We start from the raw sequence: 144,179 nt of genomic DNA on the forward strand, positions 1-144,179 counted from the left end.
CAATCCATGACCAGGACATAAGGATACATTGAGGCTTGACACTAAAAAGGCTGGAGGAAAAAACATTGGCAGTTTTGATAAATGCCTTGTGGAATCCATGTTACAAATAATTTGAAAGATTGAACTTTTTGGCCCACAAAAACACTGCACATTACCAAAAGAATGAACATGAAAACATGTTGGTGGCAGTACTATGCTATGTACCCGGACCACCCCACCTGGGAATTAAACCTAGGACCTTCTTGCTGTGAGGCGACAGTGCTACCCACTTAGCCACCGTGCCAACCTATAAATCCCATGTGAGTACAATTAATGTGGTAGGGTACCATGCAGTGCTAGAGGGACTATGTTGTCTGGCAATAGACACTGTTTACAAAAAGGCAAGCTTTCACCATCAAACAAATCATGACGTGCTTCTTAATTCAGCCCACTGTGAGCCTGTACAGATTCAATGCAGATTTGTGTAATGGGTATTGTAACCAAAACACTGGGGCGGCACGGTGGCTAAGTGGATAGCACTGTTGCCTCACAGCAAGAAGGTCCTGGGTTCGATCCCCAGGTGGGGCAGTCCGGGTCCTTTCTGTGTGGAGTTTGCATGTTGTCTGCGTGGGTTTACTCCGGGTGCTCCGGTTTCCTTTCACAGTCCAAAGACATGCAAGTGAGGTGAATTGGAGACACTAAATTGTCCAAGTAACCTTGTGTGAAGTGATGAACCTTGTGTAATGAGTAACTACCATTCCTGTCATGAATGTAACCAAAGTGTAAAACATGATGTTAAAATCCTAATAATTGTTTGTTAGGATTTTAACGTCATGTTTTACACTCTTTGGTTACATTCATGACAGGAACGATAGTTACTCATTACACAAGGTTCATCAGTTTACACACAGTTATATCAAACACAGTCATGGACAATTTAGTATCTCCAATTAACCTGACTTGCATGTCTTTGGACTGTGGGAGGAAACCCACGCGGACACAGGGAGAACATGCAAACTCCACACAGAAAGGACCCAGACCGCCCCACCTGGGGATCAAACCCAGGACCTTCTTGCTGTGAGGCGACAGTGCTACCCACCGAGCCACTGTGCCTCCCTAAAATCCTAATAAACAAACAAACCAAATCACTAAAATGGTGCGTTAATGTGGACTGGATTCTGTAAAGTTGCTTTGAGACAATGTCCATGTAAAAAGTGCTATACAAAAAAAATTGACTTGACTGGATTTAGTAAACCGTGGCAGCTGAAAGACAAGGATATAAATGTGATGAACTGACTTATAAAGGTTATAGCATATACTGGTCTATTAAATCACCCACTCTACTGTAAATAATGTTTGTTCATGAAAAGTGCATGTCTTCAGTTATTAATGGATGTGACTGAATAATTAGAACCCACTAGTTTAAAGGGTGTGTTAAAACTTTTCTAATAAACTCGTCCTTGCATCTGGCGACTCCGCCATATTGTTGTGTCCGCAACCACACCCCGTTCACTATATAGTGCACTGCAGTGGCGCCGCCATTTTGTGTCGCATCACATTTTCCGTGCCCTACATTAACTAGTGTGCTACTGAGTGTGTTAGTGCGCATGCGCATGTGCGCTTATCGGCCGCGAAACCGTCCATTGCAACCGACAGCTGGTGAAAGAAACGCTTTGAATAGAAAAGCCGAGAAATATTCTGAAGAACATGATGGGTATGAGTTATTGGCTATTTTTCAAACAGATTGTGCATTTATTGTGTTTGCTCTGTTGCTTTGAAGATAATAAGTACAACACTACGTTGTCGTTTTGAAATTGGTAACATTAGCTGCTATGCTAATGGCGGTCAGTATCGCGCCATAATGTTTTGTAACTTATTTTTGTTTGGTTTTGAAACTATTTCCGCTGTTTACGCTCATATACAGCTATACATTAACTAAATACTTTGGGGAAGGCTGCAAATGCTGAAGCGCGCACGAGCAAAGAATGTGTTTCAAATCGCACTCTACCGTACTTCACAGTATGTAGAAACAGTAGTGAAAACAGTACTTCTCTACTGAGTAGACATACTATTTAGTAGGGTAGTATGTGGTTTGGGACGCAGCCAGATCCTTGACCGATAGATGGGCAGAGCTAAATTCGAGGCCGTTCCCAAATCTATCCGTAGAAAATACCTTTTACTTTTCAAGGGCTCTTTTTAAAGTGAATGTTATGGCTAGTGTAACTTATAATGAAATGAAGTGTGAAGGGAGAGCTTTAAGACATGGCCTCCATGTAGGGCTGAATGATAATGGCAGATTCATGAAGAATAATGAGATATTAAATGTACTTTGTCTGCTATTTACTTTTATTTTACATTGTAAATATACACATACAGTCAATAAAATGCGTAAAACTTCAAATAGCAATTTTTAAATGGCCAAACGTTAACACAATTATTATCAACAAGTAATGATGCAGTAATTTGGTTTAAATAATGGTTAAATATCACTTCATAATCTGGTATTTGTATTTACTATATTGTAACTAGTGTGGCTGCAGAAACATAGGTGATACTGTCCACAGTCAAGCAAGCTTTACGCTGGCTGCTGGGATACTTCAGATGATTAAGAAAAACTGACAATGCAAATCACCCAGATTAATGTTTACCTGAATTAACAAAGAACTGAATGACTATTGAATTCATATTTTTTTTGAAAACTCAGATCTGTAAATGTTCTTTTCTGGCATAAAAGAATAGTTGTTTTAATCAGTCCCCCAAAACAGTTAAAGTATTCAAAGCTATTCAACCCTCCAGGGTTTGAATCCCCAGCAGTGTTATGAGCTGGTTGGGCATGTACATACAGACTAGATGTTACTGGCTACGTCTGTGAAGGAAGGGTTGTGGCCGAGGCCCTGCTATGGATTAACCACCTGCCCAAGGTGTGTTACTGCTTTGCACCCAGGAATTCCATAGAGACCGTGACACTGGTCAGAATAAAGCAGTGGTAAAACATGAAAATTGATTAAAAAAAATTTTGGAACATTTACAATGTTGTCTAGTTTGAACTTTACGTTTACAAACATAAATCTAATACATTTTGTTATGTTTCCCACTTTTATAGGTTCTGTCCCGATATCCTCGCTGAGGTTACTAGTTCCACCTCTCCGACTAATGTCTGCTTTCATGTGGAAAATTGCCCAGCAACAACATGTGGAATATTATAGCAAACTGGAGGAATTTGTCTCCTTGGTGACGAGGCTAGTTCCAGAAGTTTTGACCAGCAGACAGAAGGGGACATTGGTAATGGGGCTCAGAGCAAAGGTAAGCTGATAAAGGGACAGAGTAAGATTTGATGGGAAAATGAATCATGTAATGTCAGAGTAAAACGGTGTATAAGTGCTTTACATGCTAATCTTTCCTCAGATGATTTTTGAAATGTGCAGAGGTGAATTGCCTGCAGATCTTGAGACTGTGAAGTCACATATACAAAGGATTCAGTCTTTTCATTCCTCAAAGGTAAGCTGTTAATGCTAAATAGTTAGAGCATGTGTTAAATAAACACTTGTCTGGTTGTTTTAACCCTGGTTACACTGTATGTTTTTAAAATTACAGTAAATCAAATTAATGTCTTGACCGTGTATATGCAGCGGTAGCTCAGTGGTTAAGTAATCAGAAGGTTGTTGGTTTAAGCACTGTTGGGCCCTTGAGCAAGGCCATTAACCCTCAATTCATACGCAATTGTTAGTCCCTTTGGATAAGAGTGTCTCTTTAATTCTGTAAATAATAAATGGAAATGAAAATATATATAGGTCACATTTAATACATGCAGGGTGTTGCTGAGCTGTTGTTTAATGCCAGTGAGTCAAGAGTACAACAGATTATGCTGTTCTATGCCTATAACTGAGTTATTCGTGTTCCCAGGGAAATGATTCTGAGGTGGAAGTCTTGCAGGCAAACCTTCTAAAACTTGTGCTGGGCCTTCTGGAGGACCCTGCCAAAAAAGAATACTTCTTTCAGGTTAGTTTTTGCCACACACCTGTATATAAAAAACATTTATATTTGTGTCCACGTGGGTTTTCCTCCGGGTGCTCCGGTTTCCTCCCACAGTCCAAAGACATGCAAGTGAGGTGAATTGGAGACACTAAATTGTCCATGACCGTGTTTGATGTAAACTTGTGAACTGATGAATCTTGTGTAATGAGTAACTACCGTTCCTGTCATGAATGAAACCAAATTGTAATACATGACGTTAAAATCCTAATAAACAAACAAACTAACGCTTTTATCATGGTTTACTGTTGCCTCACTTGAAATAATAATATTTTGTGTTACAGGAGGTGTTTCCACTTGAGTATGGTCCCGAGTTTGACCAAGCCCTACAAGTCCTGGTGGGCCATTTTCTCTCCAGGCTGGAACAGCTCCTGCCAGTACCAGACTTCAGACAGGTAAAACAAAGGCCGTTGCTCACACGTTTCTTCTGGTGAATCTTGAATGCTAAAATAAACAACAATTTATGACACTGAAAGTAAAGTACTTTTGATAACTTCATATCCAGATCCTTCATATCCTTTATTTTACCCATAAGATAAAATCTTATAATTATACCAATACATTTTGATGTAATCTTTTATGTTTTATTTGCAAGTCGGTTTACTATATTCACAGTAGCTAAAGACAGCTGATTAGCAACCAACATTTTTTTTATTGCTCAGGAAACATTACAGGAATGGTATTGAATGTCACAATTTGTATCTGTTTGCTATTGGGCAACATTATATGATGTAAAAAGGAAGCTTTCTGTCAAGTGCTTTTTATTATTTGCAGGCCCTGCTGTGTCTGATTTACAAACACACACTGATAAAATGTATAAAATACTGTTAAAAAAAGAATTTTGCATTGCTTTATGTAATGTTATTTGCATTTAGCATGTCTCTGTCAAATATCTCTAGCAATAGAAAACTTCCTCATTGGTAGTTTAAGAACCAACAGGGCCGTGTTATAAGATAATGTGTTTTTCAGCCAGTCGGGTACTACCTTTGTATGTGGTAATTTTGTTCAAAATTTGCAAATTTGCCATAGTATTTGATTTTTTGTTTTCGGAAAGTATGTTTTTTTTTTTTACCACTGATTTATCTTATTTAGGGTTGCAGTGAGTCCAGTTGAAATGTTTTTCTACACTAGTTTAGCAGTGAAATGTATTATTCCTTTCTTTTTCAGACTTCTTCATGGCTGAATATTTGCCCCTGGGAGTGGAGTGAATGTGTGGAATCAATTTGTAGAACAGAGAGTTTGCTACCCTTGATGAAAACTGGAATCTGTGGGACTCTGGAAGAAAACGGTAACACTTTAGAAAACGTATTAGATTTTTAGATGCATTTTATTTTAGTGACATTAAAAGAGTAATAAAATTTTGTCTGGTTTGTTTACCATGTCAGCTCTCCCATCAATTGTGGAGGACAGAATCATCTCCTCACTGTCCCTCCCACCAATCAGTGATGTCCAGTCACAGCAAACTCAGGATCTGGATCAGGAGAATGAACACATCGATACTGTTAGCCATGAGGTCTATACAACTCTGGATGGAACTGAAGTAGAAGAGTATCCAAGAGAAACTGAGGAAGATGTAGAAGGACAGAACTTTGAAAGGGAGATTAAAGAAGCAATACACAGTTTGGAAACAGGTGTCATCTCAGAGGTGGTGGCTGAATCTTTACCAGACACAGAGATGACGGTAGATGACTCGGAATTGAATAATGCTGAAGCTGGACATGTGGTTTGCGAGTTGGCCCCTGCAGAAGAGGTCATTGTAACTGATCAACCCCAGACAGTAATCCCTAGAGTTGCTCACACAAAGATCACTCAACCACTGGAGGTTACCTACTCTGCTTCAAACAGAGCAGGTCAAGAAGGAGAAATCAACCTCGATTCAGAGCAGTAAGTTACTGTTTAAACCTTTAAAAGAAATTGTCGGCGCCCAGGTGGGTGGGGTCTTCAAACGCTGTGTAAGGACACTGATTGGCAGATAGAGAGGAGAGCCTGTGCAGAGTGCATAGGTGAAAAAGGGTTCCTCAAAGTGCTGCGCGTGGGTCGGAGGAGGCGTGAGCAGCAATATATCCACCTCGACTACAATCGGGGATCCCCCAGCAGCGAAAGACAAATCGACTACACTAAATTGGGAGAAAATGCATAAAAGAAATAGTCTTTTTTTTGTATTTAAAATCTCATGTGTTGTCTTTCTAGAACTGTTTTGGAGGAATCAGTGCATGAAGGTAGGTGCTGTTTTTGTTTATTTGTGTGAGTGTTTGAGGTTTGTTAGCTTGTTGTCTTAAAATATGCAAAGTATACTTAACAAAATTGTAATGAGTAACAAACAAATTTGACAAATGAAATGTTCACTTTTAAATGCAGAGTTAACCGCTGAAGAACACGGATCTCCCAGTACCCCAGCGGCACCTGACTCTTCTAAGATTCCACTGAGAAGGTCCCTGTTTGTCAAGCTTTTACACAAGTGTCTGAAGTGCGGCAAGCGTTTTGCGTATCGCTCAGATCTCCATAAACACCAGGAGAGTCACAAACTCACCAGCGCATTCAAGTGCTCAGAATGTGGGCAAGTCTTCAGGGATGCAAAACTCCTGACTCTTCACCGGCAGCGAGGTTGTAGAATAAGAAAGTACAAATGTGTCAAATGTGGTGCGGGGTTCAAATCTCTGTCTAACTGGTACAAACACCAGCAGGCTCACAAAGTGATCTGCACACACAAATGCCCTGATTGTGGAAAAATATTCCGAAGTCTCACAGGTTTGGTGGCTCATAGACGAGAGCACATGGGTCCTATGATAAACGGGGTTTACTCCTGTGACAAATGCGATTTGACGTTCGGCTCATACCGTGGCAGGGTGCTGCACCAGAGAGTCCATGCCGATAAATCCCAGAAGCCTGCTCCTAAAGAGCGTGCCCCGGGTGAGTGTCGCTTCTGCGGCGAGACGTTTGTCCTCCTCACCGACTTGCGAGTGCACCTGAAGACGCATCCTGAGTACAGACCGCATCAGTGTGACCAGTGTGGGAAATGCTTTGCCTTGCACCACAGCCTCCTTGCCCATCTCTCGAATCACACGGGGGACAAGCCTCACCTGTGCCAGCAGTGTGGCAAGCGCTTTTTCAGCAAGGTCCAACTAAAATCGCACATGAGGTGCCACTCGGGTGAGCGCCCGCACATGTGCCCTCACTGCGGGAAATGTTTCTCCCTACTGGGCAACCTGAACATCCATGTGAGGATCCACACTGGTGAGAAGCCCTACACGTGCACTCACTGTGGAAAGGGCTTCATCTCCGCCGGAGAGCTGCAGGTGCACGAGCGTAGTCACACAGGCGAAAAGCCATATTCCTGTTCAATCTGTGATAAAAGGTTTGTGGTGTCTAGCCACCTAACAGCACACAAGCGTGTTCATACCGGAGAGCGCCCGTACTCCTGCGCACAGTGTGGGAAGACCTTCATACGCAGATATGACTGGAATAAACACATGTACACCCACTCGGGGGTTAAGCCGTTCCCCTGCAGCATCTGCCAGAAGAGCTACACACGTCGCACGCACTTGGTTAGGCACATGCAGAGTCACGGAGCTGGCCTTTAGGAACAGGAATTTAAATTAATAGAGTAGAAATTAGATTCATAAACCGAAGATTGAATGAAGACATTCCAGTGCAAGGTTTTAAAAGCACAGTGCTAATGTTTTGTTGACCAAATGCAAATATAATTAATAAATGTTGACTTTATAGTTTGTCAAATATTGTGTTTGTGTGTTTGATATCATCATACCTTGTTTGAGAATAATGCAGTATCTTTCTTGTTAAGGTTCTGGTACAAACAGAGTAGGAATACAGCTAGAGCAGGGGTGCTCAATACGTCGATCGCGCCTCATTCAAACAGGTCAAAGTGATTTACATTGCCTAATTACAGAACCATTCTCAGCTAAAAAATTTAAAGATATGGGAAATGAACAGCAAGGAATATTCCTAATGTCCTGGGGTTTATAAATAACCTTGTAATAATAAAATATTTGTACTGTAGTTATAATAATATAATTGAGCGTGGTGTAATGGTAAGAGCCACATTGCTGGTAACAGCAATGCCTGTGTTCCAGGGTTCAAATCTGGACTCACAAATAAAAAAGTGCATGGCTGTATGTGAACTTATCCACTGGGGGACACATATCAGTGCACCCATAGTACCAGTCACAAGCCCGGAAATAAAGGACGGTTGCATCAGGAAAAGCATCCGGCGTAAAATCAGAATAATATGCTGATGGGACCCCTGACAGGTCTGACCAAAAGAAAGTGTCACGTAGCATCACCATGTTGAAAGGTTGTGTAACTCAGTTACCCTTTGTTCCATTCAGAAATCTCATCCACACACTGCCTTATCACACAGGTTCACTTTCAACATTTCAGAGTCAGCGGTCCTCAGAAATCCACCGAAAGTGAGTTTTCTAAAGTCACGCCAAAATAAGGCGAAGGCAAGAGACTAAACCGTGCTGCAGCTCAGCCAGCCATACCCCGGGGACTGAGAGGAAACTCAATTTGCTTTTGTTGAAAAGAGTGTCTCTCAATCTTCAGAAAAAGTTGGGATGGCATGGAAAAAGCAAATAATAAAAAAATACAGATATTTCATGTTTTATCTGCTCAACTTCATTTCATTTATTAATAAACATCCATTCCTGCATTTCAGGTCTGCAACACATTTCAAAAAAAGTTGGGACGGTAAAGCATTTACCACTTTGTAACGTTGCCATTCCTTTTCACCACACTTAAAAGACTCATTCTTCCTGCAAACACGTCCACATTTTTTATTTCAAAATTCTCTATTGGGGTCAGGACTGCAGGCAGGCCAGTCCAGTACCCGTACCCTCTTCTTTCGCAGCCATGCCTTTGTAATGTGTGCAGCATGTAGTTTTGCATTGTCTTGTTGAAAAATGCATGGACGTCCCTGGAAAAGATGACGTCTTGAATGCAGCATGTGCTGCTCTAAGATATTAATGTCCTTTTCTGCATTAATGCTGCCATCACAGAAGTGTCAATGACATTTGCCAAGGGCACTGACATGACTCCATACTTTGACAGACCCTGGCTTTTGGACTTGTTGCTGATAAACAGTCTGGATGGTCGTTTTCGTCTTTGGTCCGGAGCACAAAGCGTCCATTTAAAAAAAAAAAAAAAAAAAAAAGACCTGGAATGCTGATTCATCTGACCACAATACACGTTTCCACGGTGTGATGGTCCATCCTAGATGCCTCTGAACCCCGAGAAGTCAACGCCGCTTCTGGAAATGTGTATTATTATGTGTATCACCACAACAAATCCCTCGTATGTGTAACATACCTGGTGAAATAAAGTGACTATTCTGAAATGATTAACATAAGGCTTCTTTTTTGCACAGTGAAGGTTTAAGTGGCATTTGTGCATGTAACGCTGTATTGTAGTGCTTGACAAAGGTTTGATAAAGTAATCCCTCACCCATGTGGTTATATCAGCTATTGTTGAGTGGCGGTTCTTGATGCAGTGCCGTCTGAGGGATCGAAGATCACAGGCGTTCAGCTTCAGCTTGTGTCTTTGGCCTTTACACACTGAAATTTCTCCTGATTGCTTGAATGGTTTAATGATATTATCCACTGTAGAGGGAGAACTATGCAAATCCCTTCCAATCTTTCTTTGAGGTACATTGTTTTTAAACATTTCAATCATTTTCTCACACATTTGTTGACAAACTGGAGATCCTCTGATCATCTTCGCTCATCAAAGAATCAGCTTTTTCTGGATGCTGCTTTTGTACCAAACCATGATTACAATCACCTGTTTAAAATCGCATAATTATTTTGTTTTTTCACCTCATTACTAGCTCTAAATTGCCCCCATCCCAACTTTTTTTGGAATGTGTTGCAGGCCTGAAATGCAGGAATGGATGTTTATTAATAAATGAAATGAAGTTGAGCAGATAAAACATGAAATATCTCAGGTTCATCCTGTCTGCAATCAAATAAAAGTCAATGTTAGAAACACTGCATTTTTTTATTTGCATTTTCCATACTCTCCCAACTTTTTATGATTTGGGGTTGTATGTTTAGCATTCACTTAAGAGGTGGCCTTTTCCTGGATGGCCTTTAGTACTGTCAAAATAATTAAGGAAAATGTAATTTTGGAAAATGTAAAAAGTGTTGCCAAACCTTTACTAAATATATAATTGTGTATATATAGGCACCTCTATCTAGATCCAGTTCAGAAAATTTTTGTCACCCTTTTTGATAACAGGTGTAAGAAATCAGTTTAAAAAAACTAAATCTGACACTATTTGAACCTTGGTGGTTAGGGCAATAACCAAACTTTTTGGTGTGTGTGTTTGGGGGGTTGCATGACGATTTTATAATGTACACCACATGTTTTGGTTCTCATATGTACGAAAAGGCCAGATTCTGAGCTTTTCAAATTGCACAGTCCGTATTTCACACAGAAGTGTGTAAAAGCACAACAGATCATATATCTTGAGTGTTTGAGTAGAAGGAAACTGGACTTCTGTTTTTAGGTTTAAACCTTTCACCAGAAAGCCTTCTTCAGTTCTAAAAGCTAATGGGGAGTTCAAGGTATTTAACCTCTAGATCAGGGGTTTTGGACATGCGCCCCCCTTCGTGTGCCAACCGTGAACTTGCGCCCCCCCCAACCACCGCACAGAAATCATTGAGAAACCTTCTGACAAGCTAAAAGAACGTAATTAATGCTGTGCACATTATATCATTAAGCTGATTGAAAATATTATTTTAAAAAGATAATACAGTCCGACCCCATCTGAGCCGATTCTTTCAGCACATTATATAAATTCGTGGTTCACTTTGGTAAATCATAAGAGGTTCTTGCTTTTTGATGTAGATGAGAGCAGAAAACGTTACTTCACAGAGCATAGACGAAAGTTCATCAATTACTAAGTTGGTTAGTTCGGGATCATCTGCTCTGACTGAAAACGTTTAGCTCCACAGGCAGAACGACTCTGACTCTGGTAATACTCAGTATAATTAAGCCTGAGCTTTTTAAGGTAAGCGAGTCACACAAAATGTTCTGTAGTAGTTGGTGTTTATTTACAACCGCAACATTCATTATAACAGTAAACACGGAGAGATGACAGAAAATAAACTTACGCTGCGCTTAAAATGAATTGACTCCCGAGTCACTTATAATCGATACTGTGAACAGAGCGTCTCCTCTCTTAAAGACACAAACACGTCCTATAACAGCGGTCGTTGCTTTTGACACCGGTTATCTTCGCTGTGAGCTATATTTTGAAGGTTTTTTTCAGACGGAACTGAATAACATTAAACGTGCGTGTGTGCGTGGTCAGTTAGAGTAATGAAATATGTCTCCCGTGGGTGAAAAATGAATTGCTGTAGTTTTAGAAGTAAAAAAATCCAAGTATGTATCTCTGCAGACCGGAGTACCGTGAGTAGGAGGGGCTTATACCGCAAGTGGGCGGGTACCCGCAAGTAGGAGGGGCTTGTGCCGCTAGTGGGCGGATATCAGCGAAAGAACGTCTTTGCAAGACAGGGTCCTAAAGGAGTAGGGTTCAATGAATTTCCGGTCTTAACCCACTATTTAATATGCAACTTTCACATCGGAAACATAATAAAAATACAATTAAAATAGTATGTGTTACCTGTTATTGTTCAAATATCATTGTCAGGTACAGGTTACAGGTACAAGTTAAATAAAATGCATTTACATCTGATTTTGGATAAGAGGTATTACTAAACAATATTACTAATAGCATACACCAATCAGGCATAACATTATAACCCCCTTCTTGTAAATCTAAAACCCAAATAATTAACCTTTAATAGGTCTTTAATATTCTAATGCATTTGTCCCTAAGGACAAAAAATTGCCTCTTCGCAAAACTGCTGTAAAAATATTATGCATGAATATAAAACTTTTAAAACTACTTCTGCCTGAAATATACATATCAAATATTACTTTTTTAACCTTTTAAATGCTGGTATGTTACATAGCACCATTGTTTTTTATTGAAAAAAACAAACTAAAATAATTTCCATAAAATACATTTCAAGGAGCATTTGATTCTTACTGTTATTAGGCCCTGAGATGGGTCAATGATTGGCAGCAACATTGATTTTGGTGCTTTTTGCAGTGTCAGATTAAAAGAAAAACTCACACTCAAGGCCAAAAAATTACTACTTCCCAAAAACTGCTGTAAACATATATGTAGGGCGAGAGAGAGAGAGAGAGAGACCTCTCTTTTTGATGTGTGGGGCATTTCTCCCACCTTTTGCGGTGTTTCGTGCTTAGGAGCAGCACATCCTTGCCCAGTCAAGGAATAACTGACCAGTGTGTGGGTCTTCATAAAAGCAAAGGTGGAGGAGAAGAGCGCTCTTGCTCTTGCCTGGAGCAACTGAGGGGAAGCTCAGGCTTGTGTCCGTGAATTGTGCCAATCAGGGCCAGTTTCCATCTGAGCAACTCCTCTTAATAATGAATAACCTCTGGCAAATATTAGCTGTATTTATTCAACACAGCCAAAATGGTTTGAATAAAAAAAATGGCTCTTAAGGGTTAAGTTGGACTAGGGTTTTGATGATTATGCTTTCATATAGTTCATTTCAGATATAAGTTAATTGTAGTGTGTTAAATTATTATATAACTTTTGTATAAATAATAGATTATTATATCTCTACTTGATATTAGTGAGTCCATTGTGCTTTTATTAGAGAAAACAAGTGTACACTGTTACACTTCCATATATTTACAGGTAATTCCCATGGGTTCCTCCCCACCCATATTAACTGAAAAAATACATAAATGATTTGCCTGAAATATGCGAAGGCACAGAGTGTCGAATGTATGCTGACGATACAATAATTTATGTATCGGCAAAGACTCCACAGAAAGCAGCAGAAATATTAGATAGGCAAATGACTAGTGTTTCTCAGTGGCTTAATAACAATTGTTTGTCTTTAAATCATACTAAAACTGTATCGATGTGTTTCACCTTAAGACAAAAACAACAAAAAGATTTTTTGATATATGATAATGAAAAGGAAATTGAGAAAGTTAGTGAGTTAGTGAGTTCAAATATTTAGGAGTGACTTTGGATTCTCAATTAAAATTTGATACGCACATAAAGAAATTATCCAAAACTATTAAAACTTAAACTGCTTTCGAATGATAAGACCTTGCATTTCACTGAAGGCTGCAAAGATGTATGTGCATGCTATGATTCTATCTCATATGTCATATTGTGCAACTGTATGGGGTCAAGCTTCTCAAACAACAATTAAACCTATAATGTCATTACATAAACAGGCATTAAAAGTGATGGATCAGAAATCAATGAGATGGCATCATTGTGAAATTCTAAAAAGATACAACTTGCTGAGATTTGATAATTTTATAAAGTTCTCTATCCTAAAGCTTGTCTTTAAGTGCGTAAATAATCTTGCACCAAAAATATTGTGCCAGTTTATTACAAAGCAGGAAAACAAAAGGAGTGACAACCAGGGGAGAAGTAAGTGGCAACTGTAGAATGCCAGTCTATAGAACATCTTTTGGTCAGTCATCTTTTACAGTTAAAGGTGTACGATTATGGAATTTATTACCTTCAGAAATTAAAACCCAAAATGAATTAAAAGTTTTAAATATAAATTTAAAGCAATGGTTTAAACAGAATCCAACCTGTGAACACTCTGTAAGTATTAGTTGATAAACAGATATAAAGATGGACTCATCATAAATGTAATTGCTCAAATCAGTATGTTGTTTTATGTATTTTATGTATTTACATTTTGTACTTTTTTGTTATAAAAGCCTAAGCAGGGACTGGGGTTGCAAATGAGCTTATGCTAGAAGCCTCTTATACAATACATCTGGTGCATTTTATGTAACAATGTTAAATAAACTATTAAAAATAAAAATAATTTTTTATAAAAAGGGAGTAGTAGCCTATATGTATGCAGACATTTTCCCCCTTGTAGGACACATTGTATGTGGTCTCAAATAAAAATGTTTACCTTGTTTATTTTATGATCACACACAGACAGTTTTGAATCATACTGTATAACATATCATTGGAATATTTATATGAATATAAAACGCTTAACGGAAACTTGTGGAATGGTTTTGTAACACCCGTTTTGAGTTGTACCACCCACTTTTTGTATAAGCCCCTCCCACTTGCGGTATAAGCCCCGCCTACTTACGGCTGGCTCCGGTCTGCAGAGGTACCCTTCTCAAAAAATCTCGTAATGCCACGCCCCCCGGTCAGGCACTCGCGCCCCCCTGCTCTAGATTACAATGACCTGGATGACTGAGACCCTACACAGAATATATGCTTTAATATTGCTCACTGAGGAGATGGGTGGAGAAATTGCTTCTGCTTTTGGTTAATATAGTTACTCTTAACCTGTTTAGCTCAAAACTTAAAACTTTTAGGTTCAGTTTTGGCCTTTTTTAATCAACAAAACGTACAAAGTGTGAAATGAGGAACTGTTAGCATGTTACTCCAGCACAGAAGATGGCGGTAATACAAGTCGAACAACAGCGCGCATGCGCAGTACAAATCGGCTGGGGGCGCGCATAGGCTTGTGACAAATCTGTTATGAGTGAATAGTTTTTCTAAGGAATAAAGTTTACCGACATAAACTACACACTGAAAACACCCGAACATGGGTACGTTAAGTATGAAATGCTTTATTTATTTTGTTATTATTGCTATATGATGTTTTGCGTGTATATTCAATAAATTACGAGATAGTTCATGGTAAGCTAGCTAGCATTAAACCAAGGTAGTTTTGTTTGTGAGCATTTAGCGCTAGCTTTTAACAGTTTTCTAGCTAGTTTATGTGCTATTTATCATACAGCTGTAACTAGCTAAACTGTTTCATTATTGTTTTCTTTTAGTTTGGTCAGCATTATTGCAGTTATTAATGTTAGCACATGCGCAGTAAAGTGAATGACGGCTCACTGTTATGGTGTGAGTTTGGCAGTTGGCAGATTTGGTAACAGTGTTCCGTACTGTTCAGTTTACTGTTTAGTTTTAAATTAATTCATCACAGATCAGCACAACTAATAATTTTTACTACAAATTGTGCATCCTCCTAAAATCCTCACGGATTGTATACACATTATACATACGTAAACAAAACTTGATAGTAAAGGTGAACTGTGTGCAAAAAGTGACTTTGCAGTAAGCATACAAGTTATTGAGTTTCATCTAGTTTACATTAAGCCAAACATTATCTTAACAATAGTTCTATAATAGTTTTCTCTCAATATCATTTATGAGTAAAAGATACTGAAAACTTCAGCTTGTTGTCACTGGGTCCCAAAGTCCCATAGAAGCATTGTGGTGGCTTTAGCTGGGAGGTATATGATTCATTACTGATCCAACAGTTTGGGAATATACTTTGAGTAAAACACTTTGACAATATTACAGTTTTCTTTATTGCCTTGCAAATTGTTCAGATGGGGTTATAAAAGCTCTAGAATTACACGGCACTACAAATCAGTTGTTAATTATAGACAAATTATTAGAGATAATACATACCTTTGTAATATGTAATATGTTGGAATAATTTCACAAGGTCATAATTTTGACCCTACTTGCAACTTATGAATCTGATGGAGGTCCATAATGTACATGGCTACCAAGAATATTTTCCCCCAGTGAAAAGTTTTTTTTTGTCTTTATTACTGAGGTGCAGTGTATATGTTTAGCATCCACTCAAGAGATGACCTTGTCCTGTACGGCCACTGGTACTGTCAATATGATCTTGAAACATTCGTATGACTCTTTAAATAGAAAACAGTGTTGCCAAATCTTTACTAAATGTATAGTTATGTACACCCTCTATTTGGCTAAAACTCTCTGGACACCTCTATCTGGACCCTGGACAAAATAGTGTAAATCAAGTTCAGAAACTTCTGTGACCTCCTATTGCTAAAAGGTGTGTAGAATTAAAATGCTATCAACCTGACACTAATAGATCCTAGGTAGTTAGGGAATAACCAGATTTTTTGGTGTGGGTGGGTTTTGTTTAATTTGTTTGACGATTCATCAACATACACAGTATGTTCTCGGAGTTCTCTGATTTCTTTCCAAAGTGCACACAGTGTATATTAAAAGCACAACAGATTATTTTACTTGAGTCAGCATTACTATTTTTACCTTGTAATTACATTGTTTTGGTGTGAAATAGGTGTTAGCTGAGAGAGTGTCAATGTAGCTACCTACACAAAGCCAATAGTTGACAATTTGTGTCTTGCAGCTTTCTCTGTTCCTTTGTCTTCTACGCGTCTGCTGGTGCCTCCACTACGTCTCATATCTGCCTTCATGTGGAGAGTGGTGCAGCAGCAGAAACTGGAGCATTACGATAAAGTGGAAGAGAACATCTTATTTATTACCAAGATATTTCCTGAGATTTTGAGCGAGAGGCAGAGGAGTGCTTTAATTATGGGTTTAAGAGCGAAGGTGAGATGTATGATGAAATTGTTTACCTCCTGAAGTGTAAGTTTATGGTACCAAAGCATCATTTTGACATTTCTCTTTACCTCTATCTCTTTAATAATGGTGGTACACCTTTTAAAAAAAATCACAGTTAAAAACTTTCATTAAATATTTTACTTTTCCTGACTAAATACTTATTTTTGGTCATCCTTTTACTTTAATTAGTTAATGTGGTTTTGACATTATTTACTGTTTAACTGGGTTATAAAATATTGTATGTTTTTTAACAGATGATCCTGGAAATGTGCAGAGATGATTTGCCAGCTGATTTAGAGACTGTCAAGGCATGTCTTAATTCTGCTGAGTCTGCTAATATGTCTAAGGTGAGACTGACTTAATGTTAATATCATTTTAGTCTTGTGAAACACAGCTTTTGGGTCTGACTTGAGTCATTAAAAAAGTCATTTAAGTAATTAAACAGTTTAAATGTATACATTTAGCAGACATTTTATAAAGACACTTAGCTGTATGAGTATGGGTTTATGTAGACAGCTCTACTTATTTAACTTTTTTGTCTTCTCAGACCACTGGTTCAGATGTGCAGGCTTTACAGGGCAGACTGTTACAGCTTGTTGTAAGCCTGCTTGAGGACCCAGTTAAAAAGCAGCATTTCTTTCAGGTAAGATCTTTTTAGACACTGTTAAAACTTGTTTTTGTAGAACCAGTGAAAACATACACAAATCTAATGGCTGTATTTAATCTCGGTTATCATTAAGTAACAAACCTGTTTGGACCACTCTTGGTGGCTGCTCACCATGGCTGCCTGCTAGCACCCCTTGCTGTTTCAGAGATACTTCAATGTCTGGCCATAACAATTTGACCCTTATCAAAGTCACTCAGGTCTTAATATTGCCCATCTACAGGGGTTGGACAATGAAACTGAAACACCTGGTTTTAGACCACAATAATTTATTAGTATGGTGTAGGGCCTCCTTTTGCGGCCAATACAGCGTCAATTCATCTTGGAAATGACATATACAAGTCCTGCACAGTGGTCAGAGGGATTTTAAGCCATTCTTCTTGCAGGATAGTGGCCAGGTCACTACGTGATGCTGGTGGAGGAAAACGTTTCCTGACTCGCTTCTCCAAAACACCCCAAAGTGGCTCAATAATATTTAGATCTGGTGACTGTGCAGGCCATGGGAGATGTTCAACTTCACTTTCATGTTCATCAAACCAATCTTTCACCAGTCTTGCTGTGTGTATTGGTGCATTGTCATCCTGATACACGGCACCGCCTTCAGGATACAATGTTTGAACCATTGGATGCACATGGTCCTCCAGAATGGTTCGGTAGTCCTTGGCAGTGACGCGCCCATCTAGCACAAGTATTGGGCCAAGGGAATGCCATGATATGGCAGCCCAAACCATCACTGATCCACCCTCATGCTTCACTCTGGGCATGCAACAGTCTGGGTGGTACGCTTCTTTGGGGCTTCTCCACACCGTAACTCTCCCGGATGTGGGGAAAACAGTAAAGGTGGACTCATCAGAGAACAATACATGTTTCACATTGTCCACAGCCCAAGATTTGCGCTCCTTGCACCATTGAAACCGACGTTTGGCATTGGCACGAGTGACCAAAGGTTTGGCTATAGCAGCCCGGCCGTGTATATTGACCCTGTGGAGCTCCCGACGGACAGTTCTGGTGGAAACAGGAGAGTTGAGGTGCACATTTAATTCTGCCGTGATTTGGGCAGCCGTGGTTTTATGTTTTTTGGATACAATCCGGGTTAGCACCCGAACATCCCTTTCAGACAGCTTCCTCTTGCGTCCACAGTTAATCCTGTTGGATGTGGTTTGTCCTTCTTGGTGGTATGCTGACATTACCCTGGATACCGTGGCTCTTGATACATCACAAAGACTTGCTGTCTTGGTCACAGATGCGCCAGCGAGACGTGCACCAACAATTTGTCCTCTTTTGAACTCTGGTATGTCACCCATAATGTTGTGTGCATTGCAATATTTTGAGCAAAACTGTGCTCTTACCCTGCTAATTGAACCTTCACACTCTGCTCTTACTGGTGCAATGTGCAATTAATGAAGATTGGCCACCAGACTGGTCCAATTTAGCCATGAAACCTCCCACACTAAAATGACAGGTGTTTCAGTTTCATTGTCCAACCCCTGTATCTATTGCACTCAATTTGTACTACCATCAGCACAAAATTGTATTTCCCCCTGACTGTGCCATGCACAACTTTTACATTGTTCTGTGCACATTTTTGGTATGGTGTAATGTTTTATTTGCAGACAAGGAGACTAAATGTAAATAAGTATAAGTGAGTATTGTAAATATAAAAGAAATTCTGCAATTTACTACAATTCTGTTTTGACTCTAGGGCATGAATATTGAATTTGTTGACATCACGAGTAACATGTTGTGCACATGTTTCTTCAGGAGGTGTTCCCAGTTGAGTACGGTCCCGAATTTGACAAATCGATTGAAGTTCTGGTGAGGTATTTTCTATCCAGGTTGGAACAGCTTCTGCCAGTACCGAACTTTGAACAGGTATTGTGGTTATACTCTTTAGGTATTCCCACACACATACTTCAAAATCTTGTGAGAAGCATTCTTAAACGAATGGCTGTTGTTCTAGCTAAAAAGATCATATATAGAGGCCACTCTATTTTAATACTGTTTGTTTTAGAAGTGGGATGTCTGACAGGCTCATTGTCAGGTGGGTGTGTACTGTATGTGACCAGTATAAGGGGAAATATTCTATACCACTAGACTGCTAGAGCTAACGGGGTACACCCAGTCGACTTAAACCTGTCTCTGGTTATTACCAACCTCCAATTTGGAATTTTTGTTACAGACAGATACAGTAAACAAGTGTTTATAAATGAGAAACAAAACTATTTAAATGCTTCAAACATGCAGAATGGCTTTCAAAGAAAACTGTATTCATAATATTTTTATTATTATGTTTTTTAGGCTGCTCAGTGGCTGGATACTGAATCCTCATGTTGGGAGGATTTGGTTCAGGTTAATTGGTATCCTGACAACCTGCTTCCCTTGTGGAAAAGTGACTATTGTGGAATCTTGGAGGCAAATGGTAAGTCATTATGTATATTAAGTATATTAAATCCAAAAATTACTTCTCTATTATGACATCTATCTCCAATCAGTGTTGGTACTAGCTTTATTATAAATTGTTTTTAGCTGCATAGTATCTTCTATGAATTGCCTTAAAACTTATCAGTTGACTAGCTGGGGTTTTTATGCTGGCTAACATATTAATCAAAACGGTGTACCAATCAGGTGGAAAACTTTTATTTTAGAAGCCTGATTCCACACATCAGTAATAGCAAGTGCATTCTAACCTACATTAATCAAGGACTTCTGAATGATATGGATTGTGCACAAGGCCTTTTTAACAAGGTTATCTGTTCTGTTTGCTGCACAGTTCTGTGTTTGCATAGAATAAATACCCCTGTAGCATAGGGCTGGGCGATATATCGATATTTTAAAAATATCGATATATTTTCATACGCGATATAAGATAAGACAATATCGCATATATCGATATAAATGTTGCGTTCCAGTTAGATCCGACAGTTCGTCTTTCTCTTCTCCCAGTTTGTCTCTGCACATGTTCACCTGCCCCGCCCCTCTCCCTCACTGAACACAACTCCCCCCTCCCCACCGCTTCACCAGTAATTCCTGCAGGCAGCGATAGCATGGAGACGGATAAAGACATGACAGAAGCTATCGAAGAGGAGCTGTTTACTAAAAAGAAAAATAATGACTCTTTTTGTAATTATTTGGAGATGGTTCGAATTCAAAGTGTCAGATGAGCAGCAGAATAATGTATTCTGTAGAGAATGCCGAAAACAAGTCCAGACAAAAGGTTCCAGCTCCGTGTACCTTCATTCGTTTTTCACTTCAAATCCCAAAGTTAAAAAACAAGAAAACGAGTCGTTATTCGTTTCAAAAACCAACACAAGCGCATGCACGCGCTGACATGCACGTATTTACTTCACATTAAGTGTTGAGAAAGTAATAATAACGTAGCGGTGCGTCTCCTGTTGTTCTGACTCGTGTGTTTGTATATGTGATGTGCAGATATTTGCTCTATCTGTAAATACAAACATTATGGGGATTTCTGTACTGGATGTTGTACGTGGTCGTGTTAGTTTATACTGGACGATCGCCCGACGTCCGACACGTCATTTATTTATTTATCTTCTATTATAGTATTTCTTGTTGTCGGCCAATAAACAACCAAACATTATTAAATTGCATGAACTAACTCTGCAGTAAACAAGGAGCAAACAGCAATTAAACAGCAAATAAAGCTGTTAAATAATAATAAAGTGCATGAAGAAGAACGCTGATTAAAATGCATTAAATGTTGTAATAGTTACACAGTAACATGAACGATTAGTTCTGCCTGTATTACAGAACTGAGTTCTATACAGTAAAAGAAAATATTAATGTAAATGTTAATGTTGTGGCGACATATACATAAAATAATGTATAAAGTCCAAACATGGGGGGGTGGGGGGTTAACGAGGGGTTTACTTTAACGGGGTTTTACTTTTAATGTAACACAAGCTCAGCCGGAAACCGTGTCATTCCGACATCTTCCCTACACACTCGCTCCCTGCGCCCTATAGTACACTTAACATTCTTAAAGGGCCAGACAATATATTTGTAATTCACGTTAGACAACAGGAGATGCCTTAGAAAACAACTTTTTTTTTTCTTAGAATAGCTCTTTTTTTTTTTTTTAAGCAAAAATAATTCTTGTGTGAAGCTTCCCCAGCATGAATATTAATAAAAGTGCCTGTAAAAAAATTGGAACATGTAGCTTTGTCTCAGAAGTGTCTTTTTGTTATTACCTTATGGAATAAAAAAATATCGAGATATATATCGTATATCGCCATTCAGAAAAAAATATCGAGATATAATTTTTGATCCATATCGCCCAGCCCTACTGTAGCATATCAGTTTCTGACTCATCTGTCATCACAGTCACAGTCATTCAGACCATTTTCCTCTTGATAATCTGATGTAAACATGAACTGACGTATTTGGCCTATGTTTGTATGATTGTATGCATTGCATTTCTTGCATATGACTGACTGATAGGATATTTACATGTACATAATTGTTTAGGTATTCCTAATAAAATAGTTGGTGAGTGTGTACAAGTATAATGGTGGTGCAATTATTCACTTAATGTAATAATATAAAAAAAAAGATCAATTGTTTGTGAATGTAAGCAATTAATATTTTAAACTTTATTACTAAAATCCACAAGTTAATACTATTTTTAAATATTGTATAAAATGACAATATATTTGTAAATCCAGTAAGAATTGTTACCAGTCTGCTTCATAGGGACATGTACAGTGTATCACGAAAGTGAGTACACCCCTCACATTTCTGCAAATATTTCATTATATCTTTTCATGGGACAACACTATAGACATGAAACTTGGATATAACTTAGAGTAGTCAGTGTACAGCTTGTATAGCAGTGTAGATTTACTGTCTTCTGAAAATAACTCAACACACAGCCATTAATGTCTAAATAGCTGGCAACATAAGTGAGTACACCCCACAGTGAACATGTCCAAATTGTGCCCAAATGTGTCGTTGTCCCTCCCTGGTGCCATGTGTCAAGGTCCCAGGTGTAAATGGGGAGCAGGGCTGTTAAATTTGGTGTTTTGGGTACAATTCTCTCATACGGGCCACTGGATATTCAACATGGCACCTCATGGCAAAGAACTCTCTGAGGATGTGAGAAATAGAATTGTTGCTCTCCACAAAGATGGCCTGGGCTATAAGAAGATTGCTAACACCCTGAAACTGAGCTACAGCATGGTGGCCAAGGTCATACAGCGGTTTTCCAGGACAGGTTCCACTCGGAACAGGCTTCGCCAGGGTCGACCAAAGAAGTTGAGTCCACGTGTTCGGCGTCATATCCAGAGGTTGGCTTTAAAAAATAGACACATGAGTGCTGCCAGCATTGCTGCAGAGGTTGAAGACGTGGGAGGTCAGCCTGTCAGTGCTCAGACCATACGCCGCACACTGCATCAACTCGGTCTGCATGGTCGTCATCCCAGAAGGAAGCTGACGCACAAGAAAGCCAGCAAACAGTTTGCTGAAGACAAGCAGTCCAAGAACATGGATTACTGGAATGCCCTGTGGTCTGACGAGACCAAGATAAACTTGTTTGGCTCAGATGGTGTCCAGCATGTGTGGCGGCGCCCTGGTGAGAAGTACCAAGACAACTGTATCTTGCCTACAGTCAAGCATGGTGGTGGTAGCATCATGGTCTTGGGCTGCATGAGTGTTGCTGGCACTGGGGAGCTGCAGTTCATTGAGGGAAACATGAATTCCAACATGTACTGTGACATTCTGAAACAGAGCATGATCCCCTCCCTTCGAAAACTGGGCCTCATGGCAGTTTTCCAACAGGATAACGACCCCAAACACAACCTCCAAGATGACAACTGCCTTGCTGAGGAAGCTGAAGGTAAAGGTGATGGACTAAACCCAATTGAGCACCTGTGGCGCATCCTCAAGTGGAAGGTGGAGGAGTTTAAGGTGTCTAACATCCACCAGCTCCGTGATGTCATCACGGAGGAGTGGAAGAGGATTCCAGTAGCAACCTGTGCAGCTCTGGTGAATTCCATGCCCAGGAGGGTTAAGGCAGTGATAATAATGGTGGTTACACAAAATATTGACACTTTGGGCACAATTTGGACATGTTCACTGTGGGGTGTACTCACTTATGTTGCCAGCCATTTAGACATTAATGGCTGTGTGTTGAGTTATTTTCAGAAGACAGTAAATCTACACTGCTATACAAGTTGTACACTGACTACTCTAAGTTATATCCAAGTTTCATGTCTATAGTGTTGTCCCATGAAAAGATATAATGAAATATTTGCAGAAATGTGAGGGGTGTACTCACTTTCGTGATACACTGTATGTGATTGCAGTATTAGGATTTCAATTATTTATGCAGGGACAGTGGTAGCCTAGTGGGTAGAGCTTAGGGCTATTAATTAAAAGGTTGAGAGTTTGAATCCCAGCTCTGCCATGCAGCCACTGTTGGACCCTTGAGCAAGGCCCTTAACCCTCTCAGCTCCAGGGGCAACATACGATGAATGACCCTGCGCTCTGACCCCAGCTTCCAAAACAAGTTGGGATATGCGAAGAAAGAATTTCATTGTACTGTATGTCTGTATGTGTATATATGACAAATAAAGGCGTTCTATTATATTCTTCTATTCTAGGTATGATGGGTGTCAAACATTACCAAAATCCTCAGGACTTGGGCATGATCCTCCCTCATGGTCACTCTGTGTTAGAACTTTGTTATTACTCTTTGTGCATTAGAGTGGCTTTCCTCCAGATACTCTGGTTTTCTTCCATGTCCCCCAAAAATATTTAGAAGGTGGATTGGCTCCTCTAAATTGCTTATAGGTTTAAATAAATGACTGGTTGAGTAAGTGAAGCCCTACAGTGAACTGGTGTTCTGCAATGTAGTTTTCCTGCTCCCCGCTCAATGTGTGGCATTAAACCCATCACAACCCTAATCAGAATAAAGCTGTTATTCAAGAATTAATTTGGGCATATCATGATGCCCCTTAATGCTCAGCTTTAGTTGAAGCATAGCGTAACCGGTATGTATTAAACACTTTCTCTGAATCTGTTCTGTTCTCAGTGCTCTCATCTGTAGTGGAGGACAGGATCATCTCCTCTCTATCACTCGCTCTCTTGGCTAATGTGGACTCACCCATTGTGGATCAGACTGATAACCTCCTGCTCAGCTTGGAAACAATCTCCCAGGATTTGAACCTGGAGAGTGGGACAGGGATTTCAGTCTTTGATGTCTTTACTAGTAACCAGGATGTGAACAAGGAGAACGAGACTGTTGTACATCATCATGACATCTTCACCACAGATCAAACAGATGATCAGAATGAGACTGAGCTGGCTGAGGAGTTTGTATCAGCTCAGTCCAACATCTTAGAAAAAAAGGATTTGAGCGAGAGAATGAATGAAAGTTCTTTTTGTGATACTGCAGTTCAGACGCTGAAAACCTCTCAGCATGAACGTGAAACAGAAGTGGAGGATGTTAGGCCTGAAGCAAGCACACTGGGCTCTGAAATAAATGCAGATCCAGGTCACAGTGGGGACGGAGCTGATAAACAAGCTGATGAAAGCACAGCACCTGAGGCCAAGAGTGGACAAAGACTCAAAGTGATTGTTCCTAAACATCTGGTACCTGTAGTTAAACAAATCAGTCTGCCCTCAGTGTTGCTAACACGCTGCACCAGCAGTGAAACAGTGCCACTCAAGTGAGTGTTATTTCTTTTTCCAAATATGATTACACCATTATCATGGATTTTTCGTGCTAAAGACAACATTTGTAATCTGGTGTTTAAATATTTTGTTTTCTGACAGAGCTGTTCCTGCCAAAAACACAGTCCGTTTGCGTAACACAAGTCTTTCAGGTATGAAATGTTTACATGTTGGATTAATGTGTGTTATGACCAGTTTCTCCACACTTTACAATAATTAAATTCCCATATGACTTTAGTGTAGGGTACGAAAAATAAAACTGTTTGGTATGGTGGGTCCTAAGCTTTTCTTTTGAGTGTTCCAGTACAACTCGCAAAATGGGTTTTAAACTATTAAATAGACCTGCTAGCAACAGCAAGAACAAACATTTTAATAATAACAATATGGTGAGCATTAACGGTGAGTCACATAAGTTCACACTACACGACTTTTAAGGTGTTCAGATGGCTGTACAGTTCACACTACACAACTGGATCTCTTGTAATCGGGAGTCTTTTAAGTCATTGTGGTTTTCACACTACACAAGTGATCGGCGATAGGGGGACACAAACTACACAATCTATAACCAGGAGGAATCACAGATGAGTCTGTCTGGTCTCCCAAATTATGTAAATGCACGTCATCAAGAAGTGAGCGATCAAAGTTGTTTGTGCGCTGATATGCAGCCTAAAAGCAGGTAGGAAAAATAAATGCATCTCAGGGCTCTAGACTAACTTTTTGCACTGGTTGCACTGGTGCGCCTAACTTTTTTTCTTAGGTGCACCAGCACAAAAGTTAGTTGCACCCTAATTTTCAACTGCATTGCATTTAACACCTTAGTTTTACAGGTTCACTTGTTTTTTCGCTGTCCATATAGGCAATATTGACTTGTAAATGATTAAATAACAGTCTGGTCAACATGGCCTCGTCTGTTGATGTTTGTTGCTGTCTGCCGCTGAAAGGCAGTGGGGAGAGGGGACCCATGGGCAGTGCATTTACTGCGGCATGTAATGTGTTTTATAGATGCATTGTGCTTTTCATCCTTTCAATTCAAAATGTATTAGAACCAGTCACAAATACAATTTTGACGGCCATGGTTTTCCCATGCTCTTTACAGTTAATTATAGTATTATAGTCTCATTATAGTACACTATTATAAAAATTATAACAATAATAATAGAGTATATCTATTCATGTATGTATGTATGTATATATATATATATATATATATATATATATATATATATATATATATATATACAGTGTATCACAAAAGTGAGTACACCCCTCACATTTCTGCAGATATTTAAGTATATCTTTTCATGGGACAACACTGACAAAATGACACTTTGACACAATGAAAAGTAGTCTGTGTGCAGCTTATATAACAGTGTAAATTTATTCTTCCCTCAAAATAACTCAATATACAGCCATTAATGTCTAAACCACTGGCAACAAAAGTGAGTACACCCCTAAGAGACTACACCCCTAAATGTCCAAATTGAGCACTGCTTGTCATTTTCCCTCCAAAATGTCATGTGATTTGTTAGTGTTACTAGGTCTCAGGTGTGCATAGGGAGCAGCTGTGTTCAATTTAGTAGTACAGCTCTCACACTCTCTCATACTGGTCACTGAAAGTTCCAACATGGCACCTCATGGCAAAGAACTCTCTGAGGATCTTAAAAGACGAATTGTTGCGCTACATGAAGATGGCCAAGGCTACAAGAAGATTGCCAACACCCTGAAAGTGAGCTGCAGCACAGTGGCCAAGATCATCCAGCGTTTTAAAAGAGCAGGGTCCACTCAGAAAAGACCTTGCGTCGGTCGTCCAAAGAAGCTGAGTGCACGTGCTCAGCGTCACATCCAACTGCTGTCTTTGAAAGATAGGCGCAGGAGTGCTGTCAGCATTGCTGCAGAGATTGAAAAGGTGGGGGGTCAGCCTGTCAGTGCTCAGACCATACGCCGCACACTACATCAAATTGGTCTGCATGGCTGTCACCCCAGAAGGAAGCCTCTTCTGAAGTCTCTACACAAGAAATCCCGCAAACAGTTTGCTGAAGACATGTCAACAAAGGACAGGGATTACTGGAACCATGTCCTATGGTCTGATGAGACCAAGATTAATTTGTTTGGTTCAGATGGTCTCAAGCATGTGTGGCGGCAATCAGGTGAGGAGTACAAAGATAAGTGTGTCATGCCTACAGTCAAGCATGGTGGTGGGAATGCCATGGTCTGGGGCTGCATGAGTGCAGCAGGTGTTGGGGAGTTACATTTCATTGAGGGACACATGAACTCCAATATGTACTGTGAAATACTGAAGCAGAGCATGATCCCCTCCCTCCGGAAACTGGGTCGCAGGGCAGTGTTCCAGCATGATAATGACCCCAAACACACCTCTAAGACGACCACTGCTTTATTGAAGAGGCTGAGGGTAAAGGTGATGGACTGGCCAAGCATGTCTCCAGACCTAAACCCAATAGAACATCTTTGGGGCATCCTCAAGCGACCAGCAGAGGAGCGCAAAGTCTCGAATATCCGCCAGCTCCGTGATGTCGTCATGGAGGAGTGGAAAAGCATTCCAGTGGCAACCTGTGAAGCTCTGGTAAACTCCATGCCCAGGAGAGTTAAGGCAGTTCTGGGAAATAATGGTGGCCACACAAAATATTGACACTTCAGGAACTTTCACTAAGGGGTGTACTCACTTTTGTTGCCGGTGGTTTAGACATTAATGGCTGTATATTGAGTTTTTTTGAGGGAAGAATAAATTTACACTGTTATATAAGCTGCACACAGACTACTTTTCATTGTGTCAAAGTGTCATTTTGTCAGTGTTGTCCCATGAAAAGATATACTTAAATATCTGCAGAAATGTGAGGGGTGTACTCACTTTTGTGATACACTGTATATATATATATATATATTTTTTTTTTGTGTGTGTGTGTGTGTGTGTGTGTGTGTGTGTATGGGGCTCTAGTGTTAGAGTGTAATCTTAAATAAAGTGCATTATATTATCGGCTTTACTGGATCTTTTACACAGATTCCCAAAATCGATTGCGGTGCACTCACTGTGTATTTTGATTACATGTATTCTAACACTTCACTGTCTTTTAGTTATTTGTATATTTTACTTAACGAAAATATTATTGTGTTTTTACTTTCGCTATCGTCGCACTTAACCGCTAGCATTAGCCTATTGCTACTAGAGGGTCGGCTCACCACTGTTACGGGTCTCTTGCTGTGTGGTGATGAATGTGTGGGAATAAAAGCACACGACAAGGTAGACTTCACTGTAACGGTTTAGTCAGGACTTCAGTAAACGTTACAACACTTTAAACTGCCTAGCTCCAGAAACCGAACTTTTATACTTTGGCCGTCCGGCGAGTCTCATATACAAAACTAAACTAACTGAACGTCCGGTGCTGCATTCTGATTGGTTGAGCTGAATGTCGCTCACATATCACCGATACAATATTGTCCCGCCCTTCACTGTCTCTGATTGGTTTAGACCATGATATGGGCCTAATGTGTGTCTGTTGTTGAACCACGGGAAGACTTTCAGAGTAGCGGAGACTTTTTTCCCCTTGAACTGCTGGTCGCACCGGTGCGACCTGAGATTTTTTTTAGTCGCACCATTGAGAAATTAGGTCGCATGTGCGACCTCTAGAGCCCTGCATCTGGCTGAAGGAGTGGGCCAGCAGGGATCATCTGTTCTGCAGAGAGAGTTGGAAATTGCAGTGCAGTGTTGATATCATGGTTTGGCGTGGCTGACAAGTCACAAATACTGTAAAGCTTGTGTGTGCCAATGTATTCTGATAGAAACTACATTATGCCCCTGTGTCACACATTTACACTCCTCCCCTGGGTTTTCCTTCTGTAAACCCAAATATTCCGATATATCATTTGGGTCTTAGTCTCAGCTACTTTTCTGAAACTAAAGAAACCCCCCCCCCCCCCCCACACACACACCAAATATATTTAGTGGAAAAATGTTTTTAGCTTTTGTATGTTTAATTATTATTTGTCTAGCTAAGTTTTTTGATAGTTTTTGTCTTTTTGTACTCTTTGTCTAGGCAATACAAGAATACAGACAAGAAGGCAGACAAGATTGCACAAAGAAAGACCTGCTAGTACAGGAAACTACAAATGCGTGACCTGTAACCTAAGTTTTAAAACACACTTCCAGGCTTCTATACACAAACGTAGATGGCATACAAATTTTATGTACTCCTGCCCTAAATGTGATAAGAGTTTCAAATCAATGAAGGCTTGGACAAGACACCGCTCAGAGCACAAAGAGGAAAAGCCTCAGCAGTGTACTGACTGTGGAGAACAATGTCCAAGCCTGCAAGCTTTAGTAGCTCACTCTAAGATCCATAACCACGTGGTAAGCCAAGATGTGCAGAGCCCAGAAAAAGCCACTCCTCCTCAGAAGCGCTGCCCAGGAGAGTGCCGGTTTTGCGGCAAAACGTTCACTCCAATCGAGCTGAGGAACCATCTGAAAACACACCCGGAGTTCCGACCTCACCAGTGCGATCACTGTGGAAAGTGTTTCGCTAACTTGGGCAACTTGTTGGCTCATATCTCAAACCACACAGGAGAAAAACCTCACAGCTGCTTACACTGTGGCAAGAAATTCTTCAGCAAGGCACTACTAAAGGCACACATGAAGACTCATTCATCCCATCCATCATACTGCTGCTCTTACTGCGGTAAATGCTTCCAAAATGCCGGGAATCTCAACATCCACTTGAGGATCCACACTGGTGAGAAACCGTACCAGTGTATGGAGTGCGGAAAGGCTTTCAGCTCGGCCGGCCAACTACAGGTTCACAAGCGCTGCCACACTGGAGAAAAGCCGTACCAGTGTGAAGTCTGCGGGAGAGGCTTTGTCGTGTCGAGTCATCGCACAATACACATGAGGTCACATACTGGGTTTAAACCGTATGCGTGTGAAATCTGCGGAAAGACTTTTGCGAGGAAAAACTGCTGGAATGATCATCTGTACAGTCACACGGATGCTAAACCGTTTTCATGCTCCCTCTGCACAAAGAGCTTTACACGCCGTACTCATTTAAAAAGACACATGGAGAGCCACAGTAGTAAAAATGGTCACGGTGGTGATAATGCTGAAAGTGCTGATCCTGCTGAGGTTGGTGATAATGGTGATAATGGCCATATTTTTGACCAAGGCGATGTTGTTTAGAATTTGCATATGTTTCAAATGTTACAATATTTAGTACTTTAATAAGTATGTATGGATCCTGTAGGGTCTAGTTTTGCAGTGGCATTTTGACTCTAGAATTGTGTTTTCCTTTTGGCTGCTTCTGTATTTAGAGGTCCCCACACCGGATCATTCTGGTCTGCATACGGCCCTTCCTGACACAACCCTGCTTATTTTTTTTCCATGCTAGGGAGCGACACTGAGAGTGCACTAGCACTCCCTCAGACATAGTGAATTATATCTGTGTAGATGCCAGACTGGCTGATAGCACCTAATTCTTCCTCCTTAAGTATAAACTGGTCATTCTGTGTGCATTTTGCATGTTGTGTCTGTGTGGGTTTCCTCTTTGAGCTCCACTTTCCTCCCTCAGTCTAAATACATGTAAGTTAGGTCAGTTGGAGATACATAATTGCCTGTGTTTGATATTGAACTTGAACTGAGGAACCATTTGTAATCTATAACTACCTGTCCTGTCATGAATGTCACCAAAGTGTAAAACAAATCAATTTGTGTAAACAAATAATGTTAAAGTGTTTTGAAACATTCCACAATAAGCAGGTCAATTGGTAACAGGTGAGGAAATCAAGATTTATAAAAGGAGAATCCCCCAGAAGCTCAGTCTGTACAAACAAGCATGGGTCATAGCTCACCACTGTGTTCTGAGCTTCATCAGAGAATTGTCAATCGGCTCAAAAACATTTCTGCTTATCGAATCTCAGCTCTGCCATCCGGCTGGCCTGGGCGACCACATGAACAACGATGGCTGTTGTTCACTGGGTGGGAAGAGCCCGACCAGGGTTCCTCATAACTGGTGCAATTACGACTTCTGCTGGCTGATTGATGGCGCTCGTGCAGAGTTGGGGAATAATGCTGATCAGGGTGTGGCTCTCCATGCGCAAGGCTGATCCGCATATGAACTCGCCTCATGCAGGTGAAAAGATGCAGTCGGTACTGCACACATGCTGGAGGGGGTTTGTGTCAGTTGTGAGGCACCTCAGTCAGCAGTGGAGGGTAGTATCGGTAGAGGTGAAGCGTAACGCAATCAGGGTAATTGGATACGACTAAAAAACGTAGAAAAAGAGAGAAATTTTTTTTTTGCTCACAGTTAAGCACCTGAAGTCTCGTATTAAGCAAGAATGGATAAAATTTCCCTTTGTAAAACTACAGCAATTAGTGTTCTTAGTTCCCAAACTGTTACAAGGTCTCATAAATAGAAAAGGTGATGAAACACAGTGCTAAACATGCTTTTGTCTCAACTATTTTAGAGTGTGTTGCAGGCATCAGATTCTAAATGTATTTATATTTACATTTATATTCACTACAATGATCAGTATAAACACACATCAATGCCAAATGGGTAAATAGGCAAATGTCACGAGTTGTGGTGTATGTTGAGATCCCCTGATTGGTTCTTAATGTGTCTTTTAATAATTTGTTTGCTTTTGTATTACAATAGTATTTTGTAAGTGAAATCAAAATAAAAAACGCTGTTTAATTAAAAGCATTTGTTGTCTGTTTTCTTTTGGACTATATCAAATTATTTCAAATTATACTATTGGTTATTAGAAGAACATTTAGCTCCCTATAGTCAGTCATTGAATTAGCTGCGGAATTGTTATAATCGTCAAGTGACTGAAGCTCTGATCTGTAGTGAATGGGCAGCTGCGGACCGGGAACACCCCACAGGAGCTGCAGTTTTGGAGATGCTCTGTTGTCTAGCCATCACAATTTGGCCCTTGTCAAACTTGCTCAAATCCTTACGCTCGCCCATTTTTCCTGCTTCTAACACATCAACTTTGAGGATAAAATATTGACTTGGTGCCTAATATATCCCAGCCACGAACAGGTGCCGTGATGAAGAGATAATCAGTGTTATTCAACTCACCTGTCAGTGGTCATAATGTTATGCCTGGTCGGTGTATGTATGGACAAAATTATTGGGACATTCCTTCCCATTTTTGAATTCATGTATTTCAGACAAAACAATTGTTAACAGGTGTAATAAATCAATTATTTGAATGATTATAATGGTATATTAATTATATAATTATATCTGGGGTTTTTCTATAACTGGATTACAGTGTAAGCTCACAGTGTATGTGTACAGTTACAGATGATAGCTTGTCACTAAATGTGTGTTTATCTGCCTCTTGTCTTTTATCAGTTTTATCAGTTTCTCATTGCAAAATGCTGCTGACTTTCAATTTGTGGTTAAAGCACTATAGTCCTGTCAGCATTGAGATTTGGTTTAAACATCCTGACAACAATGCTGCACTTGATACACTCATACCAGTACAATACACACTACTATTGTATTATTATTTTTAGTGTTTATGCAGTTTTGAGCAATGTCTACCACCAAATCTGGTCAAAGGGGGTTTAATGGCACTGACGGATTAGGTAAAGGTGGGTGACAACGTGTACAGAGCAACTGATGGCTTACAGTTAGGAACTGTTTACCCATATGGTTGGTGGAGCTTAAATGGCCAATTCATGTATGTACAATATACTGTAAGTCAAGCTAATAAGTAAGTAGAGTAGGGAGTCCATCTGTTTCTCTGCATGCTTTGTTAGCCCCCTTTCATGCTGTTCTTCAATGGTCAGGACCACCACAGAGCAGGTATTATTTAGGTGGTGGATGATTCTCGGCACTGCAGTGACACTGACATGGTGGTGGTGTGTTAGTGTATGTTTTGCTGGTATGAGTGGATCAGACACAGCAGCACTGCTGGAGTTTTTAAATACCGTGTCCACTCACTGTCCACTCTATTAGACACTCCTACCTAGTTGGTCCACCTTGTAGATCTAAAGTCAGAGACGATCGCTAATCTATTGCTGCTGTTTGAGTTGGTCATCTTTTAGACCTTCATTAGTGGTCACAGGACGCTGCCCACGGGGCACTGTTGGCTGGATATATTTTTGGTTGGTGGACTATTCTCAGTCCAGCAGGGACAGTGAGGTGTTTAAAAACTCCATCAGCGCTGCTGTGTCTGATTCACTCATACCAGCACAACACACACTAACACACCACCACCATGTCAGTGTCACTGCAGTGCTGAGAATGATCCACCACCTAAATAATACCTGCTCTGTGGTGGTCCAATGGGGGTCCTGACCACTGAAGAACAGCATGAAAAGGGACTAACAAAGCATGGAGCTGATAAAATGGACAGTGAGCGTAGAAACAAGGAGGTGGTTTTAATGTTATGGCTGATCAGTGTATATCACAATATATATGGATAAAAACAATATATTTGTATAAATTATTGTATGTATTAGATGTGTGTGAACAAAAAGTGGGTATTGTAGTATTGGTTGTGACGTAATTTTACATAATTATGTAAACATATTTGATTTTAACATGGTAAATAAAAATTAAAAGAATTATAAAATAAAAAATATATTACATTTACTGTAATAATAAATAAAGTAATGAAGTGTTGGATGGTCTGATGAGTGGCGTCACTTCCTGACACTGTGTGATCCTTAACAGCTGGACTGAACAACAGTGCTGGAGTAACTGAGGTAACTACGCGTTTATTACTATATATATTACATTTTAAAAAGACGAGATCAGTAACTGAATATGTTAATGCGCATAATATTAGTGCAGCTGATATATGTTTATAAATGTTTTGTTGCTGGCTATGCTAACTGAGATTTTTTATTAGCTTGTTTTGTAGTAGCCTTTCCAGCTGTATTATTTGTTTTCCTACCAGGGTTACGCAAGTCCCGCCTCTTACGTTGGGATTGGCTGGAGTACCTGTGCTTTCCTACTAGAATTGGCTAATATCGTATACACGAGCCTGTTAGCCAATCATTGTGAAGTGGTAGGAACAAGTCAAACTATGGGTGTGAAAAAAAGTCTAGTTGGCTGGTAATGCATGATTTAGACTTATGACTTATGGTGCGGGAAAGATGCATCTTATTTCACATGCTGTTATTTTATGTTCAGATTATATATTTTTCTTGGGTTTGAATATGATATTTATACAATAGAGGTCATACGTTTACATAATTGTAATGGACATATACACCTATCAGCCGCAACGTTAAAACCACCTCCTTGTTTCTACACACTTTGTTGTTCTACAATTACTGACTGTAGTCCATCTGTTTCTCTACATACCTTTCACCCTGTTCTTCAGTGGTCAGGACCCCCACAGGACCACCACAGAGCAGGTATTATTTAGGTGGTGGATCATTCTCAGCACTGCAGTGACAATGACATGGTGGTGGTGTGTTAGTGTGTGTTGTGCTGGTATGAGTGGATCAGACAAGTTTTTAAATACTGTGTCCACTCACTGTCCACTCTTTTAGACACACCAACACCTAGTTGGTTCACCTTGTAGATCGCTCATCTATTGCTGCTGTTTGAGTCGGTCTTCTAGACTTTCATCAGTGGTCACAGGACGCTGCCCACGGGATGCTGTTGGCTGGATATTTTTGGTTGGTTGACTATTCTCAGTCCAGCAGTGACAGTGAGGTGTTTAAAAACTCCAGCAGCGCTGCTGTGTCTGTTCCACTCATACCAGCACAACACACAGTAACACACCACCACCATGTCAGTGTCACTGCAGTGCTGGGAATGATCCACCACTCAAATAATACCTGCTCTGTGGTGGTCCTGTGGGGGTCCTGACCATTGAAGAACAGCATGAAAGGGGGCTAACAAAGCATGCAGAGAAACAGATGGACTACAGTCAGTAATTGTAGAACTACAAAGTGCTTTTATATGGTAAGTGGAGCTGATAAAATTGACATTGAGTGTGGTTTTAATGTTATGGTTGTTTGGTGTACACTACATGGCCAAAAGTATGTGGACACTCTAAGGCATTTTTACCACCAACGGTTTTGAAAAGGGCGGTTCATCGAGGTCACGGGACAAAGCAGTACATTATCTTTTTATGCTTAACTTGGCACCATAAACTTATTTAAATACTTAAATTCATGAATTAAAAAATCATTTGGCCACAACAGAAGAACAACATAAACCCCAGGGCCGCTGTGCAGCCATATGCAGCCATGCAGGTCCCTGTAGTTTAAGTAAATATTTGAAGAAGAAGAACGCCTTTATTTGTCATATATACATATACAGGTGTACAGTACAATGAAATTCTTTCTTCACATATCCCAGCTTGTTTGAAAGCTGGGGTCAGAGAGTAGGGTCAGCCATTGTACGGCGCCCCTGGAGCAGAGAGGGTTAAGAGCCTTGCTCAAGGGCCCAATAGTGGCTGCATGGCAGGGCTTGGATTTAAACTCTCAACCTTTCAATTGATAGCCCAAAGCCCTACCCACTAGGCTACCACTGTCTCTAAATAAAAGCCATGTTCTGTCCACCATAAATTAGGATGAATTCACGTATATTGGGGTGTATTTTGCTACATTTTCGTTTAATAAATTTAGTTCATATAGACACGTATAATTTTACCAGTGCAAATTAGGGTTGGTATATGTAATTACTAAGTTAACAGTTTAATAGTTACACCATTCATTTGGGTTGTTGACTGTAGCCCATCTGTAATGATCTGCAAGTGTTCCTGTTCTAAGACTCTTGGTATTAGTATTTAATTAAATTTAAACTGTACACTGGGGGTCGGCACGGTGGCTCAGTGGGTAGCACTGTCGCCTCACAGCAAGAAGGTCCTGGGTTCGATCCCCAGGTGGAGCGGTCCAGTCTTTTCTGTGCGGAGTTTGCATGTTCTCCCCGTGTCTGTGTGGGTTTCCTCTGTGAGCTCTGGTTTCCTCCTACAATCCAAAGACATGTAAGTGAGGTGAATTGAAGATATACAATTGTTCATGTGTTTGACATTAAAGACTTGAACTGATGAATCTTGTGTAAAGAGTAACTACCTGTCCTGTCATGAATGTAACTAAAGTGTGTAAAATATGATGTTAAAATCCTAATAAATAAAATGAATAAATAACTTTACATGGTCCCCCACTGTCTACGCTACCCCCCTCAGACATAACCAATTATGTGTCATAATATATCTGTTTTAAATAGCACATTTGAAATGGTTTTGTCTGATGTTTCCCAAAGCAGTTGACCTGCAGTGTTCCCAAGTTCCCAGTGAAGCACCCTGTGATTGATTGTGTGTCTGTAGCCCCAGATGATCCATTACTGGAGAATTAAAGTGGGCTGTGCCCTCTCCCTATCCTAAAAGACGTCCATTCCCCTGTTCCTTCAACTTGTCCTTCTATCTTGCCACTACATTCTTGCTGACATCAGTGATGCCACCCTGCTGCACCTTCCTCTCCCGCTACTCCCACCACCACCTGGTTGCTTTTCTCTTGACCTTCTTCAGGTAGGCTAAATGTTGCCTATTTAACCTAACACGGCACCTTTTTAGATTGTAATTGGATCATGTGGCTCACTCAAGATTTAAGGTTAAGATTTTAAAGGTTACAGTTTACATCATGATCAACATGGATAAAAAAGTGTAATCTTTAACCATGGCATGGTTGTTTATTAAGCAGCATAGAAATCTTGTACCAAGCTGTGCCCCACCTTCTGAAGAGAGCACTTTGGTAATATAGTAAAAAGAACTGTGGCCTTGGCAAATAAGGACATAAAGTCAACACTGCAAATATTCTGGCCACACACTTCATAATACTCTCACCATACTTCATGTGAAAGAATTTTTTGGGATCCAAATATCCTCACTTATATTATGCTTGTAAAAGCCACCTATTAGGAGACGTGTTGCATTTCTGCGCAAGGGATTCTTTGAAATCCTGACCTAACCGGTCCGCATAAAACCCAGCATCATGGTTTCAAGAGTGAGCAAAGTTGCCAACAGAGGAGCTGGCAATTCTTTTAGGAAGAAACCATAAAATATAGAAACACCTCCACCTGGAGTGAATTAACACTCAATAAGGTTTAGCTGATTGTCAGTTAAGAAACATGCCCTCTTTGTTAAACATAAATTGAAGGCAGAAGGGTATGATTTTGTAACCATGCCCCCGCTGTTTTCCATGTAGGTGTACCTATAATGATTACCTTGTGTACTTATTGTTTCCTTTTTTTCATTTTTCCTTTCATGTCATTGGCTGTGTTCTCTCCCACAGCTATGTGCTGCTACACGCCTCACGTAAAACATTCAGTAACGTGAAAGTGAGCATCTCCGCACAGTGGATTCCTTTAATACAGAATGGCACTTCACCGAACTTTTCCCCTGGAGAGGTATGTGTTTTTATGTGTTATAATGTCTTCACATGCAGCTGTTCATTAAGACCAAAGAACATGTTTGTCATAAAGAGCTTAATTAAAACGATTGAGGTTAATTTTTTTAACTTTTATTCTGGCACAGTAGCTCCTCTGTTGGTCTGTACCAGACGCCATAGCCTTTGCCATAGCTTGTCCCTGTTCAACCTACTTTGACCCTTATTAAAGTCATGCTTTATGCTGATCAAATCTACTGCATTCAGGATGTGAACTATGAGTAACTGCAGTCAGGCCAACATTTCATATTATCCTGATTGGGACTGCCCAACTGTTACAGAATAGTCATTGCCATGCACACTTTTGGCGGTAGTCCTAATGTTTCGACATATCAGTTGAAATTAGTCAGCTTCTAATTGTTGTTGCGTCTCACAAGCACATCTAGTGTATAAAAATACAAATTCATGAAGATAAGACATGGTCAAACGTCTGTATGTAGACGCCTGACCAGCTGATAGCACCGCTGGGGTTTATTAAAGCCTTGGATCTCAGCAGTTGTGGGCTAGCATAATTGACAACTACACCACCCGGACACCAATGCACAGATGACCTACTTAAAATCTTACCAAGACAAATGCAACACAAACATAGAAATTCTTCATTTTTTTTTAAATTATCTATTTTTCCCCACTTTTTTCCCCCAATTTTTTTTTAATCCCTATTCTAGTCGTGTCCAATTACCCTGATTGCGTCCTCTATACTGATTCGACCCTTTGCCGCTGACTGAGGACGCCACTCAACTGACTTGCGCCCCCTCCGGCACGCAATCAGTACAGCCTGCATTTTTCACCTGCACGAGCCGAGTTCATACACCGAGAGACACTGCGCACGGAGGGTCACACCCCCCTCAATGTTATTCCTCAGCCCTGTGCAGGCGCCGTCAGTCAACCAGCAGGGGCCACAGTCGCACCAGTTATGAGGACCTATGCTTCGACTCTACCCCTAACCCTGAACAACAGACAAACGTTGTTCATACTGCCGCCCAACCCAGTCGGAAAGGTAGAGCTGAGTTTTGATACGATGTATCTAGAAACCCAACTCTGGTGCGCTAGCGTACTTTACCGCTGCGCCACCTGAGCGGCAGAAATTCTTCATTAATAGATTTTGCTTTTTTGGTATATGATGTAGTGTGGTTTGTTTTTGTGTAAAGGGGCAGATGTAGCCTAGAGGTTATTTTACTGGACTAGTAATCAAAAGGTTGCCGGTTCAAGCCCCACCACTGCAAGGTTGCTACTGTTGGGCCCTTGAGCAATACCCTTATCCTTCAATTGCTTAGATTGTATACTGTCACAACTGTAAGTCACTATGGATAAAAGTGTCTGTTAAATGGCAAAAATGTAAATGTGTTCTGATCTGTGTACACGTTGATAGACATGGGAAGATAATCCGCTGTTTGCGGATGCTGAAGAGGCCACACTATTCTTGGGTGTTTTGGACACCATCTTTCTCTTTTCATATGCCGTGGTGAGTAAGGACATAAAAACCTAAGAGACATTTTGATGGAAATTGAAAGGAGTCTGGGTTTAAATGCTCAGCTGAATGTAGGCTTAATTACGGCATAATTTATACTAAATTTAAATGAAGTGTGAAATTCAAATGAAGTGTAATACAGTAATGCTATAATTAAATCCATTATTTATTTATTTTATTTTATTTAACCAGGAAATTAATCTCACTGAGATTTACAATCTCATTTGCAGGAGAGTCCTGGCCAAGATAAGCAGCAACATAGTACATAGTTACACTTACACAAACAACATACGACAAACATGAATACATAATATAGACAATACAATGCTCATTTAAAACAATTACAAACCGTTTTACCTATGTCTATATTCAAAAACATGTTTTTAAAATAACTTAAATTCACCAAATCCTGCAATTTTAAAACATTCTGCAGTGTATTCCAGTCTGATGGTGCAGCATGATTAAAAGCCTGTTTCCCTAATTTCGTACGTGCCAAGGGGACCTTAAGAAGATACAAGGTGCAAGAGCGCAGACAATAATTTCCAGGTTCTTTACGATTTATAAAATTGCATAAATATGAAGGTAATAAACCTAAAATAGACTTATAAATTAAAATGTACCAATGAGTTAATCTTCGTGTGGTTAATGAGGACAGAGCTGCTTTTTCATAAAGAACACAATGATGCGTAGAAAACGAACACTTTGTAATGAATCGCAGTGCACTATGATAAACAGTGTCAAGTGAACGTAGATAAGATATGGGTGCATACATATAAATAACATCTCCATAATCAATTTCTGGTAAAAAAGTGGCACAGACAAGCTTTTTCTTTGCTTGAAAGGATAAACATGATTTATTTCTAAAATAAAAGCCTAATTTAACCTTTAATTTCTTTGTGAGCTGAGTAATATGAGCCTTAAAAGTCAAAGAACTGTCTAACACTAAACCCAAATATTTATATGTGGATACAGTTTCAACCACACTCCCCGACAAGGTGATTATTGATGGAAGATTTAGTGGCATCTTATTTGACTTTGTAAACACCATTACTTTTGTTTTATCAGCATTTAAGACCAATTTCAAATTAAAAAGTCTCTGTTGTATAATTTCAAAATTTTCCTGCAGAATACTTGCAGCCTGATTTTGAGTTTTAGCTGAACAATAAATAACAGTATCATCAGCATAATAATGAAATCTTGCATTTGGCACATTATCACAGAGACTATTTATGTAAATAGTAAAAAGCAGGGGCCCCAGGACTGACCCTTGAGGTACCCCTTTATCTAGTACCAATGAAGATGATTTAAAACCTTCAACCTGCACACACTGTGTCCTACCAGATAAATAGTTTTCAAACCATAAAATAGAATCCTTAGATACACCGATGTTCAATAATTTAGATTTCATTATTACATGATCAACTGTGTCAAATGCCTTTGACAAATCAATAAACAGTGCTGCACAATAATCACCCTTATCCAACGATAAAATTAAATCATTTATCACTTTTAATGCTGCTGTAGTTGTACTATGTTTTTTTCTAAAACCTGATTGAAACTCAGTTAAAATATTATTCACTGTTAAATAGTCCTTCAATTGCTCACTTACAAAGGTTTCTAACATTTTTGCTATAATCGAAATTTTGTAGATGGGCCTATAATTATCTAACATGGTAGGTAATACTTATTATTACTTACTTGTAATAACAAACACAACCCTGCAGTTACACTGCAATTTTGGCTGCACAGTACCATCTAAAATAATCATTTTATTTATCAAAATGTTTAAGTGTGCTTAGACAGCATAATCTCACATTAACAATATGGATGATATAAAAAAAAACGAGCACAAAATGAAACTATTCTTTATTAAAGTATTCTCCACTTGATGAACAACTAAATGAATTGAACCTATGTGTTACCTCATAGTTATACCTTGTTGTGACCGCTTATAAGTTTCTGAAGACTTATACAGGACAGTGATACTTATACAGGACTTATGAAGGACAGCGGTCGTCTAGTCGGTAGACCTTTGGGCTATAAATTAAAAGGTTAAGAGTTTAAATCCCAGCTCTGCCATGCAGCCACTGTTGTCTGCTCCAGGAGCGCCGTACAGTAGCTGACCCTGTGCTCTGACCCCAGCTTCCAAAACAAGCTGGGATATGTGAAGAAAGAATTTCGTTGTACTGTACACGTGTATATGTATATCTGACAAATAAAGCCATTCTATTCTTAACTCATTTAAACATAAGTACAATGATACCGATAATTGTGACATTTTTAATCATGGGGTTGATTAAATGTTCAATTTCTCTTCCATTGTAAGTGTAGAAGCCTTGTGCAGCCCAGCTCTTACTCCAGTGTTTTGTACTAAGGTACTGCTTTACATTTCTTCACCTCTATATGGGTTTGATTCACACTGTTTCTTCTTCCAACCAACAAACAGGGTTTGTACATCAGTGGGATCATAGGTGATCGTCTAAACCTACGTTATGTTCTCTCCTTTGGGCTGTGTGGCTCAGCTGTGGTGGTACGGTAGTATGTTTATCAGCACTTGTAAATGATTCATTGATTTATTAACCAAGAGTCACATAAACTAAAGAGTTTTGTCTGTTTTTCCTCTTTCTGTAGGAGTTTGTGTTTGGCACACTGACAGAATGGCTACATTTCTATAATGTGTATTTGTACTGCTGTCTGTGGGTGCTGAATGGCCTGTTGCAGTCGGCAGTTTGGCCCTGTGTGGTGGCTGTCATGGGCAACTGGTTTGGGAAATCCGGGTGTGTATCACAATAACATTTATACTGTATGTATATGGTTCACAGCTTAGATTTGTGCATTTTAGCACACTTTCAAACTTTCCCCAGAAGTAATCATTAAAATGTAGAATAATAATGTAATACAGCCTGAAGGTCTCTATTATGAGAGAAATAACATTATTATTATTACAATGTATTATGATTTCATTTCAATTTATCAATGGCTTTCCTGGTCAGGGTCGCACAGGGTCTGGTTTCACCTGCGCTAATCAATCGCAGGGGTCCTCCTACAGCCATCTCCTTTTTCAAATATAGCCAGTTATGTCTGTGTCGACACCTGGCTGTCTGATAGCACTACTGAGATTTAAACCTGCGTCTCAGCAGTTGTGGGCTAGCCTAATAGATCACGGTTCTCTGTCACCCAAGCACCTACGTGTTATGATGATTGTTAATAATATATTGTTGACGTATTGATTGTATACTAATGTATAAAATCTAACACTAAAAATATAATCTTACTTATTATTAATAATATATCCTGGTTTATTGACCAATACTGATGACCAATACAAATGGTATTATTGTAGTAATATAGTAATTATGTTCCCTGTGGTCTATGTGTGTACATGGAATACAGACTTATATTATTAGACTTTGATATTAAAATATTACTCAATTCTAATCAACTGAAGACTTTATGGAGCAGACTGCATAACATGGTGTTCTGTGATGGAGCACTGGCAGAACTGCCAGCCCAGCTACACTACACATAGGATTAAGCAGATAGCAGATGTTAATGTGACCTTCTCCAAGTGCCACATTTCTGTTTTTTTATGTTTAATTGTTTTAAATTTGACATTTTTCACAGTTTTGTGATAAGCCAGACAGATAGCACTGTGTTGCAACATCCACTCAGGTTTTAAAGGGTTCACAGACATATTGGCACTTGTTCTTCTCTGTTACATGCACCACTTTTTATACTCTTAAAGCAGCAACAGCTCTTGGTGCTCATAGCCACTGAATGTCAGTTCTGTCATCTGGCGAGTAAGACAAACACTAAGTGTTTAATGTTTGGTTCATTACAATATAGTATTTTATTTTAATATTAATATATTTCACAGTTTTTGCTGGGTACAGCCAACCGTCCAAATGCTGCCCAGAAATACTGAAACAGAAATATTATTGAATCCTTTATGTATGGGATTAGTTATAGGTCACTTTATGTATGGGGACTTTTATTTGTAAAATGATGCAACCTGGTATTTTACCATTTTCAGCTTGAATAAAGACACCTAGTCAGGAACAGTGAAGGTAACCTGGTATTTACATGTTTTTTAGGTGGGAATTTGCCCTTTCTTTGCAACACTGTCCTGCATTTTCTTAAATGTTATTAAAATAAAACATGCAAATAAATTTTCTTAATACAAAATAGTAATCCGTACTGTTTTATGGTGTCCGTTAGGCGAGGCTTTGTGTTCGGCTTGTGGAGTGCATGTGCATCAGTGGGAAATATTTTGGGAGCATTCCTGGCCTCCAGTGTTCTCAAGTATGGCTATGAGGTGAGTGTATGACTTATTGATTTTTGGCTCTCATCAGTTTATCACTTCTCTGTCTTTACTGGTTCATCTTAGGGACGTGCTTTAAGTTAGAATTTTGTCATTTATTACTGTAAATGTGTTACATACACCGATCAGCCATAACATTAAAACCACCTCCTTGTTTCTACACTCACTGTCCATTTTATCAGCTCCACTTACCATATAAAAGCACTTTGTAATTCTACAATTACAATTACTATTTCTCTACATGCTTTTTTAACCTGCTTTCACCCTGTTCTTCAATGTCAGGACCACCACAGAGTAGGTATTATTTAGGTGGTGGATCATTCTCAGCACTGCAGTAACACTGACATGGTGGTGGTGTGTTAGTGTGTGTTGTGCTGGTATGAGTGGATCAGACACAGCAGCGCTGCTGGAGTTTTTAAATTCTGTGTCCACTCACTGTCCACTCTATTAGACACTCCTACCTAGTTGGTCCACCTTGTAGATGTAAAGTCAGAGACGATCGCTCATCTATTGCTGCTGTTTGAGTTGGTCATCTTTTAGACCTTCATCAGTGGTCACAGGACGCTGCCCATGGGACGCTGTTGGCTGGATATATTTTTGGTTGGTGGACTATTCTCAGTCCATCAGTGACAGTGAGGTTTTTAAAAACTCCATCAGCATTGCTGTGTCTGATCCACTCATACCAGCACAACACACACTAACACACCACCACCATGTCAGTGTCACTGCAGTGCTGAGAATGATCCACCACCTAAATAATACCTACTCTGTAGAGGTCCTGTGGGGGTCCTGACCATTGAAGAACAGCATGAAAGGAGGCTAACAAAGCATGCAGAGAAACAGATGGACTACAGTCAGTAATTGTAGAACTACAAAGTGCTTCTATAATGGTAAGTGGAGCTGATAAAATGGACAGTGTGTGTAAAAACCAGGAGGTGGTGTTAATGTCATGGCTGATCGGTGTATGTTTCATAGCTGTCCTTTCCCCTCTAGAATCTTGACTTTTTCTGCATTGCTATAGTTGTCAAAGTAAAATCATTTGTTAAACAGAAACAACCCTTGAGAACTTTAGGCGGGAAATGTGACATATGCATTTTGTATGTTATTTTTCAGTATGCTTTCCTGGTGACATCGGTGGTGCAGTTTGCAGGTGGTATAGTCGTGTTTTTCGGTCTGCTAACTTCACCCAAGGAAGTGGGTGAGTTTCAACAGAATGGCTGCATTTTTATCATTTTCTGTTATCATGCTCTGTAAAAGCCTTGTTACTCCATGTACTGCATTTATGCAACGTTACTATATGATTACTATATAATTACTATAAAAGTTATGCAATTGCACTGATTCTCATCAATTTATGATTGAAATTGGACAGTTTTAATAATTCTCTTGACAGCATTGTAAAAGTATTGGAAAGATGTAACAGGGTAGTAAGGGTAAACCACAATGACAGACTCACTATCTGAAGATTTTGAACCCAGGTGCAGTTACTGAACAGAATGTGATAATAAAGGGAAAAAAAACTAAGAACTAGGGGACATGCAGGTGGCGCAGCAGTCGAAGCCCACCACGATTGAGATCTGAGTTCAAGTCTCATTGTGCTATCGACTGGCTGGGGACCTACCAGACACACAATTGGCTGTGGAGCTTTAGTTTGTCTAGAACTAGTTGACCTGTGTTTCCTACATGCTATCCAGTGCAGATCTCCACCAAGCATGTACACCTACAAAAATCCAGTGCCAGTATGACCTATACACTCGGAGATAAAACTGTGGAAATAGATCATTTTACTGAGCAGTATTTCACTGAGCTCTGGTGGACATATTCAAGGGTGTGACCTGGGAACTGTATTTGAATGTGCTTTTGTGTGTCTAATCTCTCAGGTTTGTGTGAAGGCCCCTCGACAGGTCTGACAACCGTGGAAAGAGACCCTGACAGTCACCGACCACTCATAAGTGATGATGAGGAGGATGAGGATAAAGTGCTACAAGATGGAGGATACTATTCCATACAGGAGCGAGATGAGGAGCCTAAATCACAAACCAAAGCTATTGGTTTTTTCCAAGCTTTCTGTCTGCCTGGAGTCCTTCCTGTAAGTCAGCTTCTCAGTCTGAAATACAAACCTGTTCATACACAGCAAACTTTTAATGTAGCCAAAGTTTGTCATTACCCAACATTAAGCATCAAACATAAACACTAAGTTATACACTGATAGAAGCACTTTGTAGTTCTACAATTACTGACTGTAGTCCATCTGTTTCTCTGTATACTGTTTTAGCTTGCTTTCACCCTGTTCTTTAATGATTAGGACCCCCACAGGACCACCACAGAGCAGGTATTATTTGGGTGGTGGGTCATTCTCAGCACTGCAGTGACACTGACATGGTGGTGGTGTGTTAGTGTGTGTTGTGCTGGTATGAGTGGATCAGACGCAGCAGCGCTGCTGGAGTTTTTAAACACCTCACTGTCACTGCTGGACTGAGAATAGTCCACCAACCAAAAATATATTCAGCCAACAGCGCCCCGTGGGCAGCGTCCTGTGACCACTGATGAGAATCTCAAAGATGACAAACAAAGATGACTTTACATCTACAAGGTGGATCAACTAATAGAGTGGACAGTGAGCGGACACGGTATTTAAAAACTCCAGCAGCGCTGCTGTGTCTGATCCACTCATACCAGCACAACACACACTAACACACCACCACCATGTCAGTGTCACTGCAGTGCTGAGAATCATCCACCACCTAAATAATACCTACTCTGTGGTGGTTTTTACATACAAGACCAGGATTTGTTAACCACTGGACCATGGACTATTAACAAAATTTTGTTAAGACATACAAATACATACATACTGAAAGCAGTCTATAAAAACAAAGATCTAGGTGTGTTTGGTAAAAGGCTTTTCGAATTGTAAATAATGGTGTTTTTTTTTCTTTTTTTGTGGTAAAATAAAGTGCCTGCTTAAATTGTAATACAAAGTGTGTTTAATTAGATATTAAGAGTTTAAATCAGTATTTTTTCTTTGCTTGAACAGTACTCACTTGCCTACGCCTGTCTGAAACTGGTTAACTACTCCTTCTTCTTTTGGCTGCCGTTCTATTTGAGCAACAACTTTGGCTGGCAGGAGGCTCAGGCAGACCGGCTGTCTGTGTGGTACGATGTGGGAGGTATAGTCGGTAAGTGAAATAGAATTTATTATTTTATCTTTTTATTTGGGATCATTATAGAAATATTGTATCATCTCAAGTTCCAACAAACCTCCTTCTGAAAATCTTCCCTGAAGAAAGGAGAGCAACCACATATTAATGTGCATGGTTTTGGAATCAGGTTTACATAATACTTTTACTTTTGGCCATATCATGTATGGTAATAACATTAGGCAGTGTTGTGGCTTTAGAGGTTTAGCATTTTTAGAAGGGCAGACATGATTGGCTAGCATATCACCCTGGTATTAGAACAACTCCATTGGCTCCCAGTCAAGCATATTCAATACAAAATTTTAGTGCTCACTTTTAAGGCACTTAATGGTCTGGCCCCCTTGTATCTGGCTAATCTTCTAAACCGCTGTGTCCCTTCTCGTAGGTTAAGGTTGTTGGAGGCTTGTCTCCTGGTTGCTCCAAGGTTTAGGTTGACCACCATGGGTGGTAGATCATTTAGTATTGCTGCCCCTACACTGTGGAACTCTATTCCTCTCCCTCTTCGTCTCTTTTCCTCTCTCTCTGAGTTTAAATCTCTTCTAAAAATGTTCTTGTTTACCCAGCACTTTCACTCATCTTGTTTGTGATTATGATTCCTATTTAAAGCGGCCTAGGGTACTGTGAAAGGCGCTATATAAGTTGAATTAATTATTATTATTATGTCTGTGGCTGAAGCACTGTGATTAACTGTCGCCTCGTCCTTGCACCCAGTGTTTTCTAGTGGAACCAGAAAAATAGCAACTATGTTTCTATTTCTATTATGCTTCCATATGGTACTATATCATTTTTGCTTTATCCTGGTCAGGGTTGTGGTGGGTCTGTTTTTTGGGCCACCCCTTTCACACATAGCCATTCATGTCTGTGTAGACACCTGCCCGACTGATAGCACCTTCTTAGATTCCAATCCAGATCCTAGTGGTGGTTTGCTAGCGTAATAGAGTGCTGTGCCACCCGAGCACTTCTATTAAACATTTAGTTTTAATAGATTTAATAAAACTCAGACTTAATTAATAAGATTAATAAGAATTAATAATGCAATTTAATGATAATATATGTCTGATATTTTGTGTGTTCTAGGAGGAACAGTGCAGGGGCTGATCTCTGATTTCTTGGGGAAAAGAGCTCCCGTGTTATGTATCAGTCTGCTGCTAGCTATGGGAGCTTTAGTGGGATACAGCCGTAAGTCATGATTACACCACACATAATAACTGTATTAATTATGGTTTTGAAACACTAGATGTTTATTGCTGTTCATTTAACATACTCACTCCTTTGTCTTTAGATTCTCCAGATGATCAAGTAGTGAATGGGGTGCTTCTGGCAACTACAGGTAAAAACATATTGATACTACTACACCACAAATGACACTACTATAAAAAAGAAAGACATGTGTGCACTGAACAAATACAATTGGCCGTGTTTAGGGGAGGAACAATGGGGAATCACCTGTTTGATGCTGCAACAGCGACTCTGTTTAAGGCAGACTGAGTGGCTAAAAATGTCAGAGAGCATAGCATGTTCTCTTCTGTATATGTTCTTTGCAAAAGTCCCCCTCTGGCCTGTGTAAAAAAACAAAATGTTGGGGGAGGCGTATGGCCAAAGGCAGAAATACTTCCTGGACACGGTGCCAAACATCATAAGAAAGCCCCCAAAAAATCCCAGACATGGATAGTAAAAGAGGAACTAATTACTGAAAGGGACTGGATTTAAGGATTGACCCTAGGTTTCCAGTGCCCATGCTGCTGTGTGGCAACCACTCTACCAGCTGTGCCACCATGCCACCCCTTTTACTTAAAAAAATGCTGAGCACAGTCTATTATGCTAGCCCACTACCTCTGAGATCTGATGCTATTAAGAAAATACATATAAGAATATTAAATGTCTTGTGCAAAACTATTAGAGTGTATGTTCATCTATTGATTTAGCAAGACTGTTAAAAAATTAAGATTTTGAGACTTTTGTCAAGCCTAATATGTTAAAGCTATAGGTACAGCATCTAAGCATTATGTCCTCTCCTCAGGTTTCCTCATTGGAGGCCCATCTAACATGATAAGCTCAGCAATCTCAGCAGACCTGGGCAGGCAGGAAGCTCTGCAGGGTGGTCAAGAGGCTTTGGCTACTGTCACAGGCATAGTGGATGGAACAGGCAGCATTGGTGCTGCTGCCGGACAGGTGGGTACAAGGACTGGTGAGGACGGTGGTAGTCTAGCAGGTAGAGCTTTGGGCCATCAATCCAAAAAAGTTTTGTCCAGGGTCCAGGTGTGCCCTACAATGGCTGAGCCTGTGCACTGATCCCAACTTTAAAACAAGCTGGTATTTATTGAAAAGTAATTCTATATATTGTACTGTATATGTGTTTATGTCTGTATGACAAATAAAGTCCATCTGTACGAAGATTATTAAGAGAAAAATCAATCAAGCTTAACTTATTACTAAGGTTAGACTACTTCGAACGAAGGATAGAAATATATGAAAAGAATATTTTTTGAAAATTTACCTTAGTGCAGTTTTTTATTATTATGAGAAAGCTGTTAAAATATGATTTGCTTATCTCAACCCAAAGGAACTGAAAGTAAAGTCACGTCTGCCTGGTTTTGACAGCAAGAATGACCGTTTAATGCCAGAACCGTAGAAAAAAGCTGATATTTCTGGACTTAAAATCATGTGTAAGAAACAAACCCCAAAGAATCTGGACCAACTTTCATTCAGAGATACTAGTTATCCATATTTCTTACACTTCTGTTTGCTGATAAATTATTTACCCATTTATTAGATGTAGATATTAGGTATTTGATTCATTGAGGTTTGTCTTCTGAGGGCAGTGGGTCTCTTAGTAGTTAAGCTGGACTAGGGATCTCAGAAGGTTAGTCGTTCAAGCCCAACCATTGCCAAGTTGCCACTGTTGGGCTCCTGAGCATCTGACATCAACCCCATAGAAAATAAAAGGATCTAGAAAAAAATCCATCCAAGATTCTGATGACCCAGCATGACCCAGTTTTAGTGCTTGCCATTTTCTGCAAATCTTCAACTGTGATCCATTGTTTCTCTCACCATACCTATTACAGAGTGTGGGCAAACCAGACTTGCATACTGTGCCAAGCAAGCATTGCCTGATTTATAAAGGGTAATCTCTGACTCTCCTATTCTTTGACCTTTGTAGTACCTGGTATCACTTATCGAGAGCAAACTAGGATGGATGTGGGTCTTCTACTTCTTCATACTCATGGTGAGATTCCTCCTAAGGCTTCACCACACTTCTCTATTGTTTAGTTTACACTTGAAATGTTTCCTGTTGCTAATGGCTTATTTGTGTTGTTTGTTTACAGACAGGGGGCAGTGTTTTATTCATCATACCTCTTCTCTTTAGAGAGATACGTTCCATGTGCAGAGACGGTCAATCAAGGACACGCTTGTGAGCACCAACCTCCATTCATTGCCTCATCTCCTAGTGGAGCTGGTACCGAAAGGGTACACAGTGTCCCCGTTTAAACACTCATTTTAAGTCTTGTGCTGTTTTTTAAACCTGATTCTTTATTGTTTTGTGACATTAAGTGAAATATATTTTCTTTAGTGATTAGAGTTTTGGGGCACCTTGTTAAACTGAGCTAGCCCATTACTGTTGGGATCCAGGGTTCCAATCCCGAGGAGTGCTATTGGCCAGCCGGGTGTCTACACACTGACATGATTGGCTATGTCTGAGGGGGGTGGGGTGGCAGAGGCCCTGCGATTAATTGGCGTCCTGTCTGAGGTGTGTTACTGCATTAAGCCCAGTGATTCTAGGGAAACCAGATCCACCTTGACCCTGACTAGGATAAAACTGGCAAAAAATTAATGAATTAAACAGTGTTTTCATTTTAAGTAGTTTAAATATGTTTTAGCAGTTATTAGTACTTTTGTTTTTAAATACACAAAGATAAAGTGATATATGGGTTAGGCCTTTCACAATTATCTATGGTATGAGTGTAGCAGGTGCAGCTGTGTTGTTGGGATTTTTAAAAACCTCACTGTCAGTGCTGGGAGGAGAATAGAAAAAGATTTTTTAAATGAAAAAGCTCTACTTTCTGGGCCGCTCAGGTGGCGCAGCGGTAAAAACACACCCTAGCGCACCAGAGCTGAGATTTTGAATACATTGTATCGAATCTCAGCTCTGCCATCCGGCTTGGCTGAGCGGCCACATGAACAACGATTGGTCTGTTGTTCATATTGGGGTGGGGTATTTATCCGGATAGGGACTCCTCGTAACTGATGCACTACGACCTCTGCTGGCTGACTGATGGCACCTGCACAGAGATGGGGAAAGAGTGCGGATCAGGGTGTGTCTCTCCGTACACAAGGCTGATTCGCATATATGCACTCGCCGAGTGTGGGTGACAAAATGCATACGGCTGCTGCCCACGTGTTGGAGGGGGCGTGGGTTAGATTCGTTCTCAAATCAGTGCGGGGGTCGGCATTAGTGGAGAGGAAGCGTGACGCAATCGGGTAATTGGACGCGCTAAAAAGTCGGGAGAAAAAGGGGAGAAAATGCATAAACAAAATATATATAGAAAAAAAAATCTCTACTTTCTAACTGTACACCTGCAACGAGTTCTAACAGTGTTTGTGTTTCTAATATAGAGGCCAGTATTTTTAAATAGTACAGGTAATCCCCGCTTTACACCACTTTGATTTTACAAAAGACCACCAAAAGTAACTGTTTTTACTAATCAAACAATAATTACTTCCACGCTATATGCTCTACCTTTGGGTAGTGGTGGATACCTGTATTCAAAGATTCCAACAACACGACTGCACCTGATATACTAAAAAACAACAACCACATCATTACATTATTAGTGTAAATGCTGTGCTGAGAAGGTTTCATAACCAAATAGGTAGTAGGGTGGGACAAAATGTACAGAGCAAGAGAGAGACTACAGTTAATAATCGCATACTGACATAGTTCATCTGTATGGTAGGTGAGCTCATAAAAGGGCCAGTAAATGTACGCACAACACAGTTGTTTCTAGTAAGTTCTCTATAAGTGTATATACACATATACACCAATCAACCATAACATTAAAACCACCTCCTTGTTTCTACACTCACTGCTCTACTTACCATATAGAAGCACTTTGAATTTCTACAATTACTTACTGTAGTCCATCTGTTTCTCTACATACTTTTTTTTTAGCCCCCTTTCACCTTGTTCTTCAATGGTCAGGACCCCCACAGGACCACTACAGAGCAGGTATTATTAGGTGGTGGATCTTCTCAGCACTGCATTGACACTGACTTGTGGTGGTATGTTAGTGTGTGTTGTGCTAGTATGAGTGGATCAGACACATCAGAGCTGCTGGAGTTTTTAAATACCGTGTCCACTCACTGTCCACTCTATTAGACACTCCTACCTAGTTGGTCCACTTTGTAGATGTAAAGTCAGAGACGATCGCTCATCTGTTGCTGCTGTTTGAGTTTGTCATCTTCTAGACCTTCATCAGTGGTCACAGGACGATGCCTATGGGGAGCTGTTGGCTGGATATTTTTGGTTGGTGGACTATTCTCAGTCCAGCAGTGACACTGAGGTGTTTAAAAACTTCATCAGCATTGCTGTGTCTGATCCACTCATACCAGCACAACACACACTAACACACCACCACCATGTCAGTGTCGCTGCAGTGCTGATAATGATCCACCACCCAAATAATACCTGCTCTGTAGTGGTCCTGGGAGAGTCCTGACCATTGAAGAACAGCATGAAAGGGGGCTAACAAAGCATGAAGAGAAACAGATGGACTACAGTCAGTAATTGTAGAACTACAAAGTGCTTCTATAATGGTAAGTGGAGCTGATAAAATGGACAGTGAGTGTAGAAACAAGGAGGTGGTTTTAATGTTATGGCTGATCAGTGTATGAATTAATTTAAATATACTCAAAGCTCTAGTAATTTAAGTTTTGTCTTTATTTAAAAAGAATTTTCGTACAAAAAATAATATATCAAACTTTTAACTTCCTCACCAGTTTGACTCGTATTTCCATACTGTCTGACCAGCAGATGTCACTCTTGTAAACGGCCTGGTGATCTCTAACGGTGCAGCAGTGTAACAGCATGCCCTCGTGACATGTTAATAAGATTATTCTGTAGTGAGGCAACACTTGTACTGAAAAGGTATGTCTGAGGTACACCACTGATTGTGTAAACATCAACTGGTTGCAGATTTATTTTGCTAAGAACCATTTTTAAAATATTTGCTTCCAAAATATGATTGCAGTGTTTATGTTAAATCAGTGAAGGTGCTGCTGCTGAGATCTAGCCAATTTTTTTGTATAGTGCTTTTTACAATGGACATTGTCTCAAAGCAACTGACTGAGATCTGGGGTTTGAATATCAGTGTTGTTCAATAGATGTGTTGTGTATAAGAAAATGAAGAGGCACTACATTACATCAATCATTCCACATATTAATGATTTTATGAAGTGTTTTTATTCATCCATAGACAGTGAAGCTGGTGATACATGTGATACTGTGTAAAACAAAGAATTTCATATGTATAGTATATACACTATATGGGCAAAAGTATTGGGACACCCCTTCTAATGATTAAATTCATATGTTTCAGCCCCAGTGATTGCTATCATGTGTAGTAAATCAATAAAATAAAGAAAATTATATGTTTTCAACTTTGCAACAGTGTAGAGAAGGTCCTTTCCTATTTCACAATTACTGTACCTCTGTGCACAAAGCAAGCTCTATAAAGACATGAAAAAAGCTCAGTTTAAAGAAATTGCACAGATCCCTGACCTCAGCCCCAGTGAACAGCTTTGGAATGAGCTGGAAAATTAATTGAGGCTTTCTTGACCAACATCATTGCCCAGCCATACAAGTGCTCTTTTCTCTTTTGTCTAAACAGGCACAAATTCCCGTAGGCATTCTTTATAGAACATAAAACATTCAAGTCTTGTGAGAAACTCGGCTGTTGTTATAGCTAAAGAGATCATGTAGAAGATATACAGTGTATCACAAAAGTGAGTACACCCCTCACATTTCTGCAAATATTTCATTATATCTTTTCATGGGACAACACTATAGACATGAAACTTGGATATAACTTAGAGTAGTCAGTGTACAGCTTGTATAGCAGTGTAGATTTACTGTCTTCTGAAAATAACTCAACACACAGCCATTAATGTCTAAATAGCTGGCAACATAAGTGAGTACACCCCACAGTGAACATGTCCAAATTGTGCCCAAATGTGTCGTTGTCCCTCCCTGGTGTCATGTGTCAAGGTCCCAAGTGTAAATGGGGAGCAGGGCTGTTAAATTTGGTGTTTTGGGTACAATTCTCTCATACTGGCCACTGGATATTCAACATGGCACCTCATGGCAAAGAACTCTCTGAGGATGTGAGAAATAGAATTGTTGCTCTCCACAAAGATGGCCTGGGCTATAAGAAGATTGCTAACACCCTGAAACTGAGCTACAGCATGGTGGCCAAGGTCATACAGCGGTTTTCCAGGACAGGTTCCACTCGGAACAGGCTTCGCCAGGGTCGACCAAAGAAGTTGAGTCCACGTGTTCGGCGTCATATCCAGAGGTTGGCTTTAAAAAATGGACACATGAGTGCTGCCAGCATTGCTGCAGAGGTTGAAGACGTGGGAGGTCAGCCTGTCAGTGCTCAGACCATACGCCGCACACTGCATCAACTCGGTCTGCATGGTCGTCATCCCAGAAGGAAGCTGACGCACAAGAAAGCCCGCAAACAGTTTGCTGAAGACAAGCAGTCCAAGAACATGGATTACTGGAATGCCCTGTGGTCTGACGAGACCAAGATAAACTTGTTTGGCTCAGATGGTGTCCAGCATGTGTGGCGGCGCCCTGGTGAGAAGTACCAAGACAACTGTATCTTGCCTACAGTCAAGCATGGTGGTGGTAGCATCATGGTCTTGGGCTGCATGAGTGTTGCTGGCACTGGGGAGCTGCAGTTCATTGAGGGAAACATGAATTCCAACATGTACTGTGACATTTTGAAACAGAGCATGATCCCCTCCCTTCGAAAACTGGGCCTCATGGCAGTTTTCCAACAGGATAACGACCCCAAACACATCCTCCAAGATGACAACTGCCTTGCTGAGGAAGCTGAAGGTAAAGGTGATGGACTAAACCCAATTGAGCACCTGTGGCGCATCCTCAAGTGGAAGGTGGAGGAGTTCAAGGTGTCTAACATCCACCAGCTCCGTGATGTCATCATGGAGGAGTGGAAGAGGATTCCAGTAGCAACCTGTGCAGCTCTGGTGAATTCCATGCCCAGGAGGGTTAAGGCAGTGCTGGATAATAATGGTGGTCACACAAAATATTGACACTTTGGGCACAATTTGGGCATGTTCACTGTGGGGTGTACTCACTTATGTTGCCAGCCATTTAGACATTAATGGCTTTGTGTTGAGTTATTTTCAGAAGACAGTAAATCTACACTGCTATACAAGTTGTACACTGACTACTCTAACTTATATCCAAGTTTCATATCTATAGTGTTGTCCCATGAAAAGATATAATGAAATATTTGCAGAAATGTGAGGGGTGTACTCACTTTTGTGATACACTGTATATTGTAATACCATTTATTTTTTAAAAGGGATTTCCAACAAGCCTATGGTGAGGTGTCCAAATTCCTTTGGTCATATAGTGTGTGTGTGTGTGTGTGTGTGTGTGTGTGTGTGTGTGTGTGTGTGTGTGTGTGTGTGTGTGTGTGTGTGTGTGTGTGTGTGTGTGTGTGTGTGTGTGTGTGTGTGTGTGTGTGTGTGTGTGTGTGTGTGTGTACATATATATATCTTTTAAACAAATGTGGTGTTGACAATGTTCTGTCATGCTTTTTGAGTTCTTAACCACTTATTTCTTGATGTATTGTTTACAGACCAATTTTACTTCTATGTACCTTTTAACTATGTAATGTGCATTTTAAACAAGTGCAATATACAAGAAGATTTATTGTGATGGCATTGAGTCACATTGTAATTTGTGATGCAGTGAGTGTGTTTACATTTGCTAATAATCTGATTACAAATATACTATTAGTTATAGCCAGTGAATAACTACTTATACAGTGGACCCTTGACTTACAGATTTAATTGGTTTTGAAGGGCTGTTCTTAAGTCAAAATGTTCGTAGTTAAACCTATTTTTCCCATAAGAAATAATGTAAATAGAATTAATCCGTGCCAGACCTCCCAAACCACCCCCTTACCTAACCTTTCTAATGTCTTAAATTGTCTTTTTTGTTATAAATACAAGTATATTTTCCCTTAAATCTTAAATTATAGAATAGACATTACTGTACAACAATTCACAGTAGTACTGTACTGTACATAAAAACACACACCACATTTCAGTACAGTACATGTGCTGTACCGTACACCATAATAAATGTCCTTTTTTTATATAAAATGTATATACCAGAAACAACAACTCATATTTCTGTATTATCTCTTTCTTTATTTCAATAGCATTGTATTTTGTAGGTGTAACTGCATGAAAGAATAACTTCCTTCTTCTCTCTCACTCACTGTCCCCTCTGTCTGATACACAGCGACAGCTACTGGCAGGAGTAATTATACAACAACAAATGTAAAAGATTTGTTCATTTTCTCACCACTAAGTTTTCTCTGCACATTTTTTGGGGACATTTTAATATTGAATTTTACAAAATATAAAGAAAACACCGAAAAAACACCGTCCGCTGTCCGAATGTTCGCTCATGGTATATATATATATACTGTATATATAGAGAGAGAGACGCTCAGAGTCAATTTGTTCGTGACGTGTTACTGCATTTGTGTGTTACTGCATTGCGCCCAGTGTTTCTTGGAAAATCAGACCCACGTGACCCTGACCAGGATAAAAAAAAAGATGGTGAAGCATGAAAAAAACATTGCTAAAATGTGTTTTTTGCAGTTAAGGGATTGTTCAGCTCATGTAAACATACTCACATTTGTGCAGTTATATGTTCCCACCTGTTTACATTTAGACATTAAATGTCTGATAATGTTGGAAACTGAAATCATGTTAAACTGACAAAAATATCATTGTAAATTTTAGACAATTTATCAGTTATATTATTGCACGCTTAATTTAATTGTTATTAAGATTTAGTCTGTAATTATACTTCTGTTTAATGAAAATGAATCAGAAATGTATGTACTGTTTATGTTGAGCTCAGGGTTGATAGCTAAATTATACGACACATGCAAAGGATTTGGTTTGAGTTCATTATTAGGGAAAAGGTGATTTAATTATTTTCTGTAGTTTTTTTTTGGCTTGAGATGTGAAGCTTTTTAATGTAAATATTTCACATGTGCACTTTAGAATGTCAAATTTGTTTTTTTTTTTATTTTGTTTCATTTGATTTCTACATTTTTTGGCTTTTTTTTTTGAAGATTTTTTGCATTAATAAATGCTTCTGCTTTGGATTTCATTGTTAGATGTTATTTGAGTAGAGTCCACTATAATATATGTATTATGCTAATGTACAGATTACAGTATGCACTTTTTTTTCCATTAATCATAGGGCTGTTATATTAAATATATTATAGTTAGTTATTTCCTCAGCAGGATTATTGCAGTTTTTATTTTTATTTTGGCGATGAACAGAAGCAGTGCCATGCTCAAACAGGAAAGTGTGTTTCTTAACTGTTTCTAAAGCACTGTAGCTTACACAAATTGAAGGTACTGCTGTTGATGTCTTGATACCAGACACCTTAGACAGACAAAATATGTTTTTTTAAATCAAAACCTAAAATATTGAATTCAGCCTGGTGTGACAGCCAACTTTTAACACAACAATGAGCCCAAGCATAAAGCCCAAACAACACTGGAGTGGCTTCGATCAAGTCTCTGAATGTCTCTGAGTGGCCCAGCCAAAGCCCAGACTTAATCCCTGTCAAACATCTGTAAAGTGTCCTAAAGTTGGCAGTTCACAGAATCCTGTTATTTACTTTTACTTTTTTATTATTATTAATAATTCATCATTTTTGGTGAGTGTGTATATTGATGGGTAAAGCTTTGCAATTAAATTCATTTAAATTCAAATTTATATAATCAAATCCACAACATGACAAAGTATGCAATAAATTAAAATTTTATAATCACAAATATCTTTTATTGTAATCTTTGAGTAAACATGAAAACATTTACAATGTTAGAAACAATGTATCAGAGAACAGGTAGAATTAGACAGAAAATATATGACAATGTTTTAGTATAACAGAAAACAAATTTCTCATACATCAGAATTTTCATTTCAAGTTTGGGTGTGTGGTATATACTACACTGCTACATACAAGTTCTTTAAAAATGATGGATCTTCAAAAAGTTTCTGCACTTTTATATTTCGGTTGGAAACAGTGAGGGTGGGAGGAGTAGTAATTGGTCATTTGAGAGACTGAGAGAGAGCTTATAGTCCGGATTTAACGCCAACTGATTTCCACCTTTTTGGACACTCAAAGAAGCTTTAAGGTGAAGAAGATTTTCATGTGATGATGATGTAAAAGCAGCAGTGCATCAGTGTCTATGCGCTCAACCAAAAACATTTTTGCTGATGGCATTAAGGAGTTGGTACGATGCTGAGAAAAATGCATCGCAGAGGAAGGTGACTGTAGAAAAGTGATGTAATTTGTGTTGAAATTCTTAATAAATAGTTTTTAAAAGTGTGGAAACTTTTTGAAGAACCCTCGTACTATGAAGTGTTAATTGGAAACTAGAAGTTTGACAGGCTGTTGTTCAAAAATCAGTGACTATAAATGATAATTATAAAACGGATAGTTCCGGTCCTAAAATCTGATTGGCTGAGCCGCGTTCGAAGCCGTTGTAAAATCCCCGATAAACTCACACCTATGACCACCTCACATCATTCCATATTAATACGCCACTGAATAGAAAAAATTAATGTTATTTTCGCCCTCATGTTGCCTAGCAACACTGTTAATCGAACTATTTTGCGTCGCGGAAGAATGCTTTATTGTAAGTTTATACACAATAAATACATTTATGAATTAAACATTGTTGTATTTATTATATTTTATGTTGACCGCCGTTTTATAAAAGCAATAAGCCACTCGAGACCGTGCATTACTGTTAAGATTTTAGCACGGGGAAAGAAGTTTTAGGCACTCCGCTTCGCGTCGTGCCAAAAACGTCATCCCCGTGCTAAAATCACAGTAATGCACGGCCTCTCGTGGCTTATTGCTTTATACATGCATGTGATTGTGCGCTTATGTTCTGACCACATTCTAACTCTATTTAACACAGATAAACAACATTTATAATAGTGCAAAGATTAATGATTAATATCTAGAGGTTTTTTTTATATGTACGACCCTAATACAAAATCATTTACCTATAACTTGATGATTTGAAAACAGAATTGCAAAATTTTAATGTAAAAATGTGTAAACCTACATTACATTATTAGTTATATTCATTATTATTGTTTAGAAAACACTGTATGTAGAAGACAGTCATGCCTTTACAACCCCGAAACATGTAGACAGAAATCTTTCAGTTATGTGGGGGTGGCACGGTGGCACGGTGGCTCGGTGGGTAGCGCTGTCGCCTCACAGCAAGAAGGTCCTGGGTTCGATCCCCAGGTGGGGTGGTCCGGGTCCTTTCTGTGTGGAGTTTGCATGTTCTCCCCGTGTCCGCGTGGGTTTTCTCCGGGTGCTCCGGTTTCCTCCCACAGTCCAAAGACATGCAAGTGAGGTGAATTGGAGATACTAAATTGGCCATAACTGTGTTTGATATAAACTTGTGACCTGATGAATCTTGTGTAATGAGTAACTAACGTTCCTGTCATGAATGTAAAACAAGTGTAAAACATGACGTTAAAACCCTAATAAACAAACAAACAAATTTCAGTTATGTAGCCTAAGTTTCTTAACACTAACGGTGTTTTGAGTGGCCACAGATCCTCAGCTTCAGTGTGTACAGCTTTGTCCCTTTATACATCGTCTTACAATGAAGGCTCCCTCTATTCTGCATATTTGTGGAAAACAGAACCATCCAGAAAGAAAAAAACATCTTATTTACAGTAGAACTGGGCTTCTGATTTCTGAAATTCCTAAGCAATTTACATCTATGCTACAACTAACCTCACATCCCTGAGGGTATTTAGACATATGTAAATATACATTGTCGATTCGGAGGCTTATTTGAGGTAGATACGGTACATATTTACAAAGACAAAAGCATATAAACAGCTGAAGAACAAATGAATTGTGACCGAATGTAGTACCAACACACAGGTTTGAGATTTAAGGCTTATAACTGTGCCAATGCCAAAAAAGTACTGGACTAGTAATCAAAAGGTTGCTGATTCAAGCCCCACTACTGCCAGGTTGCTGCTATTGGGTCCTTGGGCAAGACCTTTAATCCTCAATTGCTCAGACTGTATACTGTAACTGTAATGTAAGTCGCTTTGGATAAAGGTGTCTGCTAAATGCAAAAAATGTCAATGTAAATGAGGCTGATTGGGACTAGTGGCATTCTTCTTTTTCTTGAAAACTGCTGGTAGTTATTTACTTTTGACATTAGAATATTGTATAAATGTCTTATGCATACAAAAAGGTTTGTAAAGGTTTAATTCTAAAAGTAATTAAACATTAATCAAGTAAAAACCATAAATCCAATCTAGCAGTCAATGTTTCCTGGGACGGCTCTAAACTTATTGCAGCCTTGATCAGGATGAAACACTTAATAAAGATACACAAACAAATGAGCTAGTTTAGGATTTAAACGGAATGAATTCTCTTAGATACTATGGTGCAGTGTTAAGGTACAATGACCATTTTCCCTTTTTGTATACATAAATACAACTGTACAACGCATTGGTTTGCACACAGTACTGCATGTGGATCAGTCCTTTGTGTGGTTACTTGAGCTGCCTCATCAGTCTGAAGAAACTGAACAACAATTATAATAAACTTACATAACAGGTAGTACAATAAAAAACAAAATCATCATTCTATAATGAAAATCTTAGGATAAATCGCTACATGATTAAATCCATCAGTGATACTGCTGTTAAAACAACAAAGATAAGATCACTTATTTACTTTACAGTTGCATATCTATACGTATGTCATATGTGTATTACATTCCTCCTACATATTATAGTACTCCTACCTTCTGGTCTAATACTAAATTTGTTGCTGATAGGCCTGTCATGATTATTATTATTTTTATTTTCTCTTTTTCTCCCAATTTTTCCCCTAATTTTCTCCCCTAATCGAGTTGTATCCAATTTCCCTGATTGCGTTACGCTTCACCTGTACCGATACTACCCTCCACTGCTGACTGAGGAGCTTCGCAACTGACACACACTTGTCCAACACGTGCAGTACCGACTGCCTCTTTTCACCTGCACGAGGTGAGTTCATATGCAGATCAGCCTTGTGCATGGAGAGCCACACCCTGATCAGCATTATTCCCCAACTTTGCGCAGGCGCCATCAATCAGCCAGCAGAGGTCATAATTGCACCAGTTATGAGAAACCCTGGTCCGGCTCATCCCACCCTGAACAACAGCCAATCGTTGTTCATGTGGCCGCCCAGCCCAGCCGGGTGGCAGAGCTGAGATTCAATACAATGTATTCGAATCCCAGCTCTGGTGTGCTAGTGTGTTTTACTGCTGCGCCACCTAAGAGGTTTCTGTCATAATTATTAAATAATCACCTTTATTATTTTAGCTAACTGCATTTAGTAATTACATTTCACAATCATCTATCTGTATACATTGACTAATAAGTTCAAAACTGAATGTTGACTGCTTCTATAGGTTACAATGTGGGTTCTAGTTTTTCTTAAATTGCTCCTTGGAGTATATGATGGGGTTTTACTTGGGGTGCTCAGGTGGCACAGCAGTCTAATGTGTTAGCTCACCACCACTGGGCAGCTAACAGGCACAAGTGGCTGTGCCTGAGAAATAGTGGGTGAAAGAGGGGTTCCTGATTGCTGCTGCAAATGTGAACTCTGTTGGCTGGTAGAGGCAGCTGCATGGAATGGCATAGATGGGCCACAAGCTAGTCTGTAGCTCTAGTCTGAGGAGTTGCAATCAGAAACTGGGAAAACTGTCTTAATAAATTATATTTACTGGAGCTCCTATTTAACCTCCTTGTGTACATCAGTTATTACAATACTATATATTATATATTATAACTAAGCACAGCCAATCCACCTACTGTAGGTTTTTGGGAGGTAGTAGAAACTGGAAAACCCAGAGGAAACCAACACATGAGAATATGGACAATTATTTAATCTCATAATCGTGACAGGCCTCGTGGCTACTAGATAAGCTGGCCAGAAAAGTTTGACAGACCAGTAGTGTAACAATGCATGCTGACAATGCATTTTGTTTGTGTGCTAAACACACATTTTAGGCTGAATGGGATTGATGGAATGTTTACCAACTAGACTTTAGGTACATTCCAGAGGTCAAAGGGTATATGCTTTCTAAAGCGTGATTTATACTTATCTAGAAGTGTACGGTCAGGTACCAAGTAAGGTAGTAAATACTACTTCAAAATAGTAGCAATGCTGTAGGTAGTATGCTGTTTTGAGAAATTGTATATATCTTAAAGATGTTCATCCATGCACTAATCTTGTCTCGAAAGTGCAGCATTTTTAAAACTACCTCATATGCTGCTTATCCAAAACATATTTCTAATTATCCAACAGCTTTTTATACACAAACCAGGCTTCAGATTGAGCCAGGATATATGCCAGGATATGAGCATAATCTTTTACTTTTGTGTAAACAATTTTCTGTAACTCTGTGGCTCAGGTATGCTAGTATATAAGGTTTTTGGTATATTAACCTTACAAAGAGTAAAAGTACTATGATGCAATAGTATTGATTATAAAACATACACAGAAGCTCTAATTACTTTTAAACATTTGTACAAGATGCGCAAGTCAGAGGTCACCAGGACTAACCATTTGAACTGTGTAACAGGGGTCAATCTTAAAGCTCTGTTGTTTCTCGTGAGGAGAAGAGAGATTTTATAACCAGCTGAGACATAACGAGTCCAGTTTAACTTATTAACATCCACTGGAGGAGTGCTAGAATGGCATCTAGAATGTGAGTGACAAAACAGTTCTGATAACTTGATTGCAGTCCTGAAGTTATTCATAAAAGTGTCTTTTTGGAGTGTATGTCTCCACCTTCACAGTATAGGTCTTATGTAGTTAGTAATAGTTAAAGTTTATTAAACTAAATTGGTTGATGACACTATATGTACATTTACATACACTTTGAGAAGTCAAGCGCTGCTCTCACTGTCGTGATGAGGTTTTGTGATAAAGAAACCTCCTCTTCTTTGCGGTGAAAAAGTCTGGAGGAGAAAAAAGTCAAAGTTACAGTTAAAATATAATCCTTAAGACAACATGTTAACACTATTGCTTCTGCATCTGTAGCATACTTGCTATTAACAATGACAATAATTTAATGTTTTTCTCTGATGATAAAATAGAACTGAATACATTTTGAGTGCCCTTAATTCGTAGGTGGCTTAGAATACTACATACACCTATGCTAACCAAGAGAGCGTTTTGCTTATTCGCATCAGAGTATTATTTTTGCAAAGCATGAATTTGCAGCCTCTTTAACTTAGTAGTTTATTTTTTATTTATTTATTTATTTATGCATTTTCCCCAATTTTCCTCCCGATTTACTGAACTCAATTTGTCGTCCGCTACTGAGGGATACCCGATTGCATCCAAGGAGAGCATGTCGCCTCTTTCGACACGTGCACAGCCCTCCTCTTCTCGTCCCTGCATTCTGCACAGAAGTCTCTTCCGCCAATCAGGGTCCTTACACAGCGTATGAAGATCCACCCACCCACACATAGTCCGGTCCCCACCCTGCAGATACGGTGGCCAATTACTATCTGCTGCAGGCACTGCCAATTATGCCCGCCAGATGGTGCCCAGCCGACCAGTGGCAACGCTTAGTTTTGAACTGAGGAGTTCAGAATCTCTGCGCTGGTGTGCTAGCGGAATATCCCGCTGCACCACCTGGGCATCAACTTTGTAGTTTAGACAGTTTAGATGATAATGATAACACAGTTTTTATTATTGTTACTATAGGTCAGTAGAAAAAGGAAGGAAAGATCTAAATAAAAGTATAATTGCATCACAGGCGTAAAGATTCACTGCACTTGCCTTTGTGCTTGTGTCTGTGACCAAATCACAAGCAAAATGTTATTTCCTGTAACATATTTCCTTCATTCACATTTTGCGTGTTCAACACATTATTTGATTCATTTACACTTAAATTTGATGTCATACAATTTAGTTAACACAGTATAAATCTTAAAATCTGTATAAATCTTATTGATATTACACTTTATCAATCAGTCCAGTTCATTAGCTTAAGTTATTGTCGCCTTACAACAAGAAGGTCCTGGGTTCAATCCCCAGGTGTTGGGTCTGGGTCCTTTCCGTGTGGAGTTTGCATGTTCTCCTCGTGTCTGCGTGGGTTTCCTCCGGGAGCTCCGGTTTCCTCCCACAGTCCAAAGACATGCAGGTGAGGTGAATTGGAGATACTAAATTATCCATGACTGTGTTTGACATTAAAGCTGCGAACTACCGTTTCTGTCATAAATGTAACCACAGTATGTAAAACCTGACATTAAAATCATAATAAATAAATAAACTTAAGTTATTTAAAGGAACACAAGACATTGTTAAAATAGTGAGAAAAAGGTTACAAAGCATAAGGCTCCATGACTCCACCAAACCACAACAAGAGGCAAGTTTTATGACAGTTTTCAACATATGCCCGTTAATCCTCAAGCATTTCAAGTAACTAAGCTCTCCATTCTTTTCTCACCATTGTCTGCTATAGAATTATTGGCTGTGGTAATAACACACACTACACTGCACTGAGTAAATATTTGGTTAAAAAAGGCTCAATTATTCTTGTGAAGACCCAGAGCCTGGCCACATTTCTGCTTCTGACACTTCTACAACAGCTAAGCACCATTCTTCAGTGTCAGATTACCCAGTTTAGGTGTGTTTGTGCAATAGCAATACAAGGTGGACTAGTTGAACAGCCGTGGGGACAGGAATAAGAATCACCTTAGTGAAGCAGAAATGGTGCAAGACCAGTAAGAATGTAAGCTACAGGTTAGCAAGACATTCCAGTTTCTCTGATGCTGCCTTTGTGTGCTTGTTGGCTAGTCCTGTTTCCAATTTGTCATCATTTTAATATCTTTGCCTTTAAGTGGACTATTAACATTATTAGTTAGCTGGTCTGGTGTGCAATGGTATATTCCTACAATTTGATACTTTTGTCAACTTGGTTAACTTTTTTAACTTTACTAACAGTTCATCACTGTTGGGCCCTTGAGCAAGGCCCTTAACCCTTTATTGCTTAGACAGTATACTGTCACAGTACTGTAAGTCCCTTTGAATAAAAGCGTTGAAATGCCGAAAATTTAATGTAATGCATGTCTACACATTCAATAACGCTATGTCCCAAACCACAAACTACACACTAAACAGTATGCCTATGTCATTATACTAACGATGTACTTAGATCCTGGCATTTTTTTTCCATATTACTATATTCTTTACTAACAGACATGTTATGAGAATTACAAAATTTCTGTTCATGCAACTAAGTGACACGAAGTGTTACAGTTTTGCATGTAAAAGCACTACTTTGTGTCAGCTAGGTGCTAACATTAGCTGGACAGTGCATTTACATTGGGCAACTCAAGGTTCTATAAGAACAGGTGCCAAAACAGCAGAGCAGATGGAATGTTTTGGCTAGATTTAGGTAAAGTGCTAACTACTACTAGTCTACCAATATTAAAATTAAAGAAATGATTTCCTTCTACTCCATTATCTCACCAATGGGGACAATGGTAGCCTAGCTTTGAGCTATCAATTGAAAAGTTGAGAATTTGAATCCCAGCTCTGCCATGCAGCCACTGTTGGGCACTTGAGCAAGGCCCCAACCCTTTTGGCTCCAGGGGAAAAGAATTTAGTTGTACTGTATGACTGTATATGTGTATATGACAAATAAAGGCGTTCTATTCTGGATATTCTATAGGTGTCTGTGCAGAACCTCAGTTCAATTTTGCTTTAGTGCTCTGTGTGACTCATTGACATAGATCATACAATCTAATATTATAGGTCTAGGTCTAATAATGGATGTGAGATAGCTGCTCTAATAATTTTAGCCTTGCAGCTACACAGCATTATGTGTTATATACATTTGAATTTCGCATTGTTGTTATTGTAAAAGGGTCTTATCAAAGCCACCTGTTTCCAATGGCTCATGCCAATGTTAAAAAAATGATGATTTTCATTTAGCTGTAAAAAAACACATTTACGATGATCCCAACATCACTTGTAAATAGCATTACTTAAAGAGTATATATTTTTAACAACCATAACCCCCCACTTACCCGTGATGGCAGCCTGTCTGTATCTGATCCTCACTGGTGTTCCCAATCTCTTTTGCACCTTGGCATCTCTGTGTAAATCTTCAGTGCTGATGGGAGTTTCCAGTCTACGCTTGCCAGTCCTAACCACACAGCTCCGATAGAAAGCTGGCACATCCTGGCAACCCATCTCCTCCCACTCCACCAAGCCAGGAGTAGGACGCTCGCTTTGAAAGTCAAAGTTCCAGCGCTGCTTGGCCGTTTCCACACTCATGCACAACAGCCTCTGGAAGTCTTGCTGAAGTTGCTGGTGGTCCACCGGTCCAAATAGATTCCGCCGTACATTGGCCCATCGCGGCTTATCACCCCCGTCTTCTCCCTCAGTGCAGTCATACTGATTCGAAGTCATAGCTATATTTTTGTGGAGAGAGAACAGTGGAGGTGACTATATGAATGAGCCTATTTATTTAATAATTCATTATTCATCTCTAATTATATTTGCATTTATTACAATTTCATTTTAGCATATCTGGAGTCTATCCAGATAACACTCAGTTCTAAGTGAGACTACACTCTGGATTTACCATGGTGGCTATTGTAATAGTGTTTTTTTTATGTCAAATGATCTATTGTTTCTTAATGTATGTAAAGAACTAAAGTTGTGTAAAATGTGGTAAAGGTCAAACTATTTATTTAAATGTATTGTACATTTTAAAGTGCTAAATAGAAATGGATAAAATTATTTGGTCATATAGATTATAAAGGCGTTTTCATTGGTTGTTTATGGATTAAATGTAAATAATATAGTTGCATGGTTTCACAGGCATTTGTCAACTGTCTACCACCCTTCCAGCCACTTTAAACCCCTTCAGCATCAATCAACCACACATCCTGGGTTACATTCTCCCTTGTGCTGCCAATGTGCATCCTACATGGTCATAAGTCAGAAGACGGCTATACACCAAGTAGAAACAAAGATAAAAATAATAACAAAAACATTAAAAAAATCACATTCACGCATGTGTAAATGTGCACATAATATGACGAGTCTGGCGTTTCAGTTATATTCAAAAATGCATCCTTTAATCATGAAAATAAAAGTTTGAATGTCACCAAAATTCGATACACTGGCAAGAAAAGGGTGACCAACAACACTGTTCCCACTGAAACTGAATAAGGTAGGTGGGCAATTTTAACTTCTTAGATTTCACATGAGTTTCACATGTAATTTATATTAGTTCCAAACCCCCACCCCCACGCGGCCCGTCTGTCAATTTTTAAAACCCAGTGTGGCCCTTGAGTCGAAAAGTTTGCCCACCCCTGATCTATATGGTAAGTGGAACTGATAAAATGGATGGTAAGTGTAGAAACAAGGAGGTGGTTTTAATGTTATGGCTGATCGGTGTATATATAAAGATTCAAAGATTCAAAGCTTTATTGTAATATGTACAGTAGGAAACGTGTTTCCCTGTACAATGAAATTCTTATTTTTGCTGTCCACACATGATGTAACAAAGTACAAAGATAATAATAAAATCAAATCAAATTAAGAAATAAAAGTTAGATATAGTAAAAAAAACACGCTGAGTATAAGTTATGTACATTGTGCAAGAAAAGAGCAGATATATTGCCGATATATCTATCACACCGATCTATCTATCTATCTATCTATCTATCTATCTATCTATCTATCTATAGAGAGAGAGAGAGAGAGAGAGAGAGAGAGAGAGAGATATTACACAATACAGCCTTTTTTATATAGGTGATGTCCATAAAATCCTATAGATATGTTTAATATATGTACATACACACACTGTATTATGATATTTCATATATGTTATAAACTTATATATCTACATATATTACATATATCCAGAGGATACATGTATGTCATAATAATATATCATCTTACAGGAACATATATGGAAAAAAACATTATTGATATAGGGGCATATATATCATATATTACATTTCCGTGTGGTACCTATTATTCAGTGGAATGCTGTCAGTACAATACTGTTCACTGGTTTACCCTACAGGGCCAGTTTTACTGAAAGCAGGTCTGTGTACCAGCTGTACATCACACAGCTGGAGGGAGAAGTGCTGCAATGACAGGATATTTGTCGAAATTTGAGCAGCAGTACGTGGAAAGTGGAGGAAACTATGTATGGTTCATTGGAACTTACTTCTTACTACTGAGAACTAGGCGGGGTTTAAATGCAGCTTACTACGAAAACAGACCAAAAACACGCCAAGTTTACATACAGGCTCAATACTACGAATGGGGTCGTTGAATGGAGTTCTAGGGAAATGGGCGTTTTACGCATACCACCGTATTGGACAAAGCACAGACCTGAAGAAATAATCCTAAACACCAACATATATAACCAGACACGGGTATTTAATCATCTGAACATTATATAACTGCACCAGTCAAATACAAGCAGATTTATTCAGTGCTTAAACAACATTGCAATCAAACTAACTTAATGCAAGAGGAAAATGTAAACGATAAAGAATGCATTTCTTAAAAAGAAAATTCAATTGCATATTTAATAGCTCGATATTCACCAAGTAAACACTGCAAATCAAAAAGGTGTCACATAAATTAATAAAAACAAGTCACACTCACCCCAAATTCAGCCCGTCTTCTTGACAATTCACGCACAATATTATATCTTTTTTTAATGCAAAAACGCAGTTAAAACAAACTCGGATCTGGAGGTCAGAAAGCTGTTCTGAACTATTCTGGTTTGTTTGTAATGAATTGAGTGTAGTAAGTTCGGAATCGCCCCCCGTGACGTCACACCGCCCCTTTCTCGCGGCGAGCACAACAACAAGAGCACGAGCGCCATAGTCCAAGCGCAACAGCAAGACTGAGAGCACGAGAGCCAGAATCACGTGCATGCATATGAACGCACGGTGCACGTGTCAGTGATTTAGCTCTCAGTGCCTGATATTGTGCAGATGATTCATGATCATTATTGATATAAGACATACGTGGGCTATTGGGTTCAATTCTGCTCTCAAGTTTTGCATGTTCTCCACGTGTTTGAATGAGTTTTCTTCGTTAGTCTAGTTTCATTCATAGTGGATTGGCAGGCATGAGTAAATGTGTTTATTCCAAAACAATTTTCCCCATTTATTTTCACTAGCTGCATCATGCTGGTTGGTGTTGCAGAAAGCATAACTATTGGCTGCTTGACTGCATGAGTACACTGAATGTGCATAAATGCAGGAAATGCATGGCTGTCCGGGCTGCAGCTCCCACTAAAACTTGAACAAATATTAAACCAATTACAAATCAGCATAAAACTCGCACACTCATGCTGCACACGGGCTGCTACATTACATTTAGACCAATGGCGAGGCTACTATTTATACTAACACTTTGTATAGGATAATGCATTCCAGACACAGTTCTCCACCTTTTCTGGCTAGAGCAGTTACTAAATGCACTCCATTGCAGGTCAGTCCTACTTTTTAGGCAAGGATATTATTTAGATTTTTTTTTTTTACAGTTTGTTCACTCACACTTTCACAGTGCAGCTCTGATCATGTGCTGTATATTAGGTGGCATGATTGCGCGGTGTTGCCTCACAGCAAGAAGGTCCTGTATTTGAATCCCAGGTGAAGCCGTCTGTGTGAAGTTTGCATGTCCTCCCCGTGTCTGTGTGGGTTTCCTCCAGGAATTCCAGTTTCCTACCACAGTCCAAAGACATGCAAGTGAGGTGAATTAAAGATACTAAATTGTCCATGACTGTGTTTGACATTAATACTTAAACTGATTAATCTTGTGTAACCAGTTTTTACCTGTCCTGTCATGAATGAAGGTGTGTAAAACATGACGTTAAAAACCTAATAAAATAAAATATACTGTATTTTGCTACATCTTACTACATTTAAACAATTTGCTTTTTATTATTGTCAGTTTTTAATTATGCATTCTTTAACTATTTAAGAAACTGTATTATTTAAAAAAGTAGATTGCCAGTTAAGATTCTGCTTCCAATATGGAGATAGTTTAAACTGTGTAAAAGCTTAACATGTCTTAATGTACTAAACATTGACCAAACTATTCACTCAATTATTAATGGACATCAGTACTCTCTACTGCTGAAATGATGAACCTGTGGTCAAAAAGGACAGTAATAATTTTTACACTAAGCATTTTACTTTTCATTTTAAAATGTTATAAGGGAAAAAGGGTAACATGGTTTACACTAAAACAACAACCTAGGAACACCAGAATTCTTTCAATTATTACTGGTCATAAATACTCTCTACTGCTGTTGATAGTTTAGTTGTTTCTTTGATGTTTGAAGAGTATGTAGATGTGCTGGTGTAATTTAAAGCTGTAGGTAATGGTTAAACTAATGTAGCTTAAAAAGTAGCAGTGTGGCTGCAGGTTTTTGTTTCACCAAAGCAGAACAACACATAACGAGTTGTTTAAAGACTGACCAACTGTTTAACAAGTAGGCTATAATGTGTGCTCTTGCTTGTTTGTGAAGGAAACCTGCTGCCACATAATACTTTAAACTGGACACTTTTGTGTCAAATAGTACAAATACAAATACAGTGTGTTAAATAGTTTTTGTGTTTATATAGAAAAAAGGAGAATACATGAAGAAAAGTATATTGGCATTGTTAAGCCAGCCTGAAGATGATGGTTAGTTTAGGACAAAAGGTAATTGCTTCTTTTAGTGCTATTTTTGTCATTTTAACATTATTCCAATATTGTTAAGATCAGCTATGATACTGTGTATAATGCAACCAAATTTGTGCATACAGTGACTAAACATCTAGCTGTTTTTTGTGCATTTAAGGTGGAATCAGTTCTTACAAATTACACACAAAATGTATTCATGATTGTACTCTGGATTACCCTCACATATAGAGTGCAGTTCTTGCTGAGGTTTAGTTGTAGCCTCTCAAAGTTGGTAGTGTAATCTGCTTTATTTCAGCAGCAGACAGTACTAACTGAGAGAAGCTTGGTGTTTCTAGGTCGTTGTTTTAGTATGTTAAGCCACGTTAAGCCTTTTTCATGTTAGAATTTCTAGACTGTCTCTTAAAATACCCAAAAAGTTCTTCATTAGTAGCAAAGCAGAATGCTAAAAAGGCCAGTGGAAAAGGGGCAAGCCGTAGCCTAGTGGTTAAGGCACAGGATTAGTAATCCAAAGGTTGCTGGTTCAAGCCTCACCACTGCTAGGTTGCTGCTGTTAAACCCTTGAGCAAGGCCCTTAACCCTCAGTTGCTCAGACTGTATACTGTAACTGTAATGTAAGTCGCCTTGGATAAAGGTGTCTGCTAAATGCCAAAAATGTAAACGTTTAAAACCTTGACTTTGTATTCAATTCTTACTCTCTTATTTTTTGGAATTAGATCTGTCAGATATATTATGTGTTTTATGGGACAAAAAGTTCAGATTAGTAATAACAAAACTGTTAAAAGTATGTAGCTATAGCACAGCTCCTACATTTTCCTCTTCTCCTACTGACCCACATTCAATATTTGCCCAAGTCCACACTTGGCTCAGCGCCAACGGATCCAGTCACGTTGATGTGCAACATGATTCAAAGATCGGGTTGCCAGATTGAGAGTTTGCATGCTCTGTTCCATACATTTTGCAACTCCCTAAAAATGCTCCTGTGTTCTAGGAAACATCTGGCAGAGATACAGGGTGTGCTTTTTCTTGGAGTTTTTTTTATTTCAAATTAAGCTACTTTGTATATTTTAATCAGTATTAAAATGATATATTTTGGTAATGTAATAAATTCAATAAAATGCTACAAAACTGCCTATCAAGTAAAATAGAAGTAAATTAATTTGTCTATCCATACACCTTTCCATCCAATCATACATCATTTACAGATCCAGACATACATCAGATAACCACAGTGCAGTGTCCTCAGTCCACCTTCTGGCATATTTTTGTATCTCTAGCTGTGATAAAGGTAATAAATTCAAAAGACAGCAGGGTGGATGCAAGTCTGCATGGTGTCTTGTGGTAGACACTTAAAAAACAGCACATTTCTAAGTGAAATTAGAAACTGCTTGTGGTGTTACCTGGGTTTCGTTTGTGGTGATGTTAGAGCTGTTTTTACACCATAGATAATGAGATTTTTATGTTGACTGAAGAAGAGGGATTCACACCTGAGCAGGAAATAACCTTATGTCATTTTCACACTATGCAGGATAAAGTACTGTAAATGCCAATGAGAGGAAACATCAACTACCAGGTGTGAACATTTATGTGCAAAACATATGCAACATTACTTTTAAAAGGGCTTTAAACTCATTGGTTTATGGCAGCATATTTTAATCTGTTTTCTACTCACCACATACAATTTTACTACATACAGAAGTTAAAATACAATTGCAAGGAAGATGTAAGTGATGATTAAAGCCTTGCAATGAATTGGTGCCCTGTCCAGGGTATTACTGGACCCACTGTTACCCTATAACCAGGACAAGGCGTTAGATGAAAATAAATAGAAAAAGAAGAATAGTCTGGGTACCTGTGCAACACCCATATCCCCACTATGCTGCTTATTGTATTTTTGTCATCAGTGGGCTCTATTTCAAACGTCTGGGTTCATCAGTAAGCAATGTATTTGAAACTCACTCATCTTACAAAAAATTTAAATAGAGGGTGCTCGAGTGGTGCAGCGGTAAAGTATCTACACGAACATGATTGTCTAATGACCAAGGGAGATGGCCAAAACAGCCTAGCCAGTGAGAGGTGGACTTGTCAGTGTGCTCTCAGTGCTGGTCCAGGAAAAAATGATGAGGGTTGCTTCAGGAAGGGCATCTGGCCTGAAAACTGTGCCAAGTCAGGTATGCAAACCCTGAAATACAGGAGCAGCATATATAACATATATAACATATATAAATTGCTACTGTAGAGGGTCGGCTCACCTGGCCGTTGCGAGTGCTGCTCGTCCGGCGGTGGATGCTACGGGTCTTTTGCTGCGTGCGGTTATGGAGTTGTGGGAATAAAGGCACACGACAAGGTAGAGTTCACTTTAACTGTTTAGTCAGGACTTCAATGAGCATTACAGCACTTTAGACTGCCTAGCTCCAGCACCCGAACTACCTACTGGGTTCAATGCTGGGGCCATACGGCGCATCTCATATACAAAACTAACTGCAGAACGTCCGAACGCACATGTATAAACCGGGTGCTGCATTCTGATTGGCTGAGCTGAATGTCACTCACATATCGTCGCAACAATATTGTAATATAATAATAATGACTTTGAGTTTGGGATTGAGTTCATGTCATGGAGGGCCCCCCTCAGCCATGGGCCCCAGTGCACCTGCCCCCCCGGTAGTTACGCCCCTGTAATAAACAATACTATTACATTAACATTACATTACATTCGAAATAACGTGGAAGGTGCTCGCTGGTTCAAGCCCAAGCATTGCTAGGTTCAACACTGTTGGGCTCCAAGAAAGGCCCTTAACTTTCAAATTACTTGAACTGTATATGGTCACAGCTGTAAGTCACACTAGATAAAAGTGTCTGCTAAATGTTGTAAAAGTGATTTCAAAGAAACATGTAAATTCTTGTCTGTGGTAATCGTTATAGTTACAGTATATTAGGGAGGAAATTTTGCAATATTTTGTTATGCCTATATTTTATTTTGACATTCAAAAACCTCTCTTTTTTGCTTGAACCATAATAGCTGGAAGTCAGACAGACTGGCTGTGTGACCATTTATGAAAAGTTTGGTGTATCTGCAGACCCCAGGGACTACAGGACCCAGAGCGGAGCTGAGGGAGGATAAAAACAAAACATGGTTGAGGCACTAGGGTGGGAAAATGTTTGGGTCCCATTACACCACACGGCGAGAGCAGCTGAGTATTGTCAGCATGATGCACACAGTCAGAATTCGAAATGGGTATAGAAAAAAAAATCACCCGCCAAACAGAAGAGGCTTGCGTGTGGGAGTGGGGGAGGAAGTGTTTATCTTTAGGGGCTGAGGGGCTGTTTAGAGAGTGTAGGAAGTACAGCCAAGGGAATATTTCTCTTCAGTGTTTTGTGTCTCAGTCAGAAGGCAAGTGAAAGAAAGAAGTACAGAGTTTAGAAAAGTTTGGCCTTTCTAAACGGATTTGTTTTTGTCTAATCTGGCTGTGAGTGTAAATGGAACTTTGGTAGAACAATCCAAATAATATAGCAGAATGTATTTGAAAAAGTGAATTATGTGTTAAAATGTCAAATGTTAGAATTTTTCCCTTCAGATCTTAACTCAGTAACAACATTTTATTTAGTTTTTTTATGCCCTTGCATACCGTATGATGTATATTACAAAGTACACTGATCAGGCATAACATTAAAACCACCTACTTGTTTCTACACTTACTATCCATTTTATCATCTTCACTTACCATATACCACACTTTGTAGTTCTACAAATACTGACTATAGTCCATTTGTTTCTCTTTTGCCTGCTTTCATTTTGTTCTTCAATGGTCAGGACCCCCACAGGACTGCAGAGTAGGTATTATTTGGGTGGTGGATCATTCTCAGCACTGCAGTGACACTGACATGGTGGTGGTGTGTTAGTGTGTGTTGTGCTGGTATGAGTGGATAAGACACAGCGGTGCTGATGGAGTTTTTAAACATCTCACTGTCACTGCTGGACTGAGAATAGTCCACCAACCAAAAATATCCAGTCAACAGCACCCCGTTGGCAGCATTCTGTGACCACTGATGAAGGTCTAGAAGATGACCAACTCATATTTAAAAACTCCAGCAGTGCTGCTGTGTCTGATCCACTCATACCAGCACAACACACACTAACACACCACCACCATGTCATTGTCACTGCAGTGCTGAGAATCATCCACCACCTAAATAAAACCTGCTCTGTGGTGGTCCTGACCATTGAAGAACAGGGTGAGACAACCACTGCACATTTCTTTTAGATTTTCATGCATACATGATTGCTTCATGTGACTGATTCAGATTTGTCTGCTAAAGAGTGCTAACTCATTCCATTTACTTACTTACTTAAACTAAAGGACAACTTAGGGTAACCATTTGCACATTTTCTGGAGATTAGCAAAGAAACGTGAATATTAGTAGGATATCCACACGAACATTGGTAGCAAATATTAAATATCTCATTGACAGTGACCTAAGAGGTCACAATCCAGGTTTCCAAAACCCATTATGCTATGAGACAACCACTGTACAACCATGTCACCTGCTCTTTCTAAAAAAATGTTTAGCTGTGTCTAAAATGTTTACTCACTGTAAGAATTCAAATTAATAAACATATAAGAATATTCATATAATATAACGTTTGGGAGCTGAGGACACCAGCTGACATTGTGAAAAATGGATTGTTTTTTAATCCTGCTTGATATGCAGTAATACTTCAGTTGTTCAACAGTCTGGTGTCTCAGTTATTGCGTATTGTGCTTCATAATACTCCACACATTTTCAATTAAAAGACAGGTCTGGATTGCAGGCAGGCTAGTCAAGCATGTGCACTCTCTTACTAAAAAGCCGCACTGATGTAATGTACAAAATGTGGCTTGTTATTGTCTTGCTAATACAAGTAGGCATGTCTTAAAAATCTAGTCATTTCCAATTTTATAACTTAAATGTTATTTCGAACATGTTAACTTATCACTCACAGTCTAAAAAGTATGTGAATCTTTGTATATTTATTAACTAAAATTGCAGTATAAACTGTCATCTTAAAAAGTAGCATCATGAAAATACTACCCAAGATAACCATAAGTTCTTCCAACTATTTACATAACAACTATCAGACATAACAACAATCAAGAGTCCAGTGGGCATGACCCCCATACCCTCCAACTCTAATATCTATCTATCTATCTATCTATCTATCTATCTATCTATCTATCTATCTATCTATCTATCTATCTATCTATCTATCTATCTATCTATCTATCTATCTATCTATCTATCTATCTATCTATCTATCTATCTATCTATCTATATATATATATATATATATAATTACATTAATAATTATTTGTAGTGTTTCTGCTTATTAGTCCACCCCTGTACATACATGTAAACATCTTGCCAAATGTATGTTTTCTGTATGCGTCTCTTGTATCTCTCTTGTTAATGCAGTTTTTTTCAGTTGCTGTACAGGAAATTTGGGGCCCCCTGTTAGTATCACTTTAGAGGGGCTTTAGTTTCACTACCCTATCAGCACAAAAGACTGACAGAAAACATAGACACACACACACACACACACATACAACCACACTGTGTGTGTCCATAAAATGTCAAATGTTTGTAGAAACATACAGTTTTTATAGTTACAATTTTATCTGTATTGTATATTTTTATTTGTATATTATTATATATAATGTGTCAAGAAAACACTTGATTATTGGTTATTTGCAAAAAACTAAACATTTTAAATGTAGCCCACTAGTCATCCTAAACAGCCCTATACTGGTGTGAGAGTATCACAAGGCAACGGGTAGAGGGTATCACAAGACGATCTCAAGACACGACCCGTAAAATCTCCAGAGCAGTCCCAAACTTTATCATCTTGTGCTGCCCCAATGGCCGGTCTTGTGTGCCACTCACATGCACTAATGGTTATATTAATAAGAGGTCTCCAGTATAGAAGAGAGAGCCACAACTACATATGTCACAGGCCATGAACACACAAACTGCAGGATAAGAAAGGAAACCCTGCTTTATTTTCTCAAAGTTTTTCACATCAATCTAACAATAAAAATACTGCATCCAACTTGACCACCCGTTGCAAAAGTTCTGGCTTCACCTCTTCTTGTATTCACCTAGAGCAGGGGTTTTCTTATCTACTGTACATAGGCCTGCAGTCAGTGCAGTTTTTTTATTCCAGCCAGACAAAAGAAACATCTTTTGACCCATTAAATGATGTTTGATTAAATATCTAGAACAAACAAATAAAAGGTAGTAAAATGAGGTGTAGCTCAAGCTGTCTAAAATCATATTCATAGCAGTACTTTCAATCATTCTTCATATTCTCTGAGCTTCCTCTGTTGAAGAACCCCAACGAAGAACCGTCCTTAAATCATATTTAAAGTCCTTTACTTCCCCTCCTGGTAAGTTTGGATAAGCAAGTTTCTAAAGAAGTTTTATTCTTCCTTAGAACTTTTAATGCTTTGATTGGCCTAACCTAACCTATCTGAAATTATATAAACAAATCGTAATGTCTTCTAATTTAACAGTCAAATAAATGCTCTTTTAAATTTCACTTACTGCTTTATCCTGGTCAGGCCTGTAATGAGTTCAGTGCCACTCACAATCACTTGGCATGAGGCAGCAAGTTAATATCCAGTTTCCCTTTTGCATGTTTCAGGAGGTGGAAGGAAAATGGAGTTCTGAATTTTGAATAATGTAAAAGTGATAACAAGCCTTGAACTCACGTGTGGCACACATTCTACCCTCTTTGCAGTCTGTGTAGTGCCCACTAATTGGACGTAGACTGAGATGTCCAACAAGCTCATGATCAGGTTTCTACATGCTTTTGCTTAAACGTGTATAGTCATACAGGAGAAACAACACAGATCTTGCAATTTTAAGGCATCAAATATAAATATAAGAAAGTCTATAAATGTAGTAGGTGTAGCAGCATTTGTGGGAACACCGCAGGGTCAATCCTAGGAGAAGAATAGTGCTCCAACCAAAAAAAAAAAGCCAAGAGCAGAGAGTGTCCAGAGAAAGATTAACACACGCTGTGCATGAAAAAATATGCTCACTCTCTAACTTTACACCTACAACCTGTGCTAGCAGTGTATTGGTTTTTAATAAAGAAGCCGGTAGGTTTAAACAGAATTCAACACACCGGCAGGTCATGTTAATGTCATTGCAGAAAAATGGGGTACATTGGGAAGGGGTGACAAAGTGTACTAAACAACAGATTTCAGGCTACAGTCAGGGAATGTATACCTACTTAGGTCATCTGTGGTAGGAATAACTCATAAAATAATCAGCAGTAATGATTAAAAGTACCAGAGACGTGTACCTAATAAAATGCTCAGTTTGTGTAGATCTCTTGACATGTTGTTTTATTAGGACTGTATGAAGTTTAATGGCTCAGTGGACTATAAGATTTGTTTCCCATGGACCATTTATTTTCTAGCCTGTTTTTGTCCATGTTGTAAACAAAAAACTATTTTAATGACTTTGGACATGCATTGTTTTGCTTCTAATCAGTAATTTAGTAACCTGTATCAGGACCTGCAGGTTTGTAAGGGCATGTGATAAAACACGCCTCTTTCATTGGTTTGTGTAGTATCATTGCAGTCTAGATTCCAACACATTCCATAACATGTTGGAACAAAAAGCTCGAGTAATTGTGTCATTTCCTAAACTCCACCTACTGCATGATGATTGAAACTAGCATGAAACAGCTGAGTTTTGTTTTGGACAGGACACTGTCCCTCCCATTGCATCATGGCATGTCCCTTCTGTAAGCTACCCCAAGACCCACCTCCCTTTGTCCTGTTCCCCATTATAAAGCTGGTTCACTCTCTCAGAAAGAAATCAAGTAGTCATAACAACAGTGTTTCCCTTTTATGTTACTTTGCTCCAGGCTCAAGATTCATCCACTCCCAGTCTGTCACTTCTCTCCACCCCTAACCGACTACACTCAACTGATCTTCCTGTCACTGACATTCTTACAGATCCTGTTTGCATTTAACTGTGTGTGAGTATTAGTACATGCTAGTTTATATTGGTGTGTGACAGTGTGTGTGTATAGTGTGTAGTGTCTGCGTACACATGGCATGTGATAGATCTTATACTGTGGTTATCGTCCCTCTGCAAAACAGCCTGTACAGCTCAGATGCACTGCGATTCTTTTACTGGGTAAGCTGTCTTGTGTGTGTGTGTGTGTGTGTGTGTGTGTGTGTGTGTGAGAGAGAGAGAGTTAATGCAGAAAGTTATAATATGAATGATAATACAAACTAACCTTTTATGGAAAAAAGTTCCAAAAACGTAGGTGATTTTATTAAGTTTATTAGAATCTTTAAACCAAGATGAATGTGTGCTAGGGGTCTATTTTATGGCACTAAGCATAAAATAAATGAATTATACAAAAATACTTCTCCATAATAATCTCCACAATGCAAAGTAACATTATGCAACCCATTACTTGTCAGATTGTATTATTTTACTTTATTGTTTTACTGTTTGAGTAGCACTGTTGCCTCACAGCAAGAAGGCCCTTGGTTCGATCCCCAGGTTGTGTCCTTTCTGTGTGGAGTTTGCATGTTTTCCTCGTGTCTGTGTGGGTTTCCTTCGGGAGCTCCGGTTTCCTCCCACAGTCCAAAAACATGCAGTCAGGTTAATTGGAGACACTGAATTGCCCTATAGGTGAATGGATGTGTGTGTGTGTGTGTGTGTGTATGTGTGTCTGCCCTGTGATGGACTGGCGTCCCGTCCTGGGTGTTACTGTGTGCCTTGCGCCCATTGAAAACCTGAGATAGGCTCCAGCCCCCCCCCATCGGTTAAGACAGTGAGCGAGTGATTGTTCCAAACATCGTTTTAAATGTGAGTTATTGGTGTCTTTTTGCCAGCTGAAGAGACTGAGAGCATTGGAGAGAGAGAAGGACTGTTTGTGCACTGGTTTGCAGGTCCTGGACCAGGCCCGGTACTGGTATCAACACCAGCTGGAGCAGATCTCCCACAGACATGCGAGGAGTGGTACAGGAGACCAAGAAGACGTGAATGTACGTACTCCACTAATTTAAGTTTGGTTGCTCTGTGATTTCAACTTCACGGAAACAGTTTGGGAAAGTCCCTCACTGTTCAAGTGGGATTGTGTCCTAATACATAATGTGAGGTTCAATAGGCTGCGTCCGAAATCGCATACCTAAACAGTACGTACTAGATTCGAGGCAGCGTGCACTGCTCAGCCGGGAAAGCAGTAATCTCTTTCAGTACGCAAGTGTGCAGTACGCACGAAACCTCAGACGTACTATGTCTGCCATCTTACCAACGTCACGTGATGCATGACATCATAACACAATTTTAAAATCCGTCATTTTCCATAAAGGTACTAATAACATTACTCAGGGTTGTACACAATCATAACATTTTTAATTTTTGTCTTACTCTGCCTTCCACCATCTTTCTTCTTTCGCTACGAATGCCATTGCAGCTCCAGTTAAATCAGGGGATAGATTATCGGACCGCAAGTGTGCTGTGTTCGCATACTCAAAAATGCCTGCCCATGCAGTAGGTCATCCGGGTACTTTTCACAAACTGTTTAATAGGGATGTAACAATACACTACCCACAATGCGATACGATTCTTGATACTGGGTTCATGATTTTTTCCCAATTTTTTAAACTAAATGAAAATTGAAGACAAATGACACTTAAAAAAATAAAATAAAATCTTTTATTTATCTATATAATGAATGCCCTTTTATTTCTGAGGTAGGTACAAACTATGCAAAACAATGCTGCACATTTCCCTGAAAACTGAAATGAAATTTTAAAACAAATCCAACATTATATAAATAAATGAATAATACAAATAAAAAAAGTATCCCCACATAAATAAATTTGGCTGGAAAATCCCGTACAACTCTGTGTAGTGATGTCAACCAGGCGAGGTGAATAGTGCCAGTGCCCTCTGCTGTTTGAAGTGAATATCGATTCATTTTACATGAATTACCAATGCGAATCGTGGCACATGTGCACTGATTTTTAACTGCCTTGTGGTGCATTGTTACATCCCTACTGTTTAATGTATACTACATATTTGGACACACTACTCGCTCTCACATACTGCTTTCGTGTACTGTTCAGTATGGAATTATGCGATTTTGGACACAGCCATACTTTGATAAGATTGGTACAAAGGAACTCCAGTGGCCCACACAGAGTCCTGACCCCAATGAACACCTTTGGAATGAAAAGGAATGCTGATTGTGAGTTAGGCCTTCTCGTTCAAAATCTGTGCCTGTCCTCACAAATGCTGATAGAATAGGTGCAATGTCCACAGACACACTCCAAAATCTTATGAAAAGCCAAGAAGATGAGCTTGAGAGGACTGAACTCCCTATTAAAGCCCTTGCTTTTGAAATAGGATGTCCAACAAGCTCTTGGTGTGTAACTGTCCAGTTGTATTTAAAGTGTGCTAAAGTGTGTAATGCAAGACCTGCAAAACTTTACACCTGTACTGCAGCACTTGTTTGAGTACACACCTTTTTGGAGCACACCCAATGCTTCCTGTTGTAATTCACTGCAATCATAATGGCTCTGCGTTACTTTTGTTGAAGCATTCTTGAAGAATAAAACATTTTGAAGTCAGAAGGAAATGGATAACAATGTTCCAGTCTCGTGAATATGAAGATCATGAAAGTTGCATAATTCTCCTCATGTTCATCAAACCACTCTTGAAGGATTTTAGCTCTATGTACCTGGGCATTATCATCCTGGTATACACCGATCAGCCATAACATTAAAACCACCTTCTTGTTTCTACACTCACTGTCCATTTTATCAGCTCCACTTACCATATAGGAGCACTTTATAGTCTACAATTACTGACTGTAGTCCATCTGTTTCTCTGCATGCTTTGTTAGCCCCCTTTCATGCTGTTCTTCAATAGTCAGGACTCTCCCAGGACCACTACAGAGCAGGTATTACTTGGGTGTTGGGTAATTCTCAGCATTGCAGTGACACTGACATGGTGGTGGTGTGTTAGTGTGTGTTGTGCTGGTATGAGTGGATAAGACACAGCAATGCTGATGGAGTTTTAAAACACCTCAGTGTCACTGCTGGACTGAGAATAGTCCACCAACCAAAAACATCCAGCCAACAGCGTCACATGGGCAGCGTCCTGTGACCACTGATGAAGGTCTAGAAGATGACCAACTCAAACAGCAGCAATAGATGAGCGATCGTCTCTGACTTTACATCTACAAGGTGGACCAACTAGGTAGGCGTGTCTAATAGAGTGCACAGTGAGTGGACATGGCATTTAAAAACTCCAGCAGCGCTGCTGTGTCTGATCCACCAGCACAACACACACTAACACACCACCACCATGTCAGTGTCACTGCAGTGCTGAGAATGATCCACCACCCAAATAATACCTGCTCTGTGGTGGTCCTGTGGGGGTCCTGACCATTGAAGAACAGGGTGAAAGGTTAAAAAGATATGCAGAGAAACAGATGGACTACAGTCAGTAATTGTAGAACTTCAAAGTGCTTCTATATGGTAAATGTAGCTGATCAAATGGACAGTGAGTGTAGAAACAAAAAGGTGGTTTTAATGTTTTGGCTGATTAGTGTATGTAAACTTTATCAGACAAACGTACTAAAACCATAGTCCACCTGGTCCTGAAAAATTGTTATATATATATATATTTTTTTTTTTTTTTTTTTTTTGGGTTTTATATGACAATACGAAGCAGTCATCACACCTTAAGATTTCCACCAGATGGCTGCTGATTCATGAATGTCCTTCTGGATGTACCAAACAGTTGGCAGCAGACATTTAGGTAACACATTCTAGGATCTAATGAAATATTTAAAATAATTAATATTTTAAAGTATAGTGTTCCAACCAAAAATATAAAGCTAATACTAAAAATAGTTCTAGTCTCTAACCATACACTGCAACCATTGCTAACAGGGTACAAGTCAATTAGGACAAGAACGACATGCATAAACAGATTGCTCCACTGCCTGGTGGGGTCCCCTTTAGACCCAGTTGGCCATGTCAGAGGAAATACAATTTCTCAGAACCCCGAGCTATAACACCAGTTTAAAAGTGAAACAGTAGAAAAATCCAGCTGAACACAGATATTTGTGGACACTTTCAGAGTAAATTTGACGGTTATACCTCACAAATGTAGATTTGTCTCATGTTTGCATGACGTTTTACCGCACCGCTCAAGCCAAGCGCTGAACAAAGCAGCAGTCGCACACACATTGAGTTTAAGGGAAACGTTGAGTTTAAGGGTACACATTTCTCGACGAAGGGAGTTGAGTTTCAAAGATTTTGAGTTTAGGGGACATTGAGTTACAAGGTACCACTGTAATATTGTGTTGCTGAATAATACTATACACTAACCTAGATTCACCTATTAAATATGGACCTACCCTTCATTTTGTGGGCTTGCAATTACTGGCTGTAGCACATCTGTTTTTGCTCTGTACGTTTTGTTACTCTCTACACCCTATGTATTATTAATGGGACCCCCATAGGACCCCTAATGACCAGATCATGTTTGGGTAGTAGACCATTGTCAGGGCTACAATGACTAACATAGTAATAACAGGGTAGTGTGCGTTGTTCTGGTATGAGTGTATCAGGTGCAGCAGTGTTGTTGGGATTTTTAAATGCTGTTTAAACTTGCTGGCTTCTTGATTAAGAATATACACTCTGTTTGCACTTGTTGCAGATGTGCAGTTAGAGACTAGAGCTATTTTCTGTAAACTCTTTCTGAGCACAGAACACGGTTAGCTTTCCCAGCATTGGCAATGAGGTGTTTAAAAATCCCAACAACACTGCTACACTTATAAAGGCACAAAACACATTACCATGTCAATACCATGTTAGTGTGATTTCAGTGCTGAGAATGGCTGGCCACTTAAATAACATCTGGTCAGGAAAGATCTTATAAGGGCTTATTTTAATTGATAAATGAGGTACTATTTGGGAGTCGAGCTACAGTCAGTAATTGTATCCCCACAAAGTGACACACAAATTTGTGTCATATGTATAGCCAACGTTCCTAATAAAGTGCTTGGTGGGTGTATAAAGCAAATGTTGGAAAATGTATTAATAGAAAACTTTTCCATGTGTAGGAGGGCTGGTCATGTGCATTGCGCTCTTGTATGCAGCGTGTAAATGGAAGTCTGGGTAATTTACTGAACAGCACATGGGTTTGGAGCAGTACTGCACCTGAAGAGAAAAACGGCATGGACTGGGACCTGCGCTGGACCAACACCACCCTCACCCAGGTAAGAAGAGACACAGCAGAACAACAGGCGCTAACAGCTCAGCTCAGTACTGATTAGTTTAAAGGATAAGCCTAATTCAAAGGCTTTTGTTCCAGAGAAATTTAAGAATCACCTTAATAAACAGGTTCCACAGGTCTACATTTCCTGTTGAACAACTAACATAATGATTTTTTTCAGTGTATAAAGGTGACATAATAAAAGAAAAAGCTTTAGTTTTAGGGATACAGTTACGGTGTCAGTTTAGAACTGGCCTTTCCAGTTATTCTTTGTGTAATTATAGTCATAGCTGAATCAACCTCGTCATGGCCCCATAGATTTACTAAACCTACCTGACATCCATAACATCAGTATTGAAGTCACATAACACCAGTATGGAACAAAACTAGACCAGATAGACTAAACTAAATATAACTTTCTTCATCCCGAGAGAGGGCGGCACGGTGGGTAGCACTGTCGCCTCACAGCAAGAAGGTCCTAGGTTCGATCCCCAGGCAGGGCGGTCCGGGTCCTTTCTGTGTGGAGTTTGCATGTTCTCCCCGTGTCTGCGTGGGTTTCCTCCGGAGGTTCCGGTTTCCTCCCACAGTCCAAAAACATGCAGTCAGATTAATTGGAGACACTGAATTGCCCTATAGGTGAATGGGTGTGTGTGTTTATGTGTGTCTGCCCTGTGATGGACTGGCGCCCCGTCCAGGGTGTTACTGTGTGCCTTGAGCCCATTGAAATGCTGGGATAGGCTCCAGCACCCCCCCCACGACCCTAATTGGATAAGCGGTTAAGAGAGTGAGTGAGTGATCCCGAGGGAAATTGTTTATGAATAAATTATGCCATGTTTGTCTGGTGGTGTTACTTTTAAAATGTGATTTACTCACTTATTCATAACATTACACCACCAGCAGACTGAACAATTAACAAAAGGCCGGCGTTTTTACCAAAATCTGACCCTACCACATGCATGTTGCAGCATTTACAACTGTCCACTTTAGATTTGCCTGTGAGACTGTAGCTTTAGATTCCTGTTCTTGGTTAAGAGGAGTGAAACCAAAAATGTCTTTTGCTTTTGTAGCTCATAAAGTGGTGTGTTTGCTTACTTTGGCTACTTGAGTAACCATACCCTTCCTGTCAGCTAGAACCGGTATGACCACAACCTTTTGACCTCAGTTGTCATCAAGGCATTTCAGCCTAAAGAACTGCCACTTAATGGATGTTTTTTGCATATTTCTGTGCAATCACCAACACTGATGTTGAAAACTACAAGACAAGTCATTGAATGTGACAGGATTATCAAGCAAATCAACTGTTTTTTTTTCTTCCCCTTTTTCTCCCACTTTAGCGCATCCAATTTCTGCCCATCAATCATCCTCTCAATAATGCTGGTCCCTGCTCCTGATTGGGGAGGACGAGGCTGCTCCAAGCCCCCTCCGACACGTGCACAGCAATCGAACATCTTATCACCTACACTTGACGAGTGCAGTGCAGTACAGTGCTGTGTACAGAGAGCCACACCCTCTACCACACTCCTTTCCCATCTCCGTGCAGGCACCACCAACCAGCCAGCAGAGGTCGTAATCGCACAAGTCTGAGAGAAAATCCCCATCTGACTTAATCCCGCCCCTATCTCAACAACAGGCCAATCGTTGTTCATGTGGACGCTCAGCCTCAGCCGGCAGGCAGAGCCGAGATTCGATACGATGTATTCGAGATCTCAGCTCTGGTGAACAGCGTGTGAATCAACTGGTTTTAATTTAAGTTAGTACTTTATATCAGGATTTTTTTTTGGCATTTTCTCCCCATTTTCCTCCTGATTTACCTCAGTCAATTTTGTCTTCCGCTGCTGAGGGATACTTGATTGCATCCGAGGAGAGCATGTTGCTGCTCACGCCTCTTCCGATAGGTGCACAGCCCTCCTCTTCTCACCCATGCATTCTACACAGGTATCTCTTCTGCCAATCAGGGTCCTTACACAGCGTATGAAGAACCACCCACCCACACATAGTCCCCCCCTCCCCCCGCAGATACGATGGCCAATTAGTATCTGCTGCAGGCACTGCCAATTATGCCCACCAAATGGCGCCAAGCCAGTCGGTGACAACACTGAGTTTCGAACCAAAGAGTTCAGAATCTCTGTGCTGGTGTGCTAGCGGAATATGCCTCTGCGCCACCTATATCAGGGTTCTTTAAAATGTTTTTCAAGCCACCCACATTTTGTCCATGATTATTACCACGACCCAGGCAACACATCAAAACACATTAAATTGATCAAAGCATCAAATTCATCAAAACAAAACACAAAACGAAAGGCCGCTCAGGTGGCGCAGCGGTAAAAACACACGCTGGAACCAGAGCTGGGATCTCGAATACATTGTATCGAATCTCATCTCTGCCTGCCGGCTAAGGGGTCACATGAACAACGATTGACCTGTTGTTCAGATATGGGCGGACTAAAGCCGGATGGGGTCTCTCTCTCATGACTGGTGCAATTACGACCTTTGCTGGCTGATTGGTGGTGCCTGCACAGAGATGAGAAAAGAGTGCTCTCAGGGTGTGTCTGTCCGTACACAACGCTGAGCTGCACTGCACTTGTCAGAGTGTAGGTGATAAGATGCATACGGCATGCTGCCCACGTGTCGGAGGGGGCGTGGGTTAACTTCGTTCTCCTCAATCAGAGCAGAGATCGGCATTAGTGGAGAGGAAGCATGACGCAATCGGGCAATTGGACGCACTAAAAAGGGAGAAAAAGGAGAGAAAATGCATAAAAAATAAAACACAAAATGAAATATACTTAATTAATAAAAATGGTGACAATCTGGTCCCACTGTGGGTTAGAAGGTGTAACGTAAAGCCTCCACAAGAGGGAATTTGTGTACAAGTTTATTTTTTATGTGCCTGTTAATATTCATTTATTTATTTATTATTATTGTCTGCGACCCATTTAAAAAACAAAACAAAACATGCTTATATAAACGCTGGCTAGAGCCTATTCGAGAAACAGTGGAAGCAAAGCAGAAGTGTACCATGTCAAATTTCCCATCCTTAAAAATACAAGGATAATCCGCTAGCACACCAGCGCCGAGATTCTTGGGTACCGTGTCTGCTAGGGGGCGGAGTGACTGGACTATGTGGGTGGGGTCTTTACACGCTGTGCAAGAACCCTGTGCAGAGTGCATGGGCGAATAAAGGGGTCTGCTAGGACTGCGCATGTGTCGGAGGAGGCGTGAGCAGCAACATACCCTCCTCGAATGCAATCAGGGATCCCCCAGCAGCGGAAGACAGGTTGACTACTCTAAAATCAGGAGAAAATGGAAGAAAATGCATAAATAAATAGAAAAAAATAAAATTAAGCAAATATTGTTTCTAAAGATATGCAGAAAAGATAAACTATAATTCAGGTTAGTAAAAACTGTACAAATATTTTGTTTTGGTGAAGGTTTTTCGACAAACAGCACATACTCCGAATAAAAATGACTTGATAAAAAAACACAGCACATGGTCTTAATGTTTTCTGATGTTTTAACATACAGGAGGTGAGTCAGAAGAATCAACAGATAACAGAGCTGGAGCTTGAGAAGAAGTTACTTCTGCAGAGAAATTGCGTACACTACGTCTGATTACAGTGTTGTAAATATGTTTGTACCCTGTACATAAGAGGTATTTCACATGGAATTTCTTTAAAATGCTAATCTGTATGCTAAACCATGTTTTTGTTGCACTACAATAAAAAATCACCTCAGTTTTTTTGTGTTGTCGTCATGACATTAGTTGTTTAATGTTCTTCTTCTTCCTCTGCCTTTGTCCCGTTCGGTTGCGGGGTCGGCTCTCGGCGGATCATGATCCACATTGATTTGGCACAGTTTTTACGCCGGATTTTATCCGGGCTTGGGACCGGCACTACAATGCACTGGTTTGTGCATCTAACGGCTAGGCATCTATAGGACAATTCAGTGTTTCCAATTAGCCTGGTGGCATGTTTTTGGACTGTGGGAGGAAACCGGAGCACCCGGAGGAAACCCACATGGACATGGGAAGAACATGCAAACTCCACACAGAAAGGACCCAGACCGCCCCATCTGGGGATCGAACCCAGGACATTTTGCTGTGAGGCGACAGTGCTACCCACTGAGCCACCTTGCCGCCCACATTAGTTGTCTAATTTTCCTGACAAAAAATATTAACCTTTAAGGTCATCTAAGATAAAAACCGTAAAAACCTGTCCTGACGACGCCTTCTTAGGCTTATATCCAAAGGCTCGATGTGTGCCAACATAAACAACTAGCCTCTCCCTCTAGCCCATCTTCTAGATAGTTCTTGGCATCTGCTGAACATTAAAGATGACTTATCCCCAGTCTTGGCCAGTTAGCCACATTATACTGCAAAAAATATGTGGACACATGACCTAGCTTTGTGAACACCCCATTTCAAACCAATCACTGACGTTAAACAAAAAGTCCTGGCCCACAATTGACATTTTAGTTTATCTGTAAAAAATGTTTATTTGGGTTGAGTTCAGGGCTCACTTTAAATTCTACTAAGCACTTTTTAGTTTTAAACCTCAACTGCTTCAATGCAGCTAAACACTTTTTACAATTTTAAAAGTAGCATTGCTTTTTGCACAAACTTACTCAGGACACATTGGCTGTAATGGGCTGGTTGTGCCTGGCGAGTGAAACGTGAGGTGAAGCTCTGCACTGGCAAAAATAAAAAATAACCCAAATAAAGGTGTTTAACCAAAGTAGAACAATACTGTGGCTGAAAAGCCAGTAACAAAAAAAGAGGAACAATTGTGAATACATAAAGTGGCCGAAATAAACAAAGTAATGAAAGACACAAAAACATTCGCAGTCTACAGCAAAGAATATATATGGAATGGGGATAGCACAGAGCTGAGTACTGGTTGTCAGAATATGACAGACCGCTCTGTCCGTCTGCGACAGCTCAGTTCTTGGAAAAAAAAAGATAGGAAACTCTAGGCGACACTCCATTCCCTCCAAACGAAATGGATGTGGTCCATTCTGGAAACGGGAAGTCATGCCACATCTGGGACAATCACTCTCCCAGGGTAGTTTTGAAGGCTCAAAACGCTGTGCTGTGAGTACCTGGAAAGAAAAAAAGTATGCTGGCATTGCACACCAGTGGAAAACCAGACAGACCAGCTTTGTATCAGAGTTTTAGCAAAAAAGCAGGTTTATGAGAATTAAGAGAACCTGAAACATCACTTGTGCCTCCATGCCCCCTCTGCTGGGCAAAATGGCAATGCAGAAAGACACAACAATTTACGTGGCTCACTGCTGAACTACTTTATCAGCTCAAGTCATGTTACATTGGCATATTGACTCACCAAATAGTGAAGGCAAACTGATGACTCGGCACAGATAATTCATATTGTTTACATCAGGACAAACCTGTTGGAAATATTAAGATTTCCTTCAGCTGCAAATGACTAAGCAAAGACTATGTGCATGAAGTGGAATTGTAAACAATATCACACAAGTCTGGAAAATGTAGTTAGATATACTGTACATTCTAGTGCCTGTAATAAAACAGGGTAGTATCTCTAAAACTATACACAAACTGTAATGTTATTTATTGCTGAAAATGTGTTCAGTGGGATAGACATTGGATCACATCTTTATATACACAATAATATACACCACACCTGGGCATTGTATGGCCCCTCTGTTGGGTGTCTCTGACCGGCCCGCATGAGGTCAGTAGTAATTAGAAATAAGACGTAAATAAGACTGATCCAGGACTGGATCAGTCAAGACCAGCTTTGTGATATTTAGAAACAATATCCATCAATAACAAAGGACTGAAAACAGCAAATGAGGTAATTAGACTTCAACCAAAATAGCAATAGCACTGTAAAAAGTTTAAAACCTGCACATTTTAAAAAACAGTTTTTTTTATTTAAAACTTCTACATTTTGCTAAAAACTTTTTTATTTTTGTGAAAGTTGATTAAATAGTTAAATGATGTTGATATTTTAACTCATTATCATTGTCTGATTGGAACAACAGTCCCAGTTTTTCATTGTGGCCCCTTGCAAAATTTAATTTCCCACCCTTGGTATGCACTGGACTGCAATTATTGGTCTCTACACTAGAGTGCAGCAGAGCACAACAAAACTAAAACTAAAACTAAAAAGTAATAGTCCAATGGTGATATAAGGACAGTGTTAGAATTAAGAGTTTTAAAAGTGCTTTGGAGTATCTGAAATAAGAAGAGCAAGGGTTTGAAGAGAGACTAACAAGATATGGAAAAGTACAAATGAATTTGAGCCGTGTAAAGAAAAATAACCAGAAATACATAAATCCTCTGTACGGTTGAGCCAAAGTAGAGACATTGTGTTGCCTAATCACATAAAAACTGTGAGACAGATGTTCAGTAGAGAGTATACTAAACTACATTCCATTATAAGATCATATACAGCATTTTCATATGGTACAGTTAAGAGAGTTTCCATAAACTAGCACTGAGTACTGCAAAGAAAAATAATGTAATCTTTCCTTAAATGGTATATGAGATCGAATCCAATCAACCAAAACATTTGGACCACCCTCTAATATGTGCCTGTTTTATAACAGTTGTGTATACGACGGCGTATTAGGGCCACTGTAAAAAATATTTGTAAGCTTTGATTTCGAGAATAAAGTCGTATTAGTTTTAATTTCGAGAATAAAGTCGAAATGATTATAAGAATAAAGTCAAAATTATTTCGAGATTAAAGTCGAAATGATTATGAAAATAAAGTCGAAATTATTTCGAGATTAAAGTCGAAATGATTATGAAAATAAAGTCAAAATTATTTCGAGAATAAAGTGGAAATGATTATGAAAATAAAGTCGAAATTATTTCGAGATAAAAATCGAAATATTATGAGAATAAAGTCAAAATTATTTTGAGATTAAAGTCGAAATGATTATGAGGATAAAGTCGAAATATTATGGCCAAAGAGTGTTCAGCCGCCGTAGGTTTGTCAGTTCAGAGAAGCACGGGTCCTAGTACCTGGATCGGCACGCAAGCGCTGAGGGCAGCCTATAATGAGTGTTATTGTGGTTATCCAATAACCCACGATTATTTTTGGGTGGCTGTTTGTATTGTACACTTCCATCCACATGACATGACGACTAAACTCGTCAATGCAACCATTTATAGCAATGCCATACGGCTTTAGAGTGGCCCTAATACGCCATCGTATGTGTTTGTCATTGTCATGGATTTAATAAAAGTTAAGCTGATAGTAGTTACTTAAAGTAAACAAGCTGAATGCAGCAGATAAATGTAGTATCTGTAACACATATCCTCAATGTTTTTATGTCATTCTGCCAACCCACTTAGTCTCTTTAATTTTCTGTTGGAGCACTTAGCATTAGCAGTTAGTTTAGTATGGGGATTAGTATCTATGTTTTTTCCTAGTAAGCAGTTAGATTATCTAGGGATTAGTTTCTTTGTTCTCAGTGTGTAGCATTATCATGGAGTTTAGTTCTTGTTATTTCTAGTGTTCTTTGATATGTGTTCATGTTCAAGCTATAACATTCCAAGCTATACAGAGTATATACTGTACATATATAGAACACTCAAAAAAAAAACCTTGGATACGGAGCTTTTGGTGACATTCTACCACTGCTCTGTGGAGAGCATACTGACCTACTGCATTAATACATCGTATGCCAACTGCACAGTAGCAGACAGGAAAGCCCTCCAAAGAGTTATACACACTGCCAAAAAATTATTGGCTATTCCCTGCCCACACTGGAGGACATCTTCAGAACTCGCAAGAGAGAGGGATTCTGAAAAATGCAACTCACCCTGGACACAATCTCTTTCCTCTTCTTCATCTGAATGACATTATAGCATCTTAGGGACACACACCTCCAGACTTAAAGACAGTGCCACTGTTGCTTTAAATAAATAATGCCCTCCTACCCTTCCCACCTACCTCAATATCATTGTAAACTGAAGTGCAATAACTTTACAAGTCATGCAGTAATACTGTTATTTGTACATGTGCAATACTGCTACACTTCTTCATATACTATAAACTCCATCAGCACTGCTGTGTCTTATCCACTCATACCAGCACAACACACACTAACACACCACCACCATGTCAGTGTCACTGCAGTGCTGAGAATGATATGCCACACAAATAATACCTACTGTACTCTGTGGTGGACTTGTGGGGGCCCTGACCATTGAAGAACAGGGTAAAAAAAGGCTAAAAAAGTATGTAGAGAAACTGATAGACTACAGTCAGTAATTGTAGAACTACGAAATGCTTCTATGTGGTAAGTGGAGCTGTTAAAATGGACAGTGAGTGTAGAAACAAGGAAGTGGTCATAATGCTATGCCTGACTGGTATATCTATATATGTACATTTTATATACTTTAAAAAAAATACATTTTAGACCTTAATATTTAAGGACTTAATTGTTGTGTGTTTTTTTTTTACCGTTTTAGTGTGTATGTGACAGCGTATGTCTTTTTTTAAGGACATGGCTTTGGTTTGGAGTTTGGGTTAGTGGTACTGGTTAAAATTGTGGAGCATAAACAGTGACATCACAGGCCACTCAGGTGGCTCAGCGGTAAAGTACGCTAGCTCACCAGAGTTGGGGTTTCGAATACATCGTATCGAATCTCAGCTCAGCCTTTCCGACTAGGCTGGGCGGCAGTATGAACAACGATTGGCTGTTGTTCAGGGTTGGAGGGTATAAAAATCGGATCATAGGTCCTCATAACTGGTGTGACTGCTGCCCCTCCTGGCTGACTGATGGCGCTTGCACAGGGCTGAGGAATAATGCTGATGGGGGTGTGGCCCTCTGTACACAGTGCCCGTCAAGTGTATGAACTCGACTCGTGCAGGTGAAAAATGTACTATCTGTACTGACTGTGTGTACCGGAGGGGGCGCAAGTCAGTTGAGAGGCGTCCTCAGTCAGCAGTGAAGGGTCGAATCAGTATAGAGGACGCATCCGGGTTAATTGGACACGACTAGACTGGGGGATAAAAACTGGGGGAAAAAAGAGGGAAAAAAACAAACAAAAAAACACAGTGACATCACTACGTTTATTGCATTAAAAGTCCCTGTTTTAAATTAAAAAAATGTTTGGCCAAAAGGTCATTCTGTATTCTCATCCATGTAATAAAAGGTTGGCATTTAAGCCATGTTTTGTGTGGATTCTATTGCACATAAATAATATTTTCAGTAGTGGAGGTCTCTAATGTATCAGTTTGACATTTATAGAGACTGGCAGAAATTTAAAAGTTTAATTTTACAAATATACTTTAAAAATGGAGTGTTTGTAGTTAGTCCAAGATACATTTTTAGGCAGTTTTCAGAATGTAGCTATTTTATTATGTAAATATACTTTTTAGGGCAGCATGGTGGTGCAGTGGGTAGCACTGTTGCTTCACAGCAAGAAGGGCCTGGGTTCGAATAGTCAGCCAGATGGCCAGAGTTTTTTCTATTTAAAAATTGCAGGTTTTCCTTGGGTCCAAGTGGTATTCCTTTGGGTGCATGGGTTTCCTCCCACAAGTCCAAGGACATGCAGTCAGGGCAAATGGAGCTACTAGAAATTTCTTTATATACACTGATCAGCCATAACATTAAAACAGGGCAGTTGTAGCCTAGTGGTTAAGGTACTGGACTAGTAATCAAAAGGTCATTGGTTCAAGCCCCACCACTGCCAGGTTGCTGCTGTTGAGCCCTTGAGCAAGGCCCTTAACCCTGAATTGCTCAGACTGTATACTGTCACAGTGCTGTAAGTCACTTTGGATAAAGGCGTCTGCTAAATGCCGAAAATGTAAATGTAAAACCACCTCCTTGTTTCTACACTCACTGTCCATTTTATTAGCTCCACTTACCATATAGAAGCACTTTGTAGTTCTACAATTACTACATGCTCTACATGCTTTGTTAACCCCCTTTCATGCTGTTCTTCAATGGTCAGGACTCTCCCAGGACCACTACAGAGTAGGTAATATTTAGGTGGTGGATCATTCTCAGCACTGCAGTGACACTGACATGGTGGTGGTGTGTTAGTGTGTGTTGTGCTGGTATGAGTGGATCAGACACAGCAGCACTGCTGGAGTTTTTAAACACCTCACTGTCACTGCTGAACTGAGAATAGTCCACCAACCAAAAATATCCAGCCAACAGCACCCCGTGGGCAGCGTCTTGTGACCACTGATGAAGGTCTAGAAGATGACCAACTCAAACAGCAGCAATAGATGAGCGATCGTCTCTGACTTTACATCTACAAGGTGGACCAACTAGGAAGGAGTGTCTAATAGAGTGCACAGTGAGTGGACACGGTATTTAAAAACTCCAGCAGCGCTGCTGTGTCTGATCCACTCATACCAGCACAACACACACTAACACACCACCACCATGTCAGTGTCACTGCAGTGCTGAGAATCATCCACCACCTTAATAATACCTGCTCTGTGGTGGTCCTGTGGGGGTCCTGACCATTAAAGAACAGGGTGAAAGCAGGCTAAAACGGTATGTAGAGAAATAGATGGACTACAGTCAGTAACTGTATAACTATAAAGTGCTTCTGTATGGTAAGTGGAGCTGATAAAATGGACAGTGAGTGAAGAAACCATGAGGTGGTTTTAATGTTATGGCTGATCTGTGTATATATGTGTGTGTCTGCTCTGTGAAGGACTGGCGACCTGTCCAGGGTGTTTTCGGTCGTTTGCCCAATGAGGACCCACCACGACCCTGACCAGGAGAAAGCAGTGGTAAAACAGACAATAAATGAATACATAAAATATTCAAAAAATTCATTTCACAGTATTACAGGCAGCAGGGCTTTGGGTTTGAAATGTGCAGTTCATGTTTTACGTCTGTTTGCTGACGTAGGAATACCTGTTGGCACTTGTTCCTACCCTGGTGGTCGCTCATTGATCTCGGCACAACTGATAAGAATTATCTTTACATCTTATACACACACCAACCTCTCTCCATCAAAAACATAACTCACTTACAAAGCTGTGCTGAGACTAAACATGACTTCACTATAAGCACGTTACTACAAGCTGCAGAAACAAACCATCTCACAATGAGAGTTGGACTCATGCACTGTATTGTACTGTATAGCACGTGACGTGACATTCATTATTTGTCTGTTTCACCACCACTTTATCCTATTTAGGGTCCAATTTACTTGTCAAATGGCAGGAAACACCCTGGACAGGTCCACCACAGGGCAAACATAGGGCAATTTTAGTAGCTCTAATTAACCACACTGTATGTCTTTGTACTGTGGGAGGACGCGTGGACAGAAAGTACCTGGACCTCTCCACCTGGGAATTGCTGGGAGGTGAGAATATATATATTCTCACCTAAGTGTAAATGCACTTGTGAATCTTAAGATGACTGTGCTGATTAAAACTTCTCCCACACTGTAAGCACTGGTACGGTTTCTCTCTGGTGTGAATGCGCTGGTGTCTTTTTAGAGTACTCTGTTGGTAAAAGCACTTACTGCACTGTGAGCACTGATACGGTTTTTCTCCAGTGTGAATGTGCTGGTGGGTTTTAAAAGATGTCTGGTTAGTAGAGCTCTTCCCACACTGTGAGCAGAAAACGGTTTCTCTCCAGTGTGAGTGCGCTGGTGGATTGTGAGATGACTGCGATAGTTAAATCTCTTCCCACAATGTGAGCACTGGTAAGGTTTCTCTCCAGTGTGAATGCGCAGGTGTCTTTTAAGATGAGTCTGTTGATTAAAGCTCTTCCCACATTATCATCAATATTATCATATATTATCATCAAACTTCTGATGAGTTTTATTGACAGACACTTCCCACGCTGATCAGGAATGTTTAGAAGAATCATTTTTATATGACATTAGTACACATAATTAGAAAAAAAACCCCACAATACTGTATATCTGGATACAGATTGGTTATCTAGTCAATCTGCTAGCTGTGCTGCTTTAGTGCAGGCTCATTAATTATTAATACACTGCAGACATTTACATAATTTATTATGACCTTGTGATTGCTAATAAAATACATCATTATTTCATGTAATTTGATTCGAGTGATGCTAATTACGCTTTGTTTAATTCAGCCAAGCATTAAATATGCCTATTGTATTTTTTTATAATTATTATTATTTACTGCTTTGGTTGCAGTGATGTTTAAACAGCTTGATATAATCGTTGTTGATCCATAATTGATTACAGAAATGGAATGTTAATGACATTGACACTGTATGGGCATTACCATTTTCCATGTGACTGAACTTCGTTTGTGTTTTGTTTTAATATTGGCCTATTTATCCTGGTCAGGGATATGGCGAGTATGGGAACACTTCGAGCAAGGCAGGAATACCCTGGACAGGGCACCAATCCATTGCAGGGCTTCGTGACTCCCCTTACCTCCAACTCCCTAGCCATAGCCAGCCATATCTGTGTAAACAGCCATTAACACTGCTGAGACTTGAATCCTGATCTCTGCAGTGGTGGGCTAGCATAAAAGGCATATATGGATTGCCTATTCAGATGAGTCACAATTTCTTCTTCATCAAACGGATAGACGTTGATGTGTCAGGCGAGAAACCACCCTTTGCAGCTATAACTGCATCAACTCCTCAGCGAAGGCTTTCCACAAGGTTTAGGAGTGTGTTTATGGGAATTTTTGACCATTCTTCCAGAAGCACATTTGTGAGGTCAGACACTGATGTTGGACGAGAAGGCCTGGCTCGCAGTCTCCGCTCTACTTCATCCCAGAGGTGTTCTAGGTGTGAAGTCAGGACTCTGTGCAGGCCAGTCAAGTTCTTCCAAACCAAACTTGCTCATCCATGTCTTTATGGACCTTGCTTTGTGCACTGATGCACAGTTATGTTGGAACAGGAAGGGGCCATCCCCAAACTGTTCCCACAAAGTTGGGAGCATGAAATTGTCCAAAATCTCTTGGTATGCTGAAGCATTAAGAGTTCCTTTCACTGGAACTAAGGGGCCGAGCCCAACTCCTGAAAACCAACACACCATAATCCCCCCTCCACCAAACTTTACACTTGGCACAATGCAGTCAGACAAGTATCGTTCTCCTGGCAACCGCCAAACCCAGACTCGTCCATCGGACTGCCAGACGGAGAAGCGTGATTCGTCACTCCAGAGAACACGTCTCCACTGCTCTAGACTCCAGTGGTGGCGTGCTTGACACCACGGCATCTGACGCTTTGCATTGCACTTGGTGATGTAAGGCTTGGATGCAGCTGCTTGGCCATGAAAACCCATTCCATGAAGCTCTCTACACACTGTTCTTGAGCTAATCTGAAGGCCACATGAAGTTTGGAGGTCTGTAGCGATTGACTCTGCGGAAAGTTGGTGACCTCTGCTCTCCCAGTTGCTTCCACTTTGGTATAATACCACTGACAGTTGACTGTGGAATATTTAGTAGCAAGGAAATTTCGCGACTGGATTTGTGGCACAGGTGGCATCCTATTACGGTAACATGCTGGAATTCAATGAGCTCCTGAGCTTCCATTCTTTCACAAATGTTAGTAGAAGCAGTCTGCATGCCTAGGTGCTTGGATTTATACACCAGTGGCCATGGAAGTGATTGGAACACCTGAATTCAATGATTTGGATGGGTGAGTGAATACTTTTGGCAATATAGTGTATACTGTATATACCCTGCAACTTTGGAACACTAAATAAAATGCATATAAATGCAAATAAATACTGAAAGCAGAGATTAAGTATTAAGACATATACTTAATAGTTTATGTAATACAAAATTATTGATTTTTGTGAATATATGGTAATTTTTAATTTGATGCATGCATTATATTCCAGGACAGTTAAGAAAGTTAAAGGGGCAATATAACACTGGTATGTGTAAGTAAGTAAGTAAGTAAAATTTATTTATATAGCACTTTTCACAGATAAGAATCACAAAGTGCTTTACAAAAACATTGCATGACAAAATATATACACTCATCTACATAATAAAATATAACATAAAATAAATTAAACAATAATAATAATAAAAAACAAATAAATGAAAAATAAATAAATAAAAATAAATAAATAATTCATTCAACATTATACAAATGCCTGCTTGAAAAGATAAGTCTTTAGTTGTTTCTTAAAAGAATCTACAGAATCTGCAGATCTTAAACAGCTGGGTAGTGCGTTCCATAATTTTGGAGCGTTGACCTCAAACGCGCGATCCCCGCGAGTCTTTAAGCGGGAGCGTGGGACAGACAGCAAGTTCAGCTTGCTAGACCTAAGAGCTTGGGAGCTTGACCATGCAATGCTCTATAGGTAAAAGTCAAATTTTAAACTAGATCCTATACTGCACAGGAAGCCAGTGTAGAGATCTTAACAGTGGGGTTGTGTGACACCGTCTATTTGAGCTCGTAAGTAATCTAGCAGCGGCATTCTGTATTGTCTGCAACCGATCACAAGCAGACATACTAAGAGCAGAAAACAGGGCATTGCAGTAGTCAATACGAGATGAAATAAAAGCATGTATAATCATCTCTAGGTCAGCATTTGAAACTATAGATCTCAATTTGCTTATATTTCTTAAATGAAAAAAACAACAAGATCTAGTCAGCTGTTTAACATGTGTGTCAAATAACCAAGACCATTTTCAATCAAGAGAGTCACCTTATCAGGGGCAATAATCATGACCTCAGTCTTTTCTGCATTGAGCTGTAGAAAATTATTTGCCACACATTTGCCACACAGTCCATGAGTCTACTTATATTATGCAACTCATTAGGTTTAAATGAAAAATATAATTGGATATCATCAGCAAATAAGTGATAAGCAATATTAAAACTATTAATAATCTGTCCCAGAGGCAACATATACAAAGAAAACAACAGTGGCCCCAAAACTCATCCTTGTGGAACACCACAAAGTAGTGGAACAGAAACTGACCCAGCATCTCCAATAGATACAGCAAAACTTCTCTCAGTCAGATATGATTTAAACCAGTCTAGCGCTATGCCCGATAAGCCCACCCAGTCACGTAACCTATCTAGCAAAATTGTAAAAAAATTTAGGTAAACACTGGGGTTGGACATTTCCAGAAGTAATGCTATCATAATTGATAGTAAAATAATTGGAGCCACTAGGTAAAATATGCTAGCACACCAGAGCTAACATTTCAAACTCGTCGGTCTGCCATCCGGCTGGGCTGGGCGGCTACATGAACAACGAGCGGCTTCTTGTTCATACAGGGTGGGAGCCATACGGGACATCATAACTGATGCAATTACGACCTCTGCTGGCTGACTGATGGAGCCTGCACAAAGTCACGGAATAATGCATTGATCGGGGTGTGGCTCTCCGTACAAGCCGATCTGCAAATGAACTCGTCTCGTGCAGGTGAAAAGATGCAGTCAGTACTGCACACGTGTCGGAGGGACGGGCTCTCTTGCTCTCCTCAATCAGAAGTGGAGATCAGCATCATTAGAGAGGAAGTGTAATACAGTCGGGTAATTGGATACGACTGGATTGGGAGGAAAATTAGGAAAAATGCAAAAATAAATAAATAAATAAAAATAATTGGAAAGGCTCAATCATTTACAAGAAACTGTGGGTTGAGGTGCAAGGAGTTTAGAGATTTAGAGAAACACGACATCTCTGGGCTACAACTCCTCTATAATAGATTGATGCAAAAAGAAAAGATGCTGTTGTCTGACAAGTCCAAGTTTTAAATTAAATAAATGATAACAGCTGTTCTTCAGGCCAAAGAGGAAATTGACAAATTTAATTATTAACAATACAAAGTTTAAAAGCCAGCATCTGTCAGGATCTGGAGATGTGCATTGGTTACTTGTGCATCTGTGAATACAAAATTAATGCTGAGGGGTACATAAGTAATTTGAAAAACACATGTTTCAATCTAGACCACAATTAGCAGCTGAAGTGTTAACAATTACACTTTCACAACTACATCAAACAACTACAGAACGTTGTTAGAATTAAATATGACAAGACAATGGTAAACATGCTTCTGTCTTATCTTTCTGGAAATGATAAGGATATACAATAAACATATACCGATCAGCCATAACATTAAAACCACCTCCTTTTTTCTCTCGTTTCTACACTCACTGTCCATTTTATCAGCTCCACTTACCATACAGAAGCACTTTGTAGTTCTACAATTACTGACTGTAGTCCATCTGTTTCTCTGCATGCTTTTTTTTTTAGCCTGCTTTCACCCTGTTCTTCAATGGTCAGGACCCCCACAGGACCACCACAGAGCAGGTATTATTTAGGTGGTGGATCATTCTCAGCACTGCAGTAAAAATGACATGGTGGTGGTGTGTCAGTGTGTGTTGTGCTGGTATGAGTGTATCAGACACAGCAGCACTGCTGGAGTTTTGAAATACCGTGTCCACTCACTGTCCACTCTATTAGACACTCCTACCTAGTTGGTCCACCTTGTAGATGTAAAGTCAGAAACGATCGCTCATCTATTGCTGCTGTTTGAGTTGGTCATCTTCTAGACCTTCATCAGTGGTCACAGGATGCTGCCCATGCGGTGCTGTTGGCTGGATGTTTTTGGTTGGTGGACTATTCTCAGGCCACCAGTGACAATGAGGTGTTTAACACACACTAACACACCACCACCATGTCAATGTCACTGCAGTGCTGAGTATAATCCACCACCCAAATAATACCTACTCTGTAGTGGTCCTGGGAGAGTACCGACCATTGAAGAACAGCATGAAAGGGGGCTAACAAAGCATGCAGAGAAATAGATGGACTACAGTCAGTAATTGTAGAACTACAAAGTGCTTCTATATGGTAAGTGGAGCTGATAACATGGACAATTAGTGTCGAAACAAGGAGGTGGCTTTAATGTTATGGCTGATCAGTGTACTGTATAATAAGCATTGAATATAGGTAAAATATAGCCAATCATTTTTCCAACTGTCCCAATCTTGGAATTGGGTTTGTATACTATGTCCTACTGGGGAAAAAGCATACTCCATCAAATCTTCATGGTTTTTGACAACATAATGCATTAATAAATGAACGAATGTACTACAATTTTTGCCTAAACAAACATTTAAAATAAGTTTTCTATGAGTGCTGGTTAACATTTTTGTATATGTAGTTGTGGTATGTAGTATTCCTAAGTACTCTCTCATGTAGCTCTCGTGTTCTCAAAGAGCTAGGCAGCAAAAATGAATCAGTTCTAGATCTGCTACTGAGGAATTCAGTCTTGAAACACCTGCCAGTGAACCATCAAGGCCAGGGTACCAGCAATACTGTTAATTACCACCTCTTATTCACAAGGATGCAGTAAACACCTTTTGTCAGATCTGTCACGCTTCTCTTGGAGTGCAGATTATTCTTCCTTTACTTAATGGTTCACTGGTTCCAAACTCTGCTGGTGTGCCTGCTCTCTGCCCGTGATTCATTCAGTCATTTAGGAGGATTAGGGGACTGGGTGTTGAACGGGTAATAGGAAATGCTAACCACATCCATGCAGGTCTGCTAAAGCGTAAAGAATAACAGGTAGTGGGCTTTAAACTAGTGGGAATGCATTTTTGTGGCTTGTTTTAGTTTATTCCCACATTTCCGCTGCACAAAAAGAGATTCCTGGGCAATAATAAGCATCCTTACAGCCATTAGCAAGCACATTGTTAATGTTCTTTGAAGAGCACTTAGAGGGAAGTGGAGATGAGATGGTGAATGTGATAGAGCCTAATCAAAAGTGTTGCATTACAAAGTGAGTCATTCCTAGCCTGCAAATATTTGGGAATTACTTAGCTTCTAGATAGATAAATAGATAGATAGATACTTTATTCATCCTGAAGGAAATTAAAGAACTTCTGGTATAGGTTAAATAAGTAATGCTTAAACCTAAACTTTACCAGGTACAAAACACAGAGAACAGGTGTTTATAGCATGCAGATTTGTATTAGAATACAATTTTTAATCAACTTTACTTTGGCCACTGTGGCTCACTGGGTTTGATTCCCAGGTGGGGCAGTCCAGGTCCTTTTTGTGTGGAGTTTGCATGTTCTCCCTGTGCCTGTGTGGGTTTCCTCCAGAAGCTCCGGTTTCCTCCCACAGTCCAAGTGACGTGAAACCGAGATGCAAAATTGTCCATGACTGTGTTTGACATTGAACTGATGAATCTTGTGTAACCTGTAACTACCTGTGCTGTCATGAGTGTAACCAAAGTGTGTAAAACATGATGTTAAAATCCTAATAAATAAACTGTATGAATATATATCTTACTCTCTACTGCTGCATCTAGATTCTACAGGGCAAAAGCCACTGCTCAAACTCTGATTGGGTAGTCTGGTATTTACGTGCTGGTGCGATGCCGCTCTGTCATTTAGATAGAGGTTACTAAATCCCTGTTTCGTACACGTCAGACACATGGGAAAACACAGTCAAAAAAAAAAAAGCCCTCTCTGTTCCATCCTTATAGGCAGATTAATATTGTTTAATATTTACAATGGGATGTTACAGCAGTGTTGACAATAATGGCTCATCTACACTAATGCAGATACTGCATGTTTAAATCCTTACCAAAAACACATTTTAAACATTTCTATTTAGAGTGGAAGGGTATAGTTGGGAAAACACAGCTTTTTCTGTTTTGCGAAAGGCATCTAGTTTTCAGATAGTTTGATTCAGACATTAGAAGAAATGAAACGGTTGGCAGTGGACCCTATTTATTACAATTCTATTTGCACATACACCGGTCAGGTATAACATTATGACCACCTTCCTAATATTTTGTTGGTCCCCCTTTTGCTGCCCCCTATGCAAGAAACAACAATATGCAACTGTGTATCGTGACACCTTTCTATCAGAACCAGCATTAACTTCTTCAGCAATTTGAGCTACAGTAGCTCATTGGCCAGCTTTGGCCCCCTATGTGCATCAATAAGCCTTGGCCGCCAATGACCCTGTCGCCGGTTTACCACTGTTCCTTCCTTGGACCACTTTTGATAGATACTGACCACTGCAGACTGGGAACATCCCACAAGAGCTGCAGTTTTGGAGATGCTCTGACCCAGTCGTCTAGCCTTCACAATTTGGCTCTTGTCAAACTCACTCAAATCCTTACACTTGCCCATTTTTCCTGCTTCTAACACATCAACTTTGAGGATAAAATGTTCACTTGCTGCCTAATATATCCCACCCACTAACAGGTGCCGTGATGAAGAGATAATCAGTGTTATTCACTTCACCTGTCATAATGTTATGCCCGATCGGTGTAAGTATTTTGTCCACCAGTCCTGGGTGCTCATGATTTTAATGACACCAGTAAGCAACAATGCAAATGCTACAAATGTGCCACTTTATTTGATACCACATTCAGTCAAAAGAGCTGTATGGCTGGGCACTGATGTTGGTCAAAAAAGCCTCGATTGATGTTCCAATTCATTCCAAAGTTATTGAGTGGGGCTCTAGGCGGGCCACTGGAGTTTCCTTACAGTCATGGCACAGTCATTCTAAAACAGGAAAGGCCCTTCCCTAAACTGATGCTGCAAATTTGGAAGCATATAATTTCCTTTCTATAATTTGATTTATTACACCTTTGAGCGATTGTTGTGCCCTAAACACATGAATTCAATAGTTAGAAGGAGTGTCCCAATACTTTTGTCCACATAATGTACATATGTAAATCATCCAAGCATGTATTTTAAATCATTGACCATTTTTTTATAAAGATGAAGAGACATTTTACAAGTGAGTGACATTTTAAACACTAATAATCCGAGTTTTTATTAATCAGCTAGTTAACCAGGCAATTGTGTTTAATCACAAACCAATTTTCTTAATGTTCCTCAAACACTAACATTATGGTAATTAATTACTGTAATTGAGTCAACATTAACTGTAATTATCTTCTAACGGGAATTGGCATGTTACTTAAAATAGAATAATGTGAGATTAACCTTAGGCAAATAGAGTCACAGTGGAAATGTAATCATAAAAAAGAAAAGTAAATGATAAAAATGAGAGTTTTATTGCTATCCTGGGTACATTTTCTTGCAGAGCAAAACAGTAATCTTGTCTGAAAGTAATACAACACATGTAATTACATTCATATTTAATAATTTAATATTGTATGAATAAGGTTTAGTTAAGAGAATAATTTTAAATGCATATTTTCTCCCAATGTAGTTGTATCCAATTACCCAATCACAGTTCTCTTCTTTTACTGCTGCTGACCTACACTTCTGACTGAGGAGAGCCATGACTAACACATGCGTGCAGCAGAGATGGGGACTCGAGTCTGCACGTAAGTCGCACACACAGCGACTTCAGACTCGACTCGGACTCGTTTCAAATGACTCGGACTCAACTCGTGACTCGCAAAAAATAACTTGTGGACAGCAAAAGTCAGCAACATTGAAAAAGTCAGCAACATACATGTGACAATTACATGTATTTAGTTTGCAGCGTCACACAGATGAAGTGTCAATGAAACGCTTGATTGGCTTTCTAACAAGTTAGTGTTTTTACTTCACAACCGGGAAAAGTTTGGAGGTTTTTAATTATAAGCACATTAAAAAAATAACTGATTATATTCCTAATGGGACACACACTTTAAATTTAATAACATCTGGAAGAACATAAGCTAAGGTAAGCAGTGGTTATGGATTTTTTACTGTGTTTGGGATTTTGGCTGCTGTGCCGTAATTAGCAATGAAAACAAAACGTCAGTTTAAGCTTTTAACTGGTACCTAGGAAAGTAAAGGCACTAAGTAACACGGCAAAATACAGTTGCTAATCTGTTGTTGTTTTTTATCTGAACTTACATATTATATGTTTATTTCTCCGCTACATTTCCAATATATGTTTTGTGTTTATTATACTGACTCGTTACTTGACTCGGGCTCTAGCCTAAAGACTCGTGACTTGACTCGGGCTCTAGCCTAAAGACTCGTGACTTGACTCGGACTCTAGCCTAAAGACTCGTGACTTGACTTGGGCTCTAGCCTAAAGACTCGTGACTTGACTTGGACTGGTATCTTGTGACTTGTGAACATCTTTGGCATGCAGTAGCTGACTGCTTCCTGGGAATCCATATCGCACACAGAGTCAGAGTCATGCACCAATCTCCATTATCCAATGTCTTTGTGCAGGTGTCATCGAATAGCCAGCAGATGCCACATAACTTCATGAAGAAATGTGCTTAATTTCATGGACCTTGTTTTTTAAAAAATCACAGATTTCACAGATTTTTAAACAAAAATGCCACATTTCACGGCTGTCATTAAATTTCACTCATAATTGAATTATAGAATTAGTGAAAGCTAAAATACACAGCACAGCTACCTTAACATGCTCCCTACTAAGGTGCCTTAATTCTAAGTGATAAACTGACTGAATAACAAAGGAGCGTCCGATGCTTCCTTAGCAGTAAAGACATTACTAGCATTCTTAGACAGAAGGGAAGCAACAAACGGAGTTCTTTTCAAATGTAAATAAATTCTCATAGATTTACTTTGTATAAAGGTGCACAAGTGTAATTTTTTCGCAATTTCGGGCTTGTCAGTGACAGTTTAAGCATTTTCGGTACACAGAGGGAGATGTTAGCTTGCATGCTAACGGTTTATGCTGCCTCAGCCCATTGGTTTGAATGGCCTAAAGCTAACTGTGTTAGTTTAGTAAGCAAAAAAACTTTTCTGTGGCACACTACACCCCAGAAAAGTCTGTTATACATAATTATGATACAGTATGATTGCTACGGTCGCCTCATGTTGCATATTGAGCTTCATATTTCATACGCTCTGTGAATTAAAAATGTTAAATCGCTAAACACGAACTTTGCATATTACACGGGAAGCGGCTCATTTCACAGGAGACGGCTCATTTCACGGTCCGTGACGTGATTTTCACCACCGTGAATTAGGTAGGGCCTTAGTTATAAGGAATCCCCTTCAGCATTCCCACCTATGGGCGAGGTGCCTGGCCTGACAGTAGCAGAGCTGAGATTCGAACTCGCGTTTCACCACTGGGTTACCCGAGTGTCTTTGCAGTTAGGAAGTAATTAAAGCCCTGCAAACTTAAACAGCAAAACAAACACATCATTTTCACACTGATTGAAATAGCTTTACAATCATTTACAATAAGTTTTACAATAATTAGCCCTGAGTTCTCAAAAAAAGGTTGTTTGTGAAAAACAAAATACAAACAGGTGGGTCATTTTTGGGATTGGGTGCCTTTTGGACCTTAAAAGTTTCTGAAAATGAAACACTGTTTTTATTTGTTTTTCATGTTTTATTATGAAAAGGACGTGTTATACTTTTCATGTTAACTAATATTGGTCAAGCTCAAGCACACAAACTGTAGGTTTTATTTTACCATTTTACGTCTACCAGTTTTACTTACATGCCACATGCAGACCATTTTTTTTCATATGAACTGATTATACAATGACAAAACAAGCTTAAATCTATCGAACAAAATATCCCAATTAAATGTACATGGTTACAGAATGTTGGGAAATATTAAATAGATGGAGCATTAGTAATCTTTTTGGAAAATTTCATCTTTATTCACTGCATCATGACATCATGATCATGACAAGAATTTTACCAGAACAGAGGAAAATAGTAGAAACATGTTTACTGGAACTCAGTCATAATAAAAATATGATTTTATAAGCTTTTTTGTGAACTATATGACCTGTAAAGTGAACATGAAAGAGTTTACAGTAACTTAATGTTCCCTTTATTTTTTTCTTGTGTAAACTTTACATGGTCAACCTTAGTTGTTTGTACTTTGACATCTCTCTTTTACATTAGAATCTTGTCTGTGCTGCATATATAATAAAAAAATTTTAGTGCGTCCAATTGCCTGATTGCGTCATGCTTCCTCTCCACCAATGCCGATCCCTGACACGCCGACACGTGGGCAGCATGCCGTATTCATCTTATTACCTACACTTTGACGAGTGCAGTGCAGCTCAGCCCTGTGTAGAGCTGAGATTCGAACTCGCGTTTCACCACTGTGTTACCCGAGTGTCTTTGCAGTTAGGAAGTAATTAAAGTCCTGCAAACCTAAACAGCAAAACAAACACATCATTTTCACACTGATTGAAATAGCTTTACAATCATTTACAATAAGTTTTACAATAATTAGCCCTGAGTTCTCAAAAAAAGGTTGTTTGTGAAATACAAAATATAAACAGGTGGGTCATTTTTGGGATTGGGTGCCTTTTGGACCTTAAAAGTTTCTGAAAATGAAACACTGTTTTTATTTGTTTTTCATGTTTTATTATGAAAAGGACGTGTTATACTTTTCATGTTAACTAATATTGGTCAAGCTCAAGCACACAAACTGTAGGTTTTATTAAAACATTTTTATGTCTCTGACCCAGAATGTTCTCCCTGTTACGGACAAATGCATAACTGTTGTGTTTCTGTCTTTCAGCTGCACTTAAGGCCATTCTTTAAAGATTGCACACATATCATTATTTCTGTTATTATTATAACCCTGTTACGTATTAGGTTGTAACAGTGTGGACCATAACAGGGTGGACATTCTGACATAAATTTAGCCATTAGCTAGCGAGTGAGCAAAACCATGCTAGTATAAAAGTGAATTCAGATAAAGAATTCTCTGCTTTTTAGTGTGATAATTTTTAAAATAATCAAATCGTATTGCTTTTTCTCATATATCCCATAACAGGGTGGACATGTTATGGTTGACCATATAAGACTTTTAGGATAAAATGTGGAAAAAACAACATTAAAATGAGGAGTTAGCCACTCATCTTCCACAGTTGTTTTCTCTCCAAAAAGATCATGTGAATGCCAGGAAATGATGTCAGTATGCAAAACAGCTCTTCATTTTAAGAGACAGCAGTAAGAAATAACAGGGTGGACAGCAACTTCAGGGACGTGTGAAAAACCCTTATAATCAAACCTTTTAAACAGTATTGAAAGACTGAGATATTTTCATGATTAAACCTCATATATCCATCACTAAATCAGAATGTACAGCACTGGGGAGAAGGGAAAACCTCTGGTATCTAAGAGATAAAAACAGTATGTATACAGTCATTTTATTGGGGGGGGGGGGGGGGGGGGGAGAAAACATTGTGTTTAGTATTTGAAAGTGTTAACTATTTCAGTAAGATGTTTAGAAAATTGTATTGTTTAAAATGTACTTAATAAATACAATGATCAGTACTGGGGACACAAAAGGCACAGAGGAATGACCCACGTATGACTGACAACACTTGTCAGCAAAGAAAATCGTATTCAGGTTCTGACTTTAATGACTTTGCTCATTAAAATTGGTTCTGAATAAATGAAGTCATTCTGAGTTAAGGAGAGATAGCAGCAGCTGTAACTATCACAGTGTCGTTGATTAATTCCACTGCATTATGCACCCCTGTGAGGATATCCTAATGAATTGTTTCATTACTTATCACAACATGACCCACAACACGCATATTAAATTCACTTATTTTATTTTGCTGGCACGTCTTTACCAGTTTTACTTACATGCCACATGCAGACCATTTTTTTTTCATATGAACTGATTATACAATGACAAAACAAGCTTAAATCTATCGAACAAAATATCCCAATAAAATTTACATGGTTACAGAATGTTGGGAAATATTAAATAGATGGAGTATTAGTAATCTTTTTGGAAAATTTCATCTTTATTTACTGCATCATGACATCATGATCATGACAAGAATTTTACCAGAAGAGAGGAAAATAGTAAATGGAAAATGTTTACTGGAACTCAATCATAATAAAAATATGATTTTATAAGCTTTTTTGTGAACTATATGACCTGTAAAGTGAACACGAAAAAGTTTACAGTAACTTAATGTTCCCTTTATTTTTTTCTTGTGTAAACTTTACATGGTCAACCTTAGTTGTTTGTACTTTGACATCTCTCTTTTACATTAGAATCTTGTCTGTGCTGCATATATAATTATTGTTTTTTTATATGCATTTTCTCCCCTTTTTCTCCCTTTTTAGTGCGTCCAATTGCCTGATTGCGTCATGCTTCCTCTCCACCAATGCCGATCCCTAACACACCTAGCTGGCAGGCAGAGCTGAGATTCGATACAATGTATTCGAGATCCCAGCTCTGGTTCCAGCGGCCCCGTATATATAATTATTCATTTTGGTGTGTTTTGTATGCACTTTAAAAGATCAATGAGAAGGTCCTGGGTTCGATCCCCAGGTGGGGCAGTCCGGGTCCTTTCTGTGTGGAGTTTGCATGTTCTTCCCGTGTCTGCGTGGGTTTACTCCGGGTGCTCTAGTTTCCTCCCACAGTACAAAGACATGCAAGTGAGGTGAATTGAAGATACAAAAATTGCCCATGACTGTGTGTATGATATAATGAATGTAACTGAAGGGTGTAAAACAAGACATTAAAACCCTAATAAACAAACAAATAAACAAAGGATCAATGAACAGATTTTGGAAAATATGTGTATGAATAATTTCAATATGAAAGCTCATTTGACTGACATGGTTTTAATGTAAAGGTAAAATGCTATCTTAGATACCTATACACCAGTGGCGATTTCTCTAAGACAGCAAGGGAAGCTCAGCTTCCCCTAAAATGTCAAAAATTAAATGGTCAAATATGTACAGTTGTGTTAACATTTCATTGACTACAAATGCGTTAGAACACGTTCATCTCGAAGACGAGTTCGTTCAGAATCAGCTACTTATCACAAATCGACTGACTCGATTTTGTTAACTCCCGTAGCGTCAATGCATTTGCCCGTAGAAGCTGAGCATCTATTCACTTCAATGGGACTGCATGGAAAGGTTTTTTTCATTGCTTCGAAACTCGCCGGTCATTGGATAAATGCCACGATTTGTCCGGGTCTGGACACGGAGCTTCTGCAAGATGATTGGAGGATCAGTCGAAAGGCTGAATCCCGTTTTGATTGACAGCTATTTTGAGATCTACACGTCACTTAATCACTGGGAGCTTCAGTCCCATTGCGGATTTTGCAAGTGAAGGACAAACTGCAACCCATTTCTTGGTATTTGCTTGGTGAAATTACTTGACCATTTCCATTGTTCATTGTGTAAATAAAACACACATAGTATTTGTTTCAGTTTACCTTAATTTCAACATTTCCTTGTTCGAGTTTAATATTGTTTCGTTAGTTCGTTCAATCAATCATTCATACTGTTCGCTAGGTCGGAGTGAACTAGCCAGCTAGCAAGGTGCACACGATGGCAGACAATGCTAATATTGTCGACCTGATTTTGGCAAAGCCATTTGATAGTCTTCCTTATGAGGAGAAAGTTAGAATTAAACAGCAGGGCGGATCAATACCTAAGATTGATTTGGTGCAAAAAGTAGGGAAAGGTAACAGGTCTTTTCAGCTGTCCTGGTATGACAAAGTTAGCTGGCTGACTGGAAGTGCTGTGACAAAGAAAATGTACTGTTGGTCATGCCTCTTGATGAAATCATCTCAGGGATAGGATCACGGGCCATTTTCTTGAAAAGGAACGGAGGGCAGAATTTATGTATAAAAAAATTGACAAATTTTATGATGTAAGCCGACAATGAGCGTCCCCTCTTTGAAAGACCAGCAGCCACCACTGCTATACACAGCATCTAGTTCTCCAAATTTAGTGCTGTTCTAGAACATATATGAGTTTGTTGAAGTCTGTGCTTCTATAGAGAATAGAGTAGGAACAACAATAAAATAATGTTGTAGTAGGTTTAAATTTTACTTTTTGCCAGTCCCTGCACGCTAGATATGAGAAGCCAAGGATTCACGGTGGGGTTGTGGGGCTTTCATGTTTATCTGCACCCATGGTTGGTTATGAGCTGTGGTTTTGAGTGACCAACTTAGTTATATGGTATGAATGAATGTTGATGGCATCAACACTTGCTAGAGAATAAATACCAAAATAAAATGATTTGATTGTTTGGATCTTCTGTTTGTGTGACCCACTAATCCACTCTTGCCTGATTGACTAAATGTAGTGCAGCAGTTGAAACCTGCTGAACTTTTTGATACGTGCAAATAAAATGCATTTGTTAAAAAATTATGTTTACTATGCAGTGTTCACTTCATTGTGTTCTGTATATTTTGCATTTACTTAATACAGCGTAAAATTTGTAGCTTGTTCAACTTAGATACTGATTAAAATTCAACTCAACTAAACAAATGTAGCTAAACAACACAAACTATATTGTTGGGCCAACTAGATGTAATTGGTTAATATAAAACATTTCATTTACACAACTTATTTTTTTAGTTGGACCTAAATTCTAGGGTTGTCAACAGAACTTAAAATATGCATTCCACAGAACTTAAATTAGACCAACTAAAAATATTAGAGGCAACAGGTCACTAAAAAATTTTAAGTTGGCGAGACTTGAAATTTTTTAGTGTGCACTAGGCATTAATGAGTGAGTAAATCAGTGAGTTTGTGTTGCCCTCCATTCCCAGGGAAAATTTATTTGTGGTGTGGGTCCCACCAAGATTCTGATCAGGATGAAGCAGTAATTATAACTGAATAAATAATAAAAGCATTGTTTGTATTTTGAAGTTTGCTCAGTAGCATTGCTCCCCACTGTCACTCAGGCTGTGTTTGGACTCTCCATCACTGTTACATTCTGTCATTTGGATCACATTTGCAGTGTCTCTCTTGCTGCTGGGTGACAGTTCCATCACAGCATCGGGAATCCTCAGTTCCAGAAGATTCTGTAGGTGCTTGATGTAGCTGATGGCTGCCCGTAGAGTTTCCACCTTGCTTAGTCTTTTATCCTCAAACTCCGGAGGTAGGTGTTCTCTGAGCCTGGCGTATCCCTCGTTCACACAGCGAACCCTCTGCCGCTCACGCTCGTTACGTTTACGGAGAAACGTTGGCTCGATGGGGAAGTCGTACATGCCCAGGTGTCCTGGAAAAGGCAGGTGGGAGAAGTGGCTGTAGACTGGCTCCAGGTAAGTCTGGTCAAAGTGAAGACGACTCAAACCTCTGAAGGTAGAGTTCTGGTGATCCACACATATGCCAAACGCTAAGGGCTGCATTGAGGACCTTTGCTGTGCAAAGTCCTGCAAGTGGTCAGTCGCCATTTGTCTGCAACAGAAAAAAAAGCATTAGGCATTCACTATGAAACCATTTATTTTCTTATGTATTTCTTACCTATCAAAATAATGTAATTGAAAAGCAAATCTGTTTTGTTTTGTTTGTTTTTTAGGATTTTAACGTCATGTTTTACACTTTGGTTACATTCATGACAGAAATGGTAGTTACTCATTACACAAGGTTCATCAGTTTACAAGGTTATATCGAACACAGTCTTTTGTCACAGGACAATTTAGTGTCTCCAATTCACCTCACTTGCATGTCTTTGGACTGTGGGAGGAAACCGGAGCAACCGGAAAAGACCCACGCAGACACAGGGAGATCATGCAAACACACAGAAAGCACCCGGACTGCCCCACCTGGGGATCGAACCCAGGACCTTCTTGCTGTGAGGAGACAGTGCTACCCACTTAGCCACCATGCCGCCTGCAAGGCAAATTAAAAATATCCCAGAATCTATGTATTCAAATGTTGTTTTGCTAAAATGCTTAGAAATGCCTTGTAAATTATACACATCTTTTGATATTGACATAAAAATTCTGTTCAAAATATAAAATATGATTATAACTCATGTCTTCTTCATATTTTCTTGCATAATACAAGGTTTCTTCAAAAAGTCTCTGCACTTTTTAAACTCTATTTATTAAGAATTTCAAGAACAAATGACATCGCTTTTCGACATAGTCACCTTCCATTGTACCAACTTTTTAATGCCATCAGCAAAAATTTTTTTGGTTGAGCACGTACCCACTGATGCACCGCTGCTTTCACATCATCACCACATGAAAATGTTCTACCCCTTAAAGCTTCTTTGAGAGTCCAAAAAGGTGGAAATCAGATGGCGCTAAATCCAGTCTATAAGCTCTCTTTCAGTCTCTCAGACACGACCAATTACTACTCCTCCCGCCCTCACCGTTTCCAGAGAAAATGTAAAAGTGCGGAAACTTTTTGAAGATCCCTCAAATATTGTCTTTTTATTTTTCTAAATACATAAATTGAATGTTTCCATGGGTTCCAAATTCTCTCACAATTCTGCATCGTCTGGAATATTTTGAGAAAAAAATGGCAGTAAGAAGTGATAGTATTTAAAGGTAATAATATAATAATATACACAAACACACATAACATTATGACCACCTACATGTTTCTACACTCACAGTCCATGTTATCAGCTCCACTTACCATATAGAAGCACTTTATAGTTCTACAATTACTGACTGTAGTCCATCTGTTTCTCTGCATGCTTTTTTAGCCTGCTTTCACCCTGTTCTTCAATAATCAGGACCAGTACAGAGCAGGTATTATTTAGGTGGTAGATGATCTCAGCACTGCAGTGACACTGACATGGTGGTGGTGTGTTAGTGTGTGTTGTGCTGGTATGAGTGGATCAGACACAGCAATGCTGATGGAGTTTTTAAACACCTCACTGTCACTGATGGACTGAGAATAGTCCACCAACCAAAAATATCCAGCCAACAGCGCCCCGTGGGCAGCGTCCTGTGACCACTGATGAAGGTCTAGAAGATGACCAACTCAAACAGCAGCAATAGATGAGCGATCGTCTCTGACAGTAATTGTAGAACTACAAAGTGCTTCTATAAAGTAAGTGGAGCTGATAACATGGACAATGAGTGTAGAAACAATGAGGTGGTTTTAATGTTATGGCTGATCAGAGTATATATATATACTATGTATATATATATATATATATAGTATATATATATATATATATATACTGTATAGCCATAACATTAAAACCACCTCCTTGTTTCTACACTCACTGTCCATTTTATCAGCTCCACTTACCATCTTTTCCTGTATATTTCAAAGTTAATCTTCAAAAAATCATAAATAAGAATCGTAGTAATTAATATGCTCTTGAAAGTATCAACAATAATAATAATAATAGTTACATTTTTATAGCGCCTTTGACAGACCCAAGGACGCTTTACATGGGAATAGCAAAAAAAAAAAAAAGAGCTCACTTACCTTGCAGCAAACTGCTGTGTGTTGTGTAAACTGAGGGTGTTCTTGGATTTGATGTAAATTATGGATACTTGGTCTTTGTAGTGTGCAGGTCAATAGGCTGCTCCTCTCTCTGGTAATTTCTAGATGACTGAAAGATATGGAACAGTGGGTGTGATCATAAAAAAGAGACACAACTTTCTGTTACCCTCTCTTCTGAGAACAGATGAAGTGATAAGTTGTAATACCTGCACCACAGTGGGAGGAGACAGTCTCATCAGTCTCTTTTAGTGTTACTTAGTACACTAAAGAAATTTAGATTATTAAACAAAAGTGAACAAAAGTTATTTAGAACTTTAGTATTTTTTTAAACGGTTGTGAGTAAAGATAAACTACTATGACAAAAAGCTAATAAGACAACAGCTCAAACCCAGATATTAACAATATATTTCATGTACAAACTCCATTTCTAGAAAAGAAAAAACAATAAATCAGACAATGTCGCCCACAGACTGTTGAGCAGCCTTGTATCAAGCAAGAGTGGGCTAAAATTGCATTTCCAAAACTACAACATTTAGTATCTTTAGTCCCTAAATGATTAAAAAGTGTAATTAGTAGGAAAGGTGATGTAACACAGTGGTAAACATGCCTCTGTCCCAACTGTGTTGCAGGCAGCGAATTCAAAATATGTTTATGTGTATTTGGAAAATAAAATGAGAATGATCAGCCAAAACATAAAAAGTTATTTCTTTTGTACTTTTGACAGGCAGGAAATTGATTCATCATTGCTAATTATTTTTGTTATTGTTTCAGCATTTATTTACTTTTTTATACCTGGTTAAACATGTTCAATACACTGTTATGACACACACACACACACACACACTCATATGAAAATAATATAACATCATGACATTTCATGCATTTTTACTGAATTCAATAAATAATTCCACATGTATTGCGTTTGAGAGCACAGCAACTTTTTTAACCTGCTTTCACCATTGTTCTTCAATGGTCAGGACCCCCACAGGTGGTGGATGATTCTCAGCACTGCATTTACAATGACATGGTGGTGGTGTGTTAGTGTGTGTTGTGCTGGTATGAGTGGATCAGATACAGCAGCGCTGATGAAGTTTTTAAATACCGTGTCCACTCACTGTCCACTCTATTAGACACTCCTACCTAGTTGGTCCACCTTGTAGATGTAAAGTCAGAGACGATCGCTCATCTATTGCTGCTGTTTGAGTTGGTCATCTTCTAGACCTTCATCAGTGGTCATAGGACGCTGTCCATGGACGCTGTTGGCTGGATGTTTTTGGTTGGTGGACTATTCTCAGTCCAGTGAGATGTTTAAAAACTCCGTCAGCGCTGCTGTGTCTGATCCACTCACCAGCACAACACACACTAACACACCACCACCATGTTAGTGTCACTGCAGTGCTGAGAAAGATCCACCACCTAAATGATACCTGCTCTGTGTTGGTCCTGGGACAGTCCTGGCCATTGAAGAACAGCATGAAAGGGGGTTAACAAAGCATGCAGAGAAACAGATGGACTACAGTCAGTAATTGTAGACTATAAAGTGCTCCTATATGGTAATTGGAGCTGATAAAATGGACAGTGAGTGTAGAAATAAGGAGGTGGTTTTAATGTTATGGCTGATCGGTGTATATGTTTATAAAGCTGAAACCAACTACATTATTAACTACATTCTGAGTGTGAATAAAGACATATTGTCTGAGGTATTGTGAATGTAAGGGAATATTCTGCTTGCTTGGCTCAGGAATGCCCTTGTTTTCAACTCTCCCTACTCAGCACTGGTATTGCCAATAAGATTTAAAGACTCTGTAAGACGACCAAGGATGTCACTCCTATTTCTGTAAGGGATAAAAGTGTAAATGTCTCATCACACTCTTATTAATTTGTGTCACCCTTTTGTCCTCCACAAACCACAAGATAGCCTTCCAGCTCCTGATAATGGAACATTGTGTAATGGTTGTAAATTATATACGATTTTGCTTGATCCCCTAACCGCACTTTGATTCTTAGTTGGAATTAATGTAAAAACATAAAAACTGCCCTACTGAGGAAAATCACCGACTATTCCACGCCCCATCTGATGTGTGCAGCCACCGCTCACTTCTTTTTACTCGTCAGAGTTGGAGTCTCACAGAGAGCCATATTGCGTACAGAAAGTCATGCACCGCTGTCTGTGAATCATTTATCTCCCATGCAGGAGCCTCGACCAGTTAGCAGAGGGTGCAGTTTTAGCACTTATGAGTTCTTGGGAGTTCAGGATCTAAGCATTGGTGAGCTAACACATTTGACAGGAGATCTACAGATACATCTGTGTTTAGGATTATCAGCGCATTGTTAAAGATACCAGTGACAGGCTAATGCAGAGAAACAAACTGAGATGCTCAAAGTCATAAAATAAATTTGCACATTTTTCAAACCACTTTATCCAATTACTTACAACAAGGACAAAATACAATCCAGGTGACTGAGGGTTAATAGACATGCTTATGGGTCCAGCATTGGCAACTTTGCAATTGTGAGGCTTGACTCCTAATCTATAGCCTAGAACCTTAATGACTGAGCCACAACTACTCAACAAGGGTGACAATGATCTACAAACTGCACAATCAGTACATTGTTGTAGCACATAATGTTAAATAAACTAGCAAAAACGACTGGGTGATTTGAATAGATTTCCGTGGTTTACCTTTTACTCACACAGCAGGACAGATAGGCTCAGATTTGTTTGAGTGATTCACACATTTCTCAGCACTAGTGTGGAGTTCAATGTTTTGTGAGAGTGACACACTATAAAAGCTATTAGTGTAAAATGGGTATAATGTGCACTTGGCACATGTTCCTATGGGATGTGTCACACAAGTAAAAAAAGGCTTCATCCTGATCTGGATCACTGTGGCTCTGTTGTTGGAGGTGAGAGGAAAACTGGGTCACTCAGTAAAAACCCATATGGATACAGGTAGCACAATTTCCCACAGACCATGATGCCATACTGTAGTTGCAATTTTGATAGTTAGAAATATCTAGCTGGCAGATTTACAAAAAACAGCTTTCAAATAAATGATTCATTGAATTACTGATTCATCAATTCATTCATTTTGTTGACTGCTGTATCCTGATAAGGTATGGCAGTAAATGCGGGAACATGATGAAAGGCAGGAAAGGAGACCAGGGAGACCAGACTACATGAGGACTTCACAGACGCAAACAGGTGATGTTCATGACCAAATCCTATTTATTTAAGTTTAAAAACAAAATGTGTGACTATTAAATACTTAGTCAACCTCTAGCAGTCACTTTCTGCTTCTCCGACTTATCATTAATACAGGATAACATAAGACTTGAGTTGCAAAGCTACCATTTAGATAAACTTATCATTAACAGTATCAAATACAAAATCATTTTGGCCATTATTTACATCACCAGTAAGTATATCATTAGCTATCTTTACTTAGCTATATTTCTCGTTCACAAGTACCTCTATTCTAGACCTCCACATTTATCTAAGCTCATCATAGCCTCTTCCAGTTAATAATAAAAATCAAGCTGGGTTGCACTGCCATTCCTTTACATTTTCAGCATTTAGCAGATGCCTTTATCCAAAGCGACTTACATTACACAGTCTGAGCAATTGAGGGTTAAGGGCCTTGCTCAAGGGCCCAACAGCAGCAACCTAGCAGTGGTGGGGCTTGAACCAGCAACCTTTGGATTACTAGTCCTGTGCCTTAACCACTAGGCTACGGCTTGCCTTTAAAAGCAATGTAGATGTTCATTCACAAATGTTAAGTAACAGGAAGATTACCTTCATCCTCCTTACCTTGCAGCAGAAAGTGCAGATCAGTTCCTCTCTGGAAGTAAAGTTCCCACGTCACTGGACTTCATACAGACTGTGCCATTTTGCCAAGATGCCAATGTTGACAGTGGGACCAGTCCCTTCTGACCCACTTTCAGCTCTCTGTCCTTTGCTGTCTAGTCGTACCTCTCATTTTGCCACCTCTGTGCCTTTTCCATGTTTTTGTGGATGCTTTGTGTCAGTTGGCCTATCCTGTCACTCATCTTGATTGCTTGTCAGGATGTCCATGTTTGCCAATTATTCCCAAAAGAGTAAAAACTTACTTAATCTTTCAATGGCACCACTCGAAAACACTGGTGCCAATCAAAAGTATACACCTAACTGAGGATCACATACTCCCACAAATGTACTCATTTACATTTAGAGGTAATTTAGAGCAGACAATGCATTTTTTATGTTTTTGGGGAGATTGATGACTGGACTGTGCAGCACTCATTTTACCAGCTGCCCTAAATTTAGCGAGTCTATTATTTAGTTACTTTTGTTAGATATTTTGCTAACCCTGTTATCTATCTACAGTGTATCACAAAAGTGAGTACACCCCTCACATTTCTGCAGATATTTAAGTATATCTTTTCATGGGACAACACTGACAAAATGACACTTTGACACAATGAAAAGTAGTCTGTGTGCAGCTTATATAACAGTGTAAATTTATTCTTCCCTCAAAATAACTCAATATACAGCCATTAATGTCTAAACCACCGGCAACAAAAGTGAGTACACCCCTTAGTGAAAGTTCCTGAAGTGTCAATATTTTGTGTGGCCACCATTATTTCCCAGAACTGCCTTAACTCTCCTGGGCATGGAGTTTACCAGAGCTTCACAGGTTGCCACTGGAATGCTTTTCCACTCCTCCATGACGACATCACGGAGCTGGCGGATATTCGAGACTTTGCACTCCTCCACCTTCCGCTTGAGGATGCCCCAAAGATGTTCGATTGGGTTTAGGTCTGGAGACATGCTTGGCCAGTCCATCACCTTTACCCTCAGCCTCTTCAATAAAGCAGTGGTCGTCTTAGAGGTGTGTTTGGGGTCATTATCATGCTGGAACACTGCCCTGCGACCCAGTTTCCGGAGGGAGGGGATCATGCTCTGCTCAGTATTTTACAGTACATATTGGAGTTCATGTGTCCCTCAATGAAATGTAACTCCCCAACACCTGCTGCACTCATGCAGCCCCAGACCATGGCATTCCCACCACCATGCTTGACTGTAGGCATGACACACTTATCTTTGTACTCCTCACCTGATTGCCGCCACACATGCTTGAGACCATCTGAACCAAACAAATTAATCTTGGTCTCATCAGACCATAGGACATGGTTCCAGTAATCCATGTCCTTTGTTGACATGTCTTCAGCAAACTGTTTGCGGGCTTTCTTGTGTAGAGACTTCAGAAGAGGCTTCCTTCTGGGGTGACAGCCATGCAGACCAATTTGATGTAGTGTGCGGCGTATGGTCTGAGCACTGACAGGCTGACCCCCCACCTTTTCAATCTCTGCAGCAATGCTGACAGCACTCCTGCGCCTATCTTTCAAAGACAGCAGTTGGATGTGACGCTGAGCACGTGCACTCAGCTTCTTTGGACGACCAACGCGAGGTCTGTTCTGAGTGGACCCTGCTCTTTTAAAACGCTGGATGATCTTGGCCACTGTGCTGCGGCTCAGTTTCAGGGTGTTGGCAATCTTCTTGTAGCCTTGGCCATCTTCATGTAGCGCAACAATTCGTCTTTTAAGATCCTCAGAGAGTTCTTTGCCATGAGGTGCCATGTTGGAACTTTCAGTGACCAGTATGAGAGAGTGTGAGAGCTGTAGTACTAAATTGAACACACCTGCTCCCTATGCACACCTGAGACCTAGTAACACTAACAAATCACATGACATTTTGGAGGGAAAATGACAAGCAGTGCTCAATTTGGACATTTAGGGGTGTAGTCTCTTAGGGGTGTACTCACTTTTGTTGCCGGTGGTTTAGACATTAATGGCTGTATATTGAGTTATTTTGAGGGAAGAATAAATTTACACTGTTATATAAGCTGCACACAGACTACTTTTCATTGTGTCAAAGTGTCATTTTTTCAATGTTGTCCCATGAAAAGATATACTTAAATATCTGCAGAAATGTGAGGGGTGTACTCACTTTTGTGATACACTGTATCTATCTATCTATCTATCTATCTATCTATCTATCTATCTATCTATCTATCTATCTATCTATCTATCTATCTATCTATCTATCTATACATAATCATATGCACTCTACGTACACTGACATTAAAGACCTATGTTTGTCCAATTTTTGGCACTAGTTAGTTTGGAGAAGGTCCTCCATTGTATCAGTATGACAATGTCTCACTGCCACTGGTTTGCTGAGCTGTTGTGGAAGAACTTGTGGAACACAAGCTTGCATATAGCTTTAAGTTAAATCCTATTTAACACATTTGGGACTAGTGGGAAAAGTGATGGTGCACTTTGCTGTGAGTGCCTGACTTCACTAATGCACATGCTATATGACTAAACAGTTGCTTGATAAAGTTAAAATTTAAACCCCATATCATAAAGAAAAACACAATATTCTCAAAACACACCACAAAAATACCAATATGTTTTAGGAGTATTAGGTTAAATGCATAAAACAGTTTTTATGTTTTCAAATACACAGGTTTCAAGAAAATGCTGATTTAGATGAGAAAACACACAGCATATTTAATACATTCCTCTCATCCATCATCTAGTACTTCACACTCCACATTATTTAACGTGCAGTAGTTTTTTTCTATTTAAGTTCATATTTTATTATTACTGCTTGAGCTGCTCTGTGTACAACAGAAGGAAATAAACCATATAGTCAATAATATGTGAATACATCCACATGTGTTTGTTTAAAGGTTTTAAAGCACTGATGCTGGGTACTGGTTGCTGGGGACTGGTTTGCAGTCAACATTTTAATACATCTCACCAGTGTTAGTTAAGGTCAAGGTTGGGGGTCATACAGGACATTTCCAAAACTGGACCTCTCTTACACATTGTGAATTACTAATACCATTTCCCTTCACAGGTAGCACTGCCAACTGTTGGATTCTCACAGTATTTGCTAAAATTTGCAAATATTAAATAAGAAAACCTCACTTGTTGAAAATATGGCATCCAGTGACAACACCATTTATAGTTTCACTGATAACTTATGACCTATTCTGCTGTCAATGTTTATTTATTGAAATTATTTTTTGGGACCTGTTGACAATGGTCAAACCAACAAACCAACTAAAGTGTGTGTCTACCAGAGATGTTCACAAGTCACAAAATACGAGTCCGAGTCAAGTCATGAGTCTTTAGGCTAGAGTCTGAGTCAAGTCAAAAGTCTTTAGGCTACAGTCCGAATCAAGTCACGAGTCAATATAATATACACAAAACATATATTGGAAATGTAGCGTAGAAATAAACAAATAATCTGTAAGTTCAGATAAAAAACTACAGATTAGCAACTGCATTTTGCCGTTTTACTTAGTGCCTTTACTTTCCTAGTCATTGTGCAAATGAATGTAATTTCCGTAACTAGAAGGTACCAGTTAAAAGCTTCAACTGATATGTTTTGTTTTCATTGCAAATTACGGCACAGCGGCCAAAATCCAAAATACAGCAAGAAATCCATAATCAACGCTTACTTTAGCTTATGTTGTTCCAGATGCTATTAGATTTACAAGCGTGTGTCCCATTAGGAATATAATCCGCTATTTTGTAAATGTGCTTATAATTAAAAACCTCCAAACTTTTCCCGGTTGTGAAGTAAAACATGAACTCGTTATAAAGCCGATCAAGCGTTTCATTGACACATCATCTGTGTGACGTAAACTGAATAAATGCAAATAACAGCTTTTTTTTTTTTTTTTACTAATAATTAAAGTAATTAAAGTATCTGATTGGTTCAGAAAGCGGTTCTTTCAACCATTAGCGCTAATTCTGTAGGAGCGTTTCATGCACATTAGCTGTTACTGTGAAGTGCACTACGTATTCCACTATTTTAAGTGAGATTCATATTCAAAGGAGGGAGTATGGAGAGACGCTTCATCACTATGCCGGAAGCTGGCTGAAACATTTAGCCATTGCGTGCGTTGCGGGTTAAAACGGCTGGAGCGTTATTAGAGAGCAGAAAGTGACACAATCAGAATGTCGGATCATATGTATATATAATTGTCACACATAACTAGTGTTAGCACATACTGACTTTTGTTGTCCACAAGTCATTTTTTGTGAGTCACGAGTCGAGTCCGAGTCATTTGAAACGAGTCTAAGTCGAGTCTGAAGTCGCTGTGTGTGTCGAGTCCCCTCTGGTGTCCACATACATTTAATACCTTTCCAATTAGATTTTTATAAACCTTTTAGAACAAATGGCATGGGATTCACACTGCACTCACAATGCAAACAAATTAAACTCGATTTGATTTGGCAATGTAGTGTATATTATTAATGCATCCAGTATTGTTTGTTGGATTATTAGCAGTAAAACGTGACAGAGAGAAAAGTATTTACAAAATGAGGAAATGTAATATTAGAAAGATAAAAGTAATTGGTTAAATCGGGGATGAAGGAGAGAGGGGTTGTCCTACTGTCTGATTTAATGAATGCTCAGACTGAGATTAATGAGAGTGTGTCTTAGCATCAGACACCTAGTGTTCTGCTCTTGACAGATTAAATTTATAAACAACCCTGATATAAAAGACCCAAAGCGTGCAAACAGCACAAGGCAATTAGGAAGTAAGGCTCAAGTAAATAAAACGTACATCCAAACAGGCTTTTGAAAAGTATAGTCTGGACCACATGAGGTGAGAGAGGTTGCCAGGAAATCACAGTCCTGCTGAAATACCACAATTGTAATTTAGAATGAGCTAAATTTATGCTGTATTATGCTGAATAAGCTGTATTCCATTGAACACAGTAAAAAAGAAATATTTAGTGTTTTAGCTTATCAAAAATTTATTTTGATTTATTTTATTAAAATTTTTTTGTAAAGATGTGGGTTCCTAATTTGATGCCTGTAACACATTCAAAAAAAAAAAAGACTTAGGCAGACTTTTGGAATGATAAGAAAAACTCCCATGTGCCCATGTAGCACAGCAGGATATTCCGGTAGTGCACCAGTTCTGGGATTTTGAACTTCCCGAGTTTGAATCTCAGCTCTGCCACTGGTCTCTAGCGGGCACAACTGGCAGTGCCTGCAGCAGACAAAACTGGCCACCAGTCGACTGGGTGGAAAAGACTGAACTAATAAGTGGGTGGGGTCTTCTAACGCTGTGCAAGGAGCCTGGTTAGCAGCCTGAGGCATCTGTACAGAAGTGGAGGAGCATGAAGATCAGTTAGAAGCTCTCAGTGTGCATGATATCCGGCCTCGTGTGCAAATCCACCAAAGTATGGGCAAATTAGAAGGGGTCGAGGGACGAATATACCCTCCTCGGACGTGATCGGGATCCCCAGCAGCGGAAGACTAATTGGCTACACTAAATTGGGAGAAAAAGGGAGAAAATGCATAAATAAAAATGGAAAAAAGTAATTTACCAGGAAGTTTTGTTGAGCTTCGCCCCTAAGCAAAAACTGTGTGAGTAAATAGTTTAATAGTAAATAAAAAAACAATATTTGTCAATGCTTGGTTGTAAAAAATTGATTTTACCATAATTACATTAATAGACGATTTACAGAGTATGTAGAATTTTCTGTGCACAAAGAGCAAGGCTGAAAAGCAACATTAAATGCCTGTGACCTTTGATCCCTCAGACAGCACTGTATTAAAACCATTACAACTGTGTGGTGCATTATGAAACGTAAAATATGTCAACCATAACCACAGATTGTTTAGCAACTAGCTGAAATATTACATCTATATGCAAGATTAAACACTAAATTCCACTTTCACAAGTACAGTTGTTGATGTTTTCAGTTTTTATGAGCATTGATAAAAGGGAAGGTGATGTAAGAAAGGTGATGTAAGAGTCAATATTAGTTTTAATTATCTTCTTAGTTTTAGCTTTTTAGTTTATTTAAAAATATTTGATTATACTATTCAGAAGGTTTGTTTGTTTATTAGGATTTTACCGTCATGTTTTACACTCTTTGGTTACATTCATGACAGAAACGGTAGTTACTCGTTACACAAGATTAATCAGGTCACAAGGTTATATCCAACACAGTCATGGACAATTTTGTATTTCCAATTCACCTCACTTGCATGTCTTTGGACTGTGGGAGAAAACTGGAGCACCCGGAAAAAACCCACGCGGACATGGGGAGAACATGCAGAATCCACACAGAAAGGACCCGGACCACCCCACCTAGGGATCGAACCTAGGACCTTCTTGCTGTGAGGCGACAGTGCTACCCACCGAGCCACCGTGCCGCCGTGCCGCCCCAGACAACACTATTAAAAACATTACAACTGTGTGGTGCATTATGAAACGTAAAATATGTCAATTATAACCACAGATTGTTTAAAAACAAGCTGAAATATTACATATATATACAAGATTAAACACAAAATTCCACTTTCAAAAGTACAATTGTTGCAGTTTTTAGTTTTTATGGATCATTGATAAAAGGGAAGGTGATGTAAGGAAAGTAATGTAAGAGTTAATATTCTTAGTTTTAACTATCTTCTTAGTTTTAGCTTTTTAGTTTATTTAGAAATATTTGATTGTATTATTAGAAGGTAAACAGAAGGTTTAAAAACTCTTTCTGACATTATCTGTCAGGCAACGCCACAAACATCAAACATTTGAACAAATGTTATTGTTTTATTATTGTTTATCATTTAATTAAAACTGTTTATGGTGTATTAATAAAACGTCAAAATTGTTATTTTTTAAAATAGAAAATATATAACTACTGTATATTACACCTATTCGAATTATCACGTTACTGAGAGAAGCACCACTAGGGGGAAGCATTTCTACTTTATAGGACAGCCGTACTAAAGAAAGCTGTAATCACCCCTGAACATGCGTGTGTACAGTATTCAAATAAGCATTAGTACAGTGTAGGTCACTTCCGTGTGACATTTTTCAACAAAATATGAAAAAATGCTGTCATGTTTTTACCCCACAAACCAGATTGTAAGTGTATATCACATCCACCCACCCACAAACATACCAGCTCTAGAATAAAGGGGCAATATACTAAGCAAAAAGTATACCCACGAGATACCCACCAAGTCAGGTTTATGAACATGGTGGGGTCAACCAAAAAACTACACCACTCACACATATCACGTATGCACGCTAAAAACATTGTAGGGACCAAAATATTGGTCCCCACAGTGTTTTTGGTCCCCACTGCATGAGCAATAAACCGTGGTCCCTGCAATGTAATAAAACACACACACACTCCACATTTTGAGTTCTTTAAAGCATAATGAAGATTGAAAGCTACTTCACTGTGTTCTGTGTCTGTGTTCTTAAAGCTTTTATGAGGTAAATCTGGGGATTAGGGAACCTATGGAAAAAGTACTTCAATATCATTGTGTTAACCAACCGTGCAGACACAGGGAGAACATGCAAACTCCGCACAGAAAGGACCCACACCGTTAAAGTGACGAAGACACAATTGGATAAACTTTGCAAAATGTATGTTGGCATTTTTAAAAGATCAAATCAAGTGCACTTGGTCCTATTATATGTTACAGTGAGTTTGCATGTTCTCCCAGTGTCTGCGTGGTTTTCCTCTGCGAGCTCTGGTTACCTCCCACAGTCCAAAAACATGCAGTCACTGAATGTGTGTGTGTCTGCCCTGCGATGGACTGGTGCCCCATCCAGGGTGTTACTGTGTGTCTTGCGTCCATTGAAAAGCTGGGATAGGCTCCAGCACACCCCCTAGACACCCCCGCGACCCTAATTGGATAAGCGGTTCAGAAAGTGAGTGAGTGAATCATGTGATTGTTTTGTAGGCTTTCAGACTGTGTCAAGTTTTTTAAAGTATGAACATTTACTCACCGTTGTTCTATCTATGTGTTTTAACATTATTTATAGAATAAACTCAGTATCAGTGAACAGTGCTTCCTGTGAACTCCCCCAGCGTTCGAAATTGCAGCAGGAATTTAATATTCCCAGCACAATGGCACATCTGTGGGCCGCGCTGTGTACAGTGACTCTGAGTGCACGCTATCAGGAGGTAACGTGATCTATTTTGTGAGTTGACAATTTTCATGTGGTTTTCTCTGGAGATCAAACTGATGGAGAACTGGAGGAATTTCTCACACAAAGCATGCGGTGCATAACTAAGCAGAACATCTTCAGCTGCTTTAAGTCAGTAGAGAATCATTCAGAGACAACCGACTCAGTCAGGCATTGATGAATAAAATTTTGATGGAAACGCAGCAGAACTCAAGGCCTTTGAGGCTTGCCAACATGCTTTTCAAAGGAATTAGTCTCTATACATATTCAGCCTCCCTTCCTCTCTCTCTCTCGTACTCCGAGGATGTCAGGAGCTAAGATAATCCTCAAAGAACTTGGTGTCAGCTTCGTCAGCTTGTTTGAAGCTCTGCTCTGGTCTCTCTGGAGTTCAGTTTTATAAGGTCTGTGAGCTATGAGTTGGGTTGACATAACCAGCTAGAGTTACAGTGAAGGGCACAGCAGTTTAGTTTGCCCTGCTGTGTGATTGATAAACTTTGGTATGATTGCTTGTAAAATTTGCATATAGTAATACACTGATCAGCCATAACATTCAAACCACCTCCTTGTGTCTACACTTACTGTCCATTTTAACAGCTCCACTTACCATATAGAAACACTTTGTAGTTCTACAATTACTTCCTGTAGTCCATCTCTTTCTCTGCATTTTTTTTAAAAATTGCTTTCACTCTGTTCTTCAATGGTCAGGACCCCCACAGGGCCACCACAGAGCAGGTATTATTTAGGTGGTGGATCATTCACATTCACAGCACTGCAGTGACAATGACACGGTGGTGGTGTGATAGTGTGTGTTGTGCTGGTTTTTTAAACACTGTGTCACTGTCCACTCTATTAGACACTCCTACCTAATTGGTTCACCTTGTAGATGTAAAGTCAGAGACGATCGCTCATCTATTGCTGCTGTTTGAGTTGGTCATCTTCTAGACCTTCATCAGTGGTCACAGGACGCTGCCCACAGGGTGCTGTTGGCTGGATATTTTTGGTTGGTGGACTATTCTCAGTACTGCAGTGACAGTGAGGTGTTTAAAAACTCCAGCAGTGCTGCTGTGTCTGATCCACTCATACCAGCACAACACACACTAACACACCACCACCATGTCAGTGTCACTGCAGTGCTGTGAATGTGAATGATCCACCACCTAAATAATACCTGCTCTGTGGTGGCCTTGTGGGGGTCCTGACCATTGAAGAACAGAGTGAAAGCAGGTTAAAAAGTATGCAGAGAAACAGATGGACTACAGGCAGTAATTGTAGAACTACAAAGTGTTTCTATGTGGTAAGTGGAGCTAATAAAATGGACAGTGAGTGTAGAAACAAGGAGGTGGTTTTAATGTTATACCTGATGGGTGTAAGTAATAATTTGACATTTTCTAATGAGTTATTTATAGCGGATGTGGTGTGAAGGATTGGTGTCTTATCCAGGGTTCGATTTTGCCCTGCAGCCATCGTTTCCAGGATAGATTTGGGACGAACTGCAATCCTGACCTACTGTAACTGTTACAGAAAATAAATGAATGATTAATAATAAACTGCATTATTAAATACACATACATTAGCTACATCAATCATACCTTCAGCAACAAACTAATTGTGCATGTAAATAAATCATTTCACCCAGACCATTTCATTATTATAATAGACTGTTTCTGCCCTTGGAGCAATGTGGTGCAGACGCGGGTGCAATGTACTTCAAAATGCTTTAAAAAAGCACTTGCCTTCTGTCTAATTGCCTTGCTATTACAAATTTGCCATTGAATTATTTCAGATCATTAAATAAAACTAGTCCTACATCAAGGCCATAATCACAATATACATGGGAGCAGGAAGGCATGTCGGGGGATGATGCTTGTGTTAGCCAGATGTTTTGGTGAAAGTTCATCAGGAATGGGAGAAAAGGATAGCCCTGACATTCGAAAATGGTGAACAGCATATCCAACACATTCTGTAGAAGTTAACATGAAGCCTTCTTTTCTTTTTGTCTCTTTTTCTCTGATTTTCCCTCCAATTTTCTCCCCTAATGTAGTCGTATCCAATTACCCTGGTTGCGTTACGTTTCACCTCTACCAATACGACCCTCCACTGCTGACTGAGGAGTTTTGCAACTGACACACGTCCCCTCCGACATGTGTGCAGTACCAACTGCCTCTTTTCACCTGCACGAGGCGAGTTCATATGTGAATCAACTTTGTGCATGAAGAGCCACACCCTGATCAGCATTCCTCTACTCTGCGCAGGCACCATCAATCAGCCAGCAGATGTCGTAATTGCACCAGTTATGAGGAACCCTGGTCCGGCTCATCCCATCCCTGAACAACAGCCAATCGTTGTTCATGTGGCCGCCCAGTCCAGCCGGATGGCAGAGCTGAGATTCTATACCACTTTTTCTGGAGGAATTCTCTACCAGTTTGATGTGTCACACAACTTATCCTCCCATTTGAAAAACTTAAGTTGTATTCAATATGGTTACTAAAGCAGGTGAAATTGATTCACAATCGTGTATGCTTCCTAATTGGACTGATTGAAATCCCTGAAATGTAATTGACTTGATGTTATAATGTGATGCTTAAATGCTCTCACTTTTGTTGGCTGGAGTCCCAGAGCCTGACGTTTAGATTTAACAGGTCTGGCAGTATTCATGCCTGGGTGTGGGTAGTGAAATTGAACCCAATTGGCAATTGAATTAAGTGGTTTATTTAGTAATTAAGTGAGCAATTATTTTTTTACATGGGGTCAGGAAGGGCAGAACAGCATATAAAGCATATACTATATATATATATACAATATTTTTTTAGCACGTCCAATTTATACCAATTGTGTTATGCTTCCTCTCCACTGGTGTTGACCCCCGCCCTGAATGAGGAGAGCAAGACTGTCACACTGACACATGTGCAGTAGCCAACTGCATCTTTTCACCTGTACGAGGTGAGTTCATATGCCGATCAGCTTTGCACAGAGAGCCACACCCTGATCAGCATTATTCCTCGATAGACATCATCAACCAGCCAGCAGAGGTCATAATTTGCTCAGTTATGAGGAGTCTCTATCCGGCTTGTCCTACCCTATGTACAACAGCCAATCGTTGTTCACGCAGCCGCCCAGCCCAGGTGGATGGCAGAGCTGAGATTCTATACGTATTCTATACGTATATGTATTCGGAATCCCAGTTCTGGTGTGCTAGTGTGTTTTACCCCAACTGAGTGGTATGTTTAAAGTTTTCATGAAACAATTTTAATAACTTATTAACAATACTAATTATATATCAATTAACCAATGGTTAATTGGTTAATTGATACATAATAAATAGTCACATCAATATATTAGCTACATATTATAATATAATTTTTTATTGTACCAATTTCAATGCAAATATCAAAGCTGGATGTCAAATGCTTTTTGGCTATAACTTCATATTACTTATCATATATTCATATCATATTACTTTGTGAAAATGTAGTAAATGTGTATAGTAAGCTGATGTATACTCTGATTGTCCTGGGCAGGGCATCTTTAGCATGCTGGAGTGTGGTGGATTTTAGTATGAGTAGTACGCAAAGTTAAACATTTAAACACAGCAAGCGTATGGGCTCTGCATTAAATGTTTTATTATCATTGAAGTGATTTAAGGGCTTAATATTGTTAATGCAGTTTACCTGTGTCTTATTTTCCCTGTCGACTGTATTAAAACACTTTGGTACCTTGTTTTAGGCTCAGTACATACCCCTAGACTCGCATTTTCTATTTGATTGCTGCACATTATAAGCTACAGGAACCAATTCAGTAGAGAGATTTCTGTAGTGCATTGTTCTTATCTTACATTTCTGGCACACTTTTGGAACAATGCTCATGATTATTTATGGATCCTTCAATGAAAAAGGTCATTTGAAGGGAAGCAATGGGGGGTGTCTGCTCAGTTAGAGGAGCAAATCTGTGCAGTTCTGGCTGTTAGTAGGATACTCTGCAGGGTCACATACAAACCTTTTGTATACGAGCAGTACACATCAGTGGCTTTGGGTAAAAGTGGAAAGGAAAGGGTACAGAATACTGACCTTGGGCATGTCTGCTAAGATGATGTATAAGAGAGCAGTGCCATCTGCCTGATGTAGGAATAGTAAAGAAAATAAAAAATGAAACATTTTGTGTATTTGAGAAGCCTGCTTTAAGCATATTAACTGATGACCCTTTAAAGTATACATGGATCTTTGCATTGTTTACTCAAAAATATGGTCTGATTTTCATCCTAATAATAGACAAAAATATTCAAAAAGTAATGACACACAAATGTGTGTATGTTAAAAAGAAACTTTACATCACTTCAGAGAGTTTTGAACGAACAACCCTTTTTAAAGTAATGCTAGCATAAGCTCTGGACTGGACTGGACTTAAAATTACAAAAATGCATTTTAAATGTTATTTATTTAGTTTATTATTATTTAAAAAAAATATTTTGTTTATGCCTTTTCTCCCCTTTTTCTCCTTTTTAGCGCGTCCAATGCTTCCTCTCCACCATGCCGATCCCTGCTCTGATTGAAAACTAAGCTAACCCACGCCCCCTCCAACACGTGGGCAGCAGCCGTATGCATTTTGTCAAGTGCAATGCGGATCAGCACTGTGTACGGAGAGACATTCCCTGAAAGCACTCTTTCCTCGTCTCTGTGCAGGCACCATCAATCAGTCAGCAGAGGTCGTAATTGCATCAGTTATGAGAGAGTCCCTATCCGGCTTTTTAATATCCCACCCCTATTTGAACAACAAGTCAATCGTTGTTCATGTGGCCGCTCAGCCTAGCCGGCAGGCAGAGCTGAGACTCGATATGATGTATTCAAGATCCCAGCTCTGGTGTTCAGCATGTGTTTACCGCTGTGCCACCTGAGTGGCCTTATTTTTTTATTTTAAGGTTTTAAGTCATTGAGTCAACCTCATGACTTTCTTCTGTACAATAGCTTGATCAAATTGTAACTGTTGTTCTCACAAGGATTGCAAAGTGTTCAGGCCATATATGGACACCTCATCATAAGCTTGCTGGACATTCTATTTCAAAACCTGAGCAGTTGATGTGACTCAAATTCATGTCATTTGTGCTTCAATAGTCAGATCTTTACATCTTGCCAATTTTTTCCAAAATTAATGTTAACTGGTCATGCTTAGCATTTTCGTACAAACTTCGAACATGGTAGGATGTCAGATACTTAAACGTATCATGCAGTATAACTGTCTGGAAGCAACTGTACTTGTGTTTAATTTTTATTATTATTATACTCATTTATTAATAAAGACGTTTGTTAATCTCCCTCTATTTGTAACTAGGTTATATCTAAAACTCTACATCCAATGAAGGACCCTTACATTTGATAGATAGATGAAGATAGATAGATAGAGATAGATTTATAGATAGAGATAGATAGATAGATAGATAGATAGATAGATAGATAGATAGATAGATAGATAGATAGATAGATAGATAGATAGATTTATAGATAGAGATAGATAGATAGATAGATAGATAGATAGATAGATAGATAGATAGATAGATAGATAGATAGAGTTATAGATAGAACTAAATAGATAGATAGATAGAGATAGATTTATAGATAGAGATAGATAGATAAATAGATAGATAGATTTATAGATAGATAGATAGATAGATAGATAGAGTTATAGATAGAACTAAATAGATAGATAGATAGAGATAGATTTATAGATAGAGATTGATAGATAGATAGATTTACAGAGATAGATAGAAAGACAGATAGATTTATAGATATAGATAGATAGATAGATTTATAGTGATAGATAGATAGATAGATAGATAGATAGACAGATAGATAGATAGAGATAGATTTATAGATATAGATAGATAGATTTATAGTGATAGATAGAGATAGATTTATAGATAGGGATAGATAGATAAATAGATAAATAGATAGATAGATAGAGATTTATAGATAGATAGAAATTTATAGATAGATAGATAGATAGATAGATTGATAGATAGATAGATTGATTGATAGATAGAGTGAAATTTATAGATATATAGAGATTTATAGATAGATAGATAGATAGATAGATAGATAGATAGATGATGAACGTACACACTAAAAAAATTTCAACAGTACAAATAAAAATAAACAGCACAAACATAATAGCCAGGATTGAAAGGTACCTGTACTTTACATAGACTAAATATACTGGATAATTGTAGCAAATTGTACAATGCAATAAAAATATATGTATGGAGACACTCGAGTTTTACACACACAGTCTCTCCAGTGCAGTTATAAAGGAAGAAGGAATTGAATGAAGAATGAATTAAAGAGCATTTTTAAGTTTAAAGTGTATGAACTAACAACCCCAAATAAGGACTTGTGAGTCGTCCTGGGGAAAATTAGTGACACCATGTAGTGTATTCAGAAAGTGATGTATTGATGACTAAAACACTTTAAAATTGTAAATTGCTATAAAGTTTACAAGCCATTAATTTGTATAATGCTGGAAGTTGTTGTATTTGTCTTTCATAAAAACATACTAAAGCTGTGCTCTTCTCAAATAAATGTCAGTAAAATTTCACCAGCAAAATCATTTTACAATTTGTGGCAATCAGCTGTTCTGCACTGCAAACTTTTAATTTAAGACATTTTAATTGGTTCAATTTAGTCTGCAAATTGTGTTGATGGCCAAAAGCAATACTTGTTTGCTTTAATGAACTCTAAAAAAAGTGCTTCTTGCTAAATGAAAGGACTTAGCAGTAGCAGACCATCTGAGACCTTATAGATCAATTAAGTATTTAATAAAATGGTTTTATGGGTGATGACTTAGTTTGGCCTGTTAATTAGATCTAGACAGGATAGAAATTAAACTGCCAATTGTCTTTTAAATGTTACATTTCATTTAGCAACCTGGAAAACCAAAATGAATCATCAAGCTTCTAATTAGCCATAGCTAAAATGCTACAAGTCAATACAAACGTCCATCTCTAGCCTCCTGCTATCTGGCAAGCTGACATTAATAACTACTTTAAAGATTTTAATGGAATTTTATTGTTATTTGAGTTTGAAAACTAATCATCCAAGACTCCGTTTACCTGGAAATGATGCAATTTAAAGTAATAAAGGAAAAAATAAAAAGTTTCAGACTAAGCTTTGTATTTTCTTACAAGATTTAATTCCTGTTCAATTTATGTAAAACTTAGTTGGAATTTATGTTAGGCTCTGTGGCATCAGGGGAATGTACCATCTCTCCCTGACGCCACAGGCCTTACAGAGCAGAAACGAGCTGTGCCTTTAATTACCTGGCCAGCTCGTTAGGGCGAAGTGGCTGCACCTGTGCCTTCCCTTATTTAAGGGATAGGTGCAGAGCTGTAGCCGTCGCACCTTCTGCTCTTGTTGGCTGATTCTTTTTTCTTTCTTTGAGTTTGTTTGGCACTGTGGTGTCCTTTTATGTTGGTTGTTTTTTATCTTTAGGTTGTGCCGCCGCACTGTGCTGCCGCCGCCGTGCTGCCGCCGCCGGGCCACCGCTAGTGGGCGCCACCAGGCCGCCGCCGCCGCCAAGCTGCCGCCATAGTGCCGCCGCTGTCGTGCCGCCGCCGCCGCCTGGTTGCCGCCCTCAGGTCGCCGTCGGGCCGCTGCCGCCGAGCCGTCGAGCCGCCGTGCCGCCGCCACCTAGAGACCCCATTATTGCGCCCAGAGGAACGTGACCCCCTCCCAGCTACCGCTGGTGACAGCGTCACGTTCCGCCCTCTGGAGCGCAGGAGCAAATGGCCACTTCCCAGCCACCCTGGCTGGTGACAGCGCCTTTGCCTTTAACTTTTGAAACCCGCAAATCAATCACACCCGGTAGCTGGCATGGCTCTAGCCAGCATAATTTGCTGGAAAGCGCCATGCCACGCAGCTATTGTCGGTGTTACCCCCCCTTCTTCGGCCAACAGCGCGAGGTGGTCCATCTCGCGAACCCACTCTTTGCCTCAATAGCGCCGGGAGCGAGTCTGCCACTAGCGCCGCTGTGGCAGGCTGTTAAAGCTCCCGGTCGGGAGGCGAGAGTCCCGGGTTCGCGCCTCGCGCTTCCCCTTTTCTTTTGTATGCTTTTTTTGTTCCTTTTCAGCCCCCGACGTCCGGCTGCCTTCGGGATTCCCCGAAGTGTTTTTTGTTATTGTTATTCCTTTTATTTTATGTATATTATGTTTATGATTTAATAAATAAAACCCTTTTTAGTTAAACCTCCGCATCCTTGGGTCCTTCCTCCCCACCTCATAACAATTTATAATTTTTTCTCTCGCAACAGTGACCAAGACCCCCATTAGACTCAGTAATCAGATTACACACAGTGGCATTCGGACTCTGAATGCTAAATGACATGCTAATTCATGCTAATCACATGAAGCACTGCGTGCACATGAATACATCTGCACTCAACTGGCATAAATATGCATCATGCAGAGGCCTTTAAAAACACATGCACATTCATTTGGCTGTCTGACAATTTTGCAAATATTGTTGATCCAATCTTTTAGTTATGTAAGAACTGAATGTACAATAAACGGATATTTGTTTGTTCTCCTGTATTATAACTCTGAACACAGTTACAGGAGTTTGTATAATATTGGATGGCTATTGTGTACACAGGTAATGTGTTTTCACTAAAAAAAAACAGGCCTGGATACAGCAAGATGGTGGTACATTTATGATATTACAAGTCTTAAAATCTGTGTTCATTATTTTTACCACTGTATAATGATATTAAATATGGTCTGTCATAATTCTGCAACAGGTAAACAGCAGTAAAGCACTGTTAAAGGACTAGTTAAAGCTTCAGTCATAGCATAGACATGTAACTTGGGCCACTTTGCAAAATGAGCTTGGTCAGACTGGGAGACTGGGATAATTTTTTACGTATATTTGATGGAGTATTAGAATATTATATATGTATATTCAACTATCACAATCACAGCCTAATTTGTACAGCACATGGTGTCTTTGTGTTTGTTTTTGCATCACACCACTTCCTTCTCCACCTCTTGTCCCTGATTCATCCTTGTGCTAATCATCCCCAGCTGTAAGTAGTGTATATCATTGATCAGCCATAACATTAAAACCACCTCCTTGTTTTTACACACACTGTCCATTTTATCAGCACCACCACTGTCGTCCATCTGTTTCTCTGCACGCTTTGTTTTCAATGGTCAGGACTCTCCCAAGACCACCACAGAGCAGGTATTATTTGGGTGGTGGATCATTCTCAGCACTGCAGTGACACTGACATGGTGGTGATCTGTTAGTGTGTGTTGTGCTGGTATGAGTGGATCAGACACAGCAGCGCTGCTGGAGTTTTTACACACCTCACTGTCACTGCTGGACTGAGAATAGTCCACCAACCAAAAATATCCAGCCAACAGGGCCCCGTGGGCAGCGTCCTGTTACTACTGATGAAGGTCTAGAAGATGACCAACTCAAACAGCAGCAATAGATGAGCGATCGTCTCTGACTTTACATCTACAAGGTGGACCAACTAGGTAGAAGTGTCTAATAGAGTGGACAGTGAGTGGACATGTATTTAAAAACTCCAGCAGCGCTGTTGTGTCTGATCCACTCATACCAGCACAACACTAACACACCACCACCATGTCAGTGTCACTGCAGTGCTGAGAATCATCCACCACCTAAATAATACCTGCTCTGTGGTGGTGCTGTGGGGGTCCATCTGTGGTGGTCCTGTGGGGGACCATTGAAGAACCATTGAAGAGTGAAAGCAGGTTTAAAAAGCTTGTAGAGAAACAGATGGACTACAGTCAGTAATTGTAGAACTACAAAGTGCTTCCATATGGTAAGTGGAGCTGATAAAATAGACAGTGAGTGTAGAGACAAGGAGGTGGTTTTAATGTTATGGCTGATCAGTGTATAGTAGTTCCCTTGGTTTGCAGTTCCCCTGGTTGGTAATTATAAATGTTGATTTGAAAGTGTGTTATGTGAGGCTGTCAGTGAGTTATACTGTCCACTGTTCAGGCTATTTAATAAGCTTGGTTCCTGATTAGGGCTCTTGTCCTGGTGATATCTTGGTCTTGTCTGTCTGCCCTGATGAATGTTTCCACTGTTCTTGTTAGTCATATTTATAGTACCAGTTTAGGTTCTGTATTAGCTTAGTATAGCTGTTTGTGTAGTAGTTAGCATTCATGTTCCTCATAATGGTAAGAGTTTAGTTTAGAGACCTATTAAAATAGTAGCATTAGCACAGTCTAAGTTTATTCCTGGTCTGCCTAGCATATTTGTCCTAGTTATTGTATGCCTTGCCTGTATTGCCTCTTGTTCTTGCTTGTAAGTTTGTAGCGGTCATTGTAGGATTCATATTCTGTCCCCGTCTCGTTTTGCATGTTGTAAATAAATCATGAATATAACGTCTGTGTGCATGCCCCAGTCCGTCCATCCATCCAGTGTTACTTCTACTACACAATCCTAAAGTTTCAGACATAAAATATGCCCAATTATTTTGTAATTGTAATTTGTAAGTTATAATTTGTACATTTTTAATACAAGTTAGTATTTGCTTATATAAAGATCATCGTTTGACTTTTGGCCATCCTGTAACGAAGGGCTCGAGATGAGGGTGGATACATGCCGAGATGTTACATATAATTTATTCAAGATTACCTTCAACAAGACTAGGTTTCTCAGGAGAGGACATAACCTATGCTAAGTGCTATGCTAATTGCTAATGCTAATCTAAACAAATATGAAACATGACTAAACTATCGTCAACCCTCAGCTTAACCCTAAAAGCTAACATAAATGCTAATCCTAAACGTGAGCTAGGCTACAACATAAAACAAGACATGATTGTCTAAGACTCCTGATCAAGATACGTGAACTACAATACAATATTCCAAACAAGAAAAAGGATCCGCAACACAGTCCTTATATACATAAGCATTCTTCTTTCCATTAGGTTCAGCTGTGGATCATTAGCTCAGTTGTCCAATCACCATGAAGAGGTGTCGACTTTACACCATATACAAAACCACCCAAATTCTGTGCTTCTGGAGAAAAGGGTGTGGCACATACACATGAAACATAAGCTCCAGAAGCACAGAGAGACTGCATTCATGACATATCCACCTTCCTCTTGATCACATTCCAGATGAGGGTCTTGATGAGGTGGTCCTCCAGCCACACTTGAGTTTGGAAACATTGTCAGAGCAGTAGAAAGCTGTCTTCTGAGATGATAAAATGCATTGCTTGATTCATTGCTTCACAAACAAATCAGTACGATTCCAGCCTTGCTGAGGTACCACCAGATTATCACATATTTTATAATCCAATCAGTAAGAGAACTTTGTGTTGGAATTCAACATGCACAGGAATAACATTTCTGGCATAGATGTTTGAAGTGCTAATTTATAAAAAAAAAACCAGAGCTAAAAATTGATGTATAAACTACAAACCCAATTTCAGAAAAACTGGGAGTGTAGAAACGAAGTAAATTAAATCAGACACAATGATTTGCAAACGAATATTGGCCTGTATTCAATACAAATCAGTGCAAGAAAAAGATATTTAATGTTTTAACAACTCAACTTCTTAATTTCAAGGCTGCAGCCTATAGCCAAAAAGTTGGGACAGGGTCATTTGTTATTAGAGTTTGTTTTAACATTGTTTTCAAATCATATATAAGACACCTTGTGCACTTGCTGCATTTAATGTTTCATATTATTTAAATTTAAGGTTGCACAACTAACTGTATTTTTGTTAATAATCTCAAATGTTTTTATTTACCTATGACAGATAGACTGGTAATAATAAATCTACATATGTCATTAACCATCCATCCTCATCGGCCCATCAATCTGATTGATTAATCCATCTGTTAATATTTTTATTATTTTTATCTATCTAAAATCAATCATTGATTCATATTGATTCATATTACACCCCATTCATCATCCATTTATCATTCTATTTAACACTCATTCCATTTAACCACTCAGTGTAAACAATGTTATATTAAACATGGCTTAAAAGTGTACAAACTGTGAACAATGTGATACCTTGTAAAATTTTGTTTTGCATTTTTTCCCCAATTTTTCTCTCAATCTAGTCATGTCCAATTCTACTGATGTTGACCTTCACATGCCCCCCCCAACCTGTGTGTAGTAGCCGACTGCTTCTTTTCACCTGCACGAGGTGGGTTCTCATGTGGATACCCTGATCCGATTATTCCCAGTCTCTGTGCAGCACCATCAACCAGCCAGCAGAGGTCGTAATTGCAACAGTTATGAGGAATCCCCCCGGCACTCTTCCTGTGAACGAACCAATCATTGTTCGCGTAGGCACCCAGCCTGCCGGTAGCAGAGCTAAGATTCAAACCAACGAGTTTGAGATGTCAGCTCTGGTGTGCTAGTGTGTTTTACCGCTACACCCCATTGTAAAATTTTGATAACATTTTTTGGCATCCATTAAATTTAATCTGTCTAATTAGACCAAGTATTTATTAAACAATTCTCTAATCATTCCACCCACCATTCCATCCACCCAATCCATGCAGTCCGTTCGTCCATTCATTTATAAACAGCAATGAAAGTTGTTTCAGGTCAGTCTTTAATTGGTACAGAAGTCCAGAACCTGGCGGTCTACTAAAGAGCTGTCATTGAAAGTGTGCACTTTGAACAAAAAGTCAGTTTAATCCCTACAAGCGTTGTAGTGAGTCATACGGGCTGGTAATGACATTCCTTTCCGTAAGAGCTGCATGAAGAATTCTTGTCGTGACTTCCCTGTCTTGGTTCCCAATCTGGGTTTCTTTTGTACTGTAGCCTGGCTATTGTGCCAAGTGTACAATGAAGGATGGTGTAGCATTCAGCTTTTCTATAGAAAAATCTCCAGAACACAGAACACTTCTGTAAGTTATTCAGGGTTATTCAGAGCATTATAAGTAATAGGGTCTGAATGGGAAGTTAAAAAAGAAATGATAACAGATGGAGAGAACTGATAACAGATGGATATGTTAAGGTCTTCATGTTTCTATCAGAACCAGAATTATCATTCATGTTAAAGTGTTAATACTGCAGTAAGTAATTTATACTTTGGATTTCTTTAATTTGATGGTGCTTGGATAAATAATATATTTGAATATAATAAAAAACCTTATATAGATTTATCACTTTATTTTACTACTCTTATATGCTACTACACTGCTCAACAATGAGGAACCCTTTATTTATAGCAGTATTACACCAAGTCAATCAAACCTCAGGGATCAATCTGTTCAGTTTCACCTCTTTTAGTGCAAATGAAAGTGACAACAGGTGCACTGAAGAGGCAACAAACCCAATAGGGAATGGTTTTGCAAGTGGTTGCCTCAGACAATTACTCTCTTCTTATTCTTCCCAACTGATTATTTTCTAGTTTTGCATTTTGAGCCTGGAGATGCCATGGTGAATGTTATGCTGCCTGCAACCTCGTCCAGCATGACCAGTTTGGTGGTGGGTTAGTGATAGTCTTGGGAGGCATATCCTTGGGGATCGCACAGACCTCTTCATGATAGCCAACTGTACTGGGTACTGGGATCAAATCCCCAGAGCCATTGTCAGACCTTACGCTGGGGTAGTGGGTCCTGGTTCTTCTGGGTGCAGGTCAATGCCTGGCCTCATGTGGCCAGAGTATGTAGGCATTTCCTGGATGATAAAGACATTGATGCCACTGACAACCCTTCAGTCTCACAGACCTGAATCCAATTGAGAATCTGAGGGATGTTAAGTATCAGTGCATCTAATGCTGCCAAAAGTTCACTAATGCCCTGACCCAGGTCTAAAAGGAGATCCTTCAGGACACCATCCAACCCGAGATCCAATGTGTGACTTTCCACTAGATGTTGAAACATGATAGTGGGGATTCATATCTGAACTTGCTTTTGTAGTTTGTATTATTGCCCTGCTGCATACCCTATATTCTGTATAACTTAAGCTTCAGCTGCTGAACAAATGCCTTTCTTTTTTTTAAACTATTTTTATTTATGTTTTACTCTTAATTTAGTGTGGCCAATTAGACTTCCACTGCTGGGGACCCTGATCACGTCTGAGGAGGGTATATTTGCCTGACCCACGCATGCACAGTCCACTGACCCCTTCTTATTCGCCCATACTGCAGTGTATTCCAGCATGAGTTCCTCTCCTTCTGTACAAGCGCCTCGGGCTACTAACCAGCATTTTTACATAGCGTCAAAGACCCCACCCCCTTTTCAGTCCGGTCTTCTCCCATCCATCAGACTAATGGCCAATTTTGTCTGCTGCAGGCACTGACAATTGTGCATGCAAGGGGCGCCCAGCCAACCGGTAGCAGATCTGAGGTTTAAACTTGAAATATCCTGCTGCACCACCTGGGTGCCATGTTGTGTTAATTTAAGAATCATTAGTAAGATTTATAAATCTAATAATGTGTTTAATACAACATGCCATTCTGTGTTACCTGAATTTTGAGCATTTTTCAATTATTATACACAGAGAGACACATGAAAGAAATTATGCTGAGTCTAAGAAGGCTGCTGATTTTCCATTAAAAGTTATATCATACGTCTGACAATGATAAATTAACGATAATAAAAAATCCACGGAAGAGACGACATGCCGAGGTGAAATTACAAAATTCACAGGTGGGACAAAAGCATCATCTTGCATTTCACACCTGCTGAATCAAGCGGGCTCTTATTTTTATTCCACACACACATAGTGAACGCAGAATGTTATTGTGCCATGGTTACATACAAACAAATACATGAATTCAAAGATGTACCGCTTGGTACAATGCGGGAAAGCGCTGCAGTTATTCAGATGCAGCTGTCATTGCTAACCATGAAATAGCAAAGCAAATTGTAATCTGTTCAGCTCTGCAGGAAGGAGCATTCACCTTTCAGACAATCACAGAAGCAAATAAATCATATTTTTGTTTAAAGTGGCTTCAGAACTCAACACAGGTGCTTTAGAAGAAAATTATATATTATATTTACATTTTTGGATGTAAACCGACCTGGAGTTAAACTGACCTGCAGTGGAAGACATAAAAACAGACATAAAAAACAGACATGAATACAGAGGAAACCCTGAAGATGGTACAATTTTTCATACATTAAAAAAACACTTCATTCTAAACACTCAGAAACACTAGAAACCAGGAAAGAAAGGGATACACCCTGGTGACAATATCTGACCTTCACAGGACAAGACACTCAAACATTTACTAAGTAACTTGCTTCCACCTTGGACAATTTAAAACAGACTTAAGCTGACTTACACTTACTTACTAACACTCCTTTCCAAAAAAAAACAAAAAAAAAAACCTTCTGGTTCTAACGGGTTTTAGCAGATTTGTGTTCTTGGACTGTTGTTTACTTAATCTAGAGTAATTAAATGTTTACTATGGAAGCACTTCTGTAAGTCACTCTGGATAAGAGCGTCTGCTAAATGTCGAAAATGTAAATGTAAATGTAAATCTAACTGCATGTATTTTGGGAGGTAAGAAGAACCGATAATACCCAGAGAAAAACATGTGGACACATAAAGAACATTCAACACTCCATACAGACAATGACAAGATAGAAGAGTTAAACCTAGATCTTTAGGTCACATGTTGCTGTACAGCACTCACTCTATCAGCTGCGCCACTGTGCTGCCAGCTTAACAACAGAATTCATTTTTGTGTCTGGGTTTCCTTTAAAGTAATTATCATTCATATGCCATGAAAAAGTATTCCCAGTTATTGCCCCATTCCCAGTTTCTTATATTTTTGTATTTTGATCACAATTAGATCATCAAAGTACTTTTAATATGTCAAAGGCCAAATGTAAAAAAAAGTAATTAGATAGATAGATAGATAGATAAATAGATAGATAGATAGATAGATAGATACTTTATTTACACACCAATGACTCATCCAGAAAGTCACAAAACAACCCAGACAAACATCAGAAAAACTGCAGGCCTTATTCATCTCAGTTATGGTCAGTGTATACAAGTCTACAATAAGAAAGACACTCTGCAAAAATGACATCAATGGGAGAATTGCAAGTGAGCAAAATAAATACCCAGACCCAGAGTTTGGCCTGTGGCAGGTTCCTTTCTACACCTCTCACTAAACTGTTCTTAGTGGGTGGCAGATCTTTCAGTGCTATTGCTCCTAAACTCTGGAACTCGCTGCCGCAATCCCTGCGAGATTGCTCCACTGTCTCTTCTTTTAAATCTCTTCTGAACACTTTTCTTTCTGTTCTTTCTCTTCTGTAAAGCGACCTTGAGACTGTGACTTGAGACTTTCTTCTTTGGAACTTGTCAGGATACTATATATGTTTCCAACATTGCATCAGTCCATTTTTGTTTGAGGCCTGAGAAGCCAGAGTATTTCTGAGTGATGACATATTTCTTTTACTGTGCAAAGAACAATCTAAACTTGCACTTGTGGATTCAGTAACCAACTATTTATTGTAAAAGAATTTCCTGAAGAATTACCAACACAATGTGGTGATATCCCTCATAAAAGTATGAGAAAATGTATAATTACTCACTTACTCACTTTATTAACCGCTTATCCAATCAGGGTTGCGGGAAGGGGGGGGGGGGGGGGGTGTGCTGGAGCCTATCCCAGCTTTTCCATAGGCGCAAAGCACACAGAAACACCCTGGATGGGGCCATTCCATCGCAAGGCAGACACACATACACACACACACTCATACACACACCCATTCACCTATAGGGCAATTAAGTGTCTCCAGTTAACCTGACTGCATGTTTTTAACTGTGGGAGGAAACCGGAGTAAACCCACGCAGACACGGGGAGAACATGCAAACTCCGCACAGAAAGGTCTGGAACCTCCCCGCCTGGGGATTGAACCCAGGACCTTCTTGCTGTGAGGCGGCAGTGCCACCCACTTAGCCACCGTGCTGCCAAATGTATAATTATAGCTCTAATAATAGATTTATTTCATTTATATATCATTTATTTTTCTTATTTTGGGCAGCCCTTTTAGCATACCTTTTAATATAATTTTAAATTGTGCATTTAAAATGAGTACAATAGGGCTGCTCAGGTGGCGCAGCGGTAAAATACACTAGCACACCAGAGCTGGGATTACGAATACATCGTATTGAATCTCAGCTTTGCCATCCGGCTGGGCTGGGCGGCTACACGAACAATGATTGGCTGTTGTTCACAGGGCTGGTAATCCGGACCAGGGTTCCTCTTAACTGGTGCAATTACTGATCAGGTGTCGGAGGGTGTGTGTGTCAGTCGGGAAGCTCCTCAGTCAGCAGTGGAGGGTTGTGGGACTAGATTAGGGAAGAAAATTGGGGGAAACATTTGGAGAAAAAAGAGGGAAAAAAATGAGTACAATAAAGCAGGGTTTTCAAACCCTAGGTTGGTTGCGAGCCGATAAAAATATGTTACACAGAATAATAATAATAATAATTAAATAAACTTGTACGTGAATGCCCCTTGTGGAGGCTTTATGTTACATCTTTTAAACCACAAAGAGAGTAAGATGCATTGCTTGTGTTGCCTAGGTCGCTTAAAAATCATGGACAAAATGTGGGTTGCTTGAAAAAAACCCTGAAATAAAGTACCCTGAATCTATTTTACCAGTGTCTTTCTAGTCTGCTTTATATAATATTTAGTCATTGTAATGACCAAAATACTGAGCATTATGTCCAGCGCAGCATGAGAGCTGTCTCAGTGTGAGCTGATTAGCAGAACAGCCAGCACGGTTAAAGCCATGTGAATCAGGCTTTGTGTTTTGTCAGCCGTGTGGGTGGAACATACAGTTTACCTCCTGTTGCATTTCATAAAGTCTACCAGGTAGCAAAAAGGGATGGACAATACATGATGTTATGTTTTCCATCTGACTGAATTATAGAGAGTTAATAGACTAGGAGGGAGAAAATAGTGGTTTACAGCATGATGTTTCTTCATGGACCAAAATCATAAGTCTGTATTACGGTTTCTGCATTAACCTTTGTGTTGACGCTGCATATAAAGTATGAGGAATTAACCTATAAAAAAAACCCTATTTATTTGGGTTCAGATAAATAATTATTTTATTTGGTTTGCCTATTTATTTGGTTTCTTACTTATTATCAAAATAACTAACACATGGAATTATTGATTGAATTAAAAGTACAACCCCAAATTAGAAAAGTTGGGACAGCATGGAAAATGCAAATAATTAAAGAAACACAGAGTTTCTTACATTTACTTTGACTTTTATTTGATTGCAGACAGGATGAACCCCAGATATTTCATGTTTTATCTGCTCAACTTCATTTTATTTATTAATAAACATCCATTCCTGCATTTCAGGCCTGCAACACATTCCAAAAAAAGTTGGGACAGTAAAGCATTTACCACTTTGTAATGTTGCCATTCCTTGTCACCACAATTAGAAGAGGTTTTGGCACCGAGGAGACCAAGTGATTTAGTGTTTCAGCTTTTATTT

The 144,179-nt window shown here is 39.3% G+C and overlaps 6 protein-coding genes across 6 annotated transcripts; 4 read left to right on the forward strand and 2 right to left on the reverse strand.

The window, feature by feature from the left end:
• The first annotated feature begins 1,603 nt into the window (after positions 1-1,603).
• zgc:171422 (uncharacterized protein LOC100001353 homolog) lies at positions 1,604-7,746 on the forward strand. Its single transcript, XM_063006635.1, has 9 exons — positions 1,604-1,693; positions 3,083-3,282; positions 3,385-3,477; positions 3,883-3,978; positions 4,296-4,406; positions 5,179-5,299; positions 5,397-5,895; positions 6,202-6,230; positions 6,370-7,746. Exons 1-9 carry the CDS (start codon positions 1,687-1,689, stop codon positions 7,590-7,592), a joined length of 2,379 nt encoding a protein of 792 aa, XP_062862705.1. The 5' UTR covers positions 1,604-1,686; the 3' UTR covers positions 7,593-7,746.
• Positions 7,747-14,603: 6,857 nt separating this feature from the next.
• On the forward strand, positions 14,604-31,543 carry LOC134324714 (zinc finger protein 3-like). The gene is made up of 9 exons (XM_063006646.1): positions 14,604-14,676; positions 16,275-16,477; positions 16,744-16,836; positions 17,037-17,132; positions 18,915-19,025; positions 19,452-19,572; positions 24,202-24,838; positions 24,945-24,994; positions 28,892-31,543. Exons 1-9 carry the CDS (start codon positions 14,673-14,675, stop codon positions 30,022-30,024), a joined length of 2,448 nt encoding a protein of 815 aa, XP_062862716.1. The 5' UTR covers positions 14,604-14,672; the 3' UTR covers positions 30,025-31,543.
• A 4,555-nt stretch (positions 31,544-36,098) lies between these two features.
• On the forward strand, positions 36,099-49,837 carry slc37a3 (solute carrier family 37 member 3). Its single transcript, XM_063006656.1, has 14 exons — positions 36,099-36,350; positions 37,114-37,228; positions 38,639-38,731; positions 41,184-41,267; positions 41,369-41,514; positions 42,956-43,052; positions 44,172-44,256; positions 44,939-45,147; positions 46,096-46,237; positions 47,336-47,437; positions 47,541-47,588; positions 48,279-48,430; positions 49,419-49,484; positions 49,585-49,837. Exons 1-14 carry the CDS (start codon positions 36,277-36,279, stop codon positions 49,672-49,674), a joined length of 1,503 nt encoding a protein of 500 aa, XP_062862726.1. The 5' UTR covers positions 36,099-36,276; the 3' UTR covers positions 49,675-49,837.
• Positions 49,838-62,553: 12,716 nt separating this feature from the next.
• On the reverse strand, positions 62,554-66,081 carry cdkn1d (cyclin-dependent kinase inhibitor 1D). The gene is made up of 2 exons (XM_063009376.1): positions 65,697-66,081; positions 62,554-62,612 (listed from the first exon to the last, which is right to left on the reverse strand). The coding sequence occupies exons 1-2, from the start codon at positions 66,079-66,081 to the stop codon at positions 62,554-62,556; spliced, it is 444 nt and encodes a 147-aa protein (XP_062865446.1).
• Positions 66,082-78,444: 12,363 nt separating this feature from the next.
• sapcd1 (suppressor APC domain containing 1) lies at positions 78,445-87,324 on the forward strand. Its single transcript, XM_063006668.1, has 4 exons — positions 78,445-78,531; positions 79,242-79,388; positions 83,492-83,647; positions 87,166-87,324. The coding sequence occupies exons 1-4, from the start codon at positions 78,445-78,447 to the stop codon at positions 87,250-87,252; spliced, it is 477 nt and encodes a 158-aa protein (XP_062862738.1). The 3' UTR covers positions 87,253-87,324.
• A 23,840-nt stretch (positions 87,325-111,164) lies between these two features.
• Positions 111,165-113,942, reverse strand: LOC134328345 (achaete-scute homolog 4). The gene is made up of 3 exons (XM_063009480.1): positions 113,913-113,942; positions 113,757-113,815; positions 111,165-111,690 (listed from the first exon to the last, which is right to left on the reverse strand). Exons 1-3 carry the CDS (start codon positions 113,940-113,942, stop codon positions 111,165-111,167), a joined length of 615 nt encoding a protein of 204 aa, XP_062865550.1.
• Between the last annotated feature and the right edge of the window lie 30,237 nt (positions 113,943-144,179).

Source organism: Trichomycterus rosablanca, chromosome 1 (genome assembly GCF_030014385.1).
Source record: "Trichomycterus rosablanca isolate fTriRos1 chromosome 1, fTriRos1.hap1, whole genome shotgun sequence".
In the NCBI taxonomy this organism is placed as follows: domain Eukaryota; kingdom Metazoa; phylum Chordata; class Actinopteri; order Siluriformes; family Trichomycteridae; genus Trichomycterus; species Trichomycterus rosablanca.

Bases quoted from the DNA above. Each gene is read 5' to 3' on its own strand.
- zgc:171422 (XM_063006635.1), top strand. The intron at 4,407-5,178 runs GTAAAACAAAGG...TTTCTTTTTCAG, and splicing joins CAGTACCAGACTTCAGACAG to ACTTCTTCATGGCTGAATAT. The intron at 5,300-5,396 runs GTAACACTTTAG...TTACCATGTCAG, and splicing joins TGGGACTCTGGAAGAAAACG to CTCTCCCATCAATTGTGGAG.
- LOC134324714 (XM_063006646.1), top strand. The intron at 16,478-16,743 runs GTGAGATGTATG...GTTTTTTAACAG, and splicing joins TTATGGGTTTAAGAGCGAAG to ATGATCCTGGAAATGTGCAG. The intron at 19,573-24,201 runs GTAAGTCATTAT...TTCTGTTCTCAG, and splicing joins TGGAATCTTGGAGGCAAATG to TGCTCTCATCTGTAGTGGAG.
- slc37a3 (XM_063006656.1), top strand. From the start codon at position 36,277: ATGCCACCCTGCTGCACCTTCCTCTCCCGCTACTCCCACCACCACCTG. The intron at 41,515-42,955 runs GTGTGTATCACA...GGTGTCCGTTAG, and splicing joins AACTGGTTTGGGAAATCCGG to GCGAGGCTTTGTGTTCGGCT. The intron at 44,257-44,938 runs GTGAGTTTCAAC...CTAATCTCTCAG, and splicing joins AACTTCACCCAAGGAAGTGG to GTTTGTGTGAAGGCCCCTCG.
- cdkn1d (XM_063009376.1), bottom strand. From the start codon at position 66,081: ATGACTTCGAATCAGTATGACTGCACTGAGGGAGAAGACGGGGGTGAT. The intron at 62,613-65,696 runs GTAAGTGGGGGG...TTTCTCCTCCAG, and splicing joins CAGACAGGCTGCCATCACGG to ACTTTTTCACCGCAAAGAAG.
- sapcd1 (XM_063006668.1), top strand. From the start codon at position 78,445: ATGGCATGTGATAGATCTTATACTGTGGTTATCGTCCCTCTGCAAAAC. The intron at 78,532-79,241 runs GTAAGCTGTCTT...TCTTTTTGCCAG, and splicing joins CACTGCGATTCTTTTACTGG to CTGAAGAGACTGAGAGCATT. The intron at 83,648-87,165 runs GTAAGAAGAGAC...TTTAACATACAG, and splicing joins CCAACACCACCCTCACCCAG to GAGGTGAGTCAGAAGAATCA.
- LOC134328345 (XM_063009480.1), bottom strand. From the start codon at position 113,942: ATGAGACTGTCTCCTCCCACTGTGGTGCAG. The intron at 113,816-113,912 runs GTATTACAACTT...CATATCTTTCAG, and splicing joins CTCCTCCCACTGTGGTGCAG to TCATCTAGAAATTACCAGAG. The intron at 111,691-113,756 runs GTATCCATAATT...TTTCTGTTGCAG, and splicing joins CTGCACACTACAAAGACCAA to ACAAATGGCGACTGACCACT.